The sequence below is a fragment of the Nansenia antarctica genome, assembly GCF_963989245.1.
Source record: "Nansenia antarctica genome assembly, chromosome: 1".
NCBI lineage: Eukaryota > Metazoa > Chordata > Actinopteri > Argentiniformes > Microstomatidae > Nansenia > Nansenia antarctica.
The window spans coordinates 68,159,018-68,285,203 of record NC_137674.1 but is presented as its reverse complement, the minus strand read 5'-3'; the positions used below and the strand labels follow the sequence as shown (position 1 = coordinate 68,285,203).

At 44.0% G+C, this 126,186-nt stretch overlaps 3 protein-coding genes across 3 annotated transcripts in view; 2 read left to right on the top strand and 1 right to left on the bottom strand.

The window, feature by feature from the left end:
* The window catches only part of guf1 (GTP binding elongation factor GUF1), a 21,935-nt gene extending 20,080 nt beyond the window's left edge, over positions 1-1,855 (bottom strand). The window contains exons 1-2 of the mRNA XM_080541139.1: positions 1,514-1,855; positions 138-249 (exon numbers count right to left, since the gene is read on the bottom strand). Of these exons, the coding sequence (XP_080397265.1) occupies positions 138-249; positions 1,514-1,672 (271 nt within the window). The 5' untranslated portion in view covers positions 1,673-1,855. The remainder of the gene's footprint in view (positions 1-137; positions 250-1,513) is intronic.
* Positions 1,856-7,442: 5,587 nt separating this feature from the next.
* Positions 7,443-16,786, top strand: dtl (denticleless E3 ubiquitin protein ligase homolog; the record flags this gene model as incomplete). The annotated part of the gene is made up of 16 exons (XM_080525350.1): positions 7,443-7,494; positions 7,841-7,966; positions 8,416-8,508; positions 8,791-8,852; positions 9,116-9,236; positions 10,917-10,982; positions 11,229-11,344; positions 12,517-12,590; positions 12,985-13,088; positions 13,205-13,309; positions 14,447-14,559; positions 14,723-14,812; positions 15,032-15,170; positions 15,786-16,262; positions 16,389-16,603; positions 16,724-16,786. 16 exons carry the CDS (start codon positions 7,443-7,445, stop codon positions 16,784-16,786), a joined length of 2,016 nt encoding a protein of 671 aa, XP_080381476.1.
* A 2,870-nt stretch (positions 16,787-19,656) lies between these two features.
* Positions 19,657-88,788, top strand: ppp2r5a (protein phosphatase 2, regulatory subunit B', alpha isoform). The gene is made up of 13 exons (XM_080541161.1): positions 19,657-20,752; positions 59,690-59,886; positions 73,922-74,023; positions 74,136-74,228; positions 80,388-80,518; positions 81,643-81,702; positions 83,500-83,608; positions 84,249-84,302; positions 86,220-86,270; positions 86,396-86,515; positions 86,623-86,750; positions 88,165-88,266; positions 88,500-88,788. Exons 1-13 carry the CDS (start codon positions 20,605-20,607, stop codon positions 88,732-88,734), a joined length of 1,530 nt encoding a protein of 509 aa, XP_080397287.1. The 5' UTR covers positions 19,657-20,604; the 3' UTR covers positions 88,735-88,788.
* Positions 88,789-126,186: the final 37,398 nt, after the last annotated feature.

The following is a 126,186-nucleotide window of genomic DNA, read 5'->3' as shown; positions in this document are numbered from 1 at the left end:
TTCTATTCTAGTATCAGAGTAGCTGGCTAGAAAGAGATCAGTGTTGGGGTTAAGGTCAGGGTCATGGTGTTGGGGTCAAGGTCAGGCTCATGGTGTTGGGGTCAAGGTCAGGCTCATGGTGTTGGGGTCATGGTTACCTGTGACCTCCAGCAGCCTGTCTGCCAGCGTGCTCTTCCCGTGGTCGATGTGAGCGATGATGCAGAAGTTCCTGATCCGGTCCACAGGGAACCGGGACATGTCGATGCTCTCCTGCAGCAACACAAGACCACGCCTCAGACAGGTGACCCAGCATCAGACAGGTGTGAAGCAACACGTCACTACAGGTGTGTGCAGTGGTGTAGTCTACGTGATACGCAGGACTACGCCGTATACCCACGAGGAAAGGCCAAGGATTTGCGTATACCCACTAAAAAATGCGCGAGGATACGTAACGGCGTTTTGTGACAGAACTTTCACACTTTTATTCATAAAATTCACCCCGTCTGTGTTACGAAGCACTTACTTCGAACTTTCTGACATGTTTGTTATCGCATAACCAGTCGTTCAGAATGCTCTCAGTATTTCCCCTACAATTGCCTTGGGGTGGGCGGGCCAGACCTACCTCCACACACAGCTTCGTGCCGCGCTGGAGAATGGTTTTGTTTTTGTTTTGTGTGCGTGTGCGACGCGAGAGTTTTTGCAGGGTGAAAGCTCTGCAGAAGAAAGTAAGCAAGTTGAAACGTTAGCAAATATAATGACTGTGTTCTGACAGAGAAAGTTGGTTCAAATTAGTCGTTATTATTGTGATTAGAAAGTGTCTGATTATAGTTTCATGGTGTGAATAATAGTGTCAAAGAACTAGCAAGCTAGCTAGCTCAGAGGTGATTAGATGAGCTAGTCTGCTGCACACATGCCAGCTAAAGAGCTAACTGGATGCACTTTATTATTTTACTTAAAGTAGATATACAATCTTTCTTATTCTGCTAGAATTGGGCTTTATGGTAATACCATAATGGCATATTTACAGTACGTGGACAGTGGATTGAAGCATTGGAACAAACCCTCACTCATTGGAAATGTCTGTTTTTTGTAGTTGGACATACGATTATCTTACAGGTGAGAGAGTAAGTAAAGACAGTATCTGACTCTATTGCCCACAGCAACCCAATATTCAATTAGAATGATGTTATGATTTGATATGAATTCAATGTATACCTCTTATTAAATTATAAATACTCTGGTTGTTATATTTGCCTTTTGGTTGACAGCAAAAGAGGGAGAGAGGAGGATAGAGAGGGAGAGAATGAGAGAGCAGGATGGTGTCGGCACACCAGAGAGAGAGAGCAAGAACCAGGTGAGAAAGTGGACATGTAGTCAAGACCACATAAGTAGCCTTGTTCTCGAGCCTAACGGCCCTTAGGGGGCAGCAGCCTATCTCCTGTTTCTGTAGCGTGAGGCAGTTGATGTACAAGTACAGTCCATGCCCCCCCCCCCAGATTCCAGAGCGAATTTACGAACGCAGCCGTCGTCTCACCTTGTCACTCCGCGAGCTGAGCGTCCTGCTGCTGCCCGGTCTGAGCACCGTGACTCCCGAGTCACCCTGATCCCTCCTAACCCTGCACACCCTGACGTCCAGCAGACGCCTGATCCACGGTGTCGCATAACCTGGAGTTTTAATGAGAGAAAAGGGCATTTCACCGTTAGTCGGTGACCGGAGACAGCGTTCCGGTGTGTTGAGCTGCGTTCGGACCAACCCGGTATGCAGCCGGTATCACCGGTCAGACCCCCAGTTAAACGACGTCAACCCCTAACTCTAACCCTGGATGCATCTCTGACAGTAATCGGTAATTGTGATAAGAGAAGATCCGAAGGTGACAAACACAACAAACACACGGACTGTCAGGGCGCCGCCATGTTGGGGTGGAAGGTTGGTAGCAATGCATTCTGGACAATGAAGTTTGAGTACATATACCATCATTCAAGTTTTAACTATCCAATGCCCCACACCACTGATTCACCCACCCACAATTACTTGAAGTATACTGTAATACACTATTATTACACATGTAACTATCCTACACCCCTTAGCCTAGCCCCACCACTACCCCACTCATTGGAGCACTTTGAGCTGCAACGTTTGCAGGAAAAGCCCTATACAAATAAAAATGTATTATTATTATTATTATTCACACATTCCATTATTAGTTTGGAATGATAATATTTACACTATCTTATACCCCTCAGTTCCACATATACTCAATAAAGCAACAAAGAACATGTTTCTAACACACAAGAACCACAACTAGGCTTTAACATAATTAAAATAATACATTTCACAATTATCTATTAACAACCACTAAAAATATCCACCCAATCCACACATATTACACATCCAATCCTATACCCCTTAGGCAACCCACCCACCCACAGTTTGTAATAGTTTGGAAGTATAATACACAATCATTACACATGTAATATGCTACACCCCTTAGGTTGGAATTACAATATTTACATAATCATTACATGAAACAGTTTTATTGTAATTAAATGGTGAAAAAAAAAATCAGTGTACGTGTCTCTTGTTTGTATGAACGAGTTAACATTATTTATTAAAAAATCCTTGAAATGATTTGAGATCGAAACAATCTATTGGATAATTCATGTTACAGAAATGCACTGCAATACTAATTGATGGACACACAAGACTGAATTAAAACAATGAAAAGTGTTGACATGCACTCCTCAAAATGTAAATAATTTGTACATCCCACACAGTTGGTTTTCTAGCTAGCCAGCTAGATATCTCACTGAAGTTAGTCTTCTCCACCTTTGGTTTGGTGGGGGCCAGCAGGAATCATAGCAGTCAGTGTTGGAGCAAGGGGGACGCATTTGCGAGCGCACAAGGCTTGTTGTCAAGAGCTGTTGCTAATAGGGCTAAGTGTTGGACATTGGACAACATCAACAAATCAAAAAACTATATATAGCTGCTGAAACAATTCAGAGTGCCAGGTGTGTGTGTGATAGATTCATCCATTGAATAAATCATTTGTTAATGTTACCTGGGAGTTCTTGAGTCTTTGCTTTATACATTAACTGTGCCATTTTAAATTTGAATAAGTCCATGAGCTTTAAGGCATTTGACATTAGGAACAAGTTATTTGTGTGATCACGATATCCGACCTTATGTACAATCCTCATAGCTTTTTTCTGTAGTGTAATCAATGGGTTTAAAGTGCTTTTATATGCATTTCCCCATATATCCACACAGTAACTCAAATAGGGTAAGACAAGACAACAATATAGAGTATACAACATCCTCTGTTCCAGAATATGTTTTGCCCTGCACAATACTGCAATACTCCTTGATACTTTGGATCTAACGTATCTTATATGAGATTTCCAACAGAATTTACTGGGCTTAAAGTGCAGACTCTCAGCTTTAGGTTAAGGGTATTCACATGCAAATTGAAGGAAGGGTTTATGAATTATAGCTCTTAGATGGGGCGGGTTACCGCCGAATGGGCTACTTGATTTTGAGGTTATAGAAAGTTTAGGCTGTAAATTGTCAATCCCATCTGGCAACCCTGTGCGCTTTCAGCCTCGTCAAACTGCGTCATACAAACCCGTCATACAGCTTTTGTTTACATTGTCCATAGCCTGGGCCCTATTCCACAAAGCTCGATAAAGTTCTAAGCCTCGATAAAGTTCTAAGCCTCGAAAATGTTAGCTTGCGTTCGGTGCCATCAATGTGGATCAAATAATTCGCTGCTTGGTTGAGCTCCTTCTGAGTCAGATATAATTAGCCTGGTCCCGACCAGGCTAAAACACAGGCTATAGTCATCCGTGCGTCAAAAAAGGCTCACAGGCGGAAACTAAACCCTGAACGAAAGTTCCTCATGTGTCTTTTAGGAAATATTAGTTCCCACTTCACATGAGATAGATAGATTAGATAGTTTGATTAGATAGTTTGACTGTGTGATAGATAGATAACTTGATATTTTGAAAGTGTGATAGATAGATCGATAAAGAAAAGAGTGTAAAAAAAAAAGTAATTGTCTCAACTTGCATTGCCGTCATCACTGCGGTCTGGCTGGCGTAGTGGTTAAGGCTGCGGACTCGAGTTCCAAAGGTTGCGAGTTCGAGACTTGACTCAGTCATTCTTTTTTTTTTTTTTTACATTTAACCGAAGATTTCATGCAAAGGTTTCAAACACCATTGTAATCGTGTCAGTTCTTGTAAATTAGCCTGCACCATAATTTTATAGCCTACAATACTTTTTTAGATGAGATTTTAGATTAGATTCAGACAACGAAATGCAGTAAAAAGTGCGTCTAAAGAGGGATTCGAACCACTGATATAAAATGACGAATAAATCCTATGGCAGCGGTCGATACCACTAGGCCATTGTGGCGATATGACGGTTTGTAGCCTGCTGCGGATATCACCACAGTAGTAATATTCATTTATTAAAATATGAACATATAACAATAACTGGGGCTAGTATGACCTACGCATTTAATCGGTCAGCAATTTCTTGCCAAACCATTTCCCTCGCCTTGTTAATTGCGGCAGTATTGCACTATTTTACATCTTATTTTTCCGTCTTCATAAAAATCAATAATTCGGAATGCTGCGCAAATGTAGTACCCCTGCAGAGTGGAGTATCTTCATTTCGACAGATCGACACTTCAGGGCTTTTTATGTCTGCGTGCACGCGCCCATATCGAAGATTTGTAAGCCTGTCTTCTGTGAACACTGATGACACAAGGCTGATCCTCGTTCGAGGAATCACCTGAGGCTTGAATTACAATCTCGAGTCTCCTGAGCGCCGCATTTATTTATATCGCAGCTAAACTGATCCACCTTTAGTGGAATGACCCCCTGGAGACCGAAAGCTTGCAATAAACATCGTTCTTGCACTCTATTTGATACTCTTCAGCTGCAGCACCCCAGCTAAGTCTGATCACGGATGAGCGGTGGTATTTTCACTACATTAACATGGTGAAATGCATTCTTAGACCAGGGCCATATTCCACTAACGGTGGCTTAATATAGCGGCGCTATAATTAAATGCGGCGCTCAGGGACCTCGAGATTGGTATTCAAGCCTCAGGTGATTCCTCGAATGAGGATCAGCCTTGTGTCATCAGTGTTCACAGAAGACAGGCTTACAAATCTTCGATATGGGCGCGTGCAAGCAGACATACGCAGCCCAGAAGAGTCGATCTGTCGAAATGAAGATACTCCACTCTGCAGGGGTACTACATTTGCGCAGCATTCCGAATTATTGATTTTTTATGAAGACGGAAAAATAAGATGTAAAATAGTGCAATACTGCCGCAATTAACAAGGCGAGGGAAATGGTTTGGCAAGAAATTGCTGACCGATTAAATGCGTAGGTCATACTAGCCCCAGTTATTGTTATATGTTCATATTTTAATAAATGAATATTTACTACTGTGGTGATATCAGCAGCAGGCTAGAAACCGTCATATCGCCACAATGGCCTAGTGGTATCGACCGCTGCCATAGGATTTATTCGTCATTTTATATCGGTGGTTCAAATCCCTCTTCAGGTGCACTTTTTACTGCATTTCGTTGTCTGAATCTAATCTAAAATCTCATCTAAAAAAGTATGTAGGCTATAAAATTATGGTGCAGGCTAATTTACAAGAACTGACACGATTACAATGGTGTTTGAAACCTTTGCATGAAATCTTCGGTTAAATGTAAAAAAAAAAAAAATGAATGACTTAGTCAAGTCTCGAACTCGCAACCTTTGCAACTCGAGTCCGCAGCCTTAACCATTACACCAGCCAGACCGCTGTGATAACGGTAATGCAAGTTGAGACAATTACTTTTTTTTTTTTTTACACTCTTTTCTTTATCTATCACACTTTCAAAATATCAAGTTATCTATCACACAATCAAACTATCTATCGATCGATCACACTTTCAAAATATCAAATTATCTATCTATCACACAGTCAAACTATCTTATCAAACTATCTAATCTATCTATCTCATGTGAAGTGGGAACTAATATTTCCTAAAAGACACATGAGGAACCTTCGTTCAGGGTTTAGTTTCCGCCTGTGAGCCTTTTTTGACGCACGGATGACTATAGTCTGTGTTTTAGCCTGGTCGGGACCAGGCTAATTATATCGGACTCAGAAGGAGCTCAACCAAGCAGCGAATTATTTGAGCCACATTGATGGCACCGAACGCAAGCTAACATTTTCGAGGCTTAGAACTTTATCGAGGCTTAGAACTTTATCGAGCTTTGTGGAATAGGGCCCAGGCTAGTCGTCATGATTACAAATATGCCACTTGAAATGCATGAAATCCACGTTTATTTGTGTCTTACACACATGTTCACCTAGTATTTGACTGCTTGTAGCCCAATCACGAATGATCCCAGTATTGTCGCTTCAGACGGACAAGTTGGGTTGTTATTGTGCTTGCTGCAGCCCACGATATGTTATTGCTCATATTATATATTTATTTTAATCATGTTATTTTACCAACTGTTAAGACAACAATATAGTAAGCTAGTTACTTGAGATATACTTAAGATGTTGGCCCCCCAAATCATGTTACAACGTGTTGTAATTATGTTACGATATTTCTGTCAAGTGAGTGAAGGTAAGCAACGTAGGGTTGGTAAAATCGCTCTGAGAGCTCCGGAGCGCACACTGGGTGCAACGTCATAAAGGGACCAGGTAATTTGATTGGACAAGAGGCATTCCATGAGTGCTGATCATATTTCCAGGGCGAATTTACGAACGCAGCTAGCGAACAGAAGACGCAAAAAATAATCAGATCAGATATATAAACGGGTTATTTTGGTAAACTGGACACATTTTGGGAATATATGTGGTTACTTTCTCGCCTGAAAACATATTAAAACTTAAGTATTAACATAAAATGACATGTTAACACTTGTAAAGACAAAATTACATCTTTTAGCTAATGGAGGTTTAAAATGGAGGTTTAAATTCGCCGCTCCCGGCGAAATGCATTCTGGGAGGCAGTATGCATACATTCATTGTAAATGGTCGGCTGGTTTTCACATACTTATTATGAATTTAGTAGGTAGTACTAGTATGCAGTATATACTCATTGAGTATGCTAGTATGCCATTCCGAACACAGCCACGGTCTCCATGCGTCCGGGTGGTGCGCGTGTAGGATGCAGCTGGATATTTCTCTATACTTGGGGGGGGAAAAAGGAAGAAGAGACAGGAAGTGACGCAGTGGTTATGACGAGGTGTTGAACGTCCGACCAACCAGTGGGTGTGACGTCAGTTTTGCGGGAGATTTGTCGTTCCTCTGTTCATTCAATTCGCGGGAAAGCTGCGGAGGCGCACAGGCGACCACTTCAGAACATAATAACATCTATAGGAATATCTCTGAAGAATCAAGAGTGATCTAAAAAACCGACTGGCTTCTTCTAAGAGTAGAAATGCTTTTTCGTTCCATAGTTGACAGGGGAGTGTGTAAACGGAGGCGTAATGGTGAGCATTTATGCATTTATCCATTTATTTTGCGGTCGAGTTACCGCAAATTAGCTTGTATCTATTAGCCACATTGCGTCTCCTATCTGAGCCGTTCGCATATCTTTTGGGGTCGAAAGCAGGTCAGATCTTTGACCTATAAATAGTTTCAAACATTTCCATGCATCCTGCATTTTTATTCTTGCATTTAGTTTAAGTGGATGTGTCTATTTCCTGGTTTCTGTGTTGTCTGCACAGCAGCAGCCATCAGCTTACATGTCCTTGGCGGGACGGAGGAGGGCGGTGGAACACTCATCTGACTGTTTCTGTTGTGTGTTTTAAACGTCGTCCCTCTTTCATTTCTCAGACCTGTGGCCGAGGTACCCTCTGTCCTCTCTGCTGGACGGCTACCAGTGTGCTCGACCAGATGAACACATCTCGTATGGGAATGTGGGGGTCGCGGTGCCCCCCTTTGGATGCGCCTTCTCTACTGGTAGGTAGACCCCATAGCCCAACCCTGTCTTCGTTTTGACTTGGTTAATCCTGAAGCCTATACTTATTTTAGATTAGATTAGATTCAACTTTATTGTCATCGCAGAGTACAAAGAAATGCAGTTTAGCATCTAACCAGAAGTGCAAATAGTGATATAAGGGCATGATATACATGGGTTATGATATAAATGGTAGTGATAGGTAACGTATGTAATATAATAATATGTAATATAATGTAATATACAGTATGTACAGAGGTAGTGTTGTAAGCATCTGTATAGTTTAGAGGTATAGTTATGGGTTATGTACAGTTATAAGCTATGTACAGTTATGGGCTATATACAGTTATGGGCTATATACAGTTATGAGCTATGTACAGTGAGGTAGTTTGTGTACCGTATCTAATGTGCAGAAGTATAAAAGAAGCTATATATTTTACTGTCATTTTAGCTCCAGGCCAGGATAATCTCCTAGCAGTGGCGAATGAGGAGGGGGTTGTGAGACTCTACAACACCACCAGCCGACAGAATCCAGTCCTGAAAGGTAATAATGACCCGTGGGTTAACCCCACAACAACAACAAAAACAACAACAACACCACCACCACCACGGCTCAAACCTCTAACTTGTCAAGTCAACATGTTGACTCATCCAGGTTGGAACACATAGATGGTGTCAAGGTGTCTGTTTGTTGCTTAAATAATAATAATAATAATTTTAAAATAATTATAACAATTGTGATGGATTTTTCTACTTGCATCTTTGTTAATTGCCATCATTCTATGTTTATTTTATTTTTTTAAACAATATTTTTCATATTCCACAGAATGGACAACCCATGAGAATGCTGTCTTTGACATTGCTTGGGTGCCAGGGGAGGCTAGCATTGTGAGTAGATGCTTCCCTGGATTCACAGAGTCACACGCACAAACACTATACAGTACACACACACTATATACACAGTCACATACACAAACACTATATAGTGCACACACTATATACACAGTCGCACACACACACACTCAAACACTATACAGTACACACACTATGTACCCCATCACACACACAGACACACACACAAATGATGGTTAGTCTGCCTGTGGACGTATTAGAGGATATGTAGTGAAACGTTGCCTGTGTTTCCCCCTCAGGTCACAGCCTCAGGTGATCAGTTGGCCAAGCTGTGGGACGTGGCGTCACAGGAGCTCCTGGGCAGTTTCAAGGGGCATCAGTGCAGCCTGAAGTCTGTTGCGTTCACGCAGCAGGAGAAGGGTACGTTTCAACCATATACAGTTAGGTCTGTAAATATTTGGACAGTGACACAATTTCCATAATTTTGGCTCTGTATGCCACCACAATGGATTTGAAATGAAACAATCAAGATGTAATTGAAGTGCAGACTTTCAGCTTTAATTCAAGGGGTTGAACAAAAATATTGTATGAAACGTTTAGGAATTGCAACCATTTTTATACATGGTCCCCTATTTTCAGGACCTCAAAAGTAATTGGACAAATTAACATAATCATGAATAAAATGTTCATTTGTAATACTTTGCCAGGCCTTTACTGCAGCTGTCTTCAGTTGTTGTTTGTTTGTGGGTCTTTCTGCCTTTAGTTTTGTCTTCAGCAAGTGAAATGCATGCTCAATCGGGTTAAGATCAGGTGATTGACTCGGCCATTGCAGAATATTCCACTTCTTTGCCTTAAAAAAGTCCTGGGTTGCTTATGCAGTATGTTTTGGGTCATTGTCCATCTGTATTGTCAAGCGCCATCCAATCAATTTAGCTGAATTTGTCTGAATCTGAGCAGACAGAATATCCCTAAACACTTCAGAATTCATCCGTTTGCTGGAAGCCATGCATGCCCATGTCATCACACTGCCTCCACCGTTTTTTACAGATGATGTAGTAAGCGTCGGATCATGAGCCGTTCCAAGCCTTCTCCATACTATTTTTCTTCCCATCATTCTGGTACAGTTTCATCTGAGTTTCATCTGTCCAAAGAATGCTCTTCCACAACAGGTCTGGCGTTTTTAGATGTTTTTTGGCAAAGTCTATTCTTGAGGCTTATGAATGGCTTGCACCTTGTGGTGAACCTTCTGTATTTGTTCATGTGAAGTCTTCCCTTTATGATACACTTGGATAATGATATGCCTACCTCCTGGAGACTGTTCTTCACTTGGCTGGATGTTGTGAAGGGTTCTGTGATCATCCACCACTCTTGTCTTCCATGGACGTTCAGACTTGTGGTGCCGAGCTCACCAGTGTGTTCTTTTTCTCTCAGAATTTACCAAATAGTTAATTTGGCCACTCCTAATGTTCCCGGTATCTCTCTGATGGATTTTTTTATTTTTTTTTGCAGCCTAAGGATGTCCTGTTTCACTTGCATTGAGAGCTCTGTTGACTGCATGTTGTGCGTATACAGCAACATCTTCCAAATGCAAATACCACACTTGGAATCAACTCTGACCTTTTACCTGCTTAATTGATAAAGAAATAATGAAGGAATAGCCCACACTGGCCCATGAAACAGCTTTTGAGTCAATTGTCCAATTACGGTACTTTTGGTCCCTTGAAAAAGAGGGAGCAACATATTAAAGAGCTGTAATTCCTAAACCCTTCCTTCAATTTGGATGTGAATACCCTTACCCTAAAGCTGAGAGTCTGCACTTTAAGCCTATATTCATTATATAACTGTAACTTGAAGATGTTTTGGTAAACAGCTAAAATGACAAAAATTCTGCCTGTGTCCAAATATATATGGACTTAACTGTAGTTATGTATCAAACCGTTGATGTATGAATCATGAGTACATTCAGACAGCCCCAGCTCTTGGAAGTGTTCTGTTTAGCCCCACGAGAGCTCAGGTTCTAGTCTAGGCCAAATACACTTACTTCTGTCCAGAAGCCTTTCCTTCTCTCTACTTAACCACGGCAACAACTCTTCTCCACAGCTGTTTTCTGCACTGGCGGCAGAGATGGAAATATTATGGTCTGGGACACCAGGTGTAGCAAAAAAGGTAATGACTTTGGTCTTTTGTATGTTTTTTTTCCCCCTGAGTTGCGAGATGTTTTCATTTGTAATTGATAGGTCTGTGGTTGTACGCCTTGGACTGTCTATTATTAAGCTGTTGGGATGATTCACTGTGTTCTGTCGTCTTCTACTCAGACGGTTTCTACAGGATGATTCACTGTGTTCTGTCGTCTTCTACTCAGACGGTTTCTACAGGCAGGTGATTCACTGTGTTCTGTCATCTTCTGCTCAGACGGTTTCTACAGGCAGGTGAAGCAGATCAGCGGGGCTCACAACAAGGCGGAGAGGAGCACGCCCTCCAACATGAAGAAGAGACGTCCTGGTGCCCGCGGCATGGCCCCGCCCGTGGTGAGCTCCCTTCATGCCTGCTCCAGAGTTCTGCTGTTTATCATGATTAACACTGTTCCACCCTCGAAATTCAAAGGCTTTGGAGACCGTGCTTTCTCACAAGCTGCACCCCGACTCTGGAACTCTCTCCCCCAGCCACTCATAGGGCTTTCACACCGGCAAAGAACCGTGCCGGTTCGCGTTCGCGTTCGGAAACCTCTGAACCTTGGTGCTGTCTGGCGAACGAGCCCGCGTTCATACCAGTGTAACCTGAACCATCCGCGTCATCAACGCTGGGTGATGAAGGGGCGGGATAAACAAAACAATTCACAACTAGATGGCAGCTACTTCACTGGAAAAGAGGATAATATCTTCCACTACTACAGTATCTGAAATAAACACAATTTTCTGTGAAACAAAACAAAAGACACTTTCTATATGCGTTCTTTTACTAATCAGCTGCTCCATTACTGGAATAGAAATGGCTTACGAAATTCGCGTTCGCGCATTTCCGCCCGCGTGTGCGTGTGTGTGTTTGCTGAGCATGTGAGGAAGATAGAGAGAATAATGACACTTTTGATATTGTTTTTGATCACTAATGATTAGATTTAGATTAGATTACATTTTGTCTACTTCCTCCTTGCTGGTCTCTGAAGCCTAGAATAGGACACACCCACTGACGACGTGACTGTTCTACGTTTTGGTTCGCGCTTGAGAACCACTATTTTTTGGTGCCCGCTGCGAACCAACTTTTCAGGTTCCGAACCAATTGAGCTTCGGTCTGAACGCGCCGGCCGGTTCCAGACTTGGTTTGCGAACGCGAACCAGCACGGTTCTTTGCCGGTGTGAAAGCCCTATCAGAGACTCGCCCTCATTCTCCACTTTTAAATCCCAACTCAAAACTCCCAAGCATACAACCTTCCCTACTCTTTCCATCTTCCCTAACTTTGCCACCCGCAAACCTCCCCTTTTTTCCCTCCCCTGGACAATGCTGTGTTAATTGTTTCCTGTATTCCTGTAATACTGTGTTCTATGTACACATGTTATCTGTTGCTTGTTGTTTCAGTTTTTTGTGTGCCCAACTGTCAGCGTCTTTGAGTCCCTGAAAAGCGATTTATAAATATAATGAATTATTATTATTAGCACTGGGACAGGGAGAGAGATAAGTGACATTCAATCTGTCTTCCACACAGGACTCCCAACAAAGTGTCACTGTGGTTCTCTTCCGCGACGAACACACCCTCATCTCTTCGGGAGCTGTTGATGGGTAAGACGCACGTTCTTGACTTAGAACGCTTAGTGCAGTAGTGTTGTAATCCAAGTAAATGGTAAATGGACTTGAGTTATATAGCGCCTTATTCCAAAGCACTTTACAATGGCCTCTCATTCACCCATTCACACACACATTCACACACCAATGGTGGCAAGCTGCCAGGCAAGGTGCCGGCCCGCTCATTGGGAGCAATGTGGGGTTCAGTGTCTTGCCCAAGGACACTTTGACATGTGGTCCGCCGGGGTTCGAAACGCCAACCCTGTGATCATTAGATGCCAGCACTACCTCCTACCACCACAGCTGCCCCACCAAGTCTTATTGGTGAAATCTGCTCACTTTGGCGAACAAACTCCCACGTGACAAATGTGACATTTCTTCCCCTAACTAGGATAATCAAGATGTGGGACCTCCGAAAGAACTACACTGCCTACCACCACGACCCGACACCTCTGCAGACCTACAACTACCCAGGGTTGAGCACGCGGAAGCTAGGTACCGGTATGTCGTTGTTGGAATAGCCATTGTTTTGTGAGAGAGTTTGTTTGTTTGGTATTTGTGAATGTTTTCTAGAATAAGTTCTTACGACCTGTTTTGTGTTTGTGTTACAGGTTATTCTGGACTAGTGTTGGATTCCACTGGATCCAACCTGTTCTCCAACTGCATCGATGACAACATCTACATGTTCAACGTCAGCGGGCTGAAAACCTCCCCAGGTGAACAAAGTGTTTCACTCAGAGCTGCTGTCTAAATGGACTGACTTATATAGACTGACTTATATAGCGCCTTATTCCAAAGCGCTTTACAACGGCCTCTCACATACACATTCACACACCAATGGTGGCAAGCTACCATGCAAGGCGCCGGCCTTCACATTGGGAGCAATTTGGGGGTTCAGTGTCTTGCCCATGGACACCTCGACATGTGGCCAGCCGGGGCTCAAACCGCCGATCTGCCAACCTTGCGATCATTAGACGCCAGCTCTACCTCCTGAGCCACAGCCGCCCCCAAGTGTTTCACTCAGAGCTGCTGTCTATTAAATAACTTGATTGGATTCAGCATATTATTTTGTTTTTGCGTCAAAATTTTATTTAGAGCATTGGCATCAATCAGCATATTGTTTTACCTTACCGTATATTTGAATTCTTTCATTCCACTGTCCTCCAGTAGATGGGGCTGCACACTACCGCACTTTGCAAATGTAGGGAAACTTTGGTTGAGAAAAGCCATATTATTTGTCTGTGTACTTTATACTACTATCAATCACAGATTGAATCATTAGTTGTGTTTCATTGTTCATTTTGTCTGTCTGCCTACGAGGTCATTCAAGTCACTGTTTGCAGATTCCTCCAACAGTACGATGTGGATAATCAGAGGAATGTTTCCAACAAAACCAAGTCCAGTAGCATTATTTGAAATATGACTGTGAAGCCTTACCTTGTAGTAAATCCGTTCGAAAGATGCTCTCTCGTTGTTTTCAATGCCATGTCAAGCCGGCCATTTTGACACACTTGTTTTAGGCCTACAGTTTGAATTGACACTGAGATGAGAAATACCTCAGCCCCTCTGTCCCCTTCATGAGTCTATTTGTACCCACAAGGAATTGAGGGGGGGGGAGGCACGTGACTTGAATTGAGGGGGGGGGGGGCACGTGACTTGTCTCTGGCCAAACATGAAATGTATGTGAAGAACCTTGTCAGGATCCATTTTGCTTTTTAGTTTTTTTTCCACCTTTTGTTTCCCCCTATGTGATTTACTGTCACTCAGTTGTGTTTCTGACGTTTGGTTTTCATTGGTTGATGTCTGAACCTTTTGTTTCTGTGGTTTAATGTCTGTCTGTCTCTCCCATACAGTGTCGGTCTTCAGTGGTCACTTCAACCACTCATTTTATGTGAAGTCCACGATTAGCCCAGATGACCAGTTTCTGGCTAGCGGCTCTAGTGACCATCACACGTACATCTGGAAGGTTAGAGGAGATTCTGTGAAAGATTTGTTACTTACAATCGTTTTACAAGCCCATTGATACAGACAGTATATATCACAGACAATACTGAAACAGTCTATTTAATGTTTCACTGTTGGCACACTGTGTTGTGTTAATATCTTGCTCGTCTATTTCCACATTTCAGATCTCTGACCCAGAACAGACTCCTATGACCCTTCAGGGCCACAGCCAGGAAGTCACCTCTGTGGCGTGGTGCCCAACAGACTTCACCAAGGTGAGACACAAATGTTAGCTGATGCAACTAACATTTAACCTCAAACATCTATTTTTATTGATCTATTGATATCAGTCAGTATTGGTCCATCAGGAATGTTTTAATATGCAAGTCAATGTAAGATAGATAGTTTTACATTTGTTTCCATGAAAACAGAACATTTAAGTGGTCAGGAGGTAAGAGTTGAGCCCTGTGTAACGTCCAGCGCTGTCTTGGCAGATCGCTTCCTGTTCAGATGACAACACCGTACGGATCTGGCGGCTGGACCGAGGGATGGATGGAGCGAAGTCCTCTGTCGGAGCGGCCAACCTGGTGGGCTGGGCCTGTCCTAAACCTGCTTCCACTGTGCCCAATACAAGTGAGCACTTTACCAGGAGATTGTTCCAGGAGTCAGATTGGACATTGTTCCTTTTTTTTAAATTCCAAAGTGACTTACAATAGATACATTTGACTAAGCAAGTGAATCATCAATTCACCAGTCGTAGCAGGAAGAGTAATCTAGCTCAGACCAGTGGTAATTGGCAGTCGTAGTGATAGAAGAAGAAAGACAGGAGAAACAGTACAAAGGGGGAAGTAGAAATCTTAGGAGACACAGTACAGGGGGAAGTAGGTGTCTCTGGAGGCACAGTGCTCGGGGGTAGTAGGTTTCTCAGGAGACACAGTGTTGGGGGGTAGTAGATGTCTCAGGAGACACAGTGCTGGGGGGTAGTAGATGTCTCAGGAGGAGCAGTTAAGATGTAACTAGAAGAGATGGGTCTTCAGTCTCCGACAGAAGACAAGGAGTGACTCTGCCGTTCTGACAGATGTTCCATATCCTATGTAATGAGAACTCTCCCCAAACGTAGTTATTTCTCTGCATAGTCTACTGCAAATTCATGTGCCCATCATCTCTTGTGACCAGGCTTCTAGCATCCTAAATTTTACTAAAGCTAAACTCTGTCTCTCTCTCTCTCTCTCTCCCTCTCTCTCCAAGGGCCTTTGAGCCAGGCCGAGCGCACGCCTGCCAAGAGTCCCAGGATGGAGAGTCTGGGCGCATTGGCGTCCCCCCAGTCTGCTGCCTGCGCCCCCAGTGGAGCTGACCTGCCCCTCCCCTCCAGCACTACCTCCCCCCCTAAAGCTCAGGGTGCCACGGCCAACAACGTTGTACGCCAGACGACCCCCTCGTCCATCAGACAATGGTTCGCTCACACCCCCGGGGAGCAGGTGACCCCCCCTCTACGGAAGGTGCTCAGCCCCTGCCCCCAGAACCCGGCCCGCACCCCGCCGTCAGAGAGGAGAGCTAAGCGCAGGCTGGAGACGGGTGACTGTAGTGGGGCCGCGGAGGGCTGCGAAGGTCCGGGGGAGTGCGACGGCGTCACAGAGCTCTACCCCGCGGCGAAGAGGAAACGAGGACTAGCGGGCGTGTGCAGCCTCACCACAGACCCTCCACAGCCTGCTACAGGGAGGAGAGATCCTCCACAGCCTGGGACAGAGAGGAGAGACCCTCCACAGCCTGGGACAGGGAGGAGAGACCCTCCACAGCCTGGGACAGGGAGGAGAGACCCTCCACAGCCCGGGACAGGGAGCAGTGAGGCAGGCACAGGAGGAGGAGAAGACTCCCATGTTGAGGATCAGAGGCCTGTCCCGTCCAGACAGGCAGACAAGGAGAACAGCTCTCCAGGAGTGGTGGACTGGCTGTCAGTGATGAGCCAGAGACTGAAGAAAGGAGGCCCCAACAGTCCCAGAAGTCCCAACACTTCCAGAAGCCCCAGTGCTTCTAAGAGGCAAGACGGCAGGTTACCATCCTCACCGGTATGTTTTGTTTACTGTGGTCAAGTCAGTGTCACACCAAACCATTATCTGCTGTCTGACTTGAGAAAGTTGTTATTTACCCTCTGCTTTCTTTTTCTTTTTTACCCCTGCCCATCTCAGATAATGCGCTCGCCACATTCCATGAAGAAAATCTCCTCCTACTTCCAACGGACTCCAGAGTGACTAAAGTAAAAGTACAGAAATTGCGATTCACAATCCCAGCGCTGAACGAGACGGAGAGAATGCTGAATACCGTTTTCCTTTAATGTACATTTCTTAAATGTTGTGTGTTCCTACAGTATTTACATTTGTACATTTTTTTATTCTTATGTATGTATTTGAATTGGATCAGTGTTCAACCAGAGAACTGGTTCAACCTAGATCAATCTTTTTAAAAGATATACTGTATTAACATGCTCTTTCAAATCCAAAAAAAGGGCATGGAATTGTGTATCCTTGAAATTTGTTGTTCACTTAACGTGAGATACTAACATGTGAGATTCCTGTTCTGAAGTCCTTATTTTGTACATTAACTTTAGCTTGGAATCTTTCTGCCATCCATTTACTAAAGCCTGGTACACACATAAAAATAATCTGGCTGATTTTTTTGGCCGTTTTCCCCCCTTCCGACCCAGGATAGCAAACACCCGATTATCGGATGGCTCTAAAGATTATCCTACAAGATTAACCTGTGGTGTGAGGTGTGTTAAGAGTCAATTTCTCCCTACAATCTGCTCGGAAAATGGTCGGGGCAGGGCGATAGTAAATATTAAACATGTTCAAAAGTCTTCTTGTTTGTGGTCGAAACTGACAACTTGCGAGTCCGATTGTGACGTGGAATGGAATGTAGCCAACCAAGAAGCGAGCTGACTGACGTGTCTTCTTCTTTTCGTTCTTCTGCACTTTATTTGCCCTGTCACACATGGCTGCCTCGTACAGGTCAGTCAGGGTACTACTACCCTGATCACGCGAGATTTCTGGCTTGGGGAACGAGACTACTGTCATAGGACAGATCTTTATGTATGTGGTGTGCTCTATTGGGAATATCAGAGCACACCACATACAATACGATCAAAACTGTTCAATCCATGATTTTTTATCTTCATCTATGGGGTCTCTCAGAAAAAAATCTTTATGTGTGTACCAGGCTTTAGACATGTGTATAATTTACCTGCGTAAATGTACAGTTTGTTTATATGTACATATTAATCACAGATAAATTCTTGTATATTCACTTGAACCAAAGCTTCCGTGTGTATCTACCTGTTTTGACCTTCTGATTTCATTAATTAATTAATTGCACTTTGCTATGAAACTTGGGTGTGTTCTCCACTTGACTTGTGTCCATTACTACTATCTCTAACACATACAGAAATATGCACTCACAAGTATCAAGGATAAGCTGTATGTTATTAGGTAGAAAGCCATGAAGATTTGTGAAGACCATGGGTTTGGTTTGTATTGAACAAGACAAGCCCTGTAGCCTTCCCATAAAAGCAGGTTGGTTAAAAAACAAAAACTGTATTTTTACAACTGAACTCAGTCCTATTTTTACACTTGGTCCATTTGGCCAGTTTTGTGAACTCAGAGGGGTTGCCAACATTTGTATGCACATGCTCCAAATGACCTCTGACCCCCTCTTGAAGAACTGAGAGACTTGGTGGTCTGAGTTTGGTTCACTTTTTTGGTTTCCCTTATTAGGCTTGTCGTACATGTCAGATGCTCAATCAATGAATGAAGCAAGGTGGCGTCTAGTGACGTCGTTAGGCCTGGACATCCGGGGCTCTAGCCCCAACCCCAAATGTCTTATGATTAGCCTCGGATCCTACAGGGGGGGAAATAAAAATACATAAGAAAAAATCGCCATCTACCGCATCGCCTGTCGATTTATCGCAAGCCCCCACTCCTTAACCAAAAACTCCGCTAACAACTGGTTTCAAGACCCTAACAACCTCTGTGGCAAAACAATTAATTTGCCTGAATCCCAATGAAAGATGGAGCAGTGAAAGTAAAGTGGGCTGATGTTGCATTACGGTTATGTCGTAAATACGAGTTTCCCACTCGGAAATAAGCACTTGAAGGAGTCTCCAAGTCAGAGCTCTAAGTGGGAAACTCAGGATAGAAGGATGATACCAGAATTGTGACACATCCTCACCTTCTCCGTGGAGAAATGGCTACCAAAACACATATTTTGACCGAAAATGTATAATTAAGTCAAAAATACGTTTTCATAACTTCTGTAGCCTACAGTTTTAACATGGTGAAGAAAGTAGTTCCCAGATGTCTCTCTAATGCAATAAGGAGCAACAAAATAAGCTTTCTTAGGATGTTCATGTTGTCAACATTAGGAAGTTGAAGTGAGCTTGCTGCACTTGGTTAAAGAGTTATTCCACTTGAACGCGCTCATGTTGTAATTACGACTGTATCACTAACTGGGAAGCGTCGAGTAGAGTAGGAGAGGAATGTGGTTTTAGTGTTTAACGTGAGTATGCACCATGAGGTGTTTAATATATGTGAGTATGCACCATGAGGTGTTTAGTGTTTAATATATGTGAGTATAATGCACCATGAGGTGTTTTAGGTTTAGTCTTTAAATAATACATGTGAGTATGCACCATGAGGTGTTTTGAGTGATTGTTTGAGGAAGAGGAAGGAATCGACCAGGGACATAATTTGATACCTCATCCGGTGTAACTACATGTCTCCAACTTTTCATTGGTCTCTGGAAACGTCAGTTATTGTTTGTTTTTTTAGCATATTGTCACATGTTTAGGACCCGGTCGTAATGGAATTCAATTGGTTAAAAACGTAGAAAGAGGTCTAAACCCGCATTTTGATTGGTTAGTGGAAGTGTTTGTTAATGACGTAAACATGTGTCACAAAGGGTGCGTTCGCAATTTCCCTCTGAGAGCGCCGGAGCGCACACTGCGTTCAACGTCATAAAGCGACCAAGTAATTTGATTGGACAAGAGGCACTCCATGTGTGCTGATCAGATTTCCAGAGCGAATTTACGAACGCAGCCAAAATCTAAATCGACAACGACGGTCTCAGAAAGCTGTTTATGGTCGCAGAGGCTGGCAGCTACAGGCTGGCTTGTTCAGCATGATTTCAACTTATACAATTTATTGGGAAAAGTTATAATTGAGTTCCGAACACAACAGAAACAGTGTTGTATTGCTGTTGCCTTTGCGAGCCGAGGATCAGATAATTAGGACTACCTGAGAGGACGCAGAGCTGCGGGACATGAACATGACTCCATTGGCACTGCGCCGCTAGTCGCTAGTCCAGCTCTCCAGGCTTCACTCGGCAGGACTGTTGACTGATTTGTCTTTTCGCCCTAAATCCTTTTTGAGGACACGGATTGTACATTTTGTTTGTGTAAAAATAGCAAGTTCCACCATGAGAGTTCGCTTTAAATCATAATGTTTCATATTTGGTAGCTAACTGTTTTATATATATATATATCTATATATAATATAATATAACGTCAGCCAGCGTTGTAAGACAGGTTAGCATAGCTAGCTGGTAGCATTAGGCGTCAGGTAGAGGATGACATTAGCTGCTAGCTTAGCATCATTAGCTGTGGCTAGCTAGTATCCTTGTTTACTTTGAGGTAGTCGGCTTGCTGGCTATGTGATAATTATAGCAACAGGTTATTTGCAATAATGAAAAGTCAACAAATATAGCGAACAGTTACCTAGTAATTTAGGTAACATTTTTTTGTTTCTGTCAACTGTCAGTCCTGAGCTAGCTTCTTCTGTTCTGCTTTCATAAGCGTAGTGTTGTAAACAGGACTGGACACTCAACATGCGGGCTTTGGAGACCGATTAGCTAGCGAGCTGTGGATAATACAAGGATAGGTGTGCTTCAGCAAATCTTGTGGTCTGCTCAATAATTTCAAGTTGTAGACATGTTTTGATGCGAATACTTGTAGAAAACATTGACTCTAGCGAAGGTGCACTTGTCAGGAACTATTTTTTTTTACAGTTAATGCATCAAAATGTCGGCTATCTCTGCGTCTGAGAAAGTGGACGGGTTCACGCGAAAATCTATGAGAAAGGCCCAGAAACAGAAGAAGTCCCAAGGTTCTTCCCAGTTCCGGACCCAGAGCACCCTGGTGGAGCTGTCACCCCTCCCGCAGCTGAAAGGTAAGAGGACAACACTGCCTGGAATAAAGACTCAATACTCTGTGTGAAATAGTGTGTTTGATATTTTGTCTTTATTTGAGCCAACGTCAATACCTGGCAACGGCAAGATAGTACACTGTACACAAACTGGGGTGTTGATATTCAAATGTATTTATCTTTCTATTTTGGTAGTTAAAAATACGAAAAGGGCGATTTTTGTTAACAATTGGAGTTGACTTTGCTTGCCAGACCAAGCTGTGGTTTGCGGCCAGGTGTGTTGACATGTGAAGTGCCAATCCTGGCTGACTAGTGACTACATAAGTGGCAAATAATTGATCGACTGGTACATTGGTTACAATCTGTTATGAACCTGTCCAATGTATTATTACTGTCAGCTGGTCCACTGTCTGCCATAAGCACGCGCTGTGCTGCATTATGTTTTTACCATCAATCAACTAGTAGTAGTAGCCTACATATTGTAATACGAATCACTTCAGTAGTTGTGAAGTAGTGAAGGTATTTCCAGTGCACAAAGACACGAGGCATAACGTCTAGCAAATATATTGTTATTATGCATAAGCCTAGTGTGAAACATATTTAATGACATATTTGTGTTGTGAGAACTTAGCTAAGGTGGCGGATCATTGGTCAAGTCAGGAGGATTGTAATGTTCAGGGGGCCAACTGTTCTATGTCACTTTGCCTTGAGAAGCCAGTGACATGTTGCTAAGTTACAGGTTGTCTTTACTGTTCACTTGTCTCACTGGTTCTCCAAGATGGACTCTTGACATTGAGCTGTGACATTGGGAATGTGTGTGTTATGCAGTGTGGGGCAGCTAGTTCGTTTCAATGAAGAGATAGGAATGCTGATACTGTTTTTATTTGACTGTTTCTGTACATTTTCCTGACTACTTTTATGAGAGGAAATTGAACCAGGAAGGTATCACACAGGTGCAAGGTTAGAGGATCCCACCCCACAGCACTGTGACTCACCCAATACAGTTGAACTTTGAACATGCTTTACTCCACAATACTTTATTAATCGGCAGCTTCACCCTTGCATATTACAAAATGTTTGTTTCTCAAAAGATCGGGACATGTTTAAGACGACCACGAATGGTTAGTAGTCACATATGACGTGAAATTTCAAGCTTCCTTCAGTCAACTTTGTAAACAAGGTCAAGGGCTTTGCTTTGCTGTGTGTGTGTGTGTGTGTGTGTGTGTGTGTGTGTGTGTGTGTGTGTGTGTCTGTAATCCAGTGGATTTGTTGTTTTCATTATTCAATAGTAGACACATTCACTCAAAAACATCACATTTTAAAACAACCTCTGAGTCAAGATATCTCGTTAGAATTCCCTCATCGGTTCTGATGTTCCAAATTGCCCATTTAATTCAATTCAACTCCCAAGATTCCCCCCTCCATCCCACACAGGTCTTTCTGTTGAACACAGCTAGCACGTGCTGCTCTCTGGTAATCCCTGGCATAGTAGAGAATGGCTGGAGTGCCTAAACCTATTTTAATGTGGTATGAGACTATTTTAGGAAGTAAATACAGATCTTGCGATTCAATAGCTATGATGCAGCTGCATGCCTAATGATAGTTCAAGATGGTATGCGACATGGATTGATTGGAAATCCACATTAAAATGGATTTGGCCTTCTCCTTTTAGTAATTATGTAATAAGCAGGGTGACACAGGTATTGACACAGCACTTGGGAGAGCCTGGCTAGTCGTGACTTATGAATCCACTATGAATTATTCCTGTTGAAAGACTTGGCCAGATAACCCAAACCAGGTCATACTGCTCATGAGGCCTATAGCAAGTTGAAATGGCATATTTTGCTAATTCAATCTGTAATGTTGGTGCAGCCTTATGTAATCTGCTGTTGTTGTAGAGAAGAGGCTGCTGAATGTCAATTCATTCAGGTGTCCATATATAATTTTCTCCTTAAGCCGAAGGGAAGCTGTGCTAGAGCTTAAGTAACCGTCAAGTCACTTTACGTTAAGCACACGTGGACTCCTCAGGTCTATGCTTCCAGTTAGGAGGGCTAACGCTTAATTTTCTCATGGTTCTTCATCAGACGAGTTGAGACGAGTTCCAGCATGTTGAAATAACAGGAGAATGAAGCAGAGCCTCTATATAACCTTCCATTAACTGCTGCTAATAGATTTAGAAGGTTCTTGACTGGTTTGAGCAGTATGTTCTTCTTGCAACTGTATCACCAGTGTATGAACGTAGGGTTTACGAGACATGAACGACCCCACCTGTGGAACCAGTAGCCCTGGTGCAGAATGAGAGAGCTGGGAGGTGTGTGTGGGGGGGGGGGGGGGTCCACTGCTGACCCAGCCAACAGCAGGATTCCGCTCCCAGGAGTTGAAGCCTGGAGGAAGGGTGCAGCAATGATCCTCTTTTTTCTGAAGAGAAATTGAAAACGTCTAACACCTAGAATAGTCTTCTACTCTTTCACATTTTATTTTCATGATTCCACCAGTATGGCAGTATGATTTGATCGGGACCTTAACAGGATGGTTCAGTCTAATTTCATGTTTCTGTGAAAGGTAATCTTACCCAGAGTTGTCCTCATAGCAGGGTTTCAGTAGCCGCTATCAGCCCCAGATCATTGCAGATCAGATCATCATCCAGATCATTGCATATTATTGCTATCACAATAAAAGCATGTAGGAGATTTAGGCCTGTGGCCATTGGCCAAGGTGCTGCTAACTGTGCTAGTAGGTAACTGTTAGTCTGTGCTAGTAGGTAACTGTTAGCCTGTGCTATTAGGTAACTGTTAGTCTGTGCTAGTAGGTAACTGTTAGCCTGTTGCTTGTAGGTAACTGTTAGCCTGTTGCTAATAGGTAACGGATAACTAGAGAAGCTTTCACTACTGGCCTATGAGGACAGAACCATGCCGTAAACCTCTACCCCTGTTACTATTGACTACATGCATGGGTGGAATGCATAAAAAACATAGCAGACGGTTTCAGCCTCATGTGATGATAATTGTGGAGTGACTGACTCACTCTCTGCAGGGTGGGTGGGTCAGTGCTGGGTGGGGTGGTGTGGGGGCTCATTGTGACAGGTGCTTTTGGGGAGGGCGGTGAACATTTGTTGCTGGTGGCCGCATTAGTTCTCTGAGTGTGGCATGTTGCGAAAGGAAATGACTGGTATTGGGCAAAGCTATGCCTCCATTTTAGCATTTCAGAATTACCTGCAAAACACACCCGTAGACCTGCACAACACACCCTTAGACCTGCACAACACACCCTTAGACCTGCACAACACACCCGTAGACCTGCAAAACACACCCTTAGCCCTCATGTCAACAGGGCCCAGTGTTTTCCCGTAGGTTTTTTTCAGCAGTGGGTGTCAAGTGTTGAATTGCACTGCTGACGTAGCCCCCCACCGGTGTCACGGGGGAGGGGAGGGGGTGTCAGGGGGGAGGGGTGCACACATGCAGACATACCCCCCCCAACTGTGTCAGGGTGATGTCAGTTCAGGTGACTCAAGACTTGAATTCAAATGAAGATTTATTGCAATATTGTGTAACGCTGAATAGACTCACCGTGGTAAGTGTGGGAGAGCCATAAAAGCGGAATTGTACCCTCCTTAAAGCGGACGTTTACCCTGTAATCCAGTGTTGTTGTTTTTTTTTTGTTATTCAACAGTTGACGCATTCACAAAAAATTGCTATATCCCTTTGAATGCCCTCATCAGTCCTGACTTTCCAAATGGCCCCTTTCATTCAGTTCCTAGAACTTCCTACAACTCCCAAGTTCCCCCTCTCCCTCCCACATAAATGGACTGCACTAACAGCGCTTTTCCATTGACCAGACCGGGAGGGCACGGTACAGCACGTATCTTACCCGTACCGTACTTTCAGAAACGCTTCTCCCTTATACACAACAGACCTGGAGCGAGCCGGGACAGTAGGAGGGAGGAGTTAAGCGTCATAAGTAGGGCTGTCCCAAACGACTATTTTTCTAACGATTAATCTAGTGATTATTTTTTCGGTTAGTCTAACGACTAATTTAACGATTAGTGTAACGATTATTTTTTTGCTGTTCGATTAATGTATCACTTAATTTTCCCCACCGCGTCAGCGCAGTGCCGCAATTGCAGCTAGATTTTTAATTTTTAATTTTTTGCAACGCACATTACGCAAGTCGACGTATTGACGTAGTCGACTACGTCGACGCGTCGTCCCAGCCCTAGTCATAAGAGCACTTCACTATAATAAGTGCCGCTATACAGCTCAGTGAGCTCACCCAAAAAACTCACCCAATCGCCGATCACACGACTCCAAAAACGATACGGCAAAACTAAATGTTGAAATGGCAGTAATACCACGTTCATTGATAAAATGACAAGCAGGGTTCGACAGTAACGCCGTTTTACTTGCCCGGACCAAGTAAAACATTCGCCGGGGTTGTTTGCGCGAGCCCGATGACGCTGCTAGATCCCGGATATTTTTACCTGTGTGCAGGAAGAACAACAGACGGCGCAGGCGCGAGACTAGACTAGATGATCGTGAGTGAAGATATTATCAAAGCGTACGCGCCTGTCGGATCACCCGTACGCTTTGATAATATCTTCACTCACGATCATCTAGTGTAGTCTCGCGCCTGCGCCATCTGTTGTTCTATGGCGTTACTGTCGAACCCTGATAAGGGATGGAAAGGGGGGATGGCAGTTTTAGAAGGGGGATGATAAAGCGGGCGGGACTGTGGAATGGCCATAATAGCGATTTTTTTTTGTTATGCTTGTTGTAAAGAAAAGTTCTATGATGTATTGAAATGACATTAAACTAAGATAATAAGATGGTTATCATCATTTTTCTAATCTTTATTAATAAGAAATTACAGAAAAAGTAAATTACATTTGCCTAGAGCGAAATCTGTTGTGATTTTAAAATGGCGGTTAGCGGTGAACTGGATGTCTACCTGGGATGACGTTATTGTGACAATTTCCATTGACCAATCAGCGGTCTGCAGCGTCACATCGTAGCACGGATAGTACCTTTCGCCTTGAGTCAGGAAGGGTAGCTAAAATCAGTACGTGTACTACGGCCCGGTATGGCCTAGTTGGCAGTGGAGAAAGCAAAACAAACCGGGGTACGGCACGGTAGTGGAAAAGCTCCATTATATACCTGAGGTCCGTCTCTTGAGCAGCGCTAGAGCTAGCGTGTGTAGAGCTAGCGTGTGTAGAGCAAGCTTTTGTAGAGCTAGCCTGTGCTGGTCTCTGGGCATCACTGGCATCGTAGAGCAGCGTCAGAGTGCAAAAACTCTTGTCTGATGTATTTGAATGTGGTATGAGACTTAAGCACAGACCTTGTGTGTTTTCTATAGCTATGATGCATCATGCTGCACATGAAATGATGATGAAACACTGGTGTGCCGCCTTAGGTACAAAACCATATCTCTATATCTAGTCAAGGTCACTTGAATAAGCCAGATGTATCAGCTGTGGCGAAGTTCAGTTGGGACAATCGTGTGTGTGTGTCAGAGAGAAAGAATATTTTGACTCGGCTCAGGTGCGGGCCCTGTTTCCCAGGGTGCACTGGGCTCATAAGTCCTGGCTGCCGTGCGTTGTTACTATGCCCAGATCCCCAGAGCTCCCAGAGGGCTCCGAGCCTGCCTTCTCTCGCTCGTTCCCTTTTAAAACTGTCTTTTAAATAACTCGCGTGGGTTGAATTCGCTGTGTCATTCACATTTAAATATTCCCTGGGCGTAAAGATAGGTAGAGGGCTTGAACTCAATACGATGGATGTTTGATTTATGTTAAATCCATCCAACGCCTGATGGGGGATGTGGGCTACCTCCTGGTTGTACATTAGCGTACTTATAATTATAATAATACATTAGACTTATGTAGTGCTTTTCTATACACTCAAAGACGCTTTACAAACTGAAAAGATTGAGTAGTAATAATAAAAAGAAAAGAAAAGAGAGTATAGGGGCCTAATTAAGGTAGTGCTGGGGACACATGGGGAGGGGGAGAGGGTTGATTGGTGATGGCAAGATTGAAGAGGTGGGTTTTGAGGGCCTGTTTAAATGTTGGCAGGGTGTTGGCCTGTCTGATGTGGTTGGGGAGGGCGTTCCAGAGGGACAGGGCCTTTTCAGCCGCAGCCCCATCACCCCAGGTCCGGAGCTTGGTCCTGGTGGTCTTGAGCGTGGTTTGGTCGTCAGATCTGAGGTAACGGGGTGGGGTGTGGAGGGGGACGAGGTTGGCAAGGTAGCAGGGGGACAGATTGTTGATGGTTGACAGGCAAGCGATAGCTTTGGACTCGTATGAATGCTGCTGTCGTCACAAAGCCTTTTTGTTGGTCTATAAAAGGTTTAAGGTATTAGTAGGCCTATTACAAATGATGGGAGATATGGTTTTCTCTGCTTGGTCTTCTTGGCAATTATTCAGTCATATCAGAATACCTCAATATGAGAATAATGCTGTTCTGAACCAGATGTCTCTGGCTGTGACATTTCTCTTCTTGTCTCATGTAGTGTCTGTATTTCCATTTCCTCCAAGGTTTCATAATTAAATGTTTTGAGAGTCTAAATGCCTAGAGGCAGGAGGACTGAAGGGTAAATGGGGTTTATGTAACGACGGGTCAGAGATGGGCTAAATGCATGAATGTCATTGTATCATTCAGGCAATGGAAGTGCAGCTGTAAAGATGCTGTAAAGATGCTGCTTCCTGCCTGGGAAGTGGAGAGATGCTAGTGTGTTTATTATAGCCCCCGTTGTTGTGGCAAAAACCATGACTCACTAGGAGACCGGCGTGGTTGCCGTGACAACCAGAAGCTCTGAGAGGTATTTCTCAGAGCAAAGCTAGACTAAATTTGAGATTTTTTCCATAGATAGCTCAGGGTTCATTTAGTTGAATGTTTGAAGTCAGGCTGTTTTTTTGTTTGTTGTTTTTAATGTCCCGTCTTTTACCATGTGTTCACTTACTGTGTGATGAGTTCTTAAACTCATCAGAATTATACGTATTGTCTGTTTTTGTCTAAGGTGAAGTGTCCTATGACCCACAGGTAAAATGTACTAAACTCTTTAAAAACTTGAAACATTATCGTCAATGACAGAATTTGGCACATTTGGGCAGTCAGGGAAACAGCAAGACGGAGACTTAACATACCGTATTTTCCGGACTATAAGTCGCTCCGGAGTATAAGTCGCATCAGTCAAAAAATGCGACATTAAGAGGAAAAAAAACATATATAAGTCGCACTGGACTATAAGTCGCATTTATTTAGAAATACATTTCACAAAATCCAAGACCAAGAACAGACATTTAATCTGGAAAGGCAAGTTTATTCAACTACACAATAGCACACAGAACAACAGGCTGAATAGAAGTCCGGTATGTTAACGTAAAGCATTAACAGTTATTCAGCAACACAATAGCATAAAGAACATACCTGGGAAGCTGAATAGGCTAAATGAACATAACAAGCCAGCGAGTCCAACAAGCAAGTTACCAGTAAGCAAGTTCACCAAGCTACCGTTTGCTTAGCTTCAACAAGCTAATGTTTTAGATAACTTCTTCAGGGGTATAGGAGCAGCATATAGTTGTCACAAGCCCAGAGCGGCCCAGAGCGCCCTCTGTCGGCTGTAGACGGTAATGTTTACTCCTTGGTTCATGTCAGTCAGTATGAAATTATATATATATATATATTGACTTATAGTCCGGAAAATACGGTACTAGGTCAAGACACGGTTGTGCTCGATTTGAGTCCACTAGCCTATCGTTACCCAAGTTTGTTCTCCCAACGCGTCAACAACAGGCTCTAATGGCAATCTTTGACATGCTGCATCATGTGACTTGTTTCCACTGTGTTTCCAGCAGACGAGGAATGAATTAATATTTTTCAAACATCACTGGGTTGCAGCAAGCTCTCCTATAGCTCAGCAGATGAGTCAATTCAGTCATTTTTTATTATGTAAAACGCTCTGACTCATTTGCAGGTCCTTAGATGGTTAAAAGGTGATGCTAGGTTTTCATGATTTTCAAAGGAAGACAACAATAGTTTATTATTAGCCCATAATAACCCACAAACGGCATTAGTGCTATCTCTAACATCCCAGAACCATTTTGAATTGGAGGGAGCTAGTTTTGGGTAGTGGGGAGGGGGGGGGTGGCTTCTTCCAGGTTGCCAGATGAAATCCTCAGTATAAATGTTAACGTAATGCCAGCTGTAGTTGGGAAATGTACCGATCGTTGTGATCGATATGTTACGGGAAAGGATTTGAACGCTATGAAAGATCAACGATTCTTTTCTGTTGCGTGTTTGACATGATCTGGTCTGCGGTTGTAGTGTTGTCCTGTAGGGCTGTCCCAAACGACTATTTTTCTAACGATTAATCTAGCGATTATTTTTTGGGTTGGTCGATTAGTCTAACGACTAATTTAACGATATTTTTTCCCCTGTTCGGTTTTTTGTTTTTGTTTTTTTAATTATCATGTGTAGGCCCCTTTCCACCTCACTGCTATGTTTAGCCAACTTGAATGCCAACATGGCCATTTAGAAGTCTGTCCATCACCACAACACATAGCTAGCTAGTAGCTACATAGCTAGCTAACGTTACTCTCGCTGCTATGTTATGATTAGCTAAATTGATGCTAACGTAGCATGCGAGCTACGAGCTAGATAACGTGCAGTAGGTGCGAGCACCACAATGACAATAGGCTACCGTAGCTAGCCAGCGACATAGCTAACGTTACTAACACCAGAAAACAAGACATACAAACTGTGGTGAGCTACATTGCTTGTGTAACATTAGCTAGTAGCTATCCATTTTTCACTCATACACGGCCGGAAAAGTGAACAGAAATACAACGGTGACTTACGGTGGTGCTATCTTGCGGCTGTCTTCACAAAGAGCTCCAGGATGCTTTCGCTTGAGGTGCTCGTTCATTGCAGACGTACTGCTGTGATAGGCCATTTCATTTTTGCTTATTTTATTTTGCTTGTTTTTTTTGTGCTTATTTTTTTGCTAAAAAAAAAAAAAAAAAAAAAGTGTAATTTTTTACATTTACGACGCACTGACGCACATTACGCAAGTCGACGTATTGACGTAGTCGATTACGTCGACGAATCGTAACAGCCCTATTGTCCTGTATCATGTCTTGATAAACCTTTCAAGAACTCTACTGCGGGGGGTTGGGGGGGGGGGTCTGACCTCTAAGCGCAGGCCCAGGGGACACTTGGGTCAGTTCGGTTGACGAGACCACTTTCTCGGTAACCGTACTAGGGCTGTTACGATTAGTTGACGTCATCTACGTCGGTTTGCGTAATATGCGTCGGTTAGTCGTAAATATATATATATATTTTTTTTTTTAAATAAGCAAAAAAAAGAAGCAAAAATGAAATGGCCTATCACAGCAGTACGTCTGCAATGAACGAGCACCTCAAGCGAAACCATCCTGGAGCTCTTTGTGAAGACAGCCACAAGATAGCACCACCGTAAGTCACCATTGTATTTCTGTTCACTTTTCCGGCCGTGTATGAGTGAAAAATGGATAGCTACTAGCTAATGTTACACAAGCAATGTAGCTCACCACAGTTTGTATGTCTTGTCTTCTGGTGTTAGTAACGTTAGCTATGTAGCTGGCTAGCTATGGTAGCCTATTGTCATTGTGGTGCTCGCACCTACTGTATGTTATCTAGCTCGTAGCTTGCATGCTACGTTAGCATCAATTTAGCTAATCATAACATAGCAGCGAGAGTAACGTTAGCTAGCTATGTAGCTACTAGCTAGCTATGTGTTGTGGTGATGGACAGACTTCTAAATGGCCATGTTGGCATTCAAGTTGGCTAAACATAGCAGTGAGGTGGAAATTAAGGGGCCTACACACGCCCCAAAAAAAATATATATTTTTTTTCCCGAACGTTAAAAAAAAAAAAAAGTTAAATTAGTCGTTAGACTATTCGACTAATCGACAAAATAATCGGTCCCCAGTCTCCCAGACTTAATGTGAGTATAGGACCCTGCGCTGGAGTCACTGTCGCCGACAGTCTGGATTAACACTTGAAGGAAGGAAATTTAAAAGCTCAAAATAAACCATATGAGAGTGTTGTTCCTTCTCTGTATTTTTTTGTGTGTTTTTTAGCTTTCTTTTGAACTTCACTGGGCTCTGTCGAAGGCCCGGCGAGGCTGCAATGCCCTTAGATAAGTGCCCAATCCCAAACAGAGCCTGCGGTTTTGTTTATGGTATGTTGACGGTTTGTTATTAGAAACCAGGCTTCAGAGTGGACCCGTTGTTTGTACTGTGTGTAGTCGCCTGTATCACAGAGAACAAGGGAAGCTTATAGTTCTAGTGTGGGGAGCACAGTCTCCTAGAGGGAGTATTAGGGGGTATTGATGGGATTTAACCAGTTCCGATGCCATTATGGATTTTGTGTTTGATTATTGGGAGGACGGGGTGGATGGATGGGGGTGGGGGGACCAGTTTTCACCAGCGATGCTTAAAATAATTGTCCAGTGACTCTCACAGAAACCATCAATAAATTCAAGGAATCCATGTTTTAAAACTCTATCAGTTTTATTTAGCCTATTAGTAGTCATTCATTTACAGCAAAAGCCATGACTTGTTGCAAGGCTGCGTATGGTATATCTGGGGTTGATGATGGTGATAATAATAATAATAACTTTTATTTGTATAGCACTTTTCCTGCAAACGTTGCAGATCAAAGTGCTTTAACAATGATGATAACGATGGCCCAGCTGTACTGGTATCGGGAGGTGTGTGTGCAGCTTTATGCAACGCTTCATCAACAAATGTTTCAACATGGAGCTCCTATTGCTGCCTTACACGAAGATGCCCTTTTGCACAAGTGCCATTTTACTGTTTCACAATCCACTTTTGTGAAATTAATTCACACTTGCGAGAGCACTCTGTTCTCTCATTGGTGATGATGTAAATAAAAGGCAATGAAGAAGTGACTGCACATAGTCACACAGCTGCACAGCTATGAATGATGATGATGATGATGACAAAAAAAGCTTTTATTCTAGGGATGCACCGAAATGAAAATTCTTGGCCGAATACCGAGTGTATACTTGCAGTTTTTCATACCATTCATTCCATACCAGTTTTTTGTACCATTGAATAAATTAAATAAATGTAGCTTTTTATTCATGCTTGTATTCATGTAAAATGTAATTATGATAATTATCAAAGTTTTGTGTTTGAAATTGTATATGCTTTATGTTACTTAATATTTCCTCACTTCATGAAAGATGTAAAAATTGTGACAGCGGCTGGTGAAAGGGGTAACAAGTCACCAATTAAAATGTTTCATCGTTGTTGAAAATCACATCACACACTCGCTAGTCAAGCCAAAATCCTGCAACGCAATGGATTCATTGAGTAATCCCCACTAGAGATGCCCCGATACCGTTTTTTGCCACCGATACCAATCACTGATCTTCTATGTGCAATATCGTCCGATCCAAGGCCGATACCAATCTTTTAACATTTTTATGAAGACTTGTCGGTCAATAAGGCCGTGTTCACACTTGACTTCTTTTTTTTGAAAAAAAGTATTAATAAAAAATAATATAAATAAAAAAGGCTTTGCTACATCAAATAGGTTTAACAACAGGCCATGGACTGGCGGTAGATTGTTTCAATAAAGTAATTGAACTCTAGCTCAATACATGCATTGTTTTAGGTAATAACTTTGCTTAATGTAAAGGTCAATAACCCAAAGTGCAATATAGGCTACAGACAAGACACTCATGTTTTTATATAACAGATATGCTCCAAAACAATGCAATGTGTCCTCTCACTCCATACAATAGGCTAGGCTACAGTCAGTGCCTCACTCTAACTCACGGGTAGCTTGGTAGGCTACCACTAGCTAGCCTTTAGCTTATCACCTCTGCTCTACCACTGACGTTAGCAAGCTAGCTAAATACACTTGTCATGCAATATTGAATTCATGAATGCGAGCAAACACTCACTGGCTATCGCATTACATTACAGTCATTTAGCTGACTCTTCACCAGAACTCACAAGTGCATCTCCTTACTAATACAAGTGACTATGAGCATACTCCGGTGCTGAAGGCATAGAATGCGAATAGCAAGCTAAAAATACAATAGGTCATTAAGAGGGAGAATCTATTAGAGACTCCCGTCTCTCGGCACTACAATAGTGGCATTAATTGTGGTACAGCTCAGGTAGGGCTACATCAGAAAAATATGTGCGACCTGGGAGAGTGTAGCGGGGCTCAATGTGAGAGAGTAGCCTACGGAATCCCACGTCTTCAACCACACTGAATGGTTGGTCGTCCAGCCCTATAAACTCAGTCACTTTTCTTGTGATCTCCTTAGCCTTCTTGCTATCCCGGTTATATGCGTGGGTGCCCTCTAAAGTGGTTCGTGTTGTTAGCGTTAGTGGGCGTTTCTCTGCCTTCTTATTTTCTTTCTCCGTGGTCAGCTTTTTAAACTCGTCGTGCTGCCTTACGTGATGGAACTTCAGGTGCCTTATTGGTTGTGTTGAAGGATTTTACCGTAACTCCCCCATGGGATATTTTATCCTTGCACAGATTGCAGATGGCATAATTGACATCCATCTCACTAACCTGATAGTACTTCCACACAGCCGACATATTTTAGTTTTTTGGGGTGCGCGCATGTGGCTTTGTTTTTGCAACAAGGCATGCATTGGCTCACTTTGTTTGCGTCATTGATCGGTTGTCTTGATCGGCGACTAGAACGCATGATCGGAATTCCCCAATCTCATATTTTTACTGAATATCGGCCGATTTAAATCGGTGGCCGATCAATCGGGGCATCTCTAATCCCCACTGCTACCTAGTTAACTATAACACTATTTTACATTGTTGGCAGGCTCACAAAACAAGCTGTGTTAGTTGAGATGTGTCATTGATTTTCAACAACGCTGAAATGTATCTGGGTCAATGACGAATAAGGCTTCTAAAAAGTTTTTTTTTAAAACTTTGTTCAAAATACATATTTTTTTTATTTTTGAGTATGTGACAATGTGCTTAAACATGCCGCATTTGTTAATTTGTTTAAATATGTTTTTTTTACTGTATTTCTAACTTAATTGCTCAAAAACTGTCAGGTGGCACAACCAATTATTTGTAAAAGTATTTATATTTTCCTATTATTTATTTATTAAGTGAAATCTTTGTCATGTATCTATTATCTATATCTATCTATATCTATTAGACAAAATAAATAAATAATAATCATTGTTTTTGGGCTGCTTTTTCCTTCACTGATAGTGGCATCTAAAATGATTAAAATTAAAGACATTATAATCGTGAAATGTTTAAAAGTGTTAATATATATTTAAGTAGACACAAATACACATTTTAGAGCATCTTGGAGCTTTATATAACAATATTTATTCCATATAGTGGCATTAATTGTGGTTGCGCCAACTGACATACCGGTTGCACCACCTGACTTTTGCCACTGATTTCAAATTAAACAGGCTTCTACTTGGACACCTGCATTAGCTTTGACCTATGCTAGCAATATCATACAAATCATTTTAAAACAGAATAGTAGTTTTATGATAAAATAACATTTTCCTAGTTTTACATTGGTTGTACCACCTGACATGGAAAATATACCCTCCTACCTCTGAGGTGAAACTATCTATTTTTATCAATATTTGAGAGCGCTCTACAAATCTTTTCACTCAGCCACAGATGTCAGACAGGGTCCTCTGGATGATGAAACATTTGGCTGATGCAATAGTCTCTTGATTTCAAAATAAAAGTCCCATGTTTACGGTTGTGCCACCCTGACATTTGAGGATTTTTTTTACGGGACAAAAGTTCCTCAATTATCTCAATAGCTTTAAAACTATTGTTATTTGTAAATGTGTGTTTATTTGAAAGGTTTCAAACATCAAATCATGCCACAGTATTTTATATTGAATATATTATTATTAAAATACCACTTTTAACAGTGTTCTTAATCTGTTCCTTTGTTGAGACGGTTGCGCCACCTGACATTTTGGGGGTTTGAGATGCTAAAACACAAAGTAATCCATATTATTAGAATGTACTGACAATACATTCAAACTAACCATGTTGTATATAATAAAATCATATATGACTTGAATTGATTAATCTATTTTTAAATGGATGAAAGCACAGGTGGGTATACCTGCTGGGCATTGCTGCCTGTCGCACCTCCGACGGTGCCAGTGGGCTGACTGCAGGGTCGTCAGCCGGGAGCCACCCTTCACTGATGTTTCGCTCCTTTACGACTACCAGATGCAAATAATATACATGACACAAAAATATGCACGTCACGTCATTGACCCATCTACATTTTTCTAAATAAAAGTCAGAACATTAAATCGGCTGCTGGCTTCTTGTCTTTCACCAACAGCTGTGACATGATACTATGATCCCATCAGTTTCCAGTGAACGCTTAACTCACACTTTTTTTTCTATAGCTTATGTAGGTTCACTTTTTCTACATTCTACGTATGAAGACATTCGTGTCTGGGGACGTTCCTCCCCAGAAGGTTGTCGAGTCATTCTGCCAACAGTCCGTTTCTTGCAATTCGGTTGTTAAGTCTGACGTCAAACGTGACGTTTAGCAATTTCCGGGTCCAAACCAGAAATTCCCCGCACCAGAGTACCAGTGTACTACAGCGGTAGAATGACAGTTCAATCGTTTTTTAGACTCGGATCTATTCATACAACAAGGGACACAGCACTTTCTGTTTTCCCCATATTGTCAGTGTTGAGCCTCGGAAAAGCGCTATATAAATATAATGAATTATTATTATTACTGAGGCATTTCGAAGAGAGCGCCTCAGCCAACTTTGGACCCGGAAACATGTCACGACTTAACAACCAAATAGTCGCGGATGCATGCTCTCTCCCACCCCTCCCCCCTCCTTACCTGCATTGTTCCTACGCACGTTAAACGCTGGAAGAGCAGTCGACACCAGTTCCCTGCTCTGTTAATGTTGTATAACAACCGTCTTAATCTGCTCTTTTGACTGCTGTTTTCATCACATGCTCTGCCGGCATCATTTGGAATGAACCCAGACAAGGTTGGAGACTGGTGGGAGAATCAGACAGATTAAGGTCTCGCCCGACCAGTCTAGCAGAGCTGCTGCAGCAGCAGCAAGACGTTCAGTCTTGGCCTTGGTCCGCCTGGCATTCGGCTTTCTCCTCATGCATAAATGCCCACATTTCGCCTACAGTAGACTGTCACACCCTTTTTTTTTATGACTTGCTGATAATGTTCTGCACGTGTTCACGCGCTTTCTGTTTGCCTTGGTTTGCACTCCTGTGTCGCCAGCCTCTAGGCCACTTTTATAGACCTGCAATGAGAACATGAGATCCTTTGGACCCTTTTATCATTTAAAAATGAAAGTATGTCCCATTTATTTATTTTTTGGGTTGCGATTCTCACTATTGTCAGTTTAAGCAGGTTAGCTGCTATAGTTAACAATAATCAACCCGTTTGGCCAACAGTGCTTCCTTGATTGTAGGATAGGTATCATATGTCTCTCTTGATTTACTTCTCCATTACTTGTAAAGCAGATTTGACCCTTCCACTTAGAGGTTGCCATCTATTTTTAATGTAGGCCTGAGAGTGAGAGGGTTGGGTCTGTTTCTTTGATAATAATAATAATAACTATTTGTATAGCGCTTTTCCTGCAAACGTTGCAGCTCAAAGTGCTCCAATCATTATATAATCATCATTTTATTATTTAGTCATTTAAAGGCAATATTAAAAAGATGGGTTTTTAGTCTTGACTGTATATTTGCTGAGGTTGCATCCCTAATGTAAACTGCCAGTGCATTCCACAATTTGGGTGCATAAAATGAGAATGCAGCCTCTCCAAATCTCTTCTTTTGTACATGTGGTACACAGAGAAAACCAGCGTCAGAAGATCTATTGGGCTGATATGCTAGCAAAAGGTCTTTCAGATATTCTGGTGCTGTGCCAGTGAGAGCTTTATAAACAAGCAGAAGGATCTTGAAATCTATTCTGAACTTAACTTGATGTTCAATAGCTTAATAACCAGGCCTATATAAAGTTCAAAACTCAACTGAACCCACAGATAAGCCTAACCCTATGGAGGAGTAACAAGGTACTGTGTGTCGTAGTGAAATCTGCACTGACCAGGAGCGTCTCTAATGGAGAGAGACTGAGCCTCTTCCCCTGGCAACATGTCCTAACAACGCAAAAATAATAATGGAGAGAATTTACATTCGTTATCTTCCCCTGCGGTTAATTTATTTTTGCACTGTGTGTTTACGGAGACTTTACTTAACGTCTGCAGTGAATTATCTTTCAGAGATGTAGCAGTGTCCTTTCTGTCATTTAGAGTCTTTGCTCAGGACTGTATTGTTTGCTGTATTGTTAGTTTTTTATGTGCAGCCAAACCACTGGTGAGAACAGGTGAAATCAGGCTGTGTGTTTTCTGTCGTCTGAAAAAAGTGCTCCTTGGTACTTTTCATTACCTGAGTGCAGTCTCGCTCATACCCAAGTAATATAATATTGATGATACACGAGTGCTGTCTCTCTCAAACTTCAAAGAGACATCCTTTTACGTTGGCATGCCATTTATCATAGCACTGTCCCTCAAGGCCTCCTGTTTCAGTTGAATAATAATCCATTCGGCCAGTAGCATCCGAGGCCTAACATCCACCTACATCTGTTGTTCTCGTTTCATGTGAGCATTTGTTTTCACCACTCTGAAACTGTCCTGACTCCTTATCGCTGCCAGTGGCAACTGTCACTCTCAATTTGATTATGTGCCCTGCTCACCCGTAAGTGGATATTCAGGTTTTTGACTGGCAGGTGTTTTTTGCTTCACAATCAGCCGTCAATGGAATAGGGCACAACCTGTCACAGAACTAGCCTAGCATGATGGATGCTCACTGCCTGACCCAAAGTCATCTAATAGTCTGATAGCCATACTCTGCGTGTGTGTTTGTACAGTACTGCTTCATACTGTGTGTGTGTGTGTGTGTGTGTGTGTGTGTGTGTGTGTGTGCGCGCGCGCGCAGCATGTGCTACTTCTGACTGTTTCTGCTGCCATTTGTACTCTGAGGTGTGACTGTGTGTCTGTGTGGTGTGTGTCTGTGTGGTGTGGTGTGTCTGTGACTGGTGGGTGTGTGGTGTGACTGGTGTGTGTGTGACTGTGTGGTGTGTGTGACTGTGTGGTGGGAGTGTGGAGTGTGTGGTGTGTGTGACTGTGTGGTGTGTGTGACTGTGTGGTGTGTGTGTCTGTGTGGTATGCCTGTGGTGTGTGTGTGTGTCTGTGTGGTGTGCAGGGATTAAAGTTCTCCGTCGCTACGACGGATTTCCGTCAATTTATTCCAAGTTGCGACGGATTTATTCCAAGTTGTGACGGATTTTACCTGGTGTAATATGATTTGTAGAGGCATACAATCTATTTTGATGTTGGTATTAGTAGGGGTGTAACGATATATCGATTCATTGACTAACGATCTGATTACATCGACGCAATGTAAAAATATCGATCTATATCGTCATCTTATGCGCGCAGAGAGAGAGAGACTTGAAAAAGATACGAATGTTTTTCATTTTTGATGAGAGACAGTAAGTCTATCCCTTTTAATATATATTTTGGAACATCTCTCTAAACCAGGGACGTTAACATACTCGCGTTCGCAATGTGTGACTCGCATTCACCGTGTGTCTGTCTACTGGCTCGGCTCCACTTCTCGGCTCCTCCTCCTCTCGCGTTCGGCAATCTCCGGTGATCTTCGGAAAAATGTTCGGCTTGTGTGAGTGCGTCTAATGAGAGTGCGTCTAACGGGAGTCTAATGGGCGAATACATTGACCGTTTTGGACACCAAAGATATTTTTTAACATCTACTCTTCGAGGCGAATCCAGTCAGACCAATATCAGACCTGCTGGACGTGTGTGACACGTGTGTGACACGTGTGTGGTTGTGTGTGTGTGTGTGTGTGTGTGTGTGTGTGTGCGTGTGTGACTGGATGTCTCTCTGAACCTGTGTGTGTGTGTGTGTGTGTATGTTAATGAGCTGTATGTTAATTACCACTTATTACAATTGATAATTGTGTTAGATTGGCATATGATATCGCGTCATATCGATCATATCGTCATATCGATCTTGAATCGAATCGAATCGAAATCGTATCGTGACTGACATTGTGAAATCGTCAAACATTGTATCGTCATACAAACAAATCGATATAATATCGTATCGTGATGAAGCTGGTGATTTACACCCCTAGGTATTAGGTATATAAATGATATATAATAGCCTATATAGCCTACATATAGGCCTTTATTGGCTACAACTATGCGACAGTAACAGAGCGGGGTGCACTGACGCTGAACCCCTCATAGTGATAAGTAGGTGGACATGGCGCGTGGTGCTGAAATAGCCAACATGCGGTGTGTGGTTTGAAAAAAGTAACGCCAGCTCAGTAAATCATTCAAACTTAATGTTTACTTATAGGCTATGTGAATGTGACTGCACCACACATGTGAACAGTAACAAAGCAAATGCAGTTTAATTTTATGAAAAACATTGACAACAAAATCGGCGCAAAAAAAAAAAAAAAACTTAGCCTATATGCTCCTGAAACGACAGAGCAAACACGCTACATTACTAGGGATAATAATTACTAATAATTACAATGAGCCAATAGAAAAAATAATATTAGGCTATTTAAATCTCACTTAACGAGAAAACTGGCATCTCCCATCGGTCACTATTTGTTGGCTATCTGGTGATATGGACGTCTTTGAGTGTCTAGAAAAGCGCTATAAATCTAATGTATTATTATGATTTATTATTATTATGGACGTCACTTTAATCCGGCAGTTCTCAAGGTTTTTATGCACCAATCGATTCCTCTAGTGCCTCTTTATCACATTCATTGACGAAAAGGACGACTCGCATGTATAGAAAGGGAACATTGTGAGCACGTAAAATGTGAGTCTCACAACAGCTTTGCATTGATGAAACCAGGTAGGATGAACGCATAGTTCGCTGTCCATTCCTCTTTAAATGCCCTGTTTTCACAGTGAACTTTCCTCTTTAGACCTTTGGAGAGTGACATTATGTTTCTCTTGCAAGCTAGAAGGTTAAATGTTTAGCTAACTTCACCCGGCACGCAAACAACCAATCCAATAATAGTGTGACCTTGTAAGTCTGGGAGGAGGGGGAATAATTATCAGAATAAAACTTTGTTAAATAATTATTTGAATACGTTAGGCTGCGCTACATCGTCAGTCCACACATTTATTATTCAAAACTATGGAAAAGGGTGAAACTACGTTTCAACGTTGTTGAGAATCACAACACAAACTCGCTAGTCAAGCCAAAATACTGCAGCGAAATGGATTGGACTGCTACCTAGTTAACTAGAACACTACTTTACATTGTTACCTAGCTAACTAGAAGACTACTTTACATTGTTAGCAGGCTCACAAAACAAGCCGTGTTAGTTGACTAGCGATGTGTCGTTGATTTTCGACAACGCGGAAATGTATTCACATTTTTCGAAAGAAAAGTCAAAGCATTAGAACGTAGAACGGAAAATCGCACGCTCGCTTTGCGCACGGAAAGCCACCGGCCCCGATTTGGCCTGAATTTAGTTTTCAGTCAGGAGATTTTTTTTTGCTTTAATCCCTGGGTGTGACTGTGGTGTGTGTGTGACTATGGTGAGTGTGTGTGTGTGTCTGTGTGTGACTGGTGTGTGTGTGTGTGTGTGTGTGTGTGACTGTGGTGTGTGCGACACTGAGATGTGTGAGACACCGTAGTGTGTGACGGTGTGTGTGTGACTGTGGTGTGTGTGACTGTGTGGTGTGTGTGTGTGTGTGTGCGACTGTGTGGTGTGGTGTGTGTGACTGTGTGGTGTGTGTGTGTGTGTGCGACTGTGTGGTGTGGTGTGTGTGACTGTGTGTGTGTGACTGTGGTGTGTGCGACACCGTGCGTGAGCGCGCACGCCTCTTCATGAGCGGGCTTGTCCAAGGTCACCGCAGGAGTTCAGTATTAAATGACAGCCGTGTGTTTTTTCCATCCGCTGGCTTTCTACCCCAAGGGAGGGAGGAAGGGAGAAGCCCATTGATACTTTCACTGTGGAGCGAAAAGCAAAGCAACTGGAGCTTGGAGACGGGTCGGGGGGGGGAACAGGGAGCAGCTGCATGGGTGAACTTTCCCTGCTGCCTCCCTTCATACAGCCTGGCAGAGGTCGGCCTGCCTGCATGACCCATTTGGTGCTTGTTTTGGTCTCTCTCTGGACAGTTACTGTTCCAGGGAATGTTGACGGGTGCTGTAAGGGCGTTCGTTGGGAACCCTTACACATGTGTGGCCTAGTGTATAATACAAATATGGGATTGTTTAGTAGCTTCTGGAGAGGAAACTGAGAAGAAGCGGAGGTGAAGACTTGGTTGGTCTTTACCGTGATGTTGGTCGAGCCCTAGGTGTGTATGATGTTGGTCGAGCCCTAGGTGTGTATGATGTTGGTCGAGTCCTAGGTGTGTATGATGTTGGTCGAGCCCTAGGTGTGTATGATGTTGGTCGAGGCCTAGGTGTGTATGATGTTGGTCGAGCCCTAGGTGTGTATGATGTTGGGCGAGCCCTAGGTGTGTATTAGATTAGATTCAACTTAATTGTCATCGCAGAGTACAAGTACAATACAACAAAATGCAGTTTAGCATCTTACAAGTGCTAACAAGAAGTGCAAATAGTGATATATGGGCATGATATAAATTAGGGATGCACGATATGCATTTTTCCCTACCGATACCGATCAGAGCAGCGCGCGCTCGCGATTTTTTCGCGTGCACGCGCATGAAACGCGCACGCGCGCTCAAAACAACCACGTAATTTCAGCCAAAACTCGAGGATGGCCCAAAAAAATAAAATGTTTTCCTGTACTTCTCCCGTGTGTCTCTTATTGTCTGTGTCTGCATGTTTTTCCAGCATGTAATTCCGTTGTCAATAAAAACAAAAACACTGATCTGACGTTTTTTTTCACAACGTTATTACTTGTCACTTTAAGCCCAGGAGGGAGTTAGCGATTAGCGATGTTTAGCTTAACTTAGTTTAACAGAAGTATCTTCACTTTTAACATGACTTCCCGTGGTCGTAGAGGGCTGGTCGACGGCTTAAAATGACCGTGTAGACCTGTAGACCTTATTCAGCTATAGTCTTGTGTTTCTACCCCGGGCATAGCCGGTGTTATTCACGGACAAACACTCCTGTTAGAGTGGTTCTAGTACACTGGACATAGGTAACACATAGAGAGGCTTCTCCTCTCTCTCTCCATCCTACACTACACTACACTACGCATCCTATACTACACTACACTACGCTAGCTCGCGGTGTTCGGGTGACAGCCAGGGCGCGTTCGTAAATACGCTCTGGAAATCTGATCAGCACTCACGGAATGCCTCTTGTCCAATCAAATGACTTGGTCCCTTTATGACGTTGAACCCAGTGTGCGCTCCGGGGCTCTCAGAGCGAATTTACGAACGCAGCCTCAAGTTCAATACTCGCGACACACACGGACTGGTCCAGTTTCAGCGCTTGTGGGTGTGTCTAGCGCTGTGAAGGTCTGAAAAGCGGCCTAAATCTTTCTCTTTTTTTTGGGGTTGAGAAATCTGAATGGTGGCGGAGGAAATTCCATCGTGGCGGTCCGCCACGATGAAATGCATGTAGAGGAAACACTGCCGATGTTTACCCGCTTCTTGTGGCCGATAATCGATATGATAACCGATATATATATATATATTTAAAAAATTCCTAGCACCAGGGGAGCCCCCCCTCCCAAATTTCGTTGTTTGGTACCTGTACTATATCAATGACAATAAAGACCATTCATTCATTCATTCAAACATGGACATGATATGATAACCGATATGAGAACAGATATTATTTCACAGTTGATAACCTGTAGTTCATGCACACCTGAAGGTAAGAAAGGCTATGTAGTGAGCAAAGATTGATGATTTAATATTCCATAGTGATCTCACCAAATCTAACTTACATCACTATTGTTAACACAACAAAGAGAACACTTCTGACTTCAAATGTTCATTTATTATTTCCTCTAACAAACAGAATCTGTTATAGACAGTGCACAATGCTTTTTTTAGCCAAGATCTGGCCTCCTTTTATGAAACAAAAAAGGCTCACCTAAGCCTTCTCCAAACATGGTTTCAAAAGCCCCGCGGATGGCTGTCGCAGTATGCGAACCGGAGAACTCCTGCGCATGCAGCAGTGTCTTCATATTGAAGTCCTCATCCAGCCACTGGGCCGTCAAACTAAGCATACTGCCTGGACTAACGTCAGAAGTCCATGGGCTGGTTTCAGAGACAAGGCTTAAGCCTAGTCCTGGACTAAATCACACTTTCAATGTAAAATCTCCATTGAAGATGTTTTTTAGTCTAGGATTAGGCTTAAGCCTTGTCTGTGAAACCGGCCCCATATGTCCGTGGTAAAACTTATCTGGCTTACGCTAGTATCGATCAGACTATGGATGTGTGTGGCGACTGTATCATACAGAGCAGGCAGGCACACGTCTGCAAAATAGCGGCGACTTGGGAGTGTATACCGGGGCTCTAAATGTGAAATTAGCTGGCGAAATCCTTTATCTTCTACTACAGAGAAAGGCTGGTCGTCGACTCCATTATTTTTTCATTGATTGCTTGAGCCTTTGACAGGGCTTGACGCTTACCTTTTCCCCAGGTAGCACTGTGCTACCATGTCAAAAAATTTAGTAGCACACCAACAATTTCAGTAGCACAATGAAAATTGCGCAGTTTTCGTATGACGACAACAAATGATCATAATCATAACATATCAGAATTATCATAACCGGCTCTTGGCCGTAATAAAAATTGAGACTCACACAATGTAAAGGGGAAGTAAGAATATTCATTTATTAATAAATGATTCATGAATAAATAAATAATTAAGCCCAGGCTTTCATATAAAATTCATAAATTCTGAGCAATTAAATGCTAAGAATGTCTGTGGTCCAGCAGTCTTGATAATCTGGTCGCCTGGCCCGCTTAGAGCTATCAAGCCATCTTTCAACCGCTGGACTTGGATCAAACTGCTCAAGCGGAGGCCCCTCCAAACTGATTCGCATTAGGTCTTCTGTGGTAGAAACGGCCAGGCTACTTCTGGTTGCACTTTTAATGCGGTTCTGGGCTGAAAACCCCCTCTCACATTGGGCAGCCGAGATTGGGAGCACCAACATAATTTGGACCAGTTCCAGTATGTTCTAAGGGGAGAACAATTTTCATTTTTAATAAATGTTTAACCCTCACCTCTCACTATTCAAAAACAACATACATACAATAAACATGAATGTGTTTAAGTGTAGGGCTATCTGGATCTACTTTGCCTTACTTGGTAGTAGGGCTGCACGATTAATCGATTTTAAATCGAAATCGCGATTTGAAATGACGCGATTAGCTAATCGCAAAGCCTGCGATTTGCCTGCGATTTTTTTTTTTTTTTTTTTTTTACAAATTTTTTTTTTTTTTTTTTTTTGCCATTTAGCAGACGCTTTTTTAATCCAAAGCGATTTACAATTACGAATTACAGGGACATTCCCCCTGGAGTAACTGAGGGCTAAGTGCCTTACTCAAGGGCACACTAGTAGTGGTGTGGTTTCAGGCGGGATTTGAACTCACAACCTTCCGATCACAAGTCCAACTCACTATGTGTTTCTCAACCCTCTCCTCGGGGCGCCCCAGCCGCTCCACATATTTGATCTGTTCCACCACCAGCACACCTGATTCAACTAATCAAGTCCAAATCATAATTGCTTTGGACTTGATTAGTTGAATCAGGTGTGCTGGTGGTGGAACAGATCAAATATGTGGAGCGGCTGGGGCGCCCCGAGGAGAGGGTTGAGAAACACCACTACCCGTATGGGATACGTCATACAGCGCGTCGGATTCAACGTCAATGAACGTCAACGTCAATGAACGTAAAAAAAAAAGACACTTGTTGAGAGAAACAAAATGGTGTTGCTGTTTAAAAAAAACATAAATAAATATGTTGTCCCAATTCATATCTTTTAAGTTCTCATCCTTGCATTAGAATTAGAGCAGTTAATAGTTTGATGGTATCATGTGGTAATGCTCTCTGAAAATAGGTGATAGATAGATTCATCCAATCACCTGCCAAGTATTTTTTGAAAGTACCTGCCCTTTTCCAAACAGCTTCCAATTAAGCTTTCCTAGATGGTTGTGTGAAACAAACCACCTGAGTCAGGTTAGTAATGCTCCATCACATGTTTTAATCTGAAGCTTGATTTTAAAGCAACCCAACTTTAAAGCAACCCAATGTAAGTTTAGTTCTTTCACTCGTAGCTCGGGCTGTGGGGGTGCTAGAGGAGGGAGCCTCTAAGTCCCCTGAAGACGTACAAACAAACTGCACGTTGATACGACCTTCCTAGCCGGAGATATGGCCACACTTTACAAAAACTCCCCTTTTTTTTTTTTTTTTTTTTTTTTGCTATTTAAAAAAAAAATAATCGCAAATTAATCGCAATCGCGATATCTGTCCAAATAATCGCAATTCGATTTTTTCCCCAAATCGTGCAGCCCTACTTGGTAGTCTTTCTTATAGGGGTCCTTTGTGAGGAGAACCTCCCACAGCTCAGCATAGCTTTTGTCGCTGAAGTTCTCGCTTACGAGTACTTTCAGCCCTTCCCATTCCTGTTGCAGGGCAGGAATATCACACCCCACTCTGAAGGATAGAAGAGAGCAATTGGGTTAGCACATATGCAACTAGTGTCTCACGTCTGTCAATGCAATGTCTTAAAATGCATTCTTACCCTGTCAGAGGCTCATGGAAATGCCTTGCCAGATCTGCAACGCTCTCATTTCCATAAGTGAGTAGGCTGGCTTGGTCTTTTGGCCAGGCATCAGGGTTGAAGACTTTGAAAGAGTCCAGCGTAGACTTGACGCCCTCATCTGACACCAAACTACCAAACCTAAAAAAGAAGATTTATTGCGATGTCAACACAATCGATTTGTGATTTACCTTGGTGTGATGCTTTTAAAAACAAAAGAGAGCACAGAGCTCCTTTAGTGTTTGTTGCCCATACCTCGCTTTGATAGCATCCATGCTGATGTCAATGGCAGCTCTCATCCTCGCTTTCCCCGTCTCTGTCTTCTTCGTCCCTCTCGTCTCCAGCTGTAATGTTGACTCCACTACCCCCCTCTACCTCCTCTCTGTCTGGAACGCTGCTAACATTAGCCTTCTTGCTAAAGTATGCCGTAATCGGATTCATTTTAACAGCGGTCTTTTTCTGACAGGATTTTCAAATGTAAATGCGCGCTTGTTGTACTTGCGGGTCACGTGTCTGTCACGTGTCTGTTTTCAAAGGATTGCATTGGTTTAGATGCGCTGTGATCTTATTAACGAACATAAGATTGACTGCGCATGACAGTAGTTCCGTTTTTTTTTTCTTTTTTTTCTTTTTTTTTTTTCGCACTGGTGCGATTGAATGTATTTCCAAGTCGCACAGAAATATATTCACTCGCAAATGCGACCGAAACAGTCGCACTGTCGAGCCCTGGCCTTTGAGCTGTCTGCTGTCTTCCTGCAGTTTTCAAATGCGTGTTCAATAGGCACCGCGGCTAGGCTACTGCTTCTGAAGGCTAGGCTACCACCGCGGCTAGGCTACTGCTTCTGAAGGCTAGGCTACCACCGCGGCTAGGCTACCTTCTGAAGGCTAGGCTACCACCGCGGCTAGGCTACCTAGTGCTTGATATTCCTTCCATACAGCGTGCTTGCAATGGTGAATCTTAAGGTGACTTATGAGATTCGTTGTGTTGTAACTCGTAGACCTTTGCCCTCCTCTCCGAACTTTTGTCGAACATGTGTTGCAAATTGCAAACGCTGAACCTGCACTATCTGCCTCAGAAACTGAAGAATGTCAGACACACCGGGGAAGGCATGTTTCGCTCTCGTCTCGTCTATACACTGCGTGCCTGTACGCAGGCGCAGCAGCATGAGCGCGGAAACCGGAAGCAGAAATATTTCCGGCTTCATATTATCGGTTAAATATCGGCTAAAATTTTTAAAACCGATAAATACCGATAAACATTAATTTCCCATTGTCGGGCCGATAATATCGTGCATCCCTAATATAAATAGAACAAGAATAGCAGTGATGGGCATCTCTGTAATATACAGTATGTACAGAGGTAGTATTGTAAACATCAGTATAGTTTAGAGGTAGCCTATATACAGTTATGGGCAATATACAGTTATGAGCTATATACATTGAGCTAGTATACAGTATCTAATGTGCAGAGTATAAAAGAATACCATGGTATCATGGGGCTCATAGAATTCCATTCTGGTGGAATTAAATTGTTATTCAATGACGTACACGATGATGATCCTTTTCATTCCTGCTCGTTATGAATGTGCATTAGAAGCTGTGACTAGGATAACTGCTTTAACCAGTTCTTTTGTTCCCTAAGGGTTAGGTAAGGTGAGTGGAATTCCGGTAACACTTACAGAACCCCTTAATTAAAAGTGTGATCATCAAATGAAGGTATCTTACTCTAATCCTGTCTTAGAATAGGCCTTTATCCAGGCACAGAGTAGGCCTAATAGATTTAGTGCATAGTAGGGATGGACGGTTTCCAATTATTGAAACCGAAAAACCGTCAAAGACTAAAACCGCGGTTTTCCGGTTAACCGAAAAACGAAAGGAAAAAAAAAAAAAAAAAAACGAAAAATAAATAAAAATAAATTCTAATAATTGAGCCCTACTGCTACAATACACTCATGTCGAACACCATTAAAACACCGTAAGCACAGTCGCAACACATTTAGGCTACTTAGTTTCACAAATATAAGTGGAAAGGCAGACTTTTGTAAGCTACACCATACATGAAAACACATGAACTCTTAACACACCAGCTCCGCTGATCCAGGGTGCTCGCCTGCACGGAAGATCATCTCTTGGAACAGCGTCTTCATTGAATGAACTGCTTTCTCAATATCTTGGTTCTTAGACAAAGTTTCAGCTGCTGCTCAATGTATTTAAATATTTGAATACTGCTCAATAATCACTGAAATATTAGACTTAGAATTATGCAGTGAACATACTTAAAGCTTTTCATAAAAACCACATGCCGCGAGACTGACTCGTCCTGAACTGTCGTAAGTCAATCAACAAAGAATGCCCCATCAAAATAAAAGTGCCCATGGTAGAGCTGTCAAAATAGAGCTTTCAAAATAAATGTACTAGAGATAAATACAGAACTACCTTTGCGTCACTAAGTGACCGCGTATCTTCTGAGACATGCGTTCTGTCATCACTTTCAGTAGCGCCTTCACACACAGTGGTGCTGTGCACAAACACTCTTGATCCGTATAGCTCTTGTTTTATTATATTGTGGTTTAGTAAATACTGCACTTGGAGTTACATTCAATGCATGATTTGTGCTATAGAACATAAATAAAGTTTGATTGATTGATTGATATCAAATCAAATCACATTTTCTTTCTATAGCGCATTTCTCACAAAAGTGACCCAATGCGCTTTACAGAGAGCAGCGAAAATGATCTTATTAAATAAATGTAAGCGAGTAATTGTAAAAAACCTTTCCTATCTACCAATAACTGAAGGCAACTATCTTTCCCATAGAGTGATTCGTTACCCTTAAATATAATCCCAATTAGATATTAATCCTCAGTTATTCTTCACAACTGACCAAACCTCTCACTCATTGCGCGGCAGATTCAGACTGTATCATTGTTATTTTCACACACGACAAACATGTGACATGTTCCAGTTTTATTCTTTGAACAACATAGGAAAAAAAAAAAAAAAAGAATCCGGTTTCAGACGGTTTTGATAAAAAACCGTTTCTATTTTTATAAACCCCGGTTTTCGGTTTAACCGAAAAACCGTCCATCCCTAGTGCATAGAGGACTAGAGCAACACATTGAAAAATACCATTGAAAAACTATCCCTTTTAACTAAGCTAATTATAAACACTACAATCTCCAAAAAGAATGCCACATTTTTGGCTGAATTCCACTCCCTTTTTGTGTTTGTTTTTACATCTATCGACACAGTAGGAATGAGAAAAGGAGACAGAGGGGGATCACAGCGCAGAGAAGTTAGACCTAAATGGGTGGCTGCGGCGCAGGAGGTAGAGCTAGCGTCTATCGGCGGTTCGAACCCCGGCTGGCCACATGTTGAGGTGTCCTTGGGCAAGACACTGAACCCAAAAAATTGCTCCCAATGAGCGGGTCTGCGCCTTGCCTGGTAGCTTGCCGCCATTGGTGTGTGAATGTGTGTGTGAATGGGTGAATGAGAGGCCGTTGTAAAGACTTTAGGAATAAGGCGCTATATAAGTCAGTCTATATAAGTCAGTCCTATATAAGTCAGTCTGTATAAGTCAGTCCATTTACCATTTTAGTTAGACCTGTGATTAGTCCGTCTCTGCACTTAACCAGTTCTTCTGGAGGAAATCAAATGGAAAGAATAACATCTCAGATTTACACAGGAGATGTGATGAGGTGGGGGGGGACGACAAGTTTTGGGCACATTATAATTTCACAGTTCCACTTTACAAGACCCAGTGACGATTATCCTCAATGGGGGGGGGGAAAAACCATATTTACTTTTGTTTTTGTTTTCTTTCTTAGCTAAACATTGCATTTCTGCAGGCCAGCTTCATCTCGCATGGCTGCTGCATGCTGCTGAGGCAGAAATCAGCCGAAAGCAGACTGTCCAACTCGCCACACATCAGCCACTGGCCGCACACAACCCACACAACTCACAAGCCACTGAAATGGAAAGTAGTTGCATAATCGCAGCCATCCCCTCACAAGACTGCTGACTTCAGCACAACCATCCCTGCCCCCCCCCATCAACACTGACATATCCCGTTCCCTGTGTATAGATGCTGAGCCTGATACTGCACTGGATCCTCTTGTGTCTGCTCTGGGTCCTCTGTGTCTGCTCTGGGTTCTCTGTGTCTGCTCTGGGTCCTCTGTGTCTGCTCTGGGTCCTCTGTGTCTGCTCTGGGTCCTCTGTGTCTGCTCTGGGTCCTCTGTGTCTGCTCTGGGTCCTCTGTGTCTGCTCTGGGTCCTCTCGGTCTTTGCTCCACCCAGGGAAGGCCAGCAATTCTTTCCTAATAACTGAGCTGCTCTTTAAACGAAAGCAGATAGTGCCGTAAAAATGCCTCATAAACCTTTCAGCGGCTCCTTGAATAACCATGTACGATATATTTAGTGAGTGACACAAACTTAAAGTAGCACTCCGTACCCGTCAAGGCCAATGTGATATTTGGTTGCTAAGTGACAACAATCTACAATCTGAGCCGAGGCCTGTGTTTCTGAATGCAGAGCAGGTTTGCTGCAATGAGTTGCTCTCATGCAAATCCTACACAGCCTCGTCAACATTTGCTGGCTCACTTTGTCATTCGGTTATAAAACGAAATGCGTCCATATTGCAGAAGTTGCTGTATTTCAGGGACCAACAAACTGTGTTGCTAGATGGGATTGATTTCTAGCCCAACCACAGTCAAAAAAACGCCCAGTGTGATCATAAGTAACCCAATTGGGAGGGAATCCGACAAATCAGGCAACACTGTTCCCTAATTCTCCGTTCTGAGGAGAAGCTGTCATGTGACACGTCTTTTTAGACAGTTCATTTATTGACAAATTACATTGTTTACAAAAATCACTTTCATAGCATCTTCAACCACACACTCTTAAAGCGTTTATTATGTACGGTATAGCAATTTATGACGTTGTGATACAATTTTTAAAATAATAATAAAAAACTAAATAAAAAAGAATGACGGTTTTGATAAAAAAACGTTGCTATATTTAGAGACCCCAGTTTTCGGTTTAATTGTAAAACCGTCCAACCCGACTAGTATCAAGCTTTTTCAATAGGTCTGTTAGCAAAAACACATCACTCTGCAATTTCAATACGTTCTGCTCAAACAATCGTTCTGCTACTGAAATCCAACAGTTAAGAGCTGTTTGTTTTTTTTGTTTTTCTTTGCAGTGGGGTGGGGAGGTGGGAGGTGGTGGGGGGGTGGAAGGGCTGCTCAGTTACCTCAGGTCATGTTGCTGCTACTGAGATGCTAACGAGCTTAAAGCCTGTCAGTCACTCCCGCCTCCTCCAGCTCAGGTGCAGGTGTCTCTCTGCGCTGAAAACACTGTTTAACAAACGGCAGACAAACACACACTCACACAAGGTCCTGAACTCATGACGGCTTATCGGCTCCCATCTCTTCATGGCATTTCTCTCCACTACACGATCTGTTTTGTTCCCTATCTCTCTCTCCCTCTCCTCTCTCTCCTTTAAAAAATAAAAAATCTCTCACACGGTCTCAGATGACAGTGTGTGGTTATGAGACGACACTCGCATGTTAACACTTTGAGTGAGATTGATTTGTCAATGAATCTCTCCCAAGCCATCAACGATGCAAAGGTCTGTTATGAAACAAAAGCTTTCTGCATGTTCACCAATCAATTAAGCAGCAAGGGAACTAGGGTAATTAGAGTAAGCCTGTTGATCTGCAGTGCCGATGTTGTTGTCAATATAATTAGCAAAAAGAGAATTTCCCTCCTGAATATAGCCTACCCCACGCTAATTGTCATATAACGGATGATGGTAAATGTTATTAGATTGCGACCGCTCAGTCATCGCTAATCTGATACCAAGATGAGAGTACCATTCCACCTCCTGGGGATTGGGGGGGGGTTCACTTGCCTTGCTAGTGATTAACGTTGTCGCTTCAGAATAAGAAAGTTGAACGTTTCCCTTTCCTCTGAGGGAAAACTCCATGTGGTCCACTGTGTGAGTCTGATAACAGCGCGTTATCTAAATCTCCCAAACTCTGTCTTGTCCTCGCTGTGCTCATCCCAGACCTTGTTGGTGATGGGGGCTGGTGAAAATATTTCTTTCCCCCCAAAAGCCCTCCTAGGATTAGGAATGTGTGCAACAAAGCAGTGGGTTTTTTCTTCTTTTTTTTCTTTTCCAGAGGGCAAAAATAGCTACGGATGGGGAGAAGAATCTCACGTCAGGCTGTGTTTCGCAGGCCCAGTCACGGCTGCTCCCAGAAGGTTCTGGAAGATTCCCTGTGAACAGGCGGATGTCTATTTAGAGGCAATCCGGGTCCTCTTCAGACAGCTTACAGAGAACATTGCACTGTGTGCCTGTATTGCGCTGGCTGAACACAGTTTAAGAGTGTTTAGTAGTGTGACTAGTTTCCAAAAGTGGGTATTAGTTGGCTAAAAGAAGCACAGATCTGGGACCGGGCCTATTCCTGTTTTTACTGCGTCAGACACAGTTATAGGCTACAACAAACGTTGTCTGTCTGTCTGGGAACATTTGCATGCATGCGCTCTGTCAAGGTCAGGTATAAAACGAGAGAAGAATAGAACATGCCTAAAGATTATGAAGCGATGGGGACCTTTTTTCCCCCATCCTCTTAAGGGCAGTCAGCACATCACCTGAAAATGCTCTGTGCTAGAGGAGCTCTGGGGCTCCTGTCTGATGGTGAAGAAGTGGCCAGGGAGTGCAGTTACCTTGCCCAGGGCTAAATCAGAGGCTGTTTAACGAGGTAAAGAATGAAACAGACAGTTACTGCACCCTCATTAAGATTGGAATCCAGCGCTCCTGCCCCCGATGAAACCCCCCAGCCCCAGACAAAGGCCGATTCGACCTGTCGATTTCTTCTTTCCTCACAGAGGAGTGTGTGTACGCGCGTGTGCGCAGTACAGGATAAGGATGCCTGCTACTCAGGAAAAGGGAGGGGTAAAAAGAAATGTCTGTAAACGGATGCGAACCCCCGACACAACGGGTGCTGCTCTGTGCTTGGAATGTAGGCATTAAGGCACAACTCCTGTTGTGGTGGAGTGCAGCTCATGTGTGCTATGTTGGATTCCCAGGGGGCAGCCCTGCAAGGCATACACACACACACACACACCGCTCCTCAGGGCAGGTATGCAGTAGGTGTGTCTTTCCTAAGGTGTGTCTGCACAGCAGCAACCAATATTCTGTATTCAGGGGTTTTGTTGCGTCACACCTCCAATGCCGCCGGCATGTTTTCATTTGGTGTGGAACTCGGAGGTCGACTCCTGTGGAACACTTGGCGCTGCGCCTGTGAATTCTCTTCATTCTCTCCACCCTGCTCTGTTGTAAAGGTCTACGTCTGTTTGGTTATGTCATTTTAGAAATGTGTCACCTCTCAACGAGAGAAACTCAGCGGTTAAAACAACTCCCAACTCCCCCTTTTGTCTGTCATCATGGTTTAACCTGTCCCCATCCCATCCCGCCCGTCTCTGGCTGACCCTGCAGCAAGAATGTGTGTTTGTTTTGGAGATGTATGTGTTAATGTTTCAGTCTCATGCTTTGTGTTTGAGAAACTATGAAGTGTTTTTGCCACGTTTGCTGTGTGTAGAGTGTAGGCTAGCGGGAGAGGAAACAGCCGCAGTGAACAGAGATCAGTGAGATCTGTGGTCGTAAGAGAGAGAGAACAGCTTGTCCTTTGTGATGCAACAGGCCCAGTCTATTGAAAACCGTTACAGTAAAGACGTGCTATTAGAGCAGAGGTTCCCAAACTTTTTTTAACCAAGGCACCCCTGAAGCTTCCCCCTTCTCCAAGGCACCCCAACTCTACGAAGATTTTAAAAATGCCTCGGAGCTTAAACTAAAAACAATACACGATGAATTGGTTTGAAAATGTGTGTTTATATATAATACATAAGTACGGTATTGCCCCAATGAATTTTAACAAGATAATAAAAGTCATAAATTAACTGTAATGGACGGGCAAGAATGCATAGGTCAGTCAAACTATCGCTAAATTAAATAAAATTGTGGCCCTCAAGGATTGTACAATATGGGAGGAGACTCAGAGGGAATTCTTCACACAAATAAAATATCAAAGGCCTGTATAATCAATCAATGGAACAATGCTTTTTTGGGGGGCTTAAAATAATGCCTTAAAATGTAATTCTCATTTCAATGCTCATTCTGAGATTATTATTTCACATCTGAACCAAACGGGTAACTCACAACTATAATAATTTAACAATAATAATCATGACAGAATTGTAAAAATTTAGAGAAATAAAGCAAAGAAATATGTTGTGCGCATTAGTGGGACACATGCGCCTGCTTTTGGGAGCAGAGTCTCTATGCGGGGAGAGATGGTGGACAGCGCGACACGCAGGTCCTGTTCCACTGACAGACGCGTGCGTGTCTTGTTCTTGACGAGAAGAAAAAGCCAGCTCGCACAAGTAGGAGGTTGGGAAGGGTAAAAGCACATTGATGGCGCTCTCTGAGAGAGATGGATATTCATGTCCCACAAGCAGCCAAAACCTATCCAAACCTAGCTCACCATGTTTGAGCTTCAGTGTGCGGCCCATAATGAGCTCTGCCAGTTCATCTGGAGCTTTGCTGCTCAAACTAGCGGCTGATGCTGATGAGAGGGGGTTGAACGGATCCCGGAGCCAGTCGAAGTCTTCGTTCATTGGAGGGAAATAGGACTCAAATCTCTCCTCCAGCATACGGAGGTGCGCAGCGATCAGATTCAAGAAAGACGCTGACTTGTGTGCTGCGTCATTGGCCGTCAACGTAAACATTTCAATGTTTTTCTTGGCCACCCCGTCTTGCCACCGTCTCAATTTGGATCGGAATCCGTTCAGTTTGTCTGTCGCTGTCAGGATATTCTCAGCCTTCCCTTGCATTTTTATGTTGAGGTCATTAAGGTGGCTAAAAATATCTGCCAGATAAGCAAGCTTAATCCACCACGATTCATCTTCCAATTGTTCTTTGTATGGCAAGTCGTGCTCACTGACAAAAGTTATCAGTTCATCTCGGAGCTCATAGACACGGGATAACACCTTGCCCCGCGACAGCCAGCGGACCTCTGTGTGTAATAAGAGCCCCTCATGCTCGGACCCCATCTCATTGCACAATGTGCTGAACAGCCGTGACTTCAGCGGGCGTGATTTGACATAATTAACAATTTTCACCGCTTGGTCCAAGACTTCAGTGAGGAGTAGTTAGTTAGTAACTAGTAGGCCTAGTTAGTAAATTAATATCTTTCAAATCTGAGAAATATATATTTTATTTGCTTATGAACTCCATTGCACATGTAATAAACAAACGGTTATTAATGTATTATTATTATTATTTAATATTATACTTTTTTTTTTTTTTACGAGCAGATTTGGCGGCACCCACTTTGGGAACCTCTGTATTAGAGGACCAGAACATGAAGACCAAAAATGTACATGATGGGATTATGGAGAATGATGTGGTTGATGTTTTCATGCTTGTTTAGAGTTTGGAAGAAAAATAGTGCAGTTCTCTCCATTTTAGCTTGTTTTATTTATTTAATTTTTTATTTTATTAGTAGGCTACTTAATGTTCCTTAATCATTTTGCTATGTGATAGAAAGCATCAGGATCAATAATCACCCCTGTGGCATTATGGATCTGTCCTATGTGAGCTGTGTATTTACAGCATCAGTGAAAGAGAAACGGGCTCTGTTGGTGAACATTGTGCATCACTGCTGCCAGCATAGTTAATGTTTGATGAGGCGTTTGTAAAGTGTGGTTGGCATGGGTTTCACAGGCCTGTGTTTATGTACCTCTTAGTTTTCAGGTCTTGCACTGAGAAACATTTACAATGTCTAAATGAAATAAATACAGAACAACAGACACCCACGTTTTTCACTTTCGGTTGAGCTAATCCCTGTTATGTTGTGTTCGTTCTTGAGCGTACTTGGTTTACTGGTGTGATGGGGAGTTACCTGCCATGGCCATGCATTATCTAGTGACTGTTTACATTTACATTTACATTTATATTTTTGGCATTTAGCAGATGCCTTATTCCAAAGCGACTTACAATCGATATATTGCAAGTGAATCATCAATCCACCAGTCGTAGCAGGAAGAGTAATCTAGCTCAGGCCAGGGGCCATTGGCAGTCGTTGTTTTATAGACACTGGAGAAACAGTCCAAGACACAGTGCTGGGGGGTAGTAGATGTCTCGGGAGGAGCAGTTAAGATGTAACCTGAAGAGATGGGTCGTCAGTTTACTGTATTCGGTTTACAATATACATTTCCTGAAATTATATCTAATTATAAAAATGTTGTCCTCGCTTCACTTTTGATACGGTAACGGTTCAACGGTTCAGTATTTTTAAGTTAAGTTTAATTAGATTTAAAATGAAGGTATTACATGGTGATATGTAGATGGCTGTCTGACAGAAAGAAGTGATGACTTGCCTGCTGGGAGGGGAAAGGAAAGAAGCTTCCAGATGAAGCAGCATATTTCTTTATGACAGGCGTATCCTGTTTAGCAGTGTGTACAGGCGCTCTCTATTCTTTCTTTCGCTCTCTCTCCCTCCCTCCCTCCCTCTCTCACTCTGCTCATTGTGTTCCCATCCAGCCCTGTCATTCATAACTAAGACAGGGTGCTCTGACAGTACGGCGCGCTGTGTGGCTCAGCTAGACTCCCCCGGCCTCTTCTGAATGAGTCCAACACTCATCTCGGCTCTGTCACTGTTCATTGCTGTACTGCAGCGTTGCCTTGGACCACAGAATAGTATTGACTTGAGTTCAAAATAGAATACCCCCACCCCCACACACACACACACACACACACACACACACACACTTCTGTGAGGGTCAAAACATGTCCACGATAGAGCCCTGATTAGATTGTTTTGACAGACCACACTAGAAGGGTATGGTGGTGGGTGCACAGTCTGTCAGGTGGTGGTGGGGCACTTCCTTCCTGAAGCTAATACATTTAACTGAGCCAACATGGGATTTGCATGGAGAGTGACTGCATGTGCAGAACCTGGAGGTGTTTGGTTTTCCAGTGGTCGTAAATCAGACCGGCTGTTTTTTTGTTGTTAAAGGCCGCATCCTCCTTGTATCAGCGGGCTAGCCCCTAGGCTAACCCTGCTAGGTGGCTAACCCTGCTAGGTGGCTAACCCTGCTAGGTGGCTATCCCTTATAGGTGGCTAGCCTTGGTGCTCGGCTAGCCATGCGCTAGCTATACTATGCCGTGCTGTACACTGTGTCATGACGCTTTTGGGTGACTGCCAAATTCTGTTTATAGCCTGGCCGGGGTCAAGTTTGACAGCTCTAATAACCCTCGCGCACACTCTCGCTGTCTAATCCATAAATGGCTTCATTATAAAAGCCTAGAGTGACTTGGACTTCCTTTGTGTTGCACAGCCAAAGTACATCTCTGGTAATCCATGTCTATTGGAACAACTATGACCTCCATGGATTAAATTGTATAATTATGCTTTTAGATGGTTAACTCACCTTAACTCATTGGGGTCTTTTGCCCTTTTTGTTTATTCTGAGTAGCCTAATCTTATCTATCTTTTTAAATGTATTTTATTTGTAAGTTATTTTTTCGGGGCAGTCCCACTCATATTTTTCTTTATATAGACAGTAGAGATTTTGACAGGAAGGATGGGTGAGAGAGAGAAGAGGGATGACATGCAGGATGTGTCCACGGCCGGAATCGAACCGGGAACCCTGTGGTTACATGGCCGACGCTTAACCCGTTACGCCACCTAAGCGCCACGAGTAGCCTAATCTACTCCCCCTCACCTTCAAGGCGTTATTTGGCTGCGTAAACGTGGTTATCAGTCAACATCGGACGGCAGTGTTTAGACTGTTTACTCACGCTCACTAAAAGGTCTTATCAAGCTTTTGCGCTCCACCGGCTGAACTAGTAGCTGTTGTTATAATTATTAGCTATTGTTGTAATTTGGGCTATATGCTATCATTCCAAACCTTCAATACAGGCCAGTGTACAGTGTGAACTTGAGAAAGACCTTAAATGTCTGAACATTTTCTCATTCAGAAATTATTTTATATTATTATATATACCATTTAGCTGACGCTTTTAACCAAAGCGACTTACATTGCAGTGAGTGCATACATTTTTCAGTATATGTATATGGTTCCAGCGGGAATCGAACCCACAACTAGGGGTGGGACGATTAGAAAATGTCATGTCACGATTATCGCGGGCAAAATAATCGCGATCCACGATATTATCGCGATATTATTATAATATATATTTTTTAATGCCAATAAAACACACTGTAATCACTTTCACTTAGATTTTGTTGTATTTTTAGGACATTAAGTCAGTAATTCAGATTCTAGTGGCACATATCTCTGGCCATAATCCGGGTCCTTAAGAAAGAGCAATTCCTTTTCGGCCAATCAGCACCTTTCATTAACGTACCCAAGGAAGTTTAAAGAACGCACTCCCAGTGTTGCCAACTTCCAGAGCCCCTTGGCGACTTAATTAGTCAAAAGCGACCAGCGACAAATCTAACTTCCTTTTCTGGTCATTTGGGGAATTACTGTAAAGCATCTAACATATCCTGTATTCCACGGTTCACGTTACAACCGAGCTCAGGAGAGACGAGTAGGGATACAGTCTATGGCGAGCAACGGTTGCCGTCTCCTCTCTCCCTCAACACTCACTCCCGCGGCCAGTCTGATAGCAGCCGCGGGGGGCGTACCGTTGTTCCCCGGGTCCTCGCAGGGGGTTCGGGCAAAGTTGTTACAGCATGGATGTTACGTGCCTAATGCCTTTGATGCGCACACTTGCTACTTGCCGCTTTAATAATTGTATTTAGCCTATAGCACAAGTCATGCATTGCATGTAACCTCAAGTGCTGAACAGTGTTAACTAAACCACATACCACAATATATTTGCTAAAGCTTAGGGGCGACCGTGCCTTTTGCAGCCATAGACTGTCACTGCCTGGTAATAACAAGGAAGGCCAATGACAGTATCCCGTCTAAAGCTTTTCACCATCCATGGTGAGAAGGCTAGCATATGTTACCTAGTGACTGACTGACAAAGCTGACTTGACAGTAACGTTACCCATGCAGGCTGAACAATAGCGCGAGACAAGTTCTGTGAGGATATTCGCGCACGGCTCATGTGAGGAATTGCAATTATATTACAGTAACAGTCGCTAACTTGACTGCAAAAGTAATGTAGACTAGGCTGAAAAATAGCGCCAGACATTTGTTAAACACAGTTTATTCATAACATACGATTATGACGATTATTCAAATAATTAAAATTCTCCACTATTAAGTTATCGCGGGTGTTTTTATCGCGATTAACGATAAAAACGATAATCGTCCCATCCCTACCCACAACATAAGCATTCTTAGCGCCATGCTCTACCACCTGAGCCACAGAAGACCATGTTCCAAATTCCTGTTTGTCTGACAATGCTAGGTTAAGTTAGACCTCCATTGACAGCAACATTGACAGCAGCATTGACAGGATTACAATAAGCTTGAGTTTCAGCCTCACTTTATGTTATAATCATGGAACGTTTCTCATGTAGCCTTCACATAGTCGTCTTTGGGTATAGTTGAGCGTTTGTGGGGATGTAGAGCTATGTTTTGTGTTTTCCCGGTAAACATAGACTTGCGGCCAGTTGCATAAACATACATTAAGACTGGTCTACACCTTAGACTATTCTTATATTCTCAGGTTAGACCAGTCTAATTAAGACTGCCTGCATAAAAATTAAGACTGACTTATTTTGAGTTTAGAAAGTTAGCCACTTTCCCCCCTGGCTAAGCTTGACTTGAGAGCGTAAATTCGATTCCATTGTTTTGAATGAGACAATGCACACGGCGTGCGATGCGATATTGTCGCACGACAACATTCGATTCTCAATTCACACCCACACACTACTTCGGTGGTGTGAATTGAGAATCGAATGTTGTCGTGCGACAAAATCGCACGCTGTGTGCATTGGCCTTAAGACTCGGTCTATCTTTATGCAGCCGGCCCTTGGTGTCCATTCTTTCTTTCTATCTATCTATCTATCTATCTATCTATCTATCTATATCACTAAATGTGAAGTTGACTCCATGTCCTCTCTGGTTCCAGATGCGCCGTCCACAGAGCAGCAGGAGCTGTTCAGCCAGAAGCTCCAGCAGTGCTGCATGCTGTTTGACTTCATGGACTCTGTCACCGACCTGAAGAGCAAGGAGATCAAGCGGGCCGTGCTCAACGAGCTGGTGGACTACGTCTCCACCAACAGGGGGGTGCTGGTGGAGTCGGCCTACCCAGAGATCTCCAACATGGTGAGTCGGTTTATCTCATGACATAACAAACAACCCTGGTTTGAGGATAATCATTTGTATAATTATTTCAGTTTCTGGAGTCTTAATTGAAAACAGCTTTTATTGTAAAAATTAGAAGGGGCCTCATCAGGGAAAGAAAGCAGTGCCCCAACGACTCACACATCTTCAGCTGCAGTCACTCAAAGCTTACCCAGATACGGTCTTACCCAGGTGTCTTAATCACAAAGCTTACCCAGGTACGGTCAGGTAAGGTCGTACCCAGGTGTCTTAATCACTTGTCAGAACCCTCACCGCTAAACCAGTCACCAGCGCTCTTTCACAGACAGAACGACTGACCCAGTCACCAGCACTCTTTCACAGACAGAGAAGGACTGACCCAGTCACTAGCCTCTTTCACAGAGAAGGACTGACCAGTCACCACCTCTTTCACAGACAGAGAAGGACTGACCAGTCACCACTTCTTTCACAGACAGAGAAGGACTGACCAGTCACCACCTCTTTCACAGACAGAGAAGGACTGACCAGTCACCACTTCTTTCACAGACATTTGTTTACAACCAGGAAGACACAAGGCTGCCGCTGGTCCTCAGCAACCTTCTTCAGAACACTGCTTCTGTACTAATTAGTTTGAGTTTGTCCATCAATCTTGATGCATCACTGATGAGAGGTGTAATTGTTTGATGTAAGCACCAGGTGTTGGGTGGTTATTATGGATTGTTTTTGTCTGAGATTGCTGTCTATAAAGATTAGCTCTGCGTTCCTTGACAGTAACCAACTGCACTGTAGCTGCAGGCGGCCATGCATACATAACAGAACTGTCTCAGGTTACAGAGAAGAAACTGCACTCACTATGGAAAGGGCAATAAAATGGTTATAATGCTTGAAAAATGATTAGAAATTAACCCAACGAGTGACCTGGGGGGGCCACATTATGCCCATGTCGGCATGGGCTCGTATCCGGCCCATGCCCTGCTGACAGGCCCTCTTCTCGTTACGTTCCTGTCTGTCTTCATTCTCTCTATCCAATAAAATGACAAATATGAGTGGGACTGCCCCACTCCGAAAAAATAACTTAATAAATGCGTGTTTCGACCCGGCACTAGAACTATCTTTTTGTTTGAAGGTGAGACACCTCTCCACTGCCAGTTAGACTCATCAGCATATGAATTAGAGGGATTTGTGTTGCTCTAACCTGCATGCCAAGTATGCCTTGATTTTTTCGTATCCTCTCATTGTTCTCCCCCTTACTTTGGTGTTTACCTACAATTTTCAAGATGGCCTCTCTCTCTCTCTCTCTTTCTCCCCCTCGCTCTCTCTCTCTCTCTCTCTCTCTCTCTCTCTCTCTGTCTTGCTCTCTCCCTCTCTCTGTCTTGCTCTCTCCCCCCCCCCCCCCCCCCCTCGGAACTGTCTTCTCCTTCAGTTCATTATGAGTAGACCTGACGAAGCGAGTGCATGGAAACCTCGGCCTGCCGGGACATGTGTCTGAGCGAACCAGCGCGTCGGTCGTTGTGTTGCTGTAAAGTGGGCTGAACCCACCTATTTCCCGGGTAATTTGGCCTCGTTGTAATTTAAAGCAGAGAGCCTGCCGCCACAGGAAGGCAGAGAGGAGCCCGACCGCTCCCTGTCTCTCCTACAGCCACCGGTGACTCACCGGCCAACACAACACTTTACGCCACGGTTACTGTTGCCGTGAATCACTGCCAGGCACTGCCAGGGGACAGGGAACCGCCGATTACACACAGGGATAGGTAATCATCCGCACGTTCTTAGCCGAGCCAAGGGGGGACCTGCGGGTTACTTATCGGGGGGATAGGTAGTCCTCTTAGCGTCCTTAGTGGTTCTTTGGGACCTTCTAGATTTTACGTGGCAGTTTGGAAATCATCTATACTGGCGTATACAACCTCAGGCGTGCAGATGGGGATTTCTGGTTGTGGGTAGTGGTGGTCTAGTGGATAGTGAGTTGGACTGGTGATCGGAAGGTTGTGAATTTAAATCCCGCCTGAAACCACTAGTGTGCCCTTGAGTAAGGCACTTAGCCCTCACTTACTCCAGGGGGGAATGTCCCTGTAATTCGTAATTGTAAAAATGCTTTGGATTAAAAGCGTCTGCTAAATAGCAAATTCTAAATTCTAATTCTGGTTGAGGTAGTGTGGTTGTCTTGTCTGCCCTGTGTGCTGACCAAAGAGGTGGTTGGCAGGACAGGGCCTGTTCCAGAGAGGGGGGGAGGCAGGTGCACTCAGCCAGGGCTGCTGGGCTCAGAGCCTGTGAATGGGGCTTGAAGTAGGCGATGGAGGGAGGGAGGGAGGGAGGGATGGATGGATGGACGGACGGACGGACAGATTGGTAATAACGGTCGTCCTCTGGATTCTCTACACACTGCAGCCCATGGTAATGAAGTGGCGCGCGTGTGGAAGGGCAGTCCCATTATGCCGGATCAACAAGGACAGCTTTGATCATCGAGCCGGGTGGAGAGAGTACAAACAGGTTATTCATCAATGTAACCATGGCTCTCTCCCTGAAATAGGGTTTTAATTCAGCCTCTCTGGCCCACTCTTTATTGTCTCATTAGCCTCGTCGTATGCAAGACAAGCATCACACCTGTCTAGGATAGTGTATGTGTTTTGTTTTTGTTTTTCCAGCTGAAGAATTTTTTGGTGGAAGAAAATGTTCTTCGTTCGCAGGGATGAGGAGTTAGATGCCCGGGGTGCTTGTTATGTTGACACGGATGAGCGTACTTGAGCTCAGATTAGCCATTCTATTCCCTGAACCTTTGTACCAGTGGGTTGATCCACCCCTCGTATTTGCATCTAGCTCTCCTTTCCCTTTCACTCGGTTAAATACAATTCTCTAAAAACATATTTTGGATCGTATCGACATGACATAATACATTGACATTTTCTGTCTCTGACCTCTGTCTGTCTATTTCAGTCTCTCTCTCTTCACTCACACACATACACACGGTTGTTATTCTTATTCTCGACTGCTTTTTTTTCCACTCTCTTTCTCGCTGTATCTGGCTCGGAAGCATACGCACGCTCACACACACGCGCATGCACACACACACACACACACACACACACACACACACACACACACACACAGCAGGTGAATCATAACCTAAGCCCACACAGATACCACTGAGTCAGACTTGGCTATTTCACCGGTACACCATGACCCCCCACAGAGCTGTTTTCACCTACATATTCATTCCACTTACAGTATATCCACTCAAGCCAGTATAGATACACCTCCTTTACGGTCTGCTTCTCTCTTTCCCTTTCTTTCAATACTGCAATTTATGGTGTTCCCTTTCTCTCCTTACACACACACACACACACTCACTCTCTCTCTCTCTCCCCCCCCCTTTCTCTTTATCTTTCACCATCCTCCCTCTCTGTCTCTTCCTTTCTCTTTATCTTTCACCATCCTCCCTCTCTCCCATCGTGCAGTGTTGACTGTTGGGTAATTGTCTGGGTGTGTGTCCAGTGAATTAGTTCCCTAGTGTGTTAGGCAGGTGGAGCGTATCACACACACAGTACTGTACACTCAGTTATTGTCGCAGGTCAGCACTGACCGAGAAAGACCAATATTTACTGTGCTCTGAAAATGACAACAAACATTCTGTTATGCTAGCTAGAGAATGTATGACTGCTCTTCAAAGGTACGGCCCACTGTAACTCGTGTAGATTCAGATTCAGTTTAATTGTCATTCACCTTTAATTGTCATTGACAGAGTGCAACGAAACACAGTTTGGCTTCTGACCAGATGTTGTGCAAAAGCCATAAAAGTATGGACAGATATATGTACAGTGTGATATTTACAGACAAGGCCGAATATATGTACAGTTAAGATACAGTTAGGTCCATATATATTTGGACATAGACAGAATTTTGGTTATTTGAGCTGTTTACCAAAACATCTTCAAGTTACAGTTATATAATGAATATGGGCTTAAAGTGCCGACTCTCAGCTTTAGGGTAAGGGTTTTCACATCCAAATTGAAGGAAGGGTTTTGGAATTACAGCTCTTTAATATGTAGCTCCCTCTTTATCAAGGGACCAAAAGTAATTGGACAATTGACTCAAAAGCTGTTTCATGCGCCAGTGTGGGCTATTCCTTCATTATTTCTTTATCAATTAGGCAGGTAAAAGGTCTGAGTTGATTCCAAGTGTGGCATTTGCATTTGGAAGCTGGTGCTGTATACGCACAACATGCAGTCAACAGAGCCCTCAATGCAAGTGAAACAGGCCATCCTTAGGCTGCAAAAACAACCCCAAAATCCATCAGAGAGATAGCGGGAACATTAGTAGAGGCTAAATTAACTGTTTGGTACATTCTGAGAAAAAAAGAACGCACTGGTGAGCTCGGCACCACAAAAAGGTCTGGACGTCCATGCAAGACAAGAGTGGTGGATGATCACAGGATCCTTTACATGGTAAAGAAAAAACCCTTCACAACATCCAGCCAAGTGAAGTACAGTCTCCAGGAGGTAGGCATATCATCATTCAAGTGTACCATAAAGGGAAGACTTCACATGAACAAATACAGAGGGTTCACCACAAGGTGCAAGGCATTCATAAGCCTCAAGAATAGAAAGGCCAGATTAGACTTTGCCAAAAAAATAGCCAGCCCTGTTGTGGAAGAGCATTCTTTGGACAGATGAAACTAAGATCAACCTGTACCAGAATGATGGGAAGAAAATTGTATGGAGAAGGCTTGGAACGGCTCATGATCCGACGCATACCACATCATCTGTAAAACACGGTGGAGGCAGTGTGATTACATGGGCATGCATGGCTTCCAATGGCACTGGGTCACTAGTGTTTATTGATGATGTGACAGAAGACAGAAGCAGACGGATGAATTCTGAAGAATTTAGGGATATTCTGTCTGCTCAGATTCAGACAAATTCAGCAAAGTTCATTGGATGGCACTTCACAATACAAATGGACAATGACCCAAAACATACTGCATAAGCAACCCAGGAGTTTTTTAAGGCAAAGAAGTGGAATATTCTGCAATGGCCGAGTCAATCACCTGATCTCAACCGGATTGAGCATGCATTTCACTTGCTGAAGACAAAACTAAAGGCAGAAAGACCCACAAACAAACAACAACTGAATACAGCTGCAGTAAAGGCCTGGCAAAGTATCACAAAGGAGGAAAGCCAGCATTTGGTGATGTCCATGGGTTCCAGACTTCAGGCAGTCATTGCCTGCAAAGGATTCTCAACAAAGTATTCAAAATGAACATTTTATTTATGATTACGTATGTTCATTTGTCCAATTACTTTTGAGCTCCTGAAAATAGGGGACTGTGTATAAAAATGGTTGCAATTCCTAAACGTTTCATACAATATTTTTGTTCAACACCTTGAATTAAAGCTGAAAGTCTGCACTTCAATTACATCTCGATTGTTTTATTTAAAATCCATTGTGGTGGCGTACAGAGCCAAAATTATGGAAATTGTGTCACTGTCCAAATATTTACGGACCTAATTGTATATGCAGTATGATATGTACAGAACAAGGGCAATGGATATCAATATAATATGTACAGTTAGGGTATATGTGTACAGTTATATATGTACAGTTAGGGTAAATGTACAGTTATATATGTACAGTTAGGGTAGATGTACAGTTATATATGTACAGTTAGGGTAGATATACAGTTATATGTACAGTTAGGGTAGATGTACAGTTATATATGTACAGTTAGGGTGGATGTACAGTTATACAGTTAGGGTAGATGTACAGTTATATATGCACTGTTAGGGTAGATGATGTACAGTTAGATTATATATGTACAGTGTGCACAACAGCAGTGGTGCAAAAGCTAAGTTCTAAGTCCTGAGTGAATGTATTGCAGTTACACAGCCTTTCACAGCCTTCAGTAGTCCAACACTGCAGTAATGTATGTCCCGTGGCTGTTATCAGCCCAGGGCAGTTGTATGGTGCGCGAGGCATTTGGAGTAGGGGCACTCCAGGGGCAGAACGGGCATCGCACTGATGCTTGATTGCCGTCTGGCAAGCCTCCCTGGATTTGAGGTCACTTGACTCCCACGGTGGCCAATAAGCTGTCTCGTATCGGGGGGGGGGGGGGGGGGGCAGCAATACGCTCTGGAGAGGAGTGAGTGAGAGCTCTGGAACAGCACTCTTTTTATTCACTGTTAGCCCCCTAACAGTTTGTTCTGCGTTAGCTCTGCATGAGAGGCACAGGGAGATGAGAAGAAGCAACGATAGGGAGTGATGTTAACCTCTTGTCTCCTAGGTGATATTATCACTGTGTCAACCATGTCAGAAGTGATGTTAACCTCTCGTCTCCAAGGTGATATTATCACTGTGTCAACCATGTCAGGAGTGATGTTGACCTCTCGTCTCCTAGGTGACATCACTATCAATTTGATGGCAGCTACTAGATTGTAAACACAAGTGCAATATTGAAATACAACTGTGAACATTTCAAACCTGCAAACTGCGACACTTTAAATGAATGTGCAACAATACTATGTGCAATATAACAACCCTTGTGTACATAAGGTTCAGATATAGGAAATGTTAGGATATTTATTAGGGATGCACCGAACATTCGGCCACCGAATGTATTCGGCCGAATATCGCAAAATAAAGCACATTCGGTATTCGGACGAATGTGTGAAAACACCGAATGTTTACCACCGAATAGTGGGCGTGTTTTGATGATACTTGCCAGGTCATTCTTAGGGAAGAACTGACGATGAGTGAAGGGAAGTCCAGGGTAGATGTAGACAGGGTTGATTGGGAGTGGAGACAGAGGGTTGATTGGGAGTGGAGACAGGTGTGCAGGTTTGGCTGAAGATCTAATTAGCGGGGACAAGCCTCAGCTGCGGCGGAGAGCACGCTGTGCTCGAGCTGTGGGGGCGGGGGAGGGTGTGTGAAGGCCCAGCCGTAACACTATGTCATTGAACCATACGGACATCAATACTTAAGCCACAACATACAGAATTATCAAAATCCTGTAGCATCTCTTTAAAGAGAGTTCACCTAATTAGTTAACTTGCAATCTTCCAAAGTATTTTGTAATAATATTATCATGGCACATCATTCTTGTTAACACAAGTCATGAATAAAGCTTCGGCCTACATTGATGAAAGATTTTCTTTCAGCAGATATTCAGGGAAAACAAAAACATTTAATTTGACTGATTTATTTTATTTATTGTGCTTTGTTGGTATAGACTGATGTCTGCTGGAATGTTCAATAAAAGTTATTTTTTTTTCAATCTCAATTTCTTTCTTTGAGAAGCATGAATAAAAAGCAAAATGTATTTAGTTTATGCAATGATAAAATTAAAAACTGCCGATACACATTCGGTATTCGGCCAAGTGTTTCCTTAAATTCGGCTTCGGCCTCGGCCAAGAATTTTCATTTCGGTGCATCCCTAATATTTATAGCATAGCATAGAGTACAGCACAGTGTTTTATTGTATAGTTAGTATAGTAGTATAGTGGATAGTGTACATAGCCTTTATTTATGTAAACCAGCTCTTTTCCCTTCTTGTTTTTAGTCTTTTTTCCAAGCATCAGGGGAGCCCCCCCTCCTAAATTTCGTTGTATGGTACCTGTACTGTATTAATGATAATAAAGACCATTCATTCATTCATTCATTCATCAACCCAAGTCAAGAAAAGAGTTTAATAAGAAGGCTTGTGTTGAAATATATATACAGTATATATATATATAATCATATTATATATATATTTTTATGGCCAGTTTCATATTTGGTCGTCCTAATGGAGGATGTCAGCTTACTCCTGTCTCTCCTGTCCTATCCTTGAATGTCTGAGAAGAGTGCATTGTGCCAGAGTATTGTGCCAGAGCAGAGAGAGAGGGAGAGAGAGAAACTGGTTGGGCGAGGCTCCATGCTGCACCTACAGATATCCCAGGGTCCCTGAGAGGTGAGCAGTGCCTTCAGGGCCGAGAAGGTTAATGGGAGAGAGAGGAGCTAGCTAGGAGAGTCCGCTCTGTCTTACAAAGACGTGTCCCTCGGAGGCACTGCAGCTGTGTGAGCTAGAAATAACCTCGAATTCGGTCAAGCGAACCTAACCCACGTACTGCCGCATCAACGGGGGCCATTTTTATGTTTTTGAACCGTGAACTAACGTAGCCAGTATTGTGATGTTGTTATTATTAAACATTTGACGTCCTTTCAAACTCAACTCTCAGCCGTAAAAAATTGGTTTGAAGTCTTTTCTGTACACGCGCCACACTTCCAGAGCTTGTTTTTGACCCAAGTGGTTTGTGAGAGGTCTGACTTGAGTGTTGGTTAAAAAAAAAAAAAACAGTGCCTCACTCCAGTGCTCTCCGCCATGCTGTTGCTCATCTCTTACCCGTGTGGTGCGAGTGGGAGAGATGTGTGTGGCAGGCTTCCTACCACAGCAGAGAGGAACTGGGATGTGTCTCTAGTGTGTATATCCATATATATATATATCCATATATATCCCATATGTCCTCTCCTTCCATCTCCTCACTCACATACATCCACCCACCTGCTCCACGCAGGCAGCAATGCAGCACACAATGTGTCCAGCACCCCCCCCCCGTACCCGTTGCTTCTGAATACCTGAGCTGGTCCCAGACATGTGCATGTGGTCTCTGCCTGTAGTGAAGTAGTACTACATTGCAGCTTATGTGTTTAGTAAAACTTTTTTTTCCATTGGCAAACGCTTCCCCCCAAATAAGGTTATTTCATTCAGTGTTAGTGTGTGTGGAGGCTACACCAATCGAATCACGTCAGCCAAACGGCTGGCTTTGTAAACCCGAGGGAATTAGATTGGCTAGTCTTGCAAAGTTGCACTTGTATAGCTTTTCATGGACTGCACTTATGTATAGCACCTTATTCCGAAGCGCTTTACAACGGCCTCTCATTCACCCATTCACACACCAATGGCGGCAAGCTCATCAGTGTCTTGTGTCACGACTAGGGGTGTAACGGATCACCTAACTCACGGATCGGATCGTGTCACGGTTTTTGAGTCACGGATCGGATCATTTTTCGGATCAACACAAAACATTTTTGTTTTTATAAAAACTGCTTTTTCCTTGAATTCTGTAAAAACACTATTACTATGTGACAAAAACCAACAACATTCAAGATGTCAAAACTGGTAATATATATATATATATATATATATATATATATATATATATATATATATATATATATACATACATACATACATATATATAACATATTCTACACTCAAACATTACATAATTATACTGAAATACACTCAATTTAAATGATAGGAGAGAGGGAGGAGGCGCCTGGTTGCAGCAGTGAATCACTGGGCTCTTTAAAGCAGATGAATAAACATGTTTTATGCCACTTTTAACTAAATAATAAAGTGAACCCTTATTTTGAACATGGTATGAAAAAAATGCCTACATTATCAGAAGTTGTCGAGCTACCTTTTTCGTGCCTCCCGTCATAGTTGACAGAGAAGCCAAAGTGCTCCCATACATGGGATTTAAATGACGAGGGAGGCCTTTCGAGTTCTTCTCCGCCGAACAACGTAACATGATACACTTGGGCCGCGTTCGTAAATTCGCTTTGAGAGCGCCGGAGCGCACACTGGGTCCGACGTCATAAAGGGACCAAGTCATTTGATTGGACAAGAGGCGTTCCTTGAACGCTGATCAGATTCCAGAGCGGATTTACGAACGCAGCCTTGTTGTTGTGGATTCCCAGCTTCACGTGTAGTGAGCAAACAACGGATTATTTTTCTTTCGCATTATCAACCTATCATTGCGCTTTAGAGTAAAACAAAGCCCGCAACTGTCGCGTCTATCTTTTCATGGCAACTCTACATTGTGATTTACAAGAGATATTAAGTAAGATATTAAGTAATATTATTACTTGTTAACAGTGATACAGTATATAGGTTTGCTTCTCTGTCCACTTTATCCAAGCTAGACCCCCTGTATCATTCGGTTCTAAGATACATCACCAATAGTGCCTTCAGGACCCATCACTGTACACTGTATAGTCTGGTTGGATGGCCATCTCTCTCTGTCAGAAGGCTCCAACACTGGTACACTCTTGTGTTTAAAATCATCTCTGGCTTCTTACCGAATTATCTGGGCCTGAAGTTCATCCCTATACCGAGTGGCTCGGGTCTCAGGTCTCGTAGATGGCTACAATACAAGGTGCCACTTATCATGAACAATGGGCAAGCTTGTCTTATTATGGCCCTTGGTCTTGGAATGACCTACAGACTACTTTTAAATTAGAGGCCCTTATTTCCATAAGTATCTTCAAGCGTAGATTAAAGGATGTGGTCACCGCTCGCTGTACCTGCTTTGGTTAGACTTCTCAATGTTTTAATCACCTTGTAAATACCCCTACCATTGTTTGTCTATTATTGTATTGTTGCCACTGTCTTATGTCCTGTCTTGTTATCTGAACTGTTTTTTAAGCTACTATTTTGACCCTGTCTTGGCCAGGTCTCTCTTGTAAAAGAGGTTTTAATCTCAATGTGACTTCCTGGTAAAATAAAGGTAAAAAAAAAATAAAATTTGATCCGCGGTACACACGCGTTCCGAACCGTGGAGGGCGATCCGTTACACCCCTAGTCACGACCCAACAGCAATGTGCGTACATTGATAGTCAATGGGCTCGTTCCCACACAGGGCCGAGGCCGGACACAGGTAGATTAGCTCAGGGTTAGCTGACAGCACCCAGGTAGATGTTAAGGGGAAATGGCTTACCTGGCTCCGATGTATCGTGGCGTGGTCCGCGGGGATACTGAACAGCCCGCATGTTCGTTCAGTGGGGTATTCCTTCCCGTTCAGTATTGACATATAACAAAACAAACAAAACCGGACACGACACAACACGACCTCGGGGGTAATCCACTATTCCACACGGTAATAGTCTTGATAATAATTGTCAAAGGGGTTCTCTTCTAGGTAAGGCGTCTCAATCAGTATTTCTCTTCTCAGTTAACTCCACTCTCTCGACTCTCAGGTAGCAAATGAGCACCTGTCATATACCTTTCGAGAGACCCGCCAACAGGCAAGCCACTCCCCCATGTACCCTGGGTAGCCAATCAACACCCCCTGAGCTTACCATGACAACTAGGAACAGTTGGATCGTGACACTTGCCCAAGGACACCTCGACACGTGGCCAGGCTAGGGTCGAACCGCCTATCTGCCAACCGTGCGATCATTAGACGTCAGCTCTACCTCCTGAGACACAGCCTCCTGTGTCACCTCAAACGTTAGGTAACTATCAGCTGCAGAATCTTCCTCGCCACTTTCCTTGCCAATTAGTGTCGTTTGGAGCTTCCGACAGACAATGGGCTAATAGGACGTTGTCTCTCTCACACTCATCCACACACTCGCATACAGTACACAGAGCCAGGAGCTGTTTCTCTAGCTTTTAGTCGTGTGTGTCACTCTCTCTAATTTCCCCCAGTTAGAAATAACAGGCTGTGATTGTCGCGGTGTCGACCTGCCGACAAGTCTCATCTCCAGCATGGAATTTTAATAAGGCGAATGTGGCCTGTGCAGAATCTGGTAATGGCTTCATTTCGCCCCCCCCCTCAGTGGTTTTGGTTTGTTTATTCTCAATCCATTTTAGCTTTATTAAAACATCACTCGGCCATAATCAAGTGAAAAGGAAAATGTTACCGTCCCCCTCAGCTAAATTACTGCCGATTGTGATTGCAAATATGATTTGCTCTCGGCGAGATGTGCTGTGCATAACTAACAGGTGCCCTGTCAGGATGAACAATGGGTTTTCTACCCAGTAACTTACACGTTTCTATATAAATAGCCTACAGCCCACACACATGTAACACACACACACACACATGTAACACACACAGTTTCCTCCAGATTACACAGAACGCTGCCACTACAGGCATTGTGCCAATATAGGATGTTCTTTAGGTCATCATGACATTTTCATCGGTATTAATTAGCTAACAATCAATACAGTATTTATTTTAGTTTCGGTCAGAGATTTGTCAACTATAACTTTATAATACAAAGCTTGTCAGAGAGAAACTCTCTATTCCTACAATCCCATGTTTTGAGGACACCTGGTGTGGTACATATAGAAGGTACATATAGATGGTACATGTTGGGTTGAGAGAGAGGGTAATCTGTGGTCTGAGGTGACCTGTGGTGAGAGCAGGCAGCTCAGCCTCAGAGCCCCACTGACTGCTGCCTCCTGACAGGATTCAGCTGCTAAAAATAGATGAGCTGAAATCAGGCAGACAGCAGTGAGAAGAGGCACCGCTCACCAACGTGAGTGCTGGGCGGGAGGGAGAGGGAGAGGGAGAGGGAGAGGGAGAGGGAGAGGGAGAGGGAGAGAGAGAGGGAGAGAGGGAGAGAGGGAGAGAGGGAGAGAGGGAGAGAGGGAGAGAGGGAGAGAGAGAGAGAGAGAGAGAGGGAGAGAGAGAGAGAGAGAGGGAGAGAGAGAGAGAGAGAGAGAGGGAGAGGGAGAGGGAGAGAGAGAGAGAGGGAGAGAGAGAGAGAGAGGGAGAGAGAGAGAGAGAGAGAGAGAGACGTCCTGTCCTGAGAGACAGACAGACAAACATGTCCTGTCCTCTAGTCCTGAGAGACAGACAGACATGTCCTGTCCTCTAGTCCTGAGAGACAGACAGACAGACAAACATGTCATGTCCTCTAGTCCTGAGAGACAGACAGACAGACATGTCATGTCCTCTAGTCCTGAGAGACAGACAGACAGACATGTCCCGTCCTCTAGTCCTGAGAGACAGACTGACAGACATGTCATGTCCTCTAGTCCTGACAGACAGACAGACAGACATGTCATGTCCTCTAGTCCTGAGAGACAGACAGACATGTCATGTCCTCTAGTCCTGAGAGACAGACAGACAGACATGTCCTGAGAGACGGACGGACAGACAGACATTTCCTGTCCTCTAGTCATGAGAGACAGACAGACATGTCATGTCCTCTAGTCCTGACAGAAGGACAGACAGACAGACATGTCATGTCCTCTAGTCCTGAGAGACAGACAGACAGACATGTCCTGAGAGACGGACGGACAGACAGACATTTCCTGTCCTCTAGTCATGAGAGACAGACAGACATGTCATGTCCTCTAGTCCTGACAGAAGGACAGACAGACAGACATGTCCTGTCCTCTAGTCCTGAGAGACAGACAGACAGACATAGTACAGACAGACATGTGACCGGCCGGCCACATGTCGAGGTGTCCTTGGGCAAGACGCTGAACCCCAAATTGCTCCCAATGAGCGGGCCGGCACCTTGCATTGTAGCTTGCCGCCATTGGTGTGTGTGAATGTGTGAATGAGAGGCCGTTGTAAAACGCTTTGGAATAAGGCGCTATATAAGTCAGTCCATTTACCATTTTTTATTAATATTATTAGGGAGGATGGTGTTGTTTGAAACTTCGAACTTAATTTTGCCAGAGGTTTAGATTTCCAACAGACTCCTTTAGAGACCTCCCTCATTGGGGATGTCGTCTTGTCAGCCAGCATCAGGGCATTCCCCTTCAGATGTTCTGGGAATCTCAGAGATTTCAAAGCACTGACTGTTTCTGGGTCACAAGCGCTTGATTCAAATATAATTACTATGTGGCACCCATTAAAATAGAACTTTCTCACAACCTTAAATTGGCTACAATGTGTTAAGAAAGCTGCTCAGGCCTACATCTTAATCTCATTGTCTGAAAATTAGGATATGTTTTAATCTTCCGTCTCGGTCAAATTACTAGAAACTAGGGATGCCCTGATCGATCGGAGAGCAGTCGGAATCGGACGATATTCCGTAAAAATATCAAATCAGGGAAATCCGATAATGCTTTCTGGTCGCCGATCAATGATGCAAACAACGTAAGCCAACTCATTCTTAGAATGAACGTCACCTCTGTCACTAAAGCTACAAACACAGCATTGAACGGTGTTTCAATTCTCTTGCAGTCTTCCTCTTATCCGAAATGTCCATCGCTTGAAAAGGTTGTGTAAAAGTTATTAACTCTTTTTTTTTTGGTCCACAGATCTGCACCAATATCTTCCGGACTCTTCCGCCAAGTGACAACCCCGACTTTGACCCAGAGGAGGATGAACCCACTCTAGAGGCCTCCTGGCCACACATACAGGTACATACATGTTACATGACGTTTGCTTCTCATTTATTCTTTGGCTCTTGTCTTTGTGTTGTATCTAGTCGTATATCCGTGTCTCATGAGCCTTTTAATGGACTTTTTCCAGCTTGTCTACGAATTTCTCCTGCGATTTTTGGAGAACCCAGACTTCCAGCCCAGCATCGCCAAGCGCTACATCGATCAGAAGTTTGTGCTGCAGGTAAGTGTTCCTTCCCCCTGTCGCTCACATGGCCACAAAGTGGCACATTCAACATGTTTGACTGCATAGTTCAGAGCTGTTGTTATGAACCCATTGTGTCAAAAAAGATTTTCCTCATAGTGTTTTTTATTCATTGATTCATAAAACAGTTAATTTTACTGTTATAAACTGATGTTCACTTTGCTTTTTGGAAAATTAAGAGTGCAAACGAATTGAAACTAGATGCATTGGCAGCCTTTAACAAGGCTCAGTGTGATGACAAAACATCCCTTCATTAGAAGCCGTTAGTACAATACATCAAACGTAAACCATGTTTGAATAAGCAGCTATTTGATTCTGCTTTGAACCGAGCCGCTCACATTCTTTTTTTCGTCGCTTGAAAGCCTCTGTGTCAATAGACTCTGACCAGATACACAATGAACACGTTTGGTTGATCTCTCCTCACCGTTCCTTTTAACTACACGTCCTCCAAGCTTCACATGAGGCCAGACAGAGCACACGGTCCATTTCAACAGGTGGTACTTTCCTATAAGCAGTAGTGTCAGTGTTGGTGTCAGCCCTGTGTGAGCTAGCCTAGGCTCTATAAGCTAGGGTTAGGGTAGCCTAGGCTCTCAGGGGCCTGACTGGTCTAGTTCAGAGTCTCTGAGCTTGGTGTTTTACGGCGTCCCACCCTGGGGAAAGAGTGAGTCTCACCCTGGCAGAGGAGCTTCAGTTCAGCTGTCCTGTCCCCACGACAACCACTGGGTCTGTCTGTCTGTCCCTGCTTCAACCACTGGGCCTGTCTGTCTGTCTGTCTCTACTTCAACCACTGGGCCTGTCTGTCTGTCCCTACTGGGCCTGTCTGTCTGTCTGTCCCTGCTTCAACCACTGGGCCTGTCTGTCTGTCCCTACTAGGCCTGTCTGTCTGTCTGTCTCTGCTTCAACCACTGGGCCTGTCTGTCTGTCCCTACTGGGCCTGTCTGTCTGTCCCTACTGGGCCTGTCTGTCTGTCTGTCTGTCTGTCCCTGCTTCAACCACTGGGCCTGTCTGTCTGTCCCTACTGGGCCTGTCTGTCTGTCTGTCCCTGCTTCAACCACTGGGCCTGTCTGTCTGTCCCTACTGGGCCTGTGTGTCTGTCTGTCTGTCTGTCTGTCTGTGTCCGTCTGTCCGTCCCTACTGGGCCTGTGTGTCTGTCTGTCCCTGCTTCAACCACTGGGCCTGTCTGTCTGTCTGTCTGTCCCTGCTTCAACCACTGGGCCTGTCTGTCTGTCTGTCCCTGCTTCAATCACTGGGCATGTCTGTCTGTGAGCAGCAGTTCTCCCCACAGCGAGGTTTAGGGACTGGGGACGGCCTGGCCTGGAATGTCGGCGGTGGAGTCTCATCCATCCGAGGTGCTCTGAGTTTCCATGATGTGAACGGAGTGTCGTGGGGAAGCTTTAAATAGCTCCCTGTTGTTTACTTTTCAGGAAGGGAAAGAGGGACTGTGGTCAGAGCTAGGGGAAGAGGGGGGGGGGGGGGGGGGATAGGGAGGGCCGGACTGGGATAGCCATAGTTTATAGTGTCAGAGCTCTTCACTTTTAGCTTTGTAGAGGAAGAAGAGATGGAAGAAGACCTGTATGAGGGGCTCACAGAAGTCTCACTCCACCGTGGCGAGCAGTCAGGGTGTATTTTAGGCGTCCTTAGTAGGGGAAAAGTATCCTTTGTGAACGTCTGGTGAAATGTCGGTCGGGCGTCTTCTAGAGAGGATGTTTGTGTCTGTGTAGGCCTGTATGTTATGTGTGTGTAGGCCTGTATGTTATGTGTGTGTAGGCCTGTGTGTGTCTGTTCTGCATGCAGAGGGGAAGGAAGCTAGGCCCGTTATCATCACCAGTATTATGGAGGTGGTGTGACCACAGAACGGTTTCCTCTCGCTACGCTGACGCTAGACGAAAAGAATCATCAAACTGCATCAGCTTGAAAGCTTGTCATAATGTCATATTTCCTTGAAAAAAATTGCTGGAATTGTTATATAATTTAAGCAAGGTTGGTTAGGCTTCCAGTTACTAATTGCCCTGAGGGGACGGATTTATTATTCCTTACTTAATTATTCACGAGTTTCTTGTTGTAACTGCTTAGAGAACGAGTGACTTGATCTCAGCGTGTGACACTGCGGTCTTCAGTTGTCCTCGGGGGGGGGGGGGGGGGGGGTTCTGGTTTCAGTCAGGGCGGTGTTGTGATGACATCCCTGTTCATTGATTGATTGTCGTCGTGTAGAGCTGCTGGTTGTGTGTGGCTATGCTAATGGCTGCTGCTGCTGTGGTATGAGCTGAACCCCTGTGCTCTCTGCCTGTCAGGGGGGCGAGGATGTGGCTTGCTGGGACACTGGCATGACAGGGGGAATCACACTGCACATTCTGGTCTGCATTGTGTGTGGCTGGCTGGTTGGATGACTGGCTGGCTGGTTGGATGACTGGCTGGCTGGCTGGCTGGTTGGCTGGCTGGCTGGTGGCAGGGATGATTTATCACCAACCTCACCTGCATCCTTCAACTGAACAGGCCCTTTGTTGCCGAGCAACAACTCGCTGTTGTTGTACCTGCATGGAAGCATGGTGACCTGCTGTACAATGTGATCTGCTGTACCATGTGACCTGCTCTACCATGTCATGCAGAGGTAGAATGTTTTCCGTTTTCCTTTTTCCCTTGTTGCTGTTAGAGGTCATTTGTATCTAAAAAACGCAGAGCTCTGTACACAGGGACTGATCTCTCTATGTCTGTCTCTCTCTCTGTCTCTCTCTCTCTGTCTCTCTCTGTCTGTCTGTCTCTCTGTCTCTCTCTCTGTCTCTCTCTCTGTCTCTCTCACTCTCTGTCTCTCTGTTGTCTCTCTCTCTCTGTCTCTCTCTCGCTGATTGAAATGTTCCCATGCGGGGGGGGGCGGGGGTTATTATTAAACGGCGCCATCACGTCATTTGGCTCGCTGTGAAAGGAAAAAAGCGACAGTGGCTGTTTGCACCTTGGAGGACAGAGACACTGTCGGTGGTGAGGAAGTGCCAGGGGTCACGACCTCCCCGTGGAGGTCACTCCACTTGTTGATGTCATGGCACTAGACAGACTTCCTGCCCCGGGCCACAGCTATACATAACAGCACCAGGGCTGTGTGTTGGGAAGGACCTCACCAATACATGAGTCACCATACGTTGTGATACCTTCCATATGACAATACATTATGATACTCATGTTGTGACACATTCTAATGCTTTGGTCCTCATGTCGGCATCCGATGTAATGATCTGACTTTTCCTTCCAAAAATCTGAATACATTTCCACATTGTTGAAAATCAACGACACATCGCTAGTCAACTAACACAGCTTGTTTTGTGAGCCTGCTAACAATGTAAAGTAGTGTTATAGTTAACTAGGTAGCAGTGGGGATTACTCACTCAATCCATTGCATTGCAGTCTTTTGGCTTGACTAGCGAGTTTGTGTTGTGATTCTCATCAACGTTGAAACGTAATTCCGTGTTTCAAAAGGGAAGTCTGGACGTTTTGATTGGTTGCCGATATGAGGACCAAAGCATTAGAACGTGTCACATATTTACTGAAAATGCCAAATGTAACGGAAAATGTGAGCTCCATTGTTGTGTGAACCACCTGAGTGGTCTGTACAGTATGTATGTTGATAATAACTTAATCGCCTAAACTCTTTATTGATTTTATTGCACAGCCCTATAACAGTCGCACACTCTCTCTCATTCATTAACATGCACACGCGCGCACACATGCACACACACACACAGGCACCCGCAGCAGATTTCTAAGCATTTTTGTTACCGTGTTAAAATCATCTGCCACCTGAAATGCATTGACATGTTTCTTAAAATTCAGTCAAAGTGGGTACAGTGCTGCACATAAACAGAGAAGATTAGCCCCTTCGTGTATGCACTAATTTTGCACAGTCTCAGTGTGAGACAGGGCTTTCAGAATAGAGAGCTGTTGTTTGGCTTCAGAATCCATCAAATAAGAGTCTTCAAACGGAGCTGTGTTTAGCAGAACATTACTAGCTTTCATGTTTATCTGGAGCTGCAGGTAAAACAACCTGAGAGATAATAACATATTAGCTTTTTCAGTTCACTGATCTTTGTTTATTATGATGGGTTCAGGCTGGGGGTGTGTGGGGGGTTTATCGAGTGGGGCTATCTAGCGATCCATCTATTCAAAAAGCAAAATATTTTTGCCACCAATTTAAGTAATCAGACTTTAAAACGAGACTAGGGAAAGTCTTTAACCATGTCTGAGAAATGTGTTAGTCCAGTTTAAAAGTGCATCTTAGTCTAGCATTAATGTTAAACCCTGTTTAATAAATTGCAAATGGCATGACCTTCCCCTTGATTGAAATTGCATTGATTAACTAATTTGAAAGCTGCTGTACTGTTATCAAACACACGTTTAAACAGCATCTGTACCACTTGTAGTTTGTAAATTATAAACAGCAGAGGACATGGAAGGTAGCATGTTAGATATCGGTGCAGAGTAGCCTCGTACTGAATATGTTGGCTCTCATTGGCAGGGAAGGTTAGCACCTGTTTGTTAGACTGTGTTTAATTAGTGTTCTACCACCCATGGTGCAACAGTCCTCTACTCTCAGGATGTTTTCATACAGTGAAATGATATTGATTGACTGATTGTTCATAATGACATTCCCCTGGGCGTTTTTATCAATGAGTCCTGAACGGTTGTGTGTTGATGTCTGTTCTGTAATACAACAGGACAGGTACATTTTAGGACAATGGCATTGGCTCAAACACCACTGGTTGGTTCTTGATCACTATGGTGATGGTGTATCGACCCAGGCTCCAGGCCCGCGGCCCCCCTGCAGGGCTGAATGATACGTCCCAAAACTGTCAAGTGGCCTCCTTCATTAGGCCCCAAGTTCCTTTTCCTCTCTCTCTGTCTCTCTCTCTCTCACTCTTTCTCTCAGCCCTAAGTTCCTTTTTCTCACTGATGGTGAAAGGCCCTAAAGGATGACAGCAGCAAGGCAGGAGTAAAGCAGAAGCATGCTTCTACGCCAGCCAGCAGTCCTGTCATCTCAGTGAGGACACAGGGTTCACAAATCATATTCCCACTGGGATAAACAACAAGGAACTCTTTGGTTTTCCTGTGGCACGTCAGCAGACATCACATCAATGTGAACACCAGGTGGAAATCGGGCCAAATGCATCCTGTTAAAGCTGAGGTAGTAGAATCTTCAAATAGGCCATTGTAGTAATAGTATGTTGAGAAGGAGTCCGTGGAGGGTGTTGGAATGTAGCATCTGTGTGTCTGCAGTGGTAGGGATGTCTGGGGTGGTATAGGGTTGGAGGAGGGTGGGGACTATAGGGCTGGAGGAGGAGATGGGGGGGGGGGGGGGGGGACTATAGGGGCCAGCTGGAAGGGCAACCCTGTCATTGTGGTGCTGGCAACCCAGCGGGAGATGAGGTCCACGTTTTAGAAACTGCCCGTGATGTGAGCTCAGCGGCCTGTTCCTAAAACGTTCCACTGCTTCAAAAAAGGACAGAACTAATGACTCATCACACACTGCTGAAAATAGCTTTTAAAGCTTTATATCTATATACAATACAGAGCCTTCAGGGGTGACATGTGTATGTTATATAAGATGCTGGTAGCTGGAGTAAAATATGATTTGATTATGTCCACTGTTTGTCCAGATGTCGACCTGTTTGTCGAGGTAAGACGAGGCTTATTCAGACACAAAAGTATTGGTTTGTTCAGTTCTGTCTAAGTGATCATGGAGTGACTTATTTTTTTCGCTTATTTAAAAGGGACAATTGACAGTCATTGACTTCCCCTGAATTAGAAGGGTAGCTAAATTGCATCAGCAGTCCCTGGGCAGGTAAATCCACAGGGGAATTACGGCCTCAGATGTTATAAACATTGAGTTAAAAACAGAACTACAGGAAATAAAAAAAACATCACACTTTACACTCAAGAAAACATTACATCAAATATGACATCATAAAAAATAAAATAAATAAAATTGTGGCTCTGTGTGGTCAATGGTCACATGATTGGTTATCTATCAGCCATGATTTCAGTTTTGATTTGAAGCCGGTCAGGGTTAGTTTGTTTGATAGAGCTGGGTATTAAGTTCCAGAAATTCTGTCTAAATGATCCTGGAGTGACTATTTGTCTGTCTTTGTCCTGTAGCTCTTGGAGCTGTTTGACAGCGAGGACCCGAGAGAGAGGGACTTCCTGAAGACGGTCCTGCATCGGATCTATGGGAAGTTCCTGGGGCTGCGGGCTTTCATCAGGAAGCAGATCAACAACATCTTCTTACGGTGAGCGGAGGAGCGCAGCACACTGAGGGAACAAACAGCGGCGTCTCCTTCAAATAACACAAACACACACTGCCTTTGACCCCCTGGTAGTCCAGTGATACCAAATCACATGTGTTTTTCCCCATTTGCTTCATTTGCTACAATGTCAGCCCTAACCTCTACCCCCCCACCCCCAGCCTTAACTTAACCCCCCCACCCCCCCTCTCTTGATCACCCTTGTGCCCCAGTCAGACTCCACTTGTGCCCCGGAGACTCCACACCTGTCTGCATCCCCTCTTTTTCCTGTCAGTGTAAAGCTACAAGGAACTGTGCTAGCCTAACCGTGCTAGCCTACCCCTGCTATTCTACCCCTGCTAGCCTGACTGTGTTAGCCTAACTGTGCTAGCCTGACTGTGCTAGCCTCCCTGTGCTAGCCTCCCTGTGCTAGCCTCCCTGTGCTAACCTGACTGTGGTAGCCTGCACAATATCTCTAAGAACACAGCATTGTATGCAGTTATGTAATCCTCTACACTCGATCATAAACACACTGTCTGTGAGTAGTTTATCTCATCCACCGCCATTGTTCAATTGTTCAGCTGTCAATACGTCCCGGTGATTGTTTGTGTCCTTGAGATCACCAAGCTTTGCATCTGTCATCACGACCACGACCACTACATGACAGAACCCCACCCTATGTCAGTCCTACTGAACACAGTACCACAATGAGCACAGGCTATGGCAACTTAGGGAGGGAGGAGGGGGGGTGGGGGGCACTCAACATCGTCAACGACAGTCAGCGTAGCGTTTGCGACAATGGATGTGCCGACATTGACCATCTGCTGCCTGGGGTTAAGAGTCTGAGCATCTCAAGTGAGTCAAAAATAGAACACCCCCCACCTCCCACCCCACCAAAATAAAGGTTTGTTTGGGTGCAAGTGCTGGAGTGGCTGAACACATCTCTCAGGTTTTTTAATTTTATTATTCAAGTCAGCGAGCGTCCGTGGAGCAGAGGAGGGCTGTTTCTGCTCATGCCCTTGGTGCTCCGCTGTGTCCAGAGCCTCACGCTCTGCCTGTTTGACTGTGTCCGTATGTGTTGAGCTGACCGCATGTGTTTTGTTTTGGTTTGTGTCGTCCGTGTCTCGCAGGTTCATCTACGAGACCGACCACTTCAACGGAGTGGCGGAGCTCCTGGAGATCCTGGGGAGGTGAGTGTGGTGACATTTTTGTCAGAAGGAATTCAAGCTTGCAGCGACACGACAACGTTCAGTCGGACAGAAAGATGTCAGGGTGTCGAGGCCCGTTAGCTCTTCACTGCATGCTGCACAGAAATGCTGTGTCACGGCAAGGGAGAGCAGCGTTCAGGCATGTCTGAGCTACAGCCGTACCTCCATCGCTGCACTACGATCTGCCTTCAGTGTCTCTGCAGGCTGCTCTACAATTGCAATAAAAATTATTCAGCCCCCATTGCATATTAGGCTTATTGTCAAAATTAAAATTTTAACCCTAAATCTAAATGTTCTACTGTTATGCAATAAACAAAGTAGACAAGAACAGGTTAAATAGTTCAATAAACTAAAACTAATATTACCAATTAATTTTATCCAAATTCAACACAAAATGCTACTTTTAATCACTACTGCAGTCTCAAAATTATTCAACCCCCTGTCTCAAGCACACCTGGTGCAACTAATCAAGGGCTTCATTAGTTCAGGTGTGCTTGAGATAGAAAACATAAATACCTGGACTGGCTAGGGGTTTGTTGAGAGTGACGTTTGATTGCATGTTAGAAATATGGTTTCCAGTCAAAACAATTGTCGAAAAAAAGTTCAGAGAAGAGATCACAAACAAGGAAAAGGATACAAAAAGATAGCAAAAGCACTGAATGTTCCTAGAGATACAGTTGGAAGCATAGTTTGCAAGTTCAAAGTTAAAGGAACAGTGGCTACACTACCTGGCCGTGGCAGAAAGAGGAAGCTATCAGCGGCTGCCTCCAGATTCCTGAGGAGGCAAGTGGTCAAAAACCCTAGAGTGACAAAACACCTGCAGCAAGACTTGAGGCAAGCAGGCACTGAGGTTTCAGTTTGCACAGTAAGGCGCATACTACGCACTGAAGGGCTCCATGCCCGGACTCCAAGACGTACGCCACTACTGACCCAAAAGCACAAGAAAAGTCGGCTCCAATATGCTCAAAACCATATAAATAAGCCACAGAAGTTCTGGAACTCTGTTCTGTGGAGCGATGAAACAACAATTTTCAGGCCTATGGATTAGCGGTATGTCTGGAGGAAGAAGAATGAAGCATATGATGAAAAGAACACCCTGCCTGCAGTGTGTGGAGGGCATGATGGAATCAGTCTCAGGAAATCTTAGGAAAAAAACGTCATGCCGTCTGTGAGGAAGCTGAAGCTTGGGCGTCATTGGACCTTCCAGGACAATGATCCCAAGCATACCTCAAAGTCCACCAAGGCTTGGTTTCAGAAGAAGAAATGGAAGATTCTAGAGTGGCCATCACAGTCGCCTGTCTTGAACCCCATCGAAAATCTCTAGTGGGTTTTGAAGTTGCAAAATGCAAGAATATGACTGAACTGGAGGCCATTGCCCATGAGCAATGGGCTAAGATTCCTCAGGATCCCTGTCAGAAGCTGGTGTCTGGCTCTGCATCCCGTTTGCAGCAGGTCATAACTGCAGAAGGGTGCTCTACTAAGTACTGGAGATGCTTGTCATGAAGGGGTTGAATAATTTTGACTACTGCCGTAGTCGTTAAACGTAGCATTTTGTGTTGAATTTGGATAAAAACCCTTGTAATATGAGTTTCATTGAACTACTTGCAGTTCTTGTGTAATTTGTTTATTGCAAACACTCAGGCGTTTGATGTGCTTCACCCCAGACCTCTGTTTCATGCCATAGTTGTGTACGGAGGACCAGGGGAAGGCTGGAGTGTCGTCTTCTGTGTGGTCTACCTTCTTCCATTTGCTCAGGAGTGTTCCTTTGTCTTTCTGCAGCATTATCAATGGGTTTGCGCTGCCTTTGAAGGCGGAACACAAGCAGTTCCTGATGAAGGTGCTCATCCCCATGCACACCGCTAAAGGCCTGGCCCTGTTCCACGCACAGGTACTGTAACAAACACCTTGTAGGACCTCCAGGTACTATAACACCTGGTAGGACCTCCAGGTACTGTAACACCTGGTAGGACCTCCAGGTACTGTAACACCTGGTAGGACCTCCAGGTACTGTAACACCTTGTAGGACCTCCAGATACTGTAACACACACTTGGTAGGACCTCCAGGTACTGTAACACACACTTGGTAGGACCTCCAGGTACTGTGTAATACATCTTCTCTCTGAAGAGCATGATGTTAGTCTGACAGAAAGCTGATAGGTTGTCTGTTTAAGAAGATGCTTAAACTTCTTTGTTGACCAACGTGCTCCATTTTCGCATTTGAATTTGAAAGATTCTGAAGCTCTTGGAAAGACAGACATTCTCATCCAATACAATGTAAGAATATATTACTGTATGCTTCACATAGATATTAGTCTGTCTTTATGGAAAGCAGGTGTTGAGCCCTGATAAAAAACAAACTCATCAGCACTGTTTGAGCAGAAATGAGCACGGTTCTTGAAGGAAGCCTTGGATGACAGCACCATCTAGTGGCTATAGTATGAACTTGACATCTCAGTGTTTTACACCACATACTGTAGACTTGTTTTTTTTATCATGACATATATACTTGTCTGTTGTGTGTCCTGCAGCTGGCTTACTGTGTCGTCCAATTCTTGGAGAAGGACCCCACCCTCACTGAGCCGGTAAGCTAATATACATTCTCCACGTTCTATGAGGATATACGCTGGCTGTAGGAATGCTGTCATGTTATACACAGCACGTCTTCTACAGTGGAGGAAAGGCCACTAGCTTTCTCAAACACAGTCCTGACGTCATTGAAAACCATAAATGGCTCATACGCAGCTGATCGCATCTAAATACAGTTCTATCATATGTGATACATTCTAACGCTTTGGTCCTCATGTCGGGATCTGATGTAATGATCAGACTTTTCTTTAGAAAGATTTAAGTCCATTTCCGCGTTGTTGAAAATCAATGACACACACTAGTCAACTAACACAGCTTGTTTTGCGAGCCTGCTAACAATGTAAAGTAGTGTTATAGTTAACTAGGTAGCAGTGGGGATTAGGGCTGTCCCAAACGACTATTTTTCTAACGATTAATCTAGCGATTATTTTTGCCGATTAATATTTTTGCTGTTCGATTAATGTATCACTTAATTTTCCCAAAATAAATGTCAAAAACTTCTCTTATTAACATTTCAGTATTTTATTCAATTATTCTTGTACAAATATATAAATTAGGCTTCTGCACTGCAGGGCAATATTCCACAACAAAAAATATCCTCTCTTTCTTACAGTCCAACATAAAATATAATATTATAAAATATAAAAGTTAACTTCAAATAAAAGGAAAAGTGCAAGTAATGCAGTAGGCCAGTTCAAGTCATTTTCAGGAGGAATACCAAAATAAATACCAACATAAAATCCTCTAATTAGTGCAATTCGAGTGAAATTCTAACCGGAATACCGTAACTATACCTCTCAGTAACAATAACGATCTCAGTAACAATATAACATTCTCCCCCTCTCTCTGCTCTCCCCCTCCCACGCTCCTCTCTCCCCCCGCCTGCCTCCTGGTTATTATTATTATAGGTCAGTGTTTCTCAAAGTGTGGGGCGGGCGCGTCGCGAGAGACAGTTAGGAGGTCAACAAGTTACAGTATCTTAGCTGTTCATAATGATGGCATGTCTAACAGGGACACTGACAGGGAAAAGAAAAACGACAGAAAATCACAATACTTGAGAGTAGGGATGCACTGAATGATCGGCCAGGTTCAGAGGGATAAGCCTTAAGCGCGCCATTGATGTACGACTGTGTCGGAGATTTCCGGTCGATAAAAGCTCGCATGATTATACTACTATCTAGTATACTAGTATACATACTATCGCATGTGCGGAGTCCATACTCCACCCACTTTACAGCACAGTCGGAGTTCGGCCATTCCGTGTTCCGTGTGAATGTTCGAATGTGAATGTGAGACGTACATTTTTTATGACGCGATCAAACAGTGCAAGCAACCCATGCTGTTCTGTAAATGAGACGAGCATTGAGTGATGACTGCCTACTGCCAAGTAATATAATTATAGCAAACATGCCGGCAGTTTGGTATCTGTTCTCTGACTCTGAACAACAACAAGAGGCACATTCTGATATTATAGACTTCCGGTTTCGTTTTCGCGTGCTCAAAATAAAAGCGAGAGTTAAGCGTTATTGAAAATCAATGACACGTCGCTCGTAACTGGTCGCAGCCATGTTGTTTATTTGCGACGCACATTACGCAAGTCGACGTATTGACGTAGTCGTTGACTACGTCGACGCGTCGTCCCAGCCCTAGTGGGGATTACTCACCCAATCCATTGCGTTGCAGTGTTTTGGCTTGACTAGCGAGTTTGTGTTGCGATTCTCAACAACGTTGAAACGTAATTCCGTGTTTCAAAATAAAAGTCTGAACATTTTGATTGGTTGACGATATGAGGACCAAATGATCAGACTGTGTCACATATGTAGTACTGCAACACTAGTAGTTCATACAGGATCTGCATATGAGACGTTACTGTTATGTTTCTTTCACTAAATGGTTCTCTGTTGCCTCCCCAGGTGATTCGAGGGCTCTTGAAGTTTTGGCCCAAAACCTGTAGCCAGAAGGAAGTACGTCTCTTTGTAATGATAACACCAGTCTGTCTACTGCTGCTGCTGACTTCTACAACAGCTGCTTCAAATATCTCAATCCCAACATGTGTCTGGTTGTGTCTTGTGTGTTTCCATCTGTCAAGGTGATGTACCTCGGTGAAATTGAGGAGATTCTGGATGTTATTGAGCCCACACAGTTCAAGAAGATTGAGGAACCCCTGTTCAAGCAGATCTCCAAGTGTGTGGCCAACCCACACTTTCAGGTACATACACACACACACAGAACCCTAATTTTTTCAAATGACTATTTATACCCCATATCCTTTGTTAAGACTGCAGCCCATCTCATTTCCTGTGTGTGTCCCTGCAGGTAGCAGAGCGAGCGCTGTACTTCTGGAACAACGAGTACATCCTCAGCCTGATCGAAGAGAACATTGACAAGGTTCTGCCCATCATGTTCGGTAGTCTCTACAGAATCTCCAAAGAACACTGGAACCCGTACGTACCTCACTCTCAACTCTCTAACCCTCTGGCTAAAGCAGTCATAATTACCATAGATTTCAGGCATGGAGGTGAAAATGTAGTCCAGTGTTTCCCCTACCATTGCCGCCCCCCAACAGAACCCCCCGCCTCCCCAAGAAAGAGGAATTATTACGGACGTAGACACCAAACATCTGACAAGCAGGCTAAAATATCAGCTTTTTTTAAAACCCAACCTGAATCTGGCGAGTGGCAAGCCCATGGAATGGAATGGAATGGACTTTATTTGTCATTGCTACAGTACAGGTACCAAACAACGAAATTTAGGCCATGGGCTCGTTGGTAACGTTAGTCCGCCAGTAGTCTCGCATAGCCAAACCTATCTCCACACTTCGCTTCGCGCTGGACACACTCGTGTACAAGATTGTGCGCGAGTGTGCGCGCGCGACGCGAGAGAGTTTTTGCAGGGTGAGATGTCTGCAGATGGAAAGTAAGCAAGTTGAAACGTTAGCAAATATAATTGCTGAGTGTTCTAACAGAGCAAGTTGGTTCAAATTGGTCGTTATTATTGTGACTAGAAAGTGTAAAGTAGTGTCAAAGAACTAGCAAGCTAACTAGCTAGCTCAGAGGTGATTAGATGAGCTAGTCTGCTGCACACATGCCAGCTAAAGAGCTAACTGGATGCACTTTATTATTTTACTTAAAGTAGATATACTATCTTTTTTATTCTGCTAGAATTGGGCTTTATGGTAATACCATAATGGCATATTTACAGTACATGGACAGTGGATTGAAGCATTGGAAATGTCTGTTTTTATAGTTGGACATACACTTTTTTTTCAGGTGAGAGAGTTAAGTCAAAATGACATTATCTGACTGCATTGCCCACAGCAATCCAATATTCAATTATAATTATGTTATGAGTTGATATGGATCAATTTATACCTCTTATTAGATTATAAATACTCTGGTATTTGGTTCTGGAACCGATGGTTCTTGAGCTTAATGGCCCATAGGGCAGGAGCCTATGTCCTGTTTCCGTAGCGTGAGGCGGCTTAATGTACAAGTTAGTACACCCCCTGGACATGACGCTGGTATGTCGCAGGGTCTTACCCCCTGGGGGGGGGGAGGGTCCATGCCACGTCCATGCCACCCCCCCAAGGCAGCAAACCTAGGGGAAACACTGTAGTCAATAGTGTACCTCACTAATTACATGATAGGATAATAAGGGTCCATGTCACTTTCAAGTTAAAAATACATCTATAAAATAAGATTGGAATAAAAGACCCAGTAAGAGCTGTTAATATGACTTAGTGTAAGAGCTGTTAATATGACCTAGTATAAGAGCTGTTAATATGACCTAGTATAAGAGCTGTTAATATGACTTAGTATTTGTGTGTTTCTAATGACTGCGTTGCTCCTATTGTTCCAGGACGATTGTAGCACTGGTCTACAATGTTCTGAAGACCCTGATGGAGATGAACAGCACGCTCTTCGATGAGCTGACAGCTTCATACAAATCAGACAGGCAGAGGTGAGTAAATGGACTGCAGTTATATAGCGCCTTTATCCAAAGCTCTTTACAACGGCCTCTCATTCACCCATTCACACACACAAGGCGCCGGCCCGCTCATTGGGAGCAATTTGGGGTTCAGTGTCTTGAACACACAGGTGAGTGGGATCCTCTCAACACTAATGTTGAACAATGTGTGCATGCATGCATTCCTGTGTGTATCCTTATTTGCGTGCGTGTGTGTGTCTCCACAGGGAGAAGAAGAAGGAGCAGGAGAGGGAGGAGCTGTGGAAGAAGCTGGATGATCTGAAGCTGAGTGAGAGAGCCGCGGTGCAGAACAACAGCCACGGGCTCCAGAACGCCCAGAACAACAACAACAGCAACAACAACAATCACCACGACAACCAGGACAAGAGCACCACTGTCGCCACGGCTGCGGACCCTGACGTCACCACGGCTACCACGGAGAGCGCCTCATGTGCCAAATGACACAGGACTCTGTTTTCTACTCCGCAACGGTTGGAGGCCGTCTGAGAACTGTCAGGGAGGGGCTGGAGGGTGAGGGGGGGGGGGGGGGGGGGGCTAAGAAAATAGATAAAAATGGGGGGGGAAATGGGGAAAAAAAACCTCATCAGTATGTTGAATCTATTAAAAAAAACTACTTCAGATGCCAGCAGCTCTCCTTTGGCAGAAAAACGTATATTTCAACTTAAAACTATTTTTGGATGTTACAGTGTGGCCACAGTATATTGGTAAACTTTTTTTTTGTCTGATCAAAGATTTATCCTTTCACATTTAGTTTCTTAACTGAGAAATGATTTTTTTTTGTTTTTTGTGATATTCATTGTATGAAAGAAATTGGAGGGGGGGAGAAAAATAATGACTTGAAAATAACGTTTCTGATTGTGCTGCACTTAGAGAAGCTAAATGGCTATTTTAAGATTTTGTCTATTTTGTATGTGCTTTCCTCACTGCTGCCAACACAAGGGTGCAAACTTTAGGGGATAGGGGGGGTGGGGGGGCTTCTGGGGAGAGTAGGTGGCGTCAGGGTGGACTATGGAGGGGTGGACTCATAGTTTCTATAGGAGACCTGAGTGAATGTCACTATCATGAGGTCTTGTGTTTCGGGTGTTTGATATTTTTATCTGAATACATGAAGCTTAATGTTATAGCTGTTATAACACATCCAAGACCTGCAGCCATAAAACTATTTACAGTGAGTATTGAAATGAGCTTTAGAGTTTAGCGAAACGAATGATGAAATGGGCACAGATTTAAGTACGTATAACATATTTTTCCAGTCTAAATAGAGAATTGATTAATGAAAAACAGATGTAGAAGGAAAAAAAATAATGAAATGAGCCATATATTTTTTTCCAGAGTATTGTTAAGGTAAAGATGTTGATTTTGAAACCAGATGGCGACAGACCGTCTGGCTTTGCATATAAGACCTGGCTGGATGCAGTGTGTGTATGGGGGTGACATGGCTGGATGCAGTGTGTATGGGGGGGGTGACATGGCTGGATGCAGTGTGTATGGGGGGGTGACATGGCTGGATGCAGTGTGTATGGGGGGGTGACATGGCTGGATGCAGTGTGTATGGGGGGGGTGACATGGCTGGATGCAGTGTGTATGGGGGGGTGACATGGCTGGATGCAGTGTGTATGGGGGGGTGACATGGCTGGATGCAGTGTGTATGGGGGGGTGACATGGCTGGATGCAGTGTGTATGGGGGGGTGACATGGCTGGATGCAGTGTGTATGGGGGTGGGGGCGTCTGCTTAAATGTGAGTGTATTTCTTCTCTATTGTAGGTCCAGTCTTTCTGATGCCTTTCTGTCAGAGTGTACCATTCCAATCTCTGTGACATACAACTGTGTGGGGAACCTGTTTTGTAATGACAGACCTTATATAGGTTTTGAACACCATCAAATAAAGTCTACCTTATGTTTCTACTCAACAACACTGGTCATTGTTCTCTCTTCTTTTGTATGTACCGGTAGTAGCAGTGTATTGTGCCAGTCGCTAGATGGCGCAAGAGGCTGAAATCCGTTTTTGAAAGGGGGCCACTGCATGCTTGTTGATATGGAACCCTCTCACACCTACATAAATAGCGGTTTCCTGGATAGAGTTTGGTTTAAATCAGGACCTACTTCTAAATTAATCCAGAGTAAAACATACTTCTCATACATTGCTTAACCTCTGATCGCTTCATTATTTAGTATTTTTGAATCCCTGACTAAAATAAGTAGGGCTTAATCAGATGCTATTGGACACGATTTTGGCAGCTGAACCTAATTTGGTATGAAACTTAATGAAACCACCAATGTTTTTTTAATGCGTAGTTTAGTTCTAATGTTTTCATTTCAATCATTTGACAATGTGATAATACAGCTCTGGGAAAAATTGAGATCACTGTTCTGGTTTTACTATGTGTTTTGAGTAAAATGTACATTTTTGTTTTATTCTATTAACTACTGACAACATTTCTACCAAATTCCAAATAAAAAATATAGTCATTTAGAGTATTTATTTGCAGAAAACTGGTCAAAATATTTAAAAAGATGCAGTGTTTTCAGACCTCAAATATGCAAAGAAAACAAGTTCAAATTGATTTTTAAACAACACAGTACTAATGTTTTAACTTAGGAAGAGTTCAGAAATCAATATTTGGTGAAATAACACTGAAAAGTTCAAGCATTTCGGTGTGGTTTGATGGCTTGTGACCATCCTCAGAGTTGGGGAACATTGTCAGAGCAGAAGGAGGCAATTATATAAGTGGCATGATTCATGCGTCCTTCACAAAGACAAATCTGCCGGATTCCAGCCTCGCAGAAGCACCCCCGATTATCACCGATCCTCCACCAAATGTTACAGTGGGTGAGAGACACTGTGGCGTGTAGGCCTCTCCAGGTCTCCGTCTAACCGTTAGACTAGGCTACCAGGTGTTGGGCGAAGCTGACATTTGGACTCATCAGAGAAAATGACCTTACTCCAGTCCTCTATCATTCAATCATTATGGTCTTTGCTTCTCATTGATGAAGGGCTTTTTTCTAGCTTTGCCCCAAGGAAAAAATCATCCCCCTTCTAAAACTGCCATCCCCCTTTCCATCCCTTATGTCATTTTATCAATGAACGTGGTATTACTATTTTAACATTTCGTTTTGCTCATATTGAGTAAAATACTGTGGGCGAGGGGGCACATACACATGTTCAGTGGTGTAGTCTACGTGATACGCAGGACTACGCCGTATACCCACTAGGAAAGGACAAGGATTTGCGTATACCCACTAGAAAATGCGCGAGGATACGTAACGGCGTTTTGTGACAGAACTTTCACTTTCATTCATAAAATTCACCCCGTCTGTGTTACGAAGCACTTACCGGTACTTCGAACTTTCTGACATGTTTGTTATCGCATAACCAGTCGTTCAGAATGCTAGTCTCAGTATTTCCCCTACAGAGCCTTGGGGTGGGCGGGCCGCGAATTTGCGAAACCTAGGATGGTAGGGGGAGGCAGGCAATGAGGGAGTGCTTCGCCAACCAATCAGGTAGCGGTATTGCCCTGCCTCCCCTTACCATCCTAGGTTTCGCAAATTCGCGGGCGGGCCAGACCTCCACACACAGCTTCGTGCCGCTGGAGAATGCTTTTGGTTTGTTTTGTGTGCGCGTGCGACGCGAGAGAGTTTTTGCAGGGTGAAAGCTCTGCAGAAGAAAGTAAGCAAGTTGAAACGTTAGCAAATATAATTACTGTGTTCTGACAGAGAAAGTTGGTTCAAATTAGTCGTTATTATTGTGATTAGAAAGTGTCTGATTATAGTTTCATGGTGTGAATAATAGTGTCAAAGAACTAGCAAGCTAGCTAGCTCAGAGGTGATTAGATGAGCTAGTCTGCTGCACACATGCCAGCTAAAGAGCTAACTGGATGCACTTTGTTATTTTACTTAAAGTAGATATACAATCTTTCTTATTCTGCTAGAGTTGGGCTTTATGGTAATACCATAATGGCATATTTACAGTACATGGACAGTGGATTGAAGCATTGGAACAAACCCTCACTCATTGGAAATGTCTGTTTTTTGTAGTTGGACATACAATTTTCTTACAGGTGAGAGAGTAAGTAAAGACAGTGTCTGACTGCATTGCCCACAGCAACCCAATATTCAATTAGAATTATGTTAGGATTTGATATGAATTCAATGTATACCTCTTATTAAATTATAAATACTCTGGTTGTTATGTTTGCCTTTTGGTTGACAGCAAAAGAGGGAAAGAGGAGGATAGGGAGGGAGAGAAGGAGAGAGCAGGATGGTGTCGGCACACCAGAGAGAGAGCAAGAACCAGGTGAGAAAGTGGACAGGTAGTCAAGACCACATAAGTAAGTAGCCTTGAGAACCAATGGTTCTGGAGCCTAACGGCCCATAGGGAAGGAGCCTATCTCCTGTTTCTGTAGCGTGAGGCAGCTTGATGTACAAGTACAGTCCATGCCACCCCCCCCCCCCCGCCCCCCGCCAAGGCAGCAAACACTGGTGTAGATGCATACTGTATGCATAAGTGAGTGTGGTGGTGCTTATGGGGTGTCGCTACGGGACAGGTGTCGCTCTGACTGGGAGGGCAAAATCACAGTATACCCACTAGAAAAAACTAGACTACACCACTGCATGTAATGACATTTTTACCAAGTCACTGACGCTGTCGGGATGCTAAAATTGTCCCCATGGCCCAGTAGTTCAAAACTTTTAATCTCAATCAGATCCAATCAGATTTTGAAATCCCATTTTTTGTGATCCAGGATCAGACGATTCGGCCAGATTTTGTCCCAGTATTTCAAAGCAATTCAGGATAGAATCACCCTGATCCAGATTCAGACTTTTCAAGATTACTAGATCCTGAATATCAGTGCTCCGATCTCCAAAATACATAAAGGACATAAAATCATAATGGAGTACTGAAGAGGCATTTTGCATGCGTCAACTATCTGAGAGTGCTACACAATATCGCTGTCAATCGCAGAGTCCCCCTCTCTGACATCCGTGATCCCCCAGAGCCCCTTGCACCTGCTGATGATCTAGGCCCACCTATGGAATTCCCTCTAAATGAGAGACTGGGTGGTGGTGCAATGCCAGATGCTATTGTCCGCAATTACTTTTGAAAGGTGATGACAGATTTTTGGGGGGGGTTGAAGATATTTTTTCTTTAATCTAAATTACATTTGTGATTGACAATCTTTGTTGTGATACATAAACATTCATGTCATCACTGGTTGAAAACAAAATGGGCCACCACAAATGTGACCAAAAAATGAAAAATAAAATAGATTTGCCATGAAGGCTAAACATTGTGTATTATTTCAGTTAACACATTTTGCCATCTTATTTATATTGAAACATATTTTTAAATAAATTGTATAGTACATTTTGCTCTGGTAATCCACTGGAAATCCACCCCTCTGGTGGGATCAAGATAATCCAGTTTTTTGGGATCAAATTGATCCCAATCCCGTGTTGTCGGTTTGAACTACCCGTTTTGAAGATTTGATACTAGAGCTTGGATTTGATTTCCTGATCTGATCGGATATCAAAGTGATCCTAATCCTGTTTTCTGGTTTTGAACTACCCAAAATCCAAATCTGATCCGATCAGATAGGGATTAAAAGTTTTGAACTACTGGGCATCCGAACTAATGTGATCTGGATGTCTCTGAAAGACGTCATCACGACTATTTGGCTTGCTGCTCCCTTTTACTAATTAACCTTGCCAAAAACAGTACAACAATGTTTTAATTATGAACAATAACTTTCAATTACAAAAACTGGAACAATTATCTAATTATGAACAAAAACGTTCGTGCGTACAATTACACAGTTATACCTTGTGTCAATATAACTTTTTATTTACAAAACTTTAACACTTCAAAAACTTTAACAGTTAACACACACAGTTAATGTTTAGATATTCCCCGACTATGAAGGTGGCATCGCTGCGTCCACCGATTCACCGCTTCTGTGACTGAAAAAAACATATTGTCAGAACTTGAAATGCAAACTTTTGTCAGAAACATTGTTGTTTTGACCTCGATTAACCATTTAGTTATTTCAGTGGCAAACTTTTTTTCTGTCAAATGTATGTTAGTTGAAATAGGGTGATATTCTGGGCCAGATACTAACTAGTTGTGATATGACGTGATCTGGCCGTTATCCAGCTGGTCCGAATTCGTCCGGGTAAGTCGGTGCTTGCTAGCCTTTGATGTGCACTATTGATTTATTTAGGTCAGATTATGCTGTTTGACTTACACTCATTACCATCACTGCTGCAATTTCTTACTGCATTGTATTGTTCGCTTTATCTTACACGTATTGCCTTATTTACACGTATGCCTATTACACTTATTGCCTATTGTGTTATTATTCTATTTGTATTATTATGTCCTGATATTTATACTGTTGAAGATAACTTGCGAAGTGAGCGTTTCATTGTACAATTTACAACCTGTATCCTGTGCATATGTCAAATAAACTTTGACTTGACAACACTGTATCTAATGTACATGACCTCATAGGGACATTCAGAGCATAAGATGTCTGATAAAGTGCCTTCGAAAAGTATTCAGACCCCTTCACTTTTTCCACATTTTGTTGTGTTATAGACTCAATTTAAAATGGATTAAATTAAAAGAATCAATCCACATACTACACCCCAGAATGACAAAGCACTAAATACAATACAATAAATGTATTAAAATGTATGTCCTCTATCTGAGCCAATGAGTGGCTGCCCTTGTTGGGCTTTGTAACAAGAGTACCAGTTGCATCATTAAATTACATAACTAATGTCGCCCATCTCTGCCACTCTCCCAGGACATCTTTGATCCAACCAGCCATGAAAACAACAACACTCTCGGGACTGGCTACATGCTGTGCTTTTGTACAGCCAGGGGATGCATTGATGTCATAGTTTGGCATCGGTGGTCATTCGCCCATTGGCCAAAGAAGGGCTGAGTCTGTTGTTGACATACACAACAACTTTTATGAATGAATGAATGATGAATGAATGAATGAATGGTCTTTATTGTCATTGATATAGTACAGGTACCAAACAACGACATTTGGGAGTGGGGGCTCCCCTGGTGCTAGGAAAAAAAAACTAAAAACAAGAAGGGAAAAGGTTTACATAAATAAAGGCTATGTACACTATCCACTATACTATACTATACAAATAAAACACTGTGCTGTACTCTATGCTATGCTATACCTATTCTAACATTTCCTATCTCTGAACCTTATGTACCCGAGGGTTGTCATATTGCACATAGTGTTATTGCACATTCATTTAAAGTGTCGCAGTTTGCAGGTTTGAAATGTTCACAGTTGTGTTTCAGTGTTGCACTTGATTTCAATCTAGTAGCTGCCATCAAATTGTCTAGATTGTCCAGGGCCTAGAACCTAGGTCTTTGCAGTGTTCAGGGCCTGAATGGCCCTGGGGTAGAAGCTGAGCTTCAGTCTGTTTGTCCTTGCGAACATGGTCCTGAACCGCCTGTCCGAGGGCAGCCGAGCAAAGTGTTCGTACCCAGGGTGGGATGGGTCTCTGGAGATCTTGGAGGCCTTCCTGAGGCAGCGTGTGTTGTACAGCTCTTCCAGAGTTTTTTCTCCAGTTTACAGTTAATGGTGGTGAGTTTGGTTTATATCTTAAATCTGTAATACGTGCTCTGTACACTACCTTCTACCTGTACATTACCTTCAGTTAACCCTTTCATGCATCTTCAGAAGCAAACTAGTCCAACAAGGAAAGTGTGACATTTCATCGGGCAGCTGTCCAAAATTGCTGCCAGGATACCTGCCCCCTCACACTACATCCCCCAGAATCCTCCCTTCCCAGAGCCACGGCTGAGGATGTTTCCGTAATCAAGGGTTGATGAGGTGCTCCAATTTGGCAGGGCGGCACAGGGCTGCTAACAATTAAAAAGACACTGGAGAGGAAGCACATAATCGAATTGTGAATTTTCAATGATTGATTTTTTTCTTGAGTTTTGTAGAGAAGGAGAAAAAGTGTCGGCCTCCCATGTGTCTGCTTGTTAAGATTCAGCCCTGCTTAACATCCCATCGTGAGTTCGATTCCCGGCCAAGTCGTACCAACGACTATTCAAAAAATGGTACCCGATGCCTCCCTGCTGGGCACTCAGCATTAAGGGTTGGATTGACCAGGGTCAAGTCCAGGGGTTCTCAAGGGCTACGTTCACACTGCAGTGAAATGTGACCCAAATCCGATTTCTTTGCCGACATGCGACTCAGGTCTGATTTATGCATGACCGTGGGAACAAGTCACATGAAATCTGACTTTTTAAAATCCAACCTGGGTCGCGTTCAGAGGTGGTATTACATCGGATACACATCTGATATTTAGCAACGCGCCCGCCGTCTGAATTGTCAAGTCGCTTTTAATGCGACTTTTACGTCACTCTAGCAGGGTTGCCAGATGGGATTGACAATTTACAGCCTAACTGTTATATCCTAACTAGGTATGTTGATATAACTAAATATACTTTCTATACAGTAGAGCAAGCAGGAGATGGAGACCGTGTTACTGTAGTGGTGGTAACTTTATTAGTCAACAACCGGAACACATAACACGTCATACATATATACTAGGCAGTACCCGGATGCCCCCCAAGGTGGTAGTATAAGTACATGACAACTCCTCCCCACTTAATGAACAAGTAGGCTCACTAACAAACCCTGAACCCCTACACCCCTGGCAACAGACAATTCAACATGTAGTTGTCACGGATGAAAATAGGTATAGCCCTTGAAATTAACAATCGCTCAGAACTCCAATCACAACAACAAGATCACTTTGTTAACTTGTTATAAACCATTCATCTTATTCTAAGGGAATGAGTTACGGACTACTCAAACCCTGACATGACCCAGGGGATTATTATGCCCCATTCTTGAGGGTCTGTCACATCCCTACTACAGATCCAGGCGTTTCGGCGGTAGCCGCTCTCTCTGTGACTGGCGATGAGTAGTACGGCCATCCGGCAGAACTACACTGTCTGTATCCGGAACAGGTTTCGGTGTGGAACACGGCGACAGTTCTGTCTCTGATACAGCGGTGAAAGTGGATCCAGAGTCAACAGGCTCCACTGTACCTGGTGTATCCTGGATGAGTGTGCTCTGGATTGGGCTGCCCCGGTTGCTTGGCTCAGCAGCAACCACTGGTGTGTTTTCCCCAGGTGTTGCAGACCCCGCGAGAAGCTGGTCGGTGTGTCTCCTCCAGACTAGGTCATCCTTGGTCCGCACTGTATAAGACACCGGCCCGGTCTGTTCCAGGACTGTAGCAGGCGTCCACTTAGCTCGGTTGTTATAGTTACGTGCCAGTACACGGTCACCGGGGCGGAAGGTCCTTTCTTTTGCTCTCTGCTCACGTCTCTTGACCTGAGCCTGTTGTTTCAGGTGCACAGTCTCTTTGGTCTTTGGGGGTTTCAGAAGGTCAAGATTGGTGCGGAGTTGTCTCTTCATGAGAAGTGCTGCCGGCGCGACTTGAGTGGTTGAGTGCGGTATATTTCTGTATGACAGCAGAAACCTATTGAGCCGCTGGTGGAGAGATCCTTGTCCCTGTGAGGCCTTCAGGCCGTTTTTCATGCTCTGAACAAATCTCTCTGCTAATCCATTTGTGGATGGGTGATAGGGGGCAGAGCGGATGTGTTGTACTCCATTTGCCTCCAGGAATCTCTCAAACTCTTGTGAGACGAATTGGGGCCCGTTATCGCTCACCAGCTGTTCTGGAAACCCGAATCGACTGAACATCTCTCCTAGTTTCTCGATGGTTTTCTCTGCTGTGGTCGATCTCATTATCGCCACTTCCGGCCACTTACTGTGGGCATCAACCACCACCAGGAACATCCTCTCCTCCATCGGGCCAGCGAAGTCCACATGAACTCGCTGCCATGGTGCCTCCGGCCAATCCCACGGATGGAGGGGAGCTGGCTGCGGCATGCAGCGCACCTGCTGGCATGACGTACATGTTTTCACAGTCTCCTCGATCTGACCATCCAGTCCAGGCCACCAAAAGTAGCTTCTCGCAAGCTCCTTCATGCGGACGATCCCACTATGTCCTTCATGTAGCTGCAGTAGTAGCCTTTTCCGTAACACAGGCGGAATAATCACCCGGCGTCCCCAGAGGAGACATCCTGCCTGCACAGACAGTTCACTCCTTCTTGTGAGGTAGAGCTTGAGCTCGGGAAGGTCTCCCCTCCTACCGGTGATCAGTACATCCATCAACAATACAGGGTCATTCCGGGTGTGTCTCTTCACTTGAGCTGCTGTGATGGGCGCTTCCTCAACTTGACTGAAGTAGAAAATGCCGGTCCACAGGCAGGGGTAGTCTCGAGAGGCCATCCGCATTGGCGTGCAGCTCCGACTTGCGGTATTTGATGTCGTAGTCATTAGCAGACAACAACAAGGCCCATCTTTGCATCCTTCCCGCCGCCAGGGATGGAATGCCGGTGTGGGGCCCGAAGATTGTTGTGAGGGGCTGATGGTCTGTCAGGAGAACAAACTTTCTCCCAAAGAGATAGTGATGATTTTTTTTTACTCCAAACACAATCCCCAGTGCTTCACGTTCTATTTGTGCATAGCCGCTCTCAGCCTTGCTGAGTGTACGGGAGGCGAATGCAATTGGCCGTTCCTCCCCGCTGGGCATGATGTGTGAAACAACTGCTCCCACCCCATATGGGGAGGCATCACACGCCAGTTGTAGGGGCAGTGCGGGGTCAAAATGTGTCAGGGCGTCAGATTCCAGCAGCGCCCGTTTCGTTATCTCAAACGCAGCCTCACATTGTTGAGTCCATACCCAGGCTTGCCCGTGGCACAGCAGCTGATGTAGGGGTCGCAGTAGAGAAGACAGGTTCTGGATAAACTTCCCGTAGTAATTGAGGAGCCCCAGATAAGAGCGGAGTTGACTCACATTTTGAGGTGCTGGTGCTTCCACGATGGCCTTGGTTTTGGATGGAGCCTTGTGCAAGCCCTCCGCGTCAATCACGTGACCCAGATACTCGACGGAAGACTGGAAAAACTCACACTTTGACTTGCGAACTTTTAATCCATATTCTTCCAGTCGCTGCAGAGTGGCCTCCAGGTTCCCCAGATGTTCCTGTTCTGTCCTTCCAGTGATGAGTATGTCATCCAAATAACATTGGACCCCGTCTAAGCCGCTCAGTATCTGCTCCATCGCACGCTGGAAGAGAGCCGGTGCAGACGTAATCCCGAAAGGTAGTCTGCAGTATCGGTACAGGCCCTTGTGAGTGACTATGGTGAGCAGGTCTCTAGATTTCTCGTCGACCTGCATCTGTAAGTAGGCTTGGTTGAGGTCGATTTTGCTGAATCTTTGTCCTCCAGCCAAGCCTGTGAACAGGTCCTCTATGCGAGGGAGTGGATAGTGTTCAGCCTCTAGCACAGGGTTCAGGGTGACTTTAAAATCTCCGCAGATTCTCACCGAAGTATCTTTTTTAATGACTGGTACGATGGGAGTGGCCCACTCACTTCGACTGATGGGCTCCAGCACCCCACTCTTGACCAATGATTCCAGCTCAGCTTCCACTTTTGGCTTTATGGCGTATGGGACTTGTCTCGCTTTCAGGAACTTGGGTCTGCTGTCTGGCTTGATGTTCAGACTGACTATGATGTCCTTCATTTTTCCAAGTTCCTCTTTGAACACCTCCGCATGTTTGTTCAGGATAGCAGTCAGAGGGGATTCCCCTTTGTTCAGCATGTGAACCTTGGGCCAGTCCAGTCGGAGTTCCGCCAGCCACGAACGGCCTAGCAGAGATGACAAGCCGCCCCCCACGACGTACAGTGGTAGGTGTGCGGTTTGCCCATTCACCTGGACTGTGACATGGATGACCCCCTTGGTTGGCACTGACTCGCCGGCGTAGGTTCTCAGTTTGAGTTTCGTTGGTTGTAGTGGCAGATGCGGCAGGGTTTCTTTGTAGACAGCATACGATATAAGAGAGACTGCTGCCCCAGTGTCTATTTCCATACGCACTGGTTTCCCCTCCAGCAGTGGAGTTTCGAAATAACCCCCTGCACCTCCCACTACTGACAGGACATACACAGGTTCCTCGTCTGATGAGCTGCTGAGATTAGCCGTAGCTTGGCTAGGTTGTACACTATGCACAGGCTGTCTCTTTTGGAATCTGTATTTTGACTTATTGTTGTCCAGACTAGGATTTTTAATCAGTCCCTTACTTTTGCATGCCCGTTCAATGTGACCTTTTTTTCCACACTTCCTGCAGTCCACATCCTTACTCCAACACTCAGCAGCCAAATGTCCACTCTTGTCGCATCTGTAACATTTGCTCTGGGTACCTCTGTCCTCTGCGGAGACTCTGTGCAGCTTACCGCTCTCACTGAGCTGATGAGCGTCCTTGGTCGCTAATTCCATGGACACACTCACTTCAATAGCTCTTTCCAGGGTAAGTGCACTTTCAGTTAAGAGGCGTTTCTGGGCAGCCTCACTCCTGAGGCCGCACACGAGCCTGTCCCGTATGGTGTCGTTCAGTACATTGCCAAATTCACAATGCTCTGTCAGCCTTCTAAGGGCAGCCACAAATGTCACTACTGACTCCCCCTCCTCTTGGTTCCTTTTATGGAAGCGAAACCGCTCCGCAATCACCAGGGGCTTTGGTGAAAAGTGCTCTGACAGGGTTTTCACAATAGCAGCATAGTTTTTAGTCCCAGGTTTGTCCGGCTGGACTAGTGCAAGGAGCAAATTATATGCTTTAGGTCCCATGACACTCAAAAACGTCGGCACCAACTTCACCCCTTCAATACCATTTGCTGCTGCAAAGTACTCAAAACGTTCAGTGTAGGAGTTCCACTGCTCCGTACCTTCCTCAAAGGGGCCGATGCTTCCCAATATCCCCGCCATAATAACAGCTGGGATAGGCTGGGCTGGTTCAGCTGGCTGCCGCTGTTCGCCGTCAGACATGCGTCACTTTCACTGCCGGTGCTAGCAATGCTAATGTTGTTAGCATACCTTGGTAGCCTGGCTCCGTCGTAACGTCTCCTAACTCTACTACAAAACCGACGAAAACACACGTAAGTCTCGCCGATCCTCGTCGCCACTTGTTATATCCTAACTAGGTATGTTGATATAACTAAATATACTTTCTATACAGTAGAGCAAGCAGGAGATGGAGACCGTGTTACTGTAGTGGTGGTAACTTTATTAGTCAACAACCAAACACATAACACGTCATACATATATACTAGGCAGTACCCGGATGCCCCCCAAGGTGGTAGTATAAGTACATGACACTAACCAGTCTAAACCGCTAAATCCAGTAGCCCATTCAGCGGTAACCCGCCCCATCTGTCAACCCTGCACTTTCTACGCACTTGCTCATATCTTTGCCGGCTTCCACTGCACAACAACTTGAAAATGAAACCGGTTGCAACGTTATCATGTTACGTTATCATGTTATGTTATCATGTTATCATATACATTATATATCATAAATCTAGATATACTTGCAGTATACAGAGTAGACCTGTATCCTACAAAGACACTTAGATTTAGATTTAGTAATCTACAAATTAATTAGACCCCGCTTGTTAAGTCTGACGTCAAAAGGGACGTTTAGCCATTTCCGAGTCCAAACCAGAAATTCCCCGCACCAGAGTACCTGTGAACTACAGCGGTAGAATGACAGTTTAATCGTTTTTTAGACTGGGATCTATTCATACAACAAGGGACACAGCACTTTCCCGTTTTCTCCATATTGTCAGGGTATTTGAGCCTCGGAAAAGCGCTATATAAATATAATTTATTATTATTATTATTTCGGCATTTCGAAGACAGCGCATTTCGAAGATAGCCAACGTTGGACCCGGAAACACGTCACGACTTAACAAGCGGATACTTTCTTTTATTTATTTTTTTGTTTCTTTTTATTTTACTACTCAATCTTTTCAGTTTGTAAAGCGTCTTTGAGTGTCTAGAAAAGCGCTATATAAGTCTAATGTATTATTATTATTATTATTATTATTATTATTATTATTATTGTAAACAGTGCGCTGTCCTTCTGCACATGCGGGTCTGTTCAGGGCCGTGGAATGTTCACACGGGAGTCAATGTAGGCCTAGGTAAAATATAGGTCACATTTTAAAAGTAATGTGAACTGCCAAACCAAAAAATCAGATCTGTGTAAAAAATCGGAATTGAGCATCAAGACCTGCAGTGTGAACGTAGCCAAGGTGACTCAGGCTTTGTTCACACGCTGCAGACCGTTGATTGGTCAATGGAAATCATCACAACATTGTCATCCCATGTTCAGAGTTCACCCTTAACCGCCATTTTTAACAGATTTCGCTCTCGGAAAATGTCACTTACTGTTTATGTAATAACTTATTAATAAAGATTTGAAAAATTATGATAACCATCTTATTATCTTAGTTTAATGTCATTTCAATGCATCATAGAACTTTTATTTACAAGCATAACAAAAAATCGCTATTATGTCGGTGTGTGTGCACTGCGTTTATATCACAAAATGTTGAAATTTGATAAGTAAAGGTAAGCTAGCTAAATAAGTAATCTAGTTAACTATGATTGGAAATGAAGTACTATCCAGTTAGAATTATAGAAGATCTAGTTGTGTTTTCTTGCTGGTCTCGCTGCCTGGGTTTGAACCAAGGGCGAAATAGTCAGTCACACATTGGGGGGGACACTTTGGGGGGATATTAAAAAAAAAAAAATCAGACTTTTATTCAGATTTTTTTTAAACTTTTATCCAGATTTGAAAAAAAAAAATCTGACTTTTATTCTGAAATCTTTTTTTTCTGACTTTTATTCTGAAATCAACATTTTCTGACTTTTATTCTGAATTAAACATTTTCAGACTTTTATTCAGATTTTTTTTTCAGACTTTTATTCTGAAATAACATTTTTCGGACTTTTATTCTGAAATAAAAATGTTCGGACTTTTATTCTGAAATAACATTTTTCGGACTTTTATTCTGAAAAAAAAAAAAATCGGACTTTTCGCCAATGAATGACCTAAATACCAAACTTCAATGCAAGGGCCTTTTTGTACATGAAATGTACAGCTTGGTGATGGCTTTCATGAGAAAGTTGCAGTTTCTCTCCAGCCAAATTGAGAACAACATTCTCACCCACTTGCCAACACTAAAGCAAGTCATACCCTCAGCTGATCACCTCTGCAGGTACTCATCCATGTTAGGAGCTCTGCATGGTGAGTTTTCAAGGCGATTCAAGACTTCAAAACAGTTGAGAATTAAATGAACATGATTTGTTCTCCCTTAACCTGCAGTGTGGATAATACACCCAGCGACGTTCAGCTCGACTCATGGACCTGCAGTCTGATATACTACTGGCAGAGCACTTTAAGTCAGTATCACTGCTGGACTTTTACTCTTCTCTCAAAGAGGAGAACTTTCCACACATGAGGAGGCATGCTCCAGAGGATGCTAGTTCTCTTTGGATCTACCTACACATCTCAGGTCACATTTTCAAAGTAATGTGAACTGCCAAACCAACAAATCGGATCTGTGTAAAAATTCGGAATTTAGCATCAAGACCTGCTGTGTGAACGAAGCCTTACTAGTACAGCGGCTAAGCTCTCATATTATGAGAAATTGTGCACTTTTTGAAGAAAGCATGACATTTCTACCATAGTTAGTACATACCATAAGGTTTGTTTTCAGATGTGGAGGGAAGTCAGATTTGACCCCAGAGGCCCGGGAGAGGTCAAATTTAAGATGACCGCCAGTCCACCGTGTCTAATGTTCAAACACGCTTAATTTTGGAACCAAACAGAGTAGAAAAACACTTACGGTGTCATTTCCAACTAAGTTAGTGATGCCCATTCATTTGGTGATACTTTTGAGATTGCCAGAATTCAAGAAATGCAATTAGGTCAAGGTCAAGGTAAAAATGTACCTCCTATTCCTGCTAAGCACAGCGTTATCAGCAGATGGCCCTCTAGGGCACCAGTAGCTAACACCAGTAGAGTAGAAGTCAGTAGGCTACATGATGAGTGCACTATGCACGAGGCGGAGAGCACGTCTGACAGAAATATCCCAACAGATAAACTGACTTACTATGAACAGACAATATTAGTACACCTTAGTAAAGCCTTAGTTCCTAACTGTAACATGCAAAGACATTGAATTTGATTATAGCCGGGAATGAGTTTGCTAGCTAGCTATGGCAGCGCTGATCAAAATATTTCTGCTAGCTAAACTACTGTAGGTCTGTCTGTTAGTCTTTTTATTACTGGTTTCAAAGCAAGTTTCAGAATAAGAGTCATAGTACCGAAATGTTGTAGTAAATACATTTTTGATTGTACAACACCTGTCACGCAAACACTTCCAAAGAACAAGTTGCCACTGTTCAGTAGGCCACCAGTCAAGATAAGGTCAAAAGACAAGGCACAATTTGCAGTACTGAAGTGACTGTGGTCTCTTTTCAAGGCTGCACATCTCCTGTCAAACGCGAGATGGAGACATCCAACATTTCTTCTCTCATGAAAACCAGGCAGCCCCACCAGCTCTGTCAACTGGACGAAAACTTCAGATTGGGGTTTTAAAGCAGATCTACTTCGCTGCCTGAAGTCAGATCTGCTCGAAGACAAGAGTGTGCCTGTGGCTGATGCAGTAATTCTCAATGGTGCAGCTGTGGTTCAAATGCTAAATCCTAGCACATCAAGAACATTTCAAGAGTATGGAGAAACAGTGTTTGCACCATACATCTCTGCTCAACTTCAGAAAAACAGTCAACCTTGTCTGGGATGTAGTCAACCTTGTCTGGGATGTATACCTACCTGCCAGCCTGAAAGCCTCGACCAGACAGAAGAGGGGAAAGGGCAGCAGGAAAAGGGTGGCTCCTCCTACTGTGATGCCTAAGAACTGGAAGTACTTCCTTCGATGCGATGAGAACAAAACCGAGTTGTTTTCTTTCCTGTCACGCAAAGCTGTTCATCTACCTCTAGCACAGGGCAAGGAACTGTATGCAACAGATGGAACTGGAGTCTTCTCCTTGGCCTGCCTTGCCCCATGTTCGCAAGACGAGGGCGACACTCGTCTACTTCTGCATGTGGCAGATGCTGTGCAGAAGGGTTGTAAGAAGGTGACCATACGTACCGTTGATACTGATGTGGTGGTACTGGCTGTGGCTTCATTCAGCAAAATAACTCCTGATGAGCTGTGGGTTGCCTTTGGTGTCGGGTCAAGCTTACGGTACATAGCTGTTCACCAAATGGTTGCCACAATGAATCCCACACAGTGCCAGACTCTAACAGTCTTTTACGCTTTCACTGGGTGTGACACTGTCTCTGCATTCGCTGGCCGAGGAAAGAAGACTGCCTGGGAGACTTGGAAGTCTTTCCCAGAGGTCAATGATGCTTTCCATGAACTCCTGTGCATGCCAAGTGAGGTCAGTGAAGAATCAAAGTTACTGCTAGAACCATTTGTGGTGCTGATGTATGACCGAACCAGTGAGAGCACGGAGGTGAATGATGCCAGGAAACACAGAAGTCCAGAACTTTAGAGAACATTCTTCCAACCCAGGCAGCCCTCAAAGAGCACATCAAGCGCACTTGCTACCAGGCTAACTGTTGGAACCAGGTACTGGTCCTGGATCCAGAGATGCCAGAGCCATCTGAATGGGGCTGGACAAAGGAAAGGACTGGATAGATAGATAGATAGATAGATAGATAGATAGATAGATAGATAGATAGATAGATAGATAGATAGATAGATAGATAGATAGATAGATAGATAGATAGATAGATAGATAGATAGATAGATAGATAGATAGATAGATAGATAGATAGATAGATAGATAGATAGATAGATAGATAGATAGATAGATAGATAGATAGATAGATAGATAGATAGATAGATAGATAGATAGATAGATAGATAGATAGATAGATAGATAGATAGATAGATAGATAGATAGATAGATAGATAGATAGATAGATAGATAGATAGATAGATAGATAGATAGATAGATAGATAGATAGATAGATAGATAGATAGATAGATAGATAGATAGATAGATAGATAGATAGATAGATAGATAGATAGATAGATAGATAGATAGATAGATAGATAGATAGATAGATAGATAGATAGATAGATAGATAGATAGATAGATAGATAGATAGATAGATAGATAGATAGATAGATAGATAGATAGATAGATAGATAGATAGATAGATAGATAGATAGATAGATAGATAGATAGATAGATAGATAGATAGATAGATAGATAGATAGATAGATAGATAGATAGATAGATAGATAGATAGATAGATAGATAGATAGATAGATAGATAGATAGATAGATAGATAGATAGATAGATAGATAGATAGATAGATAGATAGATAGATAGATAGATAGATAGATAGATAGATAGATAGATAGATAGATAGATAGATAGATAGATAGATAGATAGATAGATAGATAGATAGATAGATAGATAGATAGATAGATAGATAGATAGATAGATAGATAGATAGATACCGGTAGATAGATAGACCCATGTAGCTGTCTGTCTGTCAGTGTCCCATGTAGCTGTCTGTCTGTCAGTGTCCCATGTAGCTGTCTGTCAGTGTTCCATGTAGCTGTCTGTATGTCAGTGTCCCATGTAGCTGTCTGTCAGTGTTCCATGTAGCTGTCTGTCAGTGTCCCATGTAGCTGTCTGTCTGTCCCATGTATCTGTCTGTCTGTCCCATGTAGCTGTCTGTCAGTGTCCCATGTAGCTCTCTGTCAATGTCCCATGTAGCTGTCTGTTTGTCAGTGTCCCATGTAGCTGTCTGTCAGTGTCCCATGTAGCTGTCTGTCTGTCAGTGTCCCATGTAAGCTGTCTGCCAGTGTAACATGTAGCTGTCTGTCTGTCCCATGTAGCTGTCTGTCAGTGTCCCATGTATCTGTCTGTCAGTGTCCCATGTATCTGTCAGTCTGTCCCATGTATCTGTCTGTCTGTCTCATGTAGCTGTCTGTCTGTCCCATGTAGCTGTCTGTCAGAGCCCCATGTAGCTGCCTGTCAATGTCCCATGTAGCTGTCTGTCAGTGTCCCATGTCGCTGTCTGTCTGTCCCATGTAGCTGTCTGTCAATTAATACAGTTGCAGTAACTAGAGAGAAAATGTCCAGACTGCATCTTCACAGGCTCAAGTGCAGTGTGATGTGATGTCACAGTGATGTGATGTCACAATGATGCCATACATAGGGACAGAGTCTTGGGATGTGAACATTCTGGGAGTCAGTCAGTAGGAGAAAGACCACGCATTGGTAAGTCCTCTGTACCAAATGTTCCAAATGTTCCTTTGAAAAAGCAATGATTGTTATCAAAAAAGCAATGTAATGTCCTGCTAATTTGTACAGTATTGTGCACAGCAGATATTCAAGTTTTGTCTTGGTGTGAATTAACAAACAAATTATTGCTAAGCAGCATGTATTTCTCTGGTCAGATTTGTTGCATTTAAAAAAAAAAAAAAAAAGTAAAAAAATTAAATGTGTGTATTTGCTAAGAGATCTGTCTGTCCCATGTAGCTGTCTGTCTGTCAATGTCTCATGTAGCTGTCTATCAATGTCCCATGTAGCTGTCTGTCTGTCAGTGTCCCATGTAGCTGTCTGTCTGTCAGTGTCCCATGTAGCTATCTGTCTGTCAGTGTTCCATATAGCTGTCTGTCTGTCAGTGTCCCATGTAGCTGTCTATCTGTCAGTGTTCCATGTAGCTGTCAGTGTCCCATGTAGCTGTCAGTGTCCCATGTAGCTGTCTGTCAGTGTCCCATGGAGCTGTCTGTCAGTGTCCCATGTAGCTGTCTATCTGTCCCATGTAGCTGTCTGTCAATGTCCCATGTAGCTGTCTGTCAGTGTCCCATGTAGCTGTCTGTCTGTCAGTGTCCCATGTAGCTGTCTGTCAGTGTCCCATGTAGCTGTCTGTCTGTCAGTGTCCCATGTAGCTGTCTGTCTGCCAGTGTCCCATGTAGCTGTCTGTCTGCCAGTGTCCCATGTAGCTGTCTGTCTGCCAGTGTCCCATGTAGCTGTCTATCTGTCAGTGTCCCATGTAGCTGTCTGTCAGTGTCCCATGTAGCTGTCTGTCTCTCAATGTCCCATGTAGCTGTCTGTCTGTCAGTGTCTCATGTAGCTGTCTATCAGTGTCCCATATAGCTGTCTGTCTGTCAGTGTTCCATATAGCTGTCTATCTGTTAGTGTTCCATGTAGCTGTCTATCAATGTCCCATGTAGCTGTCTGTCTGTCAGTGTCCCATGTAGCTGTCTGTCTGTCAGTGTCCCATGTAGCTGTCTATCAATGTCCCATGTAGCTGTCTGTCTGTCAGTGTCCCATGTAGCTGTCTGTCTGTCAGTGTCCCATGTAGCTATCTGTCTGTCAGTGTTCCATATAGCTGTCTGTCTGTCAGTGTTCCATGTAGCTGTCTGTCAGAGCCCCATGTAGCTGTCTGTCAGTGTCCCATGTAGCAGTCTGTCAGTGTCCCATGTAGCTGTCTGTCAGTGTCCCATGTAGCTCTCTGTCTGTCCCATGTAGCTGTCTGTCAATTAATACATTTGCAGTAACTAGAGAGAAAATGTCCAAACTGCATCTTCACAGGCTCAAGTCCAGTGTGATGTGATGTCACAGTGATGTGATGTCACAATGATGCCATACATAGGGATAGAGTCTTGGGATGTGAACATTCTGGGAGTCAGTCAGTTGCAGAAAGACTACGCATTGGTAAGTCCTCTGTACCAAATGTTCCAAATGTTCCTTTGAAAAAGCAATGATTGTTATCAAAAAAGCAATGTAATGTCCTGCTAATTTGTACAGTATTGTGCACAGCAGATATTCAAGTTTTGTCTTGGTGTGAATTAACATTAACAACAAAATTATTGCTAAGCAGCATGTATTTCTCTGGTCAGATTTGTTGCATTTTTAAAAAAATTCAAAATGTAAAAAACTAAAATGTGTGTCTTTGCTAAGAGATCTGTCTGTCCCATGTAGCTGTCTGTCAGTGTCCCATGTAGCTGTCTGTCTGTCAATGTCCCATGTAGCTGCCTGTCAATGTCCCATGTAGCTGTCTGTCTGTCAGTGTCTCATGTAGCTGTCTGTCAATGTCCCATGTAGCTGTCTGTCTGTCAGTGTCCCATGTAGCTGTCTGTCTGTCAGTGTCACATGTAGCTGTCTGTCTGTCAGTGTTCCATGTAGCTGTCTGTCTGTCAGTGTCCCATGTAGCTGTCTATCTGTCAGTGTCCCATGTAGCTGTCTGTCAGTGTCCCATGTAGCTGTCTGTCAGTGTCCCATGTAGCTGTCTGTCAGTGTCCCATGTAGCTGTCTGTTTGTCCCATGTAGCTGTCTGTCAGAGCCCCATGTAGCTGTCTGTCAGAGCCCCATGTATCTGTCTGTCTGTCCCATGTAGCTGTCTGTCTGTCCCATGTAGCTGTCTGTCTGTCCCATGTATCTGTCTGTCTGTCCCATGTAGCTGTCTGTCAGAGTCCCATGTAGCTGTCTGTCAGTGTCCCATGTATCTGTCTGTCTGTCCCATGTAGCTGTCTGTCAGTGTCCCATGTAGCTGTCTGTCAGTGTCCCATGTAGCTGTCTGTCTGTCCCATGTAGCTGTCTGTCAATTAATACAGTTGCAGTAACTAGAGAGAAAATGTCCAAACTGCATCTTCACAGGCTCAAGTTCAGTGTGATGTGATGTCACAGTGATATGATGTCACAATGATGCCATACATAGGGATAGAGTCTTGGGATGTGAACATTCTGGGAGTCAGTCAGTTGCAGAAAGACTACGCATTGGTAAGTCCTCTGTACCAAATGTTCCAAATGTTCCTTTGAAAAAGCAATGATTGTTATCAAAAAAGCAATGTAATGTCCTGCTAATTTGTACAGTATTGTGCACAGCAGATATTCAAGTTTTGTCTTGGTGTGAATTAACATTAACAACAAAATTATTGCTAAGCAGCATGTATTTCTCTGGTCAGATTTGTTGCATTTTTAAAAAAAATCAAAATGTAAAAAACTAAAATGTGTGTATTTGCTAAGAGATCTGTCTGTCCCATGTAGCTGTCTGTCAGTGTCCCATGTAGCTGTCTGTCTGTCAATGTCCCATGTAGCTGCCTGTCAATGTCCCATGTAGCTGTCTGTCTGTCAGTGTCTCATGTAGCTGTCTGTCAATGTCCCATGTAGCTGTCTGTCTGTCAGTGTCCCATGTAGCTGTCTGTCTGTCAGTGTCACATGTAGCTGTCTGTCTGTCAGTGTTCCATGTAGCTGTCTGTCTGTCAGTGTCCCATGTAGCTGTCTATCTGTCAGTGTCCCATGTAGCTGTCTGTCAGTGTCCCATGTAGCTGTCTGTCAGTGTCCCATGTAGCTGTCTGTCAGTGTCCCATGTAGCTGTCTGTTTGTCCCATGTAGCTGTCTGTCAGAGCCCCATGTAGCTGTCTGTCAGAGCCCCATGTATCTGTCTGTCTGTCCCATGTAGCTGTCTGTCTGTCCCATGTAGCTGTCTGTCTGTCCCATGTATCTGTCTGTCTGTCCCATGTAGCTGTCTGTCAGAGTCCCATGTAGCTGTCTGTCAGTGTCCCATGTATCTGTCTGTCTGTCCCATGTAGCTGTCTGTCAGTGTCCCATGTAGCTGTCTGTCAGTGTCCCATGTAGCTGTCTGTCTGTCCCATGTAGCTGTCTGTCAATTAATACAGTTGCAGTAACTAGAGAGAAAATGTCCAAACTGCATCTTCACAAGCTCAAGTTCAGTGTGATGTCACAGTGATATGATGTCACAATGATGCCATACATAGGGATAGAGTCTTGGGATGTGAACATTCTGGGAGTCAGTCAGTAGGAGAAAGACTACGCATTGGTAAGTCCTCTGTACCAAATGTTCCAAATGTTCCTTTGAAAAAGCAATGATTGTTATCAAAAAAGCAATGTAATGTCCTGCTAATTTGTACAGTATTGTGCACAGCAGATATTCAAGTTTTGTCTTGGTGTGAATTAACATTAACAAAAAAAATATTGCTAAGCAGCATGTATTTCTCTGTTCAGGTTTGTTGAATTAAAAAAAAAAAATCAAAATGTAAAAAAAAAAAAAGTGTGTATTTGCTAAGAGATCTGTCTGTCCCATGTAGCTGTCTGTCAGTGTCCCATGTAGCTGTCTGTCTGTCAATGTCCCATGTAGCTGCCTGTCAACGTCCCATGTAGCTGTCTGTCTGTCAGTGTCTCATGTAGCTGTCTGTCAAGGTCCCATGTAGCTGTCTGTCTGTCAGTGTCCCATGTAGCTGTCTGTCAATGTCCCATGTAGCTGTCTGTCAATGTCCCATGTAGCTGTCTGTCTGTCAGTGTCCCATGTAGCTGTCTGTATGTCAGTTTCCCATGTAGCTGTCTGTCTGTCAGTGTTCCATGTAGCTGTCTGTCTGCCAGTGTCCCATGTAGCTGTCTATCTGTCAGTGTTCCATGTAGCTATCTGTCAGTGTCCCATGTAACTGTCTGTCTGTCAGTGTCCCATGTAGCTGTCTGTCAGTGTCCCATGTAGCTGTCTGTCAGTGTCCCATGTATCTGTCTGTCTGTCCCATGTAGCTGTCTATCTGTCCCATGTAGCTGTCTGTCAATGTCCCATGTAGCTGTCTGTCAGTGTCCCATGTAGCTGTCTGTTTGTCCCATGTAGCTGTCTGTCTGTCAGTGTCCCATGTAGCTGTCTGTCTGCCAGTGTCCCATGTAGCTGTCTGTCTGCCAGTGTCTCATGTAGCTGTCTATCTGTCAGTGTTCCATGTAGCTGTCTGTCAGTGTCCCATGTAGCTGTCTGTCTGTCAGTGTCCCATGTAGCTGTCTGTCAGTATCCCATGTAGCTGTCTGTCAGTGTCCCATGTAGCTGTCTGTCAGTGTTCCATGTAGCTGTCTGTCAGTGTCCCATGTAGCTGTCTGTCAGTGTCCCATGTATCTGTCTGTCTGTCCCATGTATCTGTCTGTCTGTCCCATGTAGCTGTCTGTCTGTCCCATGTAGCTGTCTGTCAGAGCCCCATGTAGCTGCCTGTCAATGTCCCATGTAGCTGTCTGTCTGTCCCATGTAGCTGTCTGTCAATGTCCCATGTAGCTGCCTGTCAACATCCCATGTAGCTGTCTGTCTGTCAGTGTCTCATGTAGCTGTCTGTCAATGTCCCATGTAGCTGTCTGTCTGTCAGTGTCCCATGTAGCTGTCTGTCAATGTCCCATGTAGCTGTCTGTCAATGTCCCATGTAGCTGTCTGTCTGTCAGTGTCCCATGTAGCTGTCTGTCTGTCAGTGTCCCATGTAGCTGTCTGTCTGTCAGTGTTCCATGTAGCTGTCTGTCTGCCAGTGTCCCATGTAGCTGTCTATCTGTCAGTGTTCCATGTAGCTGTCTGTCAGTGTCCCATGTGGCTGTCTGTCTGTCAGTGTCCCATGTAGCTGTCTGTCAGTGTCCCATGTAGCTGTCTGTCAGTGTCCCATGTAGCTGTCTGTCAGTGTCCCATGTATCTGTCTGTCTGTCCCATGTAGCTGTCTATCTGTCCCATGTAGCTGTCTGTCAATGTCCCATGTAGCTGTCTGTCAGTGTCCCATGTAGCTGTCTGTCAGTGTCCCATGTAGCTGTCTGTCTGTCAGTGTCCCATGTAGCTGTCTGTCTGCCAGTGTCCCATGTAGCTGTCTGTCTGCCAGTGTCCCATGTAGCTGTCTATCTGTCAGTGTTCCATGTAGCTGTCTGTCAGTGTCCCATGTAGCTGTCTGTCTGTCAGCGTCCCATGTAGCTGTCTGTCAGTGTCCCATGTAGCTGTCTGTCAGTGTCCCATGTAGCTGTCTGTCAGTGTCCCATGTAGCTGTCTGTCAGTGTCCCATGTATCTGTCTGTCTGTCCCATGTATCTGTCTGTCTGTCCCATGTAGCTGTCTGTCTGTCCCATGTAGCTGTCTCTCAGAGCCCCATGTAGCTGCCTGTCAATGTCCCATGTAGTTGTCTGTCTGTCCCATGTAGCTGTCTGTCAATGTCCCATGTAGCTGTCTGTCAGTGTCCCATGTAGCTGTCTGTCTGTCCCATGTAGCTGTCTGTCAATGTCCCATGTATCTGTCTGTCAGTGTCCCATGTAGCTATCTGTCTGTCCCATGTAGCTGTCTGTCAGTGTCCCATGTAGCTGTCTGTCAGAGTCCCATGTAGCTGTCTGTCTGTCCCATGTATCTGTCTGTCTGTCCCATGTAGCTGTCTGTCAGTGTCCCATGTAGCTGTCTGTCTGTCCCATGTAGCTGTCTGTCTGTCCCATGTAGCTCTCTGTCTGTCCCATGTAGCTGTCTGTCAGTGTCCCATGTAGCTGTTTGTCAGTGTCCCATGTATCTGTCTGTCTGTCCCATGTATCTGTCTGTCTGTCCCATGTAGCTGCCTGTCTGTCCCATGTAGCTGTCTGTCAATGTCCCATGTAGCTGTCTGTCAGTGTTCCATGTAGCTGTCTGTCAGAGCCCCATGTAGCTGTCTGTCTGTCCCATGTAGCTGTCTGTCTGTCCCATGTAGCTGTCTGTCTGTCCCATGTAGCTGTCTGTCTGTCCCATGTAGCTGCCTGTCAATGTCCCATGTAGCTGTCTGTCATTGTCCCTAGTAGCTGCCTGTCTGTCCCATGTAGCTGTCTGTCAGTGTCCCATGTAGCTGTCTGTCTGTCCCATGTAGCTGTCTGTCAGTGTCCCATGTAGCTCTCTGTCTGTCCCATGTAGCTGTCTGTCAGTGTCCCATGTAGCTGCCTGTCAATGTCCCATGTAGCTGTCTGACAGTGTCCCATGTAGCTGTCTGTCTGTCCCATGTAGCTGTCTGTCAGTGTCCCATGTAGCTCTCTGTCTGTCCCATGTAGCTGTCTGTCAGTGTCCCATGTAGCTGTCTGTCTGTCAATGTCCCATGTAGCTGCCTGTCAACGTCCCATGTAGCTGTCTGTCTGTCAGTGTCTCATGTAGCTGTCTGTCAAGGTCCCATGTAGCTGTCTGTCTGTCAGTGTCCCATGTAGCTGTCTGTCAATGTCCCATGTAGCTGTCTGTCAATGTCCCATGTAGCTGTCTGTCTGTCAGTGTCCCATGTAGCTGTCTGTATGTCAGTTTCCCATGTAGCTGTCTGTCTGTCAGTGTTCCATGTAGCTGTCTGTCTGCCAGTGTCCCATGTAGCTGTCTATCTGTCAGTGTTCCATGTAGCTATCTGTCAGTGTCCCATGTAACTGTCTGTCTGTCAGTGTCCCATGTAGCTGTCTGTCAGTGTCCCATGTAGCTGTCTGTCAGTGTCCCATGTATCTGTCTGTCTGTCCCATGTAGCTGTCTATCTGTCCCATGTAGCTGTCTGTCAATGTCCCATGTAGCTGTCTGTCAGTGTCCCATGTAGCTGTCTGTTTGTCCCATGTAGCTGTCTGTCTGTCAGTGTCCCATGTAGCTGTCTGTCTGCCAGTGTCCCATGTAGCTGTCTGTCTGCCAGTGTCTCATGTAGCTGTCTATCTGTCAGTGTTCCATGTAGCTGTCTGTCAGTGTCCCATGTAGCTGTCTGTCTGTCAGTGTCCCATGTAGCTGTCTGTCAGTATCCCATGTAGCTGTCTGTCAGTGTCCCATGTAGCTGTCTGTCAGTGTTCCATGTAGCTGTCTGTCAGTGTCCCATGTAGCTGTCTGTCAGTGTCCCATGTATCTGTCTGTCTGTCCCATGTATCTGTCTGTCTGTCCCATGTAGCTGTCTGTCTGTCCCATGTAGCTGTCTGTCAGAGCCCCATGTAGCTGCCTGTCAATGTCCCATGTAGCTGTCTGTCTGTCCCATGTAGCTGTCTGTCAATGTCCCATGTAGCTGCCTGTCAACATCCCATGTAGCTGTCTGTCTGTCAGTGTCTCATGTAGCTGTCTGTCAATGTCCCATGTAGCTGTCTGTCTGTCAGTGTCCCATGTAGCTGTCTGTCAATGTCCCATGTAGCTGTCTGTCAATGTCCCATGTAGCTGTCTGTCTGTCAGTGTCCCATGTAGCTGTCTGTCTGTCAGTGTCCCATGTAGCTGTCTGTCTGTCAGTGTTCCATGTAGCTGTCTGTCTGCCAGTGTCCCATGTAGCTGTCTATCTGTCAGTGTTCCATGTAGCTGTCTGTCAGTGTCCCATGTGGCTGTCTGTCTGTCAGTGTCCCATGTAGCTGTCTGTCAGTGTCCCATGTAGCTGTCTGTCAGTGTCCCATGTAGCTGTCTGTCAGTGTCCCATGTATCTGTCTGTCTGTCCCATGTAGCTGTCTATCTGTCCCATGTAGCTGTCTGTCAATGTCCCATGTAGCTGTCTGTCAGTGTCCCATGTAGCTGTCTGTCAGTGTCCCATGTAGCTGTCTGTCTGTCAGTGTCCCATGTAGCTGTCTGTCTGCCAGTGTCCCATGTAGCTGTCTATCTGTCAGTGTTCCATGTAGCTGTCTGTCAGTGTCCCATGTAGCTGTCTGTCTGTCAGCGTCCCATGTAGCTGTCTGTCAGTGTCCCATGTAGCTGTCTGTCAGTGTCCCATGTAGCTGTCTGTCAGTGTCCCATGTAGCTGTCTGTCAGTGTCCCATGTATCTGTCTGTCTGTCCCATGTATCTGTCTGTCTGTCCCATGTAGCTGTCTGTCTGTCCCATGTAGCTGTCTCTCAGAGCCCCATGTAGCTGCCTGTCAATGTCCCATGTAGTTGTCTGTCTGTCCCATGTAGCTGTCTGTCAATGTCCCATGTAGCTGTCTGTCAGTGTCCCATGTAGCTGTCTGTCTGTCCCATGTAGCTGTCTGTCAATGTCCCATGTATCTGTCTGTCAGTGTCCCATGTAGCTATCTGTCTGTCCCATGTAGCTGTCTGTCAGTGTCCCATGTAGCTGTCTGTCAGAGTCCCATGTAGCTGTCTGTCTGTCCCATGTATCTGTCTGTCTGTCCCATGTAGCTGTCTGTCAGTGTCCCATGTAGCTGTCTGTCTGTCCCATGTAGCTGTCTGTCTGTCCCATGTAGCTCTCTGTCTGTCCCATGTAGCTGTCTGTCAGTGTCCCATGTAGCTGTTTGTCAGTGTCCCATGTATCTGTCTGTCTGTCCCATGTATCTGTCTGTCTGTCCCATGTAGCTGCCTGTCTGTCCCATGTAGCTGTCTGTCAATGTCCCATGTAGCTGTCTGTCAGTGTTCCATGTAGCTGTCTGTCAGAGCCCCATGTAGCTGTCTGTCTGTCCCATGTAGCTGTCTGTCTGTCCCATGTAGCTGTCTGTCTGTCCCATGTAGCTGTCTGTCTGTCCCATGTAGCTGCCTGTCAATGTCCCATGTAGCTGTCTGTCATTGTCCCTAGTAGCTGCCTGTCTGTCCCATGTAGCTGTCTGTCAGTGTCCCATGTAGCTGTCTGTCTGTCCCATGTAGCTGTCTGTCAGTGTCCCATGTAGCTCTCTGTCTGTCCCATGTAGCTGTCTGTCAGTGTCCCATGTAGCTGCCTGTCAATGTCCCATGTAGCTGTCTGACAGTGTCCCATGTAGCTGTCTGTCTGTCCCATGTAGCTGTCTGTCAGTGTCCCATGTAGCTCTCTGTCTGTCCCATGTAGCTGTCTGTCAATTAATACATTTGCAGTAACTAGAGAGAAAATGTCCAAACTGCATCTTCACAGGCTCAAGTGCAGTGTGATGTGATGTCACAGTGATGTGATGTCACAATGATGCCATACATAGGGATAGAGTCTTGGGATGTGAACATTCTGGGAGTCAGTCAGTTGCAGAAAGACTACGCATTGGTAAGTCCTCTGTACCAAATGTTCCAAATGTTCCTTTGAAAAAGCAATGATTGTTATCAAAAAAGCAATGTAATGTCCTGCTAATTTGTACAGTATTGTGCACAGCAGATATTCAAGTTTTGTCTTGGTGTGAATTAACATTAACAACAAAATTATTGCTAAGCAGCATGTATTTCTCTGGTCAGATTTGTTGCATTTTTAAAAAAATTCAAAATGTAAAAAACTAAAATGTGTGTATTTGCTAAGAGATCTGTCTGTCCCATGTAGCTGTCTGTCAGTGTCCCATGTAGCTGTCTGTCTGTCAATGTCCCATGTAGCTGCCTGTCAACGTCCCATGTAGCTGTCTGTCTGTCAGTGTCTCATGTAGCTGTCTGTCAATGTCCCATGTAGCTGTCTGTCTGTCAGTGTCCCATGTAGCTGTCTGTCTGTCAGTGTCCCATGTAGCTGTCTGTCTGTCAGTGTTCCATGTAGCTGTCTGTCTGTCAGTGTCCCATGTAGCTGTCTATCTGTCAGTGTCCCATGTAGCTGTCTGTCAGTGTCCCATATAGCTGTCTGTCAGTGTCCCATGTAGCTGTCTGTCAGTGTCCCATGTAGCTGTCAGTCTGTGTCCCATGTAGCTGTCTGTCTGTCCCATGTAGCTGTCTGTCAGAGCCCCATGTATCTGTCTGTCTGTCCCATGTAGCTGTCTGTCTGTCCCATGTAGCTGTCTGTCCCATGTATCTGTCTGTCTGTCCCATGTAGCTGTCTGTCAGAGTCCCATGTAGCTGTCTGTCAGTGTCCCATGTATCTGTCTGTCTGTCCCATGTAGCTGTCTGTCAGTGTCCCATGTAGCTGTCTGTCAGTGTCCCATGTAGCTGTCTGTCTGTCCCATGTAGCTGTCTGTCAATTAATACAGTTGCAGTAACTAGAGAGAAAATGTCCAAACTGCATCTTCACAGGCTCAAGTTCAGTGTGATGTGATGTCACAGTGATATGATGTCACAATGATACATAGGGATAGAGTCTTGGGATGTGAACATTCTGGGAGTCAGTCAGTAGGAGAAAGACTACGCATTGGTAAGTCCTCTGTACCAAATGTTCCAAATGTTCCTTTGAAAAAGCAATGATTGTTATCAAAAAAGCAATGTAATGTCCTGCTAATTTGTACAGTATTGTGCACAGCAGATATTCAAGTTTTGTCTTGGTGTGAATTAACATTAACAAAAAAAATATTGCTATGTGATTGTGCTAATAAGTTTAAGTCTAATTGAGGCAGCGGTAAAGGCTGTTCTCCAATAGGGGTCACGTGCTGGTAACCTCTGTCCCTGAAGAAGCAACAACCAAGAAGACGTCGGTCTTTAAGTGCCCTTTAGCTTGTTATGTGATTGTGCTAAAAGGTTTAACTCTAATTGAGACAGCGGTAAAGGCTGTTCTCCATCAGGGGTCACGTGCTGGTAACCTCTGTCCCTGAAGAAGCAACAACTAAGAAGACGTCGCTCATTAAGTGCCTTTTAGTTTGCTATGTGATTGTGCTAATAATTTTAAGTCTAATCGAGAAAGCGGTAAAGGCTGTTCTCCAACAGGGGTCACATGCTGGTAACCTCTGTCCCTGAAGAAGCAACAACCAAGAAGACGTCGCTCATTAAGTGCCTTTTAGATTGCTATGTGATTGTGCTAATAAGTTTAAGTCTAATTGAGACAGCGGTAAAGGCTGTTCTCCAACAGGGGTCACGTGCTGGTAACCTCTGTCCCTGAAGAAGCAACAACCAAGAAGACGTCGCTCATTAAGTGTCTTTTAGTTTGCTATGTGATTGAACTATTAAGTTTAAGTCTAATTGAGACAGCGGTAAAGGCTGTTCTCCAACAGGGGTCACGTGCTGGTAACCTCTGTCCCTGAAGAAGCAACAACCAAGAAGACGTCGCTCATTAAGTGCCTTTTAGTTTGCTATGTGATTGTGCTAATAAGTTTAAGTCTAATTGAGACAGCGGTAAAGGCTGTTCTCCAACAGGGGTCACGTGCTGGTAACCTCTGTCCCTGAAGAAGCAACAACCAAGAAGACGTCGCTCATTAAGTGCCTTTTAGTTTGCTATGTGATTGTGTTAATAAGTTTAAGTGTAATTGAGACAGCGGTAAAGGCTGTTCTCCAACAGGGGTCACGTGCTGGTAACCTCTGTCCCTGAAGAAGCAACAACCAAGAAGACGTCGCTCATTAAGTGCCTTTTAGTTTGCTATGTGATTGTGCTAATAAGTTTAGGTCTAATTGAGACAGCGGTAAAGGTTGTTCTCCAACAGGGGTCACGTGCTGGTAACCTCTGTCCCTGAAGAAGCAACAACCAAGAAGATGTCGCTCATTAAGTGCCTTTTAGTTTGCTATGTGATTGTGCTAATAAGTTTAAGTCTAATTGAGACAGCGGTAAAGGCTGTTCTCCAACAGGGGTCACGTGCTGGTAACCTCTGTCCCTGAAGAAGCAACAACCAAGAAGACGTCGCTCATTAAGTGCCTTTTAGTTTGCTATGTGATTGTGCTAATAAGTTTAAGTCTAATTGAGACAGCGGTAAAGGCTGTTCTCCAACAGGGGTCACATGCTGGTAACCTCTGTCCCTGAAGAAGCATAAACCAAGAAGACGTCGCTCATTAAGTGCCTTTTAGTTTGCTATGTGATTGTGCTAATAAGTTTAAGTCTAATTGAGACAGCGGTAAAGGCTGTTCTCCAACAGGGGTCACGTCGTGCTGGTAACCTCTGTCCCTGAAGAAGCAACAACTAAGAAGACGTCGCTCATTAAGTGCCTTTTAGTTTGCTATGTGATTGTGCTAAAAAGTTTAACTCTAATCGAGACAGCGGTAAAGGCTGTTCTCCAACAGGGGTCACGTGCTGGTAACCTCTGTCCCTGAAGAAGCAACAACCAAGAAGACGTCGCTCATTAAGTGCCTTTTAGTTTGCTATGTGATTGTGCTAATACGTTTAAGTCTAATTGAGACAGCGGTAAAGGCTGTTCTCCAACAGGGGTCACGTGCTGGTAACCTCTGTCCCTGAAGAAGCAACAACCAAGAAGACGTTGCTCATTAAGTGCCTTTTAGTTTGCTATGTGATTGTGCTAATACGTTTAAGTCTAATTGAGACAGCGGTAAAGGCTGTTCTCCAACAGGGGTCACGTGCTGGTAACCTCTGTCCCTGAAGAAGCAACAACCAAGAAGACGTCGCTCATTAAGTGCCTTTTAGTTTGCTATGTGATTGTGCTAATACGTTTAAGTCTAATTGAGACAGCGGTAAAGGCTGTTCTCCAACAGGGGTCACGTGCTGGTAACCTCTGTCCCTGAAGAAGCAACAACCAAGAAGACGTTGCTCATTAAGTGCCTTTTAGTTTGCTATGTGATTGTGCTAATAAGTTTAAGTCTAATTGAGACAGCGGTAAAGGCTGTTCTCCAACAGGGGTCACATGCTGGTAACCTCTGTCCCTGAAGAAGCAACAACCAAGAAGACGTCGCTCATTTAGTGCCTTTTAGTTTGCTATGTGATTGTGCTAATAAGTTTAAGTCTAATTGAGACAGCGGTAAAGGCTGTTCTCCAACAGGGGTCACGTGCTGGTAACCTCTGTCCCTGAAGAAGCAACAACCAAGAAGACATCGCTCATTAAGTGCCTTTTAGTTTGCTATGTGATTGTGCTAATAAGTTTAGGTCTAATTGACACAGCGGTAAAGGCTGTTCTCCAACAGGGGTCACGTGCTGGTAACCTCTGTCCCTGAAGAAGCAACAACCAAGAAGACGTCGCTCATTAAGTGCCTTTTAGTTTGCTATGTGATTGTGCTAATAAGTTTAAGTCTAATTGAGACAGCGGTAAAGGCTGTTCTCCAACAGGGGTCACGTGCTGGTAACCTCTGTCCCTGAAGAAGCAACAACCAAGAAGACGTCGCTCATTAAGTGCCTTTTAGTTTGCTATGTGATTGTGCTAATAAGTTTAAGTCTAATTGAGACAGCGGTAAAGGCTGTTCTCCAACAGGGGTCACATGCTGGTAACCTCTGTCCCTGAAGAAGCATAAACCAAGAAGACGTCGCTCATTAAGTGCCTTTTAGTTTGCTATGTGATTGTGCTAATAAGTTTAAGTCTAATTGAGACAGCGGTAAAGGCTGTTCTCCAACAGGGGTCACGTCGTGCTGGTAACCTCTGTCCCTGAAGAAGCAACAACTAAGAAGACGTCGCTCATTAAGTGCCTTTTAGTTTGCTATGTGATTGTGCTAATACGTTTAAGTCTAATTGAGACAGCGGTAAAGGCTGTTCTCCAACAGGGGTCACGTGCTGGTAACCTCTGTCCCTGAAGCAGCAACAACCAAGAAGACATCGCTCATTAAGTGCCTTTTAGTTTGCTATGTGATTGTGCTAATAAGTTTAAGTCTAATTGAGACAGCGGTAAAGGCTGTTCTCCAACAGGGGTCACGTGCTGGTAACCTCTGTCCCTGAAGAAGCAACAACCAAGAAGACGTCGCTCATTAAGTGCCTTTTAGTTTGCTATGTGATTGTGTTAATAAGTTTAAGTCTAATTGAGACAGCGGTAAAGGCTGTTCTCCAACAGGGGTCACGTGCTGGTAAACTCTGTCCCTGAAGAAGCAACAACCAAGAAGACGTCGCTCATTAAGTGCCTTTTAGTTTGCTATGTGATTGTGCTAATAAGTTTAAGTCTAATTGAGACAGCGGTAAAGGCTGTTCTCCAACAGGGGTCACGTGCTGGTAACCTCTGTCCCTGAAGAAGCAACAACCAAGAAGACGTCGCTCATTAAGTGCCTTTTAGTTTGCTATGTGATTGTGCTAATAAGTTTAAGTCTAATTGAGACAGCGGTAAAGGCTGTTCTCCAACAGGGGTCACGTGCTGGTAACCTCTGTCCCTGAAGAAGCAACAACCAAGAAGACGTCGCTCATTAAGTGCCTTTTAGTTTGCTATGTGATTGTGCTAATAAGTTTAAGTCTAATTGAGACAGCGGTAAAGGCTGTTCTCCAACAGGGGTCACATGCTGGTAACCTCTGTCCCTGAAGAAGCAACAACCAAGAAGACGTCGCTCATTAAGTGCCTTTTAGTTTGCTATGTGATTGTGCTAATAAGTTTAAGTCTAATTGAGACAGCGGTAAAGGCTGTTCTCCAACAGGGGTCACGTGCTGGTAACCTCTGTCCCTGAAGAAGCATAAACCAAGAAGACGTCGCTCATTAAGTGCCTTTTAGTTTGCTATGTGATTGTGCTAATACGTTTAAGTCTAATTGAGACAGCGGTAAAGGCTGTTCTCCAACAGGGGTCACGTGCTGGTAACCTCTGTCCCTGAAGAAGCAACAACTAAGAAGACGTCGCTCATTAAGTGCCTTTTAGTTTGCTATGTGATTGTGCTAAAAAGTTTAACTCTAATCGAGACAGCGGTAAAGGCTGTTCTCCAACAGGGGTCACGTGCTGGTAACCTCTGTCCCTGAAGAAGCAACAACCAAGAAGACGTCGCTCATTAAGTGCCTTTTAGTTTGCTATGTGATTGTGCTAATACGTTTAAGTCGAATTGAGACAGCGGTAAAGGCTGTTCTCCAACAGGGGTCACGTGCTGGTAACCTCTGTCCCTGAAGAAGCAACAACCAAGAAGACATCGCTCATTAAGTGCCTTTTAGTTTGCTATGTGATTGTGCTAATACGTTTAAGTCTAATTGAGACAGCGGTAAAGGCTGTTCTCCAACAGGGGTCACGTGCTGGTAACCTCTGTCCCTGAAGAAGCAACAACCAAGAAGACGTCGCTCATTAAGTGCCTTTTAGTTTGCTATGTGATTGTGCTAATACGTTTAAGTCTAATTGAGACAGCGGTAAAGGCTGTTCTCCAACAGGGGTCACATGCTGGTAACCTCTGTCCCTGAAGAAGCAACAACCAAGAAGACGTTGCTCATTAAGTGCCTTTTAGTTTGCTATGTGATTGTGCTAATAAGTTTAAGTCTAATTGAGACAGCGGTAAAGGCTGTTCTCCAACAGGGGTCACATGCTGGTAACCTCTGTCCCTGAAGAAGCAACAACCAAGAAGACGTCGCTCATTAAGTGCCTTTTAGTTTGCTATGTGATTGTGCTAATAAGTTTAAGTCTAATTGAGACAGCGGTAAAGGCTGTTCTCCAACAGGGGTCACGTGCTGGTAACCTCTGTCCCTGAAGAAGCAACAACCAAGAAGACGTCGCTCATTAAGTGCCTTTTAGTTTGCTATGTGATTGTGTTAATAAGTTTAAGTCTAATTGAGACAGCGGTAAAGGCTGTTCTCCAACAGGGGTCACGTGCTGGTAACCTCTGTCCCTGAAGAAGCAACAACCAAGAAGACGTCGCTCATTAAGTGCCTTTTAGTTTGCTATGTGATTGTGCTAATAAGTTTAGGTCTAATTGAGACAGCGGTAAAGGCTGTTCTCCAACAGGGGTCACGTGCTGGTAACCTTTGTCCCTGAAGAAGCAACAACCAAGAAGACGTCGCTCATTAAGTGCCTTTTAGTTTGCTATGTGATTGTGCTAATAAGTTTAAGTCTAATTGAGACAGCGGTAAAGGCTGTTCTCCAACAGGGGTCACGTGCTGGTAACCTCTGTCCCTGAAGAAGCAACAACTAAGAAGACGTCGCTCATTAAGTGCCTTTTAGTTTGCTATGTGATTGTGCTAAAAAGTTTAACTCTAATCGAGACAGCGGTAAAGGCTGTTCTCCAACAGGGGTCACGTGCTGGTAACCTCTGTCCCTGAAGAAGCAACAACCAAGAAGACGTCGCTCATTAAGTGCCTTTTAGTTTGCTATGTGATTGTGCTAATACGTTTAAGTCTAATTGAGACAGCGGTAAAGGCTGTTCTCCAACAGGGGTCACGTGCTGGTAACCTCTGTCCCTGAAGAAGCAACAACCAAGAAGACGTCGCTCATTAAGTGCCTTTTAGTTTGCTATGTGATTTTGCTAATACGTTTAAGTCTAATTGAGACAGCGGTAAAGGCTGTTCTCCAACAGGGGTCACGTGCTGGTAACCTCTGTCCCTGAAGAAGCAACAACCAAGAAGACGTTGCTCATTAAGTGCCTTTTAGTTTGCTATGTGATTGTGCTAATACGTTTAAGTCTAATTGAGACAGCGGTAAAGGCTGTTCTCCAACAGGGGTCACGTGCTGGTAACCTCTGTCCCTGAAGAAGCAACAACCAAGAAGACGTCGCTCATTAAGTGCCTTTTAGTTTGCTATGTGATTGTGCTAATACGTTTAAGTCTAATTGAGACAGCGGTAAAGGCTGTTCTCCAACAGGGGTCACGTGCTGGTAACCTCTGTCCCTGAAGAAGCAACAACCAAGAAGACGTTGCTCATTAAGTGCCTTTTAGTTTGCTATGTGATTGTGCTAATACGTTTAAGTCTAATTGAGACAGCGGTAAAGGCTGTTCTCCAACAGGGGTCACGTGCTGGTAACCTCTGTCCCTGAAGAAGCAACAACCAAGAAGACGTCGCTCATTAAGTGCCTTTTAGTTTGCTATGTGATTGTGCTAATACGTTTAAGTCTAATTGAGACAGCGGTAAAGGCTGTTCTCCAACAGGGGTCACGTGCTGGTAACCTCTGTCCCTGAAGAAGCAACAACCAAGAAGACGTTGCTCATTAAGTGCCTTTTAGTTTGCTATGTGATTGTGCTAATACGTTTAAGTCTAATTGAGACAGCGGTAAAGGCTGTTCTCCAACAGGGGTCACGTGCTGGTAACCTCTGTCCCTGAAGAAGCAACAACCAAGAAGACGTCGCTCATTAAGTGCCTTTTAGTTTGCTATGTGATTGTGCTAATACGTTTAAGTCTAATTGAGACAGCGGTAAAGGCTGTTCTCCAACAGGGGTCACGTGCTGGTAACCTCTGTCCCTGAAGAAGCAACAACCAAGAAGACGTCGCTCATTAAGTGCCTTTTAGTTTGCTATGTGATTGTGCTAATAAGTTTAAGTCTAATTGAGACAGCGGTAAAGGCTGTTCTCCAACAGGGGTCACGTGCTGGTAACCTCTGTCCCTGAAGAAGCAACAACCAAGAAGACATCGCTCATTAAGTGCCTTTTAGTTTGCTATGTGATTGTGCTAATAAGTTTAAGTCTAATTGAGACAGCGGTAAAGGCTGTTCTCCAACAGGGGTCACGTGCTGGTAACTTCTGTCCCTGAAGAAGCAACAACCAAGAAGACGTCGCTCATTAAGTGCCTTTTAGTTTGCTATGTGATTGTGTTAATAAGTTTAAGTCCAATTGAGACAGCGGTAAAGGCTGTTCTCCAACAGGGGTCACGTGCTGGTAACCTCTGTCCCTGAAGAAGCAACAACCAAGAAGACGTCGCTCATTAAGTGCCTTTTAGTTTGCTATGTGATTGTGCTAATAAGTTTAGGTCTAATTGAGACAGCGGTAAAGGCTGTTCTCCAACAGGGGTCACGTGCTGGTAACCTCTGTCCCTGAAGAAGCAACAACCAAGAAGACGTCGCTCATTAAGTGCCTTTTAGTTTGCTATGTGATTGTGCTAATAAGTTTAAGTCTAATTGAGACAGCGGTAAAGGCTGTTCTCCAACAGGGGTCACGTGCTGGTAACTTCTGTCCCTGAAGAAGCAACAACTAAGAAGACGTCGCTCATTAAGTGCCTTTTAGTTTGCTATGTGATTGTGCTAAAAAGTTTAACTCTAATCGAGACAGCGGTAAAGGCTGTTCTCCAACAGGGGTCACGTGCTGGTAACCTCTGTCCCTGAAGAAGCAACAACCAAGAAGACGTCGCTCATTAAGTGCCTTTTAGTTTGCTATGTGATTGTGCTAATACGTTTAAGTCTAATTGAGACAGCGGTAAAGGCTGTTCTCCAACAGGGGTCACGTGCTGGTAACCTCTGTCCCTGAAGAAGCAACAACCAAGAAGACGTCGCTCATTAAGTGCCTTTTAGTTTGCTATGTGATTGTGCTAATAATTTTAAGTCTAATTGAGACAGCGGTAAAGCCTGTTCTCCAACAGGGGTCACATGCTGGTAACCTCTGTCCCTGAAGAAGCAACAACCAAGAAGACGTCGCTCATTAAGTGCCTTTTAGTTTGCTATGTGATTTTGCTAATACGTTTAAGTCTAATTGAGACAGCGGTAAAGGCTGTTCTCCAACAGGGGTCACGTGCTGGTAACCTCTGTCCCTGAAGAAGCAACAACCAAGAAGACGTCGCTCATTAAGTGCCTTTTAGTTTGCTATGTGATTGTGCTAATACGTTTAAGTCTAATT

Excerpts from the sequence above, each read along its gene's own strand:
- ppp2r5a (XM_080541161.1), top strand. The coding sequence starts at position 20,605 with ATGTCGGCTATCTCTGCGTCTGAGAAAGTGGACGGGTTCACGCGAAAA. Across the intron at positions 83,609-84,248 it reads TGGCCCTGTTCCACGCACAG|CTGGCTTACTGTGTCGTCCA; the intron begins GTACTGTAACAA and ends TGTGTCCTGCAG. Across the intron at positions 84,303-86,219 it reads ACCCCACCCTCACTGAGCCG|GTGATTCGAGGGCTCTTGAA; the intron begins GTAAGCTAATAT and ends TTGCCTCCCCAG.